At 32.8% G+C, this 144,179-nt stretch overlaps 3 protein-coding genes, 4 long non-coding RNA genes and 3 pseudogenes across 53 annotated transcripts in view; 9 read left to right on the top strand and 1 right to left on the bottom strand.

Annotated features, from left to right (window-relative positions):
• The window catches only part of LOC107429354 (beta-glucuronosyltransferase GlcAT14A-like), an 11,853-nt pseudogene extending 322 nt beyond the window's left edge, over positions 1–11,531 (top strand).
• A 9,135-nt stretch (positions 11,532–20,666) lies between these two features.
• Positions 20,667–23,296, top strand: LOC125418482 (protein RETICULATA-RELATED 1, chloroplastic-like; annotated as a pseudogene).
• Positions 23,297–25,224: 1,928 nt separating this feature from the next.
• LOC132800262 (uncharacterized) lies at positions 25,225–30,628 on the top strand. Its single transcript, XR_009635215.1, has 4 exons — positions 25,225–26,083; positions 26,217–26,357; positions 30,338–30,413; positions 30,508–30,628. It is a non-coding gene; the product is annotated as an uncharacterized LOC132800262 (long non-coding RNA).
• Positions 30,629–30,710: 82 nt separating this feature from the next.
• Positions 30,711–31,651, top strand: LOC132800159 (beta-glucuronosyltransferase GlcAT14A-like; annotated as a pseudogene).
• Positions 31,652–34,057: 2,406 nt separating this feature from the next.
• On the top strand, positions 34,058–37,834 carry LOC107429364 (uncharacterized). Of its 13 annotated transcripts, none has more exons than XR_009635268.1 (5): positions 34,058–34,942; positions 35,656–35,794; positions 35,888–35,965; positions 37,129–37,227; positions 37,324–37,834. It is a non-coding gene; the product is annotated as an uncharacterized LOC107429364 (long non-coding RNA). The 13 variants fall into 13 exon arrangements; XR_009635269.1 differs by having other exon boundaries at positions 34,059–34,942; positions 35,690–35,794; XR_009635272.1 differs by having other exon boundaries at positions 34,060–34,241; positions 35,690–35,794.
• Positions 37,835–40,219: 2,385 nt separating this feature from the next.
• LOC125418679 (uncharacterized) lies at positions 40,220–41,514 on the top strand. Its single transcript, XR_009635216.1, has 2 exons — positions 40,220–40,542; positions 41,248–41,514. It is a non-coding gene; the product is annotated as an uncharacterized LOC125418679 (long non-coding RNA).
• An 8,142-nt stretch (positions 41,515–49,656) lies between these two features.
• LOC107412730 (uncharacterized) lies at positions 49,657–134,156 on the top strand. 26 transcript variants are annotated; one of them, XR_009635170.1, is made up of 7 exons: positions 49,670–49,921; positions 50,133–50,273; positions 51,097–51,181; positions 51,267–51,572; positions 61,523–61,688; positions 64,118–64,187; positions 64,291–65,157. XR_009635170.1 is itself a non-coding variant. In XM_060813457.1 (5 exons), the coding sequence occupies exons 2-5, from the start codon at positions 59,783–59,785 to the stop codon at positions 60,846–60,848; spliced, it is 330 nt and encodes a 109-aa protein (XP_060669440.1). In that variant the 5' UTR covers positions 59,221–59,483; positions 59,674–59,782; the 3' UTR covers positions 60,849–61,168. The 26 variants fall into 26 exon arrangements, 2 of the variants coding, with proteins under 2 accessions (XP_060669440.1, XP_060669441.1); XR_009635165.1 differs by having other exon boundaries at positions 49,672–49,921; positions 50,122–50,273; XR_009635169.1 differs by lacking the exons at positions 49,670–49,921; positions 50,133–50,273; positions 51,097–51,181; ... (2 more) ...; positions 64,118–64,187; positions 64,291–65,157 and adding exons at positions 59,562–59,827; positions 130,162–130,275; positions 130,511–130,605; ... (2 more) ...; positions 133,508–133,630; positions 133,731–134,156.
• LOC107434518 (beta-glucuronosyltransferase GlcAT14A-like) lies at positions 92,617–97,831 on the top strand. Of its 2 annotated transcripts, none has more exons than XM_060813478.1 (5): positions 92,617–93,280; positions 93,657–93,763; positions 97,006–97,081; positions 97,176–97,291; positions 97,367–97,831. In XM_060813478.1, exons 2-5 carry the CDS (start codon positions 93,754–93,756, stop codon positions 97,639–97,641), a joined length of 477 nt encoding a protein of 158 aa, XP_060669461.1. In that variant the 5' UTR covers positions 92,617–93,280; positions 93,657–93,753; the 3' UTR covers positions 97,642–97,831. The 2 variants fall into 2 exon arrangements, with proteins under 2 accessions (XP_060669461.1, XP_048318809.2); XM_048462852.2 differs by lacking the exon at positions 92,617–93,280 and adding an exon at positions 93,372–93,471.
• Positions 101,908–105,425, bottom strand: LOC107429382 (uncharacterized). Of its 9 annotated transcripts, none has more exons than XR_009635200.1 (8): positions 105,053–105,413; positions 104,720–104,830; positions 104,285–104,614; positions 104,103–104,198; positions 103,073–103,496; positions 102,453–102,964; positions 102,302–102,363; positions 101,908–102,151 (listed from the first exon to the last, which is right to left on the bottom strand). XR_009635200.1 is itself a non-coding variant. In XM_060813479.1 (3 exons), exons 1-3 carry the CDS (start codon positions 104,898–104,900, stop codon positions 104,162–104,164), a joined length of 453 nt encoding a protein of 150 aa, XP_060669462.1. In that variant the 5' UTR covers positions 104,901–105,425; the 3' UTR covers positions 103,503–104,161. The 9 variants fall into 9 exon arrangements, 1 of the variants encoding a protein (XP_060669462.1); XR_001582431.4 differs by having other exon boundaries at positions 101,908–102,363; positions 103,073–103,221; positions 103,411–103,496; positions 105,053–105,404; XR_003057658.3 differs by having other exon boundaries at positions 101,908–102,363; positions 103,073–103,221; positions 103,443–103,496; positions 105,053–105,403.
• Positions 134,157–143,947: 9,791 nt separating the features above from the next.
• Positions 143,948–144,179, top strand: part of LOC125418678 (uncharacterized) — a 4,120-nt gene continuing 3,888 nt past the window's right edge. The window contains exon 1 of the long non-coding RNA XR_009635059.1: positions 143,948–144,047. This is a non-coding gene — a long non-coding RNA (uncharacterized LOC125418678). The remainder of the gene's footprint in view (positions 144,048–144,179) is intronic.

The following is a 144,179-nucleotide window of genomic DNA, read 5'->3' as shown; positions in this document are numbered from 1 at the left end:
AAAAAGAAAAAAAAAAAAAAAAAGGGAACAAATACCTATGCAGCAGAAATGGCTGCCCACCACTTGGTGGGTGGCATCTTCACCCGACTATATGCATGTAAGGTCATCAATGAGCCCACACTAGCACTCGTGACTAATCGATGCCTTCCTCGTTTTACTACAAGAAAAAGATCAATTTAGTAACATTTCTTTTAGTGTCAGTTTTAGGTAAACTGTCATAAAATATAAATTTAGTAACATTTGGTCGAAAATGTCACTCCTTTAAAATATAGCTTAACATATAAACACATATATTTAGTAACATCTTTTTAAATATGTTAGTAAAATATAACTCAGTTACACTTGCCTGTAATGTCAATAAATTACTTTTACATATGAAAAATAAGGGTAACATTTTATTTATATGTCACTAATGAATTGGAAATATTAAATGAAATTTTTAATATTTGTGAAATGATTCATGACATTTATGAATGACACTAAATATCTTTTTAAGATTTTAATTAAAGAAATATATAAATAATCTTTAGTACTATTTGTGTTCTCATTTTAATTGTGACATTTGTTTAGTGACACTAAATATTTTGAGAGATTATATATTAATTATCATTAGTTTTTAACTAAAAACTAGTAAGTTAAATAAATAAATAAAAATTAAGTTAGGATATATGTTTCAGAAAAAATAAATACATAAAGTTTAGGATTACACTTAGAATTTCCTTATTTGTTTTCATTTATTCTTTTAATAAGTCTTATTGAATTCTTTCATCAAAAAAAGTTTATTGAATTTTGATTTTTTTTTTCGTTTCTTTTGAATTTTTTTTTAATTGTTTTTAAGGGCATAAATTGTTAGTTATATTAACCCAAAAAAAAAAATTGTTATATTTTTTTTTTAATTTTTTTTTCCAAAATTTAAAAGTTAAATGATGTTGCAAAATTTTAACCGTTGGATATGTTTGCATGATATATATGCCATGATTTGACTGAGTCAAAAATTAACTGAAAACCCCCCATTGTCGAATCATGTTGATTAAAACGAGGGTTGATTGGAGGGATATTTCTTTTTGCCTTTTATTAGGTATGGAGGAAGAAAAAAAAAAACAAAAAAAAAACTCTACAAATTCCGCAAGGACAAGGAAGGTGGGAGTTCTCTCCCATGGCCTCATCTCCTTATACATAGAGTTCATAATGTTAACATAGAAAAAAGAAAAAAAAAATGTGAGATAGTCCATTCCCAATGGCGTTTGATATGAAATTAAGCTTACTTGGATTTAAGGTATGTGGTATTTCTATAAATTTTTTTTTTAATTATGCTGTTAAATTTCCGTAGATTTTTGTGATTTCTGTTGTTAGTTTTACAATTTAGGTTTTGTGTGGTTGTATATAATTTGGATCAAGTTTGAATGGAACTTTAATTAATTCTACCAATTTTTATTTTTATTTTTTCATTTTTATTGTTTTGATTTCTAATGTTAATTTATTAGCTGTTAAAGTTTGATGGGTTTAGATTATCTGAAATGTGGTTGTATTTCTAATGTCAATTTGGATAAGATAACACAAGTTTCTTACTAATTTGCTCTGGCTTTTTGGGGACTTGAATTATAATCAAGCTTTTAATGCAGATCTGGCTGAGTTCGTTTGGGAAACTTTTTAGCATATAGTGTTCTATATTAAATGGAAGTTTCTTTTGCCATCTGTGTCTAGTTAAATCGAGGCTGAATATGATTGTACATTTATTTTGAATATTCTAAAGAATGATATTTGCTTTTAAGAAAGTGAGAGGCATTTTAGTGTTATGAATGTTAAAAAGGGGAAAGCGATAGAATGGAAAATGGAAGGGAGGAAAGGGGAGTGACATTTAGTTACTATTATATGTAGTGTTGCCCTGGCTTTTGATTTCTGAACATTATAATGTTACTAGAGCTTTGGGGTTGAGGGATGGCTTCCAAAATTAATGCTGCATTTTCTTTTTTAGAGAATAGTACTACCTTACCTAAAAGAGAATTTCATACTTATTTGAATTTGAGTTTGATAGGGTTTATTTTGTCACCTTTATGATGTTTGAAAAATTTAATGTCAATAGTTTTAGTTGAAAAGTTCACTTGGGAGATCATGTTTTGATCCTCTGTTATATATTTAAAGGCACCTTTGCAATCTTTTGGCAAATTCGTTTATATATTTGTTTGATGATCTAGCATCAATTTTGAACTTGTTAATTTACTAGGATATGTGGCAGGCAACGATATTCAAAGGTTTGTCTTAAACTGTGTTCATATGAATTACTCTAGAGTATTTTATTGCTCATGTATATTTTGCTTATTAGTTAATGTCGGACCAACTTCGTTACTCTGAAAAAGGACAACAATTTCTCTATTAGTAATCATGAGTCTCTTCTTCCAACCTTAGAAAGTGATAAAAAAATCGTACTACAAAGAAATAGCTTGATTAGGTTGGATTGCATGTAAAGATATGGAGTCAGAAATAACTTTATAAGCAGGACAGAGCAAAGTAGCTATTAGTACTATGCGAAAATTGAGATCTAGCGATACTAATTTAGCTATGCTACGAAACAAATGCGTGTATAAAAACAAAACTGCGACATTAAGGCTAATGCATCCATTAAAATTCCATAATATACGACGCATTCAAAAACTGTCGAAGCCAAACAGTCGCTAAAAACAACAATACGCGATGCTACCTTTCAGCGTCGCTGAATATGCGGCTAAACAGAGTCGCCTTTAATATTGTGCATATATTTTTTCTGAATTATATTATTTAAATGCTAGACTCATACAAAATGATTAACCAACCACTTATCTATTTTACATAATAACAAAATTTAATTATATGAATACTAAAAAAAAGATGAAAATAGACGACCTTTATAATATAAAATGCATCATTTAATATTTGATATGAAAAAAATGGGAAATCGCTTAAACTTGCAAAAAAGCAATATAACTCATGTACAATTATTTTCTGTTAATTAAACTTACAAATCTCTTAAATTGTATTTTTATTTTTTTTTTTAAGATAAAAGGAACAGGCGACACAACTACTTCATTCCATGTTGCCTATTCCTTTTTTTTCTCTTTTTTTTTTTTTTTGAATAATAGGATTTTTTTTAATTTCAAATAACCAGTGAAAATATTTAAGCAATATAACTAAGATTGTTATTCAATTATTTAATTTTTCATGTACAGTTTATTTTCTGTTAATTAAACTTGCACATCTCATGTATTTTTTATTTTTTATCTTTTAAGATAAAGTGAACAGGCAACACAACAGATTCATTCCGCATTGCCTATTCCTTTTTTTTTTCTTTTTTTTTTTTTAATCAATGTGATTTTCTTTCAACTTTAAATAACCAATGAAAGTATTTAAGCAATATAAGGTGGTTTTTTTTTTTTTTAAGATTTTTTAAGATAAGGGGAATAGTCGACGCAACTGTTTCATTCCCCGTAGCCTATTCTCTCTCTTTTTTTTTTTTTTTTAATCAATATAATTTTTTTTCAACTTCAAATAATTAGTTAAAATATTTACGCAATATAATTGAGGTGGTTTTTTGCTTCTTTTTTTATTTATTATTTTTTTAAAGATATAGGGAACAGGTGACGCAACTGCTTTATTTCGGATTGCCTATTCTCTTTTTTTTTTTTAATTATTTTTTTTTCTCAATCTGATTTTATTTCAACTTCAAATAACTAGTGAAAATATTCAAGCAACATAATTGAAGTAGTTTTTTGTTTTGTTTTGTTTTTTTTTTTTTAAGATAAAGGGAACAAGCGACACAACTGCTTCATTCCGCGTTGCTTGTCCCTTTTTTTTTTTTTTTTTTTTTAATCAATCTAATTTTCTTTCAACTTCAAATAACCAGTGAAAATATTTAAGAAATATAACTAAGGTGGTTGTACAATTATTTTGTTTTTCATGTACAATTTATTTTCTGTTAATTAAACTTGCAAATCTCTTCAATTGTATTTTTTTCTTTTTTTGTTTTTTTTTAAAGAAGAAGGAACAGGCGACGCAACTGCTTCATTCTGCATTGCCTGTTTACCTTTTTTTTTTTTAAAAAAAAATTAATATAATTTTCTTTCAACTTCAAATAACCAATGAAAATATTTCAGCAATATAATTGAGGTGTTTTTTTATTTTTTATTTTTTTTATTTAAGGATAAAGGGAACAGGCTACGCAACAGCTTTATTCCGCGTTGCCTATTATCTTTTTTTTTTTTTAATCAATTTGATTTTCTTTCAACTTTAAATAATCAGTAAAAATATTTAAGCAATATAACTGAGGTGTTTTTTTTTTAGATAAAGGGAACAGGCGACGCAACTACTTTATTATGTGTCGCTTGTTCTCTTTTTTTAATCAATGTATTTTTTTTTTCAACTTCAAATAATCAGTGAAAATATTTAAGCAATATAATCGAGGTGATTGTACAATTATTTTATTTTTCATGTACAGTTTATTTTCTGTTAATTAAACTTACAAATCTCTTAATTTGTATTTTTGTTGTTTTTTTTTAAAGATAAAGGGAATAGGCGACACAACTGCTTCATCCCATGTAGCCTGTTTCTTTTTTTTTTTTTTTTAAATTAATCTGATTTTCTTTCAACTTCAAATAATCAGTGAAAATATTTAAGCAATATAACTGACGTGGTTTTTTTTAGATAAAGGGAATAGGCGACGTAACTACTTCATTACGCGTCACCTGTTCCCTTTTTTTTTTTTTTTTTAATCAATGTGATTTTTTTTTTCAAATTTAAAAAACCAATGAATATATTTAAGTAATATAACTGAAGCGGCTGTACAATTATTTTGCTTTTCATATAGAATTGATTTTTCTATTAATTAAACTTACAAATCTCTTAAATTGTATTTTTCTTTTTTAAAGATAAGGGGAACAGGTGACGCATTTTCTTAAAAAAAAGTCACCAAATAGAGGAAAATGTGACGCATCTTTTTGAAAGATGCATCGCCTTCTCTCTTTTTTTTTTTTCAATTTTTTTATTTACATGTATGTCTACAAACTCATAAGGGAACAGGCGATGCATTTTTTTAAAAAGAGTCGCCAAATAAAGGAAAATGTGACTCATCTTTTTGAAAGATGCATCGCCGTTTCTTTTCTTTTTTTTTTTTCAATTTTTTTATTTACATGTACGTGTACAAACCCATAAAAAAAAAATTAGATAAGGCCATGCCAAAAAATTACACTCTCAAAAAATCACCACACCACCAGACCAAATGACTTAGATATAATAATACAATAAGAACTAGCTGATATAGTTTTAGGCGACGCATTGTTTTAACAAAGAGTCGCCAAATAGAGGAAAAGGCAATGCATTTGTTGAAATCAGATAGGACCATGCCAAGAATTGAACCTAGAACCTCTTACACTCTCAAAGAATCACCACACTATCAGACCAAATGACTTGGATGTAATAATACAACAAGAACTAGCTAATATAGGTTTAGACGATGCATTGTTTTAACAAAAAGTTGCCAAATAGAGGAAAATGCGACATATTTTTCAACAATTGGGTCATCTTTTCTTTTCTTTTTTTCAACTTTTTTATTTACACATGTACAAACCCATAAAAAAAATAAAATCAAATAGGGTCATGCCAACAATTGAACCCAAAACCTCTTACTCTCTGAAGGAATAATACAATAAGAAATAACTAATATAGTTTTAGGCGATGCATTGTTTTAACAAAGAGTCGCCAAATAGAGGAAAAGACCATTTTTCAACAAATGCATAGCCTTTTCTTTTCTTTTCTTTTCTTTTTTTTCAATTTTTTTATTTACACATATACAAACCCATAGAAAAAATTAAATCAGATAAGGCCATGCCAAGAATTGAACCCAGAACCTCTTACACTCTCAAGAAATCACCACACCACCATATCAAATGACTTGGATGTAATAATACAACAAGAACTAGCTAATATATTTTTAGGCGATGCATTGTTTTAACAAAGAGTCGTAAAATAGAGGAAAAGGCGACGCATGTTTCAACAAATGTGTCACCTTTTCCATTTTCTTTTTTTTTTTTAATTTTTTTATTTTTTTATTTACACGTGTACATACCCATAAAAAAAAATAAAATTAGATATGGCCATGCCAAGAATTGAACCCAGCGGCTCTTACACTCTTAAAGAATCACTACACCATCAGACCAAATGATTTGGATGTAATAATACAATAAAAACTAACTAATATAATTTTAGGTGACGTATTGTTTTAACAAAGAGTCACCAAATAGATGAAAAGGCAACACAGTTTCCAATAAATGCGTCGCCTTTTCACCCAACCAATTTTTATATTTTTTTTTAATTTGAAAGTTGTTTTTACTAATTTTTTTAATTTTGCAAATATGCTTCTTTTTTTTTTTAATTGTAGATCAGCAATCAAAAAAACTAATTAAAGATAAAAAAATAAAAATAAAACATGGAATAGACGACCCTTTTTAATGGAATTGCGTTGCTTGTTCTTTCAATTTTTTTATTTTAAAAAAAAAGCAATCTAATAGACTTTTAATTTTTAAAAAAAAGTAAGCTATCATTGAACACAAACACATGAAAGTTAAGCTCATTTAACATACTTATGTAGATTAATTGGTCAATAAATACTTGTTGAATTAGAATTTTATATTCGGTACCCTATCTCAAATTAGGTCTTGAGATATTTTGTGTCTCGTCTATACACATATATGTGAATAATTGAGAATAATATTGACAAAACTATTTACTGTTTTTAGATCAATGGAATTTATGTTCATTGGATTGCTATATGAATATATTTGTAGATAAACAATTAAAAACTATTTAAATATTATAAAAAAATAAAAAAATAGAATAGGCGACGCTTTTCGACCATAATGCATCATTTGATCACACAATTCAAAAACAGACGACCCTTCTTGAAGAAAATACATCGCCTGTTCTCTCAATTAAAAAAAAAAACAAAAATTTTAAAAGACATACAAAATTTTATAAAGAATAAAGATGTACTTGAAAAACAGAAAAATAAACAGCAATCTTTGATATTTTACTTTGTATTTTTAAGAAATATTTTTAGTATTTATATGTAGATAAAAAAAAAATTAATCAAAGAAAAAAGATGAAAATGTGAAAAAAGACGACGCTTTTAATTGTAAATGTGTCGCCTGTTCTCTTAATTAAAAAAAAAAATATTTTAATACTTGCAACTTTTAAAAGCAAATAAATTGTACTTCAAAAGCAAATTAATAACTATTAGAAAAGGAAAAAATAAAAAATATCTGGCAAAACTCTTTTTGCTTTTTATGCGTCGCTTGTGCCATCAAACTTAAAATAGGCAACACTATCTGTTGTAAATGCATACCTTATTCCCTTTTTTTTATAAAAAAAAAAAAAATTGAAATTTACAAGATTTTAAAGTAAATAAATTGTACTTGGAAAACAAAATAATTAAACTTCTACTTTGGTAATTTTGTTTCACATATATAAGAAATATTTTTAATATTTATTTTTAGATGAAGAATAAAAAACTAATTAAAAAAATAATGATATTCATGGAACAGGCGATGCTTTAAGATGTAAATGCGTCGCCTGTTCTCTTAATTTAAAAAAAAAAAAAGAATCTTCAAAAGGATCTCCTTTTTGCCATTTATTGAAAATTTTTGGCGTGTTCTAAAATTTTTACGCGCACTTTTGAATTCCTTTTCTTTTTTAAAACTACATCAAGTACACTACCTAATAGATATTAGATTTGGAAGCAATCTAAGAGAGACTTGAAGAGTGTAAGATTTCGGATTTCATTTTTCATTTGCCTACGTTGCTGTCAGGAAGCTGGATTTCTTTGTGTTGTTCTTGTGATTAGCTGGGTTTGTTCTTTCTTTGTCTCCATTGTTTAGATGAGTTTCTTTTTTCTTTGTGGTCGGCAGAGACATGTGGTGGGTTGTGTTTTTTTTTTTTTTTTTTTTTTTAACCGCAGGTTAGGTTCGTTGGATTTTCTTAATCTTGCTTTTATAGATATTATGTTTATGATATTGGTTGACATTGTTTTGCTAAGTTCAACAAGTATTTTATGTTGAAGATCAACTTTATTTGAGTTGGTCTGTTGTTTTAACTGAACATCGTACTTTTGTTGAAGAAGATGTTCTTGGAGATACTACGATGGCTTACGATCCATTTATCATATAGTTGTCAAGTGTTGATGAAAATGATAATGAGGATAAATGTGAGAGTGGCTATGTTTGTAATTACTGTGAGGGATATGGATAAACAATATCTTCTAAATAAATTGGTACGTATATTTATTAACTTATATTTTAAATAATATTTATGACATTTATTATTATTCGTTTAATTATTTTTTGATCCGCTTCACTATGTGTTTTCCACTTTTAATTAGGATAAATATGCCTTGCCAAATCTTAAGAACAATGGTAATTTTCTTTAAATTTTCATTTACTAAATTACAAATTTAATACCGATTAATATTTATTTATTTTGCATAAGGGTTAATAATTTTTTTAATTTTTCCATATGCAGTATGAGGATATAATATCATCAACAAGAGGACGTCAACTTCCATCTCACTGAGTATGCATTCACGGAAGTTTAATTAATATTGAATTTGCTTTTGCACATATAATAGTTTACCAATGAGATAATATTTAATTTATTTGATAATTATTTTGTTATGAAAAAATATTTATTTTAAATTTTTTGTATTCTAATTATTTTGGATGAAGCCAGTTTTAGTTTTTTTGTATTTTAATTATTTTTATACTTTTACTATTTTAATCAATTTTCACAAAATTAAAAATAAATAAATAAATAAAGGGCGATGTATTAAAACAAACAACGTGATCTAATATACTTGGCAACATTGTTTTTCAACATTTAGCGACGTTTCATGAAGAGTCTCCTTTCATTGGTTATTTTTAGTAATGCATATATTTAGCAACGCTTTAAAAGACAGTCGCTAATAGATTTTTTAGCGACTATTTCGTATAGCGTAGTTATAAGTGGAACATCAAATCTAACGCATAGTTGAAAGCGTCGCTAAAAATGTGTTGCTAAAAATCTAATCGAAAATCTGACTTGTTTTCGCGACAAGACATTAGGAGACACAGCGTAATACGTTGTTCTTTATTTTGTGCGACGCATTAATTGCGTTATTTATCAATGCGATTCTAGTAGTGTAGTAATTGATAATAAAAATACTAAAAATTAAAATGAAAAAGCTTCAAGGATTTTCCAAATCTCAATCTTGAATCTTTCTTAAGCATTTGTAATGCCTTGTATTATGCTTCCCATCTGAAGTTGGCGCCTTTTATAAGGACTTTTTATGGTGATATTGGGTGCTAATTTTGATGATGGTCCAAATGGAATATTATTCTGGATCCTAATGTTGATGAGTGGTCTTACTGGCAATTTTGTCTAGTTTGTCCTAGGAAGACACACCTTATTTTCTGGATACATGATCTCTCTTTTAGTATGTGACCTTTTTTCCTTACTTTCTTCTACCAAAGTCTTGCTGGCATCTCATGGCACATGTTGTTCTAATGCTCATTGACTTCCCATAACTAGCATTAGACTTGCTGTAGGCTTATATTTTCTATATTGTGTTTGTTATCCTGTGCATTATAATTTCTCATATCTATTCTTATTTTCTAGTGTTTCCCCTATAGATTATTCTTGCTTGTTAATATTGCTACCTTCACCCATCCCCCTCCCCCGTAATTTCAGATCTCTCTCTCATGTATTCTCTTCCATTAGAAGAGATTTAAATTTCATTTATCACACCAGTGACCATGGATGGAAAGAATAGGCAAATCCTCTTTGCTAATTTTAGTTGTAGTTTTACTTGTAATGTAAGTTCATTTGGATCACTAGTTTTAATTTTGTAATTTTTATGCAGATTTCAGAAGGTGCAGCCTATTGCAGTTGACCCAAGTATATACCTAGCTAGGAGGAGCCAAATTTTTCATGCTACAAAAAAGCGGAAAACTCCTGATGCATTTAAAGTTTTGACAGGTACAGTCTCTTTAATATCTTCTCTCTCATTCTCTATTATACTTGCTGGGAAAATATGTATGAATATATATGTGTAAATACATGTGGAAAAATTAATACAAAAATAAATAAAGTTACATAAAATAATTAAAACATATTAGAACCTGTAGACCTTTATAATTGATTTGCTTTCTGTAAAATTAACCAAGGCCTGTATAGTACCACATTGTCCTTAAGACGTTTTTGCCCACCGGTGCAGGAGTTTTCTGACAAACATCTTCCAGGATACAACGGTTGCAAGATCTTGGACATAGCACCTCCAAAACTTTTCCTTCGAACTTTTGCATACCTTCACTTTACCATCGTCACTATTTTCTCCTGTTTTTCACGTGAAGAACTCAAGAACTTTTCTTTGTGTTTTTTCTCAAACTGCCAGAAAGTTAAACCAACATGATCCCACACAAATCTCAACTTAGAGATCCTTTTTCCTGTAAAACTCTCAACCCACTTATTTCAAAAAACTACTTTATTTATTTATTAAAATAAATATTATTTTATCAAAACTCAACCAACTGAAAAAGACCCAAAGTCCAAATCATTCACACATGTGGGCCTGGGCGCAAACTCTAACAATACTTTCTATCAAATTGAAGTTGTCTTCTGAGCCTAACTTTTCTTAGTTTGCAGGTTCGCCATGGGTTGTACTAAGCCGATCATTTTTGAAATTCTGCGTAATTGGTTGGGATAACCTACCCTGAAACCCGCTTATATGCATTTTACAAATGTACTTTTGTCTGAAAAAGGATATTTTCATTCTGTTATATACAATTCACCATAGTTCAAGAACATGATAGTAAGCAGCGATTTGCGATATATGCATGATATGGGACAATCCCAGAAGATTGGAGCCTCACTTCTTAAACACTTCTGATTTTGATTAAATGGCCCAAAGTGGAGCTGCATTTGCAAGACAATTCAAGAATGATGATCCTGTCCTGAACATGGTCGATGAAAAAATCCTCAAGCGTGGGCGTAATCGACCCATCCCAGGTGCATGGTGCTTTGGCAGGAAAATCTGGTTCATGGATCCTCGTTGACGATGGGGTGATGTCAATATCATGAAGGTTGATCCTTAGGCAAAGAAGTTTGAAGAGTCCATTACTAACCTCCTCGACGACTGGAATTCGCAATTGAATCAGTGCAAATGAAGATGCTGGACTTCACATTAGAATTTTTAATACTAGGTGTCGTCTTTGCATCTGACTCGTAGTTTGGTTTGCGAGACTGCCATCAATTCAGATTACATTTTTTGGTTTGTAAAGCGTAATTTTTGAGAGTTGCTCTAGCCACAGGTACTTCAAGGCAGGGTGGAAGAGGGAATGGAAGTGAACTTACTTGATTTTAGGCTACATGTAGCCAGGGGGACAAATATTCAATGTGGACAAATATTCAATGTGGAGCCACCAATAGCCATTGAATAAATAGAGAGTCTTCTTTGTCTTGCCCATTTGCATGCCCTTTGTATTTTCAGCGTTTTGGGATTATATAGTCCATTGGTGTTGAATATTTGATTAGCATAACCAATAATGCTATGAGAAATTATTCAATGCACAATGTGCACCAAGTTGGATTCTGATTTGGTGCACATAGTAAATGAAATGATGCCAAATGTCAAAAATAAAAATATAAATTAGTAGCCCTAATTAGCCAAGATTGACGCCGTTCCTAATCCATTGATTTAAAAAAAAAAAAAAAAAAAAAAAAAAGCCATCATTCTCCCTTTCAAACTACAAGACAAAGGCTGTTTGGCGTTAACAAGAGGTGAAAATCTGGCAACTGGTGAGCAAACAACGGTGAAGGACATGATCTTTTATCCTGTGCCTTATGTTTGGAGAATTAAATTCGAGGATGATGCAAACTAAAAAAAATGTTTCTTTTCTTTTTTTTTTAATCAGATTCAAGCTATTGATTATATTATTTATAGTTGACGAAAAAAAGTTTTATATATTTCATAGAATATAATATATAATAAATTTGAGGATAATGAGTTACACGATGTAAAAGCTTGCATCCAATTTCTATGGAAGTTAATATTTAGAACGGAAGTTGGGAAATGAAAATAGAGATGGTCCGGTTGGAGAACTATTTAAAAGCAAAAGCCACAAGTAAGGGAAAGCGAAAAAGAGGAATGCCTACTGGCCAATTTCAAAGTCCTCCACTTCTATCCTTGCGTAAGACTAGAGATCTTGGCAACCAATCAAGCTTTGTCATCTCCATCTTTGCCCAAAAAAATATATCCAAATGTAGCCAAGATTTCTTTCTCTAAAAAGCTTCTCCTCTTAGATCTAGAAACGAGATGACAAATTTTTATTTTTATTTTTATTTTAACGGAAGTGAAAACGGCATCAATAATGCCATTTGGCAGCAATTGATTTGCTATATGCACCAAATTAGAATCCTGAATAATTTCTCTAACGCTATGGATATAAAAAAATTTAATTAGAATTGTAACTCAAATTACATAGCATATTTGTGCCTACGAGAACACAAGTACGAGAACACAAGTTCAAGTCATGGAAAAAGAGATTTTTGAGTAGTATGTAATTAGATGAATTGTTCAAAAAAAAAAATTAGTTTTTATTTTTTAGAATTTAAATTATTCTTAAAACATGATCTACTCAAAAACCAAAAATAAAAATAAAAATACCATCTATTCTTTTTTTTTCTCCAAGCCATCTAACCAGCAGCACCATCTGCTTTCCCTTAACCTAAAAAATAAAAACCTAATCAATTAATTAAAAATTTTGTTAGTGATGTGGCATTATTAAATGGAGTGCCATGTCAGATGTCATGATAAATGAAAATACAAGACATGCAGGCAGATAAATTAAAGTGTGAAAAAAAAAATGATTAACCAATCATTTTAATCCAAGCCAATTTGTTTTGATTAGATATTTTCCAAGTTTTTGGATTGGATTAATCTTAATAATCCAAAATGCCGATTTGAATCAATTTTAATAGTTAGGTCGGTTTGAATAAATTTTAAAAGATAAAAGTCCAATGATAATTCAAATTAAACGTATTAAAATATAAATAATTAATAAATTATTGTTTTGTTTTATAATATTTATATTGTTTTGCATTTTTTGTTTAAAAAATTAATTATAGTTAATTTATTTTTAATAATAATAATAGTCAATAGAAGGCCGATCTTACATGGAGGATCGAAAAGATTTCACCAAGAAAATAAATGGAAGGCCGATGTTGAATGAAGAATGGAAAAGATTTCACTGAAAAAATAATAGAGGATGGAAAAAGGGTTTTGAAAGCTTATTATAAGAAATGTCTAAGGCGTTTTCCTTATCAATAAAATAATAAATAAAATAAAATAAAATAAAAATGATGAGAGTTTTCACCCTAATATTAAAAAACAAAAATGCCTTTACGGAATAAAATTGGCTGGGATATAATATTAATTTTTCAAAATAATATTTTATTTTTGAACGATTAATTAATTGATATTAATTTCATATTAATTAGAGATTTAAAAATCGTGCGATTTGTACATAACATAAAAAAAGTTCCACATAAAAAATACGTCCAGCAATTCAAAATTTTATGCATATATATAAACAGAAGAGGATATAGATCTCTACGAAACTATAGCATAAAATAGGTTCCTCTTTGGAAAAAATTACTTATTCCTCTCCTTGGGAGTTTTTCATGTGGGGTTTTATGTATAAAATGTTGTTATTAAAATGGCAAAATGTTGGTATTGGGGTTTTATGGTATAAAATGTTGGTATCAAATTGCCGGGGCTTTTCAGTTGTAAAGTGTGTCCCAAAATGCAAGTAATTAAGTGTGTCCCAAATTGCAAATGCATCCCCATTGGGTCCCAAATGGCACCAAACTGTCAAATAGTTAAATAATCATATAGGCGTTGGGAAACCGTATAATATAAATTTAAGGTCTGTCTTCAAATGGGCATCGGGAAGCCGAATAATATGGAACTAAAGGCTCATTTGCTATGCAGTATTGTATTAGATTAGATTGTATTGGATTGTACTGAAATATGTCATATTATACCTATATTGCGTTTGGTACTGAATCGTATAAAATAATGCATTGTTTGGTATAATAATATATTGTATTGTATTATTTTTTATTATTTACTATTTCATAAAATTATTATTATTAAACAATAAATATTATAATTTATGATAATAAAAATAAATATTAAAAAAATAAATAATTTATGACACACACAAACACACACACACACACACAAGTTTAATAATCAATATAATTTTTCTATTTTCTAATTTTCATAATTTGTTTACTCACTCTTTCACAGAATCTCTCTCTCTTTCTTTACCTTCACCCAAATTTCTCTTCACCACTCTTTCTTCTCTTTCTCTCATTACCAGATTACAAGGAAGGAAAAAATAAAATAAAATTTGCGGCCATTAATTTGCAGCCAAATGGGTTGCAATTTCTCTTCAATTTTTATTTTTTATTTTTTTGTTAGATTGTAAGAAGAGATAAGATGAAGGGATGTGTTTAATCAACATCATTTTCTACTGTCTTTTTTATATCATGCATCTTGAAGAAGAAAACAAGTAAACTTAAAAAAAAGAAAATAAAAATTCTTCCTTCCAAACACCCAGTTGGGAAAAAAAAAAAAAAAAACCTGATGAGCTGGTGAATTGGTAGAGGCATGAAAGGTAGAGGCAAAGGTGAAAGCGATGAGGCATGAGGGACAGAAACATATAAGCATAAAAACAACACACAGATCAGATGGTTTATTGAAGACAGGGAAAAAAAGGGATGAAATCGGTGAAGATCTATTGAAGAAGAAAAAGAAACAAAGAATCCAGAAACAAAAATCTGTAGAAGAGAAAAAAAAAATGGAGAAGACTTATAGAGACAGAGACCAGTGAGGGAGGAGAAGTGGCTCAGATTCGTTGTATTACGTTATACAAAGAAAAAGAGGAGTATTAGGTAATACACCATTAACTGTGTTAAAAACACGGAAGGGTATTACATAATATAATACCCTTCGCCTATTTTCACACGCCAAACATGGTATTACTTAATACATTCTAACCTAATACCTCCTAATATATCGTACTGAACATGTCCTAAAAGTTCGTCTACGAAAGATCTTTTGAGAAAGGTCATTTTCATTAGAGATCTTATGGATCTAACAATGTGTTATGGATCTAAAGGTCTGTCTTCAAATTAAAAAGTAATATGAACAAAAACATGAGAAATGTCTTCAAATTAAAAAGTATAAACAAAACAAAAGATAATACTATCTTGTAAAATTTGAATTTACAAAAGATAATATCTTGTAAAATTTCCCAACTGCGTAAAATTTTCCAACTGCTTAAAGTTGAGGATGGATTTGAATAAGATTATAGTGTCTCTAGTGGCCATTTTGTTGAAGTATCAAGGAAAGAATGTTTTTGCTTTTGATACACATCCTACAACTATGATAATCTTTTGTGTTGTTTTCGTCTGTATGGAGTTCTTATATTTTTTTTTCTTTCAAAAAATATAAAATAAAAAGAACTGAATAGTAACTTCATACAAGTCATATATAATATATAATAATATTATTATAATGATAATGAGGAAGTAGTATAAACCCAAAGGGGAAAAGCACAAAAACATGGATTGATGAAAAGTGTGATGAGGAGAGAGAGAGAAGATTGGATGGTGGTAAGAATGGCAATTTACCCCGCACATCCCGAAAGTCGTAGTACATCGCCCCTAACGGGGCGATTTTTCCCTAAAAAATCGGAATGATGGGGCGGGCTCGGGGCTTTAGATGAAAAACCGATTCGGAGCCAGGCCGAGCCTAAGGAATAAATACCCCGGCCTGGTAGATATATATATATATATATATATATATAATTTAATTTTTTTTATTTTTTATTATTTTTTATTTTTTATTTTTTTATTATTCCCAATTTAACAAAACATCCCTACCCTTGTAACCCCTTATTTCATTTTCTTCTTGCCCTGACACACACTGCTGCCATCTGCAGCTGCTGCTTAAGCCTTCACCGCCACCTGCTGCTCACCGTCGGCGCCACCTGCTGCAACAACACAGTTGAGCTCCTTGTGCTACTGGATCTCTCTTTCCTTCTTGTTTTTCTGTTCTTGTAAAAGTTTTCTCTGCTATTGCTCTAAATCAGACATTTTGTTCTTTACTTTTCCGTTTGTGGGGAGGCGTTTGGGGTTTGGGGTTTGCGGATTGGGATTGGGGGTCTGGGCAGCTGACATTTAGGAATGGGCGACCAGCTTGAGTTAGCAAGATGGAAAGCTGTTGATTTTCTGAAATTCTATTTTATTACTTTCCATTTTCTATTTTTCCTTTCTTCTAATTATTTCATTTTCTTACTTTTTATTTTTCATTTTTTATTTTGCCCCTATAACAAATAATTCTAATCCAATTTTTCCTTCTTTTTTTTCCAAAATAATAATTTTAAAACATTTCTTCTTTAGTGATTGGATCATAGCATTTCTTCTTTATTGCATTTCTTCTATTTATTTTTATCCTTACAAAATATTTTAATTTTATATTTTACATCCGATTCATTTATTGAATTATACTTGTTTAATCCCCTTTAATTCTATGAAATCTTTGTCTCCATGACAAAACTATTTATATATAGATATATATGCATTTGGTCACTGCGGCAAAACTGCCTAGAATATATAATTGTTTATTTTAATTTCCTCACACATTTGTCATCATTCAACGAAAAAAAAAAAAGAGCTGGCCGAAGTATGTGCATTTGTTTTTCTTTTTTTTTTTAGTCAGCATCATGATATTCTGTTAATAATTAAACATGATCTTGCTAAAACTCATTGCATTGTGGAAAACAAGATTGACTCTTTAGATTTTCCAAAATCATTCCTGCAAGACCATAATAATTAATTTATTTAGAAATAATATATATATATATATTAATTAAAAATAGAAAAAACCATTTCGTTCCACCTTCGTCCTACAAAATCTCTATTTTCGCTCCATATATAAAAAAATTAAAAAAACCACAGATGATAAATTTCTCATAGAAATAAAGATGATATTTTAAAAATCAATCTTATTTGGTTCTGTTGACATTCCTTAGATGGTGGTGGGAAAAGGATGAGAAAACTTACAAATGATCCTCAGAGCCACGTGGAACATTAGTTCCAATGAGAAAAGCTGGCCCCACATGTTAGAAAGGGAAGAATGTTCGTTATGCTTCCGTCGCAGATCCCGAAAGGCTGCGTAGGGCCGCAGTGACATTGTGGTAATGGCAAAGTTGAAAATAGTCGCGGAGACAAAGCGGCAATGGCAAAATCGAAAATACTGCTTTGGCAGTGGCAATTTGGGTTTTTCGTTGCAGTGGCAAAGCACCTCGTCGTCAAACTTGTGGCTTTGGAGGGAAATATTTACGGAACCAACCCGTACTTGCAATCACTTTTCCACTTCCAGGCCCACGAAATATATATATTTTAATAGATATTATATATATATATATATATTAATAGATATTTATCTACAAATTAATAAATATTTTAAAAAATTAAAATTAAAATAGAAAAGTTAAAATTTTTAACTGCTCTAAAAAAATTTACTTTGAATTTTAAAAAATAAATATATTATCATAAATGTTTATAAATTATAATAAAAAATTTATTAGCGGTTTGATAAATTTTTTTTCCACATAAATTATAAAAATAAAATTTATGATTAAATTTTTTTTACATAAACTATATAAACTAGATCCTCAAATATACACCTTTCTAATATAATAATACATTCTAGATTTAATAATAATACGTTTTCAATATTTTAATACCTCGTCTAATTTTTCCATTGACCATTTTCATATCAATTTGTTATTTTCACCAACAACATTTTTGTCATTTTGATGATTACTTTGATTGGCTTGCTACAGTTATGTACGAAGGATGGAATGTCTCACCATTTGATACGCATTATACCACTATGGTGTTCTTTTTTGTTTCTTTATTTGTCTCTGTCGTTGCAGCAACCGCACAGATAAAGAATTACCTCATCCTCAAAATCCAGATCACACTAGAATTATGTCTAAAACTAAGCTCTTTTCTTGGTGTTTCGCCTTGAACCGCTAAACATTAACATGTACAACCTGGGATTGAACAACTTTCGTCATTTATTTTTTGATTGGAAAAAGAAATGTAGTAAAAATTGTTACAAAATGCAATTTTTCACGATTTATAATTCTTAAAAATTTGTAAACAATCTTATGCATAAGCAGATGTTATCGAGTTTTGCAACAGTAAAAAGAATTTAAACATCTGGTCCCACATTGAATATCCAACAGCTTATTCAACGTTAATTAATAACCGTATGAGTCCTCGATAGAAAGAGGCACGGAAGAATTAGAAATTTTTTCTATGTGGTTTCTCCCGTATAGTATTTTCTCCCCGTAAAGTGTCAATGAAAACATACGCGGAGAATTAGAAATTTTATATTTGTTATGTATTGGCTCAGCTCACCGGAGAATTAAAAATTTTATATTTGTTGATTCACGCCCACCAAGATGTTGTGGAACCAAAATTTTATATTTGTTGATTCACGCCCACCAAGATGTTGGTGGGTTCCACAAGAATTGCGGGGCGTGAATCAACAAATATAAAATTTTTAATTCTCCGGTGAGCTGAGCCAATACAATACATAACAAATATAAAATTTCTATTTCTCCGCGTATGTTTTCATGTTTTCATTGACACTTTACGGGGAGAAAATACTATACGGGGAGAAACCACGTCTGAATCAACAAATACAAAGAATCAAATTTCTAATTCTTGTGGAACCCACCAACATCTTGCGGGGCGTGAATCAACAAATATAAAATTTCTAATTCTCCGGTGAGCTGAGCCAATATATATACATATTACCCAATCAACAGTTTATAAAGTAGCGAAAGAGTTCAGCGAATCTGATTAATCCATTTCCATACGAGTTTCTTATTTCTTGTGATGTCCAACAAGATTTTTGGGATTTTGATGGCCACTTTGCTAGCTTTGCTACAGTTGATGTACGGAGGAAAGAATGTCTCACCATTTGATACGCATTATACCACCATGGTATTATTTTTTGTTTCTCTGTTTGTCTATATCATTGCAGCAACCGCAGATATAGAATTACGTCAATCTCAAGATCCAAGTAACACTGGAATCATGTCTAAAACTAAGCTCTTTTCTGGGTTTTTTGCGTTGAATATGCTCGTACTTATCCTCTTTCCCCTTTTTGGCTGGTTCATCTTGGTCTTGTGTACTGCTTACTTTGCGAAGGTAATTTACAAATCATTATATGATTTACTAAAACAATTGTCATTTCGTGAAGTTATTCAAGTCTTCCTGACATGGGCAAGGGGAATGTATGGCCATAATCATCCCGGTCCGAATGGAGAAGACAATAATCGGCCTCCTGTCTAGTCTGACCTCGTTGAAGTTAGATATGAAATGTAATAAAACTATAGTTCTTTTAGGTTTTTTTGCTTTATCTTTGCTGTTGAGTATAATGGGCCTTCTATCTATGTGCGTGTGTGAACTAGTTCTTATATTAGATGGGCAGTTGGATGAAATACTATGAAGAAAAATTCAAATTGTGTTATTTTTGTTTAATTAATTATCTATTAAAAATGTGGTTGGTAAAATTTTTGAGTTACATCCAAAGTATCAGCAAATAAATGAATTCGCTAATATCTATATATATAATATTTTTTTGTTAAATGAATTCGTTCATATTTGCTAAAAGTAGGATTTCATATATATATATATATATATATACATGGAAATTTTATGGTGATAACGGTTCGTATGAAAACTGCAGTATTAATGACGATTTTTTATAGTATTAACGACGGTTTTTTAGAAAATCATCATCAATATTATAAAAAACCATCACCAATACTATGATCCGTATAAGCACCGTCCGCACGGACTATATATATATATATATATATAATATTCTTTTAAACGAATCCGTTAATATTTTGTAAAATTGGATTCCACTTAAACAAAAAAAAAAAAAAAAAAAAAAGGCAGAAAACACCAGAGTCAGGTGGCTACCTCCGAGTCGCCGTCCTGAATCAGTCAACAAAGGAAATAGGAATACAATTAAGTAGACGTGGCCAGTGAAACACTGGTTAGCAGCTCCCTGACCCACTAAATGGGCAAGTCTATTAGCCTTTTGGGAGACCAAGTAAAAGAAACATTTGCAAAGGCAGAGAGACAAGGTCGATGGTATCGTTGAACAGGTAATCCGCAGACCGGTGCAGAGAGCTCCTGTCTTTATGCTTCAGACTTTGAGTAACGGCTAAAGCATCATTCTCAAAACACACACGTTCGCAAGCAAATGCAGAAGCAATCTACAGCGCCTTCAAGAATTCGTTAATATTTGTCAACAATGCAAAGCTGACTGGGAATATTTTAACGTCAGCGTCAAATTATAGAGTAATTTCAAAATAATTCCATTATTTCAATCTCATACTGGCAGAGAGCTGGGTGAAGAAACAGGGATCGTCGGCCATGTTTGAAAGCTCAAAGAGTAATCCCAATAAACCCGAAATTAGGGATTTGCATAGAGGAAGATGAAGCACACAATGTCTTCTAAGGCCGGGGAGGTGATCGTAGAGCCGACGTTACACGACGGTAAATCTTTTGCCAAAACATATAAACAGAGCCTTAGGCTATCCTGTTTGGTTTTTGGGAAAGTGCGAGGTAAGTAAAAAAAAACAAAATAATAATAATATTATTATTATTATTAGTTTGATCTTTTATTGTTATCTATTTTTGATTCCATGGCTTTGTTGCAAAGGTGCTTTGTAGCTCCATCGGCTTCTGGTGGTGCGCCTGCGTCTTTGAGTTTGGGTCATGTTATGAATGGCCAGTACGGTGCGTTTGGTGCTGTGACGTTTGACTACAGGAAGCTCAATATGTCGCAGAAACAAATCCAAGTCCAGCCCTGAGGTTAGTGTTTTGTGTATATATATATATATATATATAAATTTTATTTTTTTTTAGATTTCTAAATTTATGAAATTTTAGTTCTGGGTTTGTTGCTGAGACTTTTTATAAGGGAAAGAAAAATGAAGAACTCAAGGCCTGAATTAAAAACTGTGAGAATTTTTATTTATAGTCTTAGGAGAAATGAGATTAAAAACTGTGAGAATTTTCATTTATAGTCCACTTGAGTAAAAATTAAATCTAAATTTCATGGTGCAGAGAGTAGAAAATCAATGAACTTTGAGCTGAATTGGTAATAAGAAAACTCTGTGTGAAAGGAATCCAATTATTTGATAGTAATATATATCTGTGAGTTTGTTTGAGTTCATATGGAAAACTGTTTTAATTCCAAAATCATTTCCACAGCCGGTGTAATTTATTTTATGGTATTGGTTGCATAAATGTGATAATTTTGGTAATTTTTGAGAGATCATGATCGGTATATCGTCGTTTAACTTTCAGTTGAATACTTTTAGCTACATTTTAACTGGAATATTTCCTCCAGGGATTGTTGAGTTCCGCTGAAATTGTAAAATTTGTAGCAATCAATGCCAGGCCAACCATACCAGTTTATTCCCCGTTCACTTCCTCAAGCAGTGTCGAGGGCATTAATTGGCAGGTGATTTAACAGGGCCCTAACCTTACTATTGTAGAATATTACATGTGAAGTCCATTTTTTTATCTGCTAAAGCTATAAAATTGCCATTTTTCAGTGTACCCTTAACTTTTTAACAGTTGCATGTTGAATATTTTGAGTTTCCTTTGAATTAATCCCACGGCATCGTTCTTAGTTCACAATATGATATGAAATACTTTTCTGTTGTGGAGGATGCTTGCAGATCCTTCCTTTTTATACAGGCTTCTTTTAGAGCAGGCTACTACAATTGGTTGCTCTGTTTGTTTGGAGTTTAAGAATAGGAAGGATAGGTATGTCTTCCTTTTATGACAAGGGATTGAAATTGTCTGGTTTTTGCATTGAAATGCTGAAGTAATTGATGTTTGCTTTACTATAGGGTAAAGCGAGAATGGGATCTTGTACTTGTTCATATGCTCACTGTTGCAGCATGCGATGCTATTGTTGTTTGGTTGCTTGCTACTTGTCGTTCATATGGGAATATATTCCAGTTTTGATTTGCAAAATACATTGCAGAAGCTCCCAAACAACATATTTGAAAGAAGTTATCCACTGAGGGAATTTGATCTACAAAAGAGAATACACTCTTTCTTCTATAAGGCTGCCGAGTTGTGTATGGCTGGGCTAACTGCTGGAGCAGTGCAAGGTTCTTTATCAAATTATCTAGCCAGTAAGGAGGATGGAAGGTATGAAGCAAAAGAAAACACTGTTTCTTTTGTAAAACTAAATAGTACTGATTAGAGTTTATCAATAAGAATGAAGCAACCATTGTAACTTCTCTGAAAGTTTAAATATCAAAGAATTTACCCTGCAAGCTTGAGAAGCATTGGTTTATGAACTTAACAAAAAAATTATTGAAGAACTATTCTATGATGGATGAAAATATAATAACTTTTTTGTTGTGCTGTGAGTATGATGTTTAGATGCTATGTTTACATATTTCAAATATAACACTCTCTGGGGAATGTCATGAATTTGGAATAGAGTTATGGGTTTAAGAAAAGTTGTTATATGAAAAAAAACGTGTTGCCCTTGATAGTTGTTTTCAGTGAAATATTCGACTTACTTACCATAATATATTAAATTGGTCAAACTAATTTTGTTCTTTGCAATTGTTAACTTGTTTGGCAGGTTATCTGTGTCAATACCAAGTACAAGCACTAATGCACTTGGTTATGGTGGCTTTCCTAGGACTTTATGCTAACATGAGATATCAGCTTTTATGTGGATATGACAGAGCAATGTTCAACCACTTTGATGTCATTAGAGTGGTGCTGTTTTTCAGCGTAGCATTGAGGATTTTCTCTATGAAACACTTATTGGCTGCTTATATTTGCTACATATGTAAGACATTTAAATTGGTTTCCCACATTTTTGGTCTGACTCTGCTAGGGGCTTTTCTCGTTTTTATTTTTTTTCCACCTTCGTGATCTTTACTGTTTGGTCTTCTAATGATATGTTATTCTTATGGTTTCATCTGAATGATTATGCGTTGGTTGTCCTGATTTTTCCTCATTTCATATTGACCATCTTCACTATCAATATGCTTGCCAGGTTTTTTTTTTTTTAAATTATATTTTTATTTTTTTTATAAATTTGAAAAGTGGGTGGGATGGTTATGATTTTACCTGAGCACCGCACTACTGGATCGATCTAGGTTCCATAGCTAGCACTATTGGAATATCAGCAGGGGTATGCCAACTTGGTAATTTCTTTTTTGTTTATTTATTTGTTTGTTTCTGTTTATTTGTTTTACTTTTCTTGTTACAACTAATTGAGCAATTTACTTTTGGTTAGAGGGAGATGGTATTTATTTATTTATTTATTTTGGGTTTTGTTTCATATATGGCTGTGTCTGAATTTGACTTGGGGGGTATTTGGCTCTTGATTTAGTGGAGTATATATCTTAAAAGGGTTGTATTCCTTTTAATTATTTTAAATTGTATGATATGTTAGAATTACCAGTACTGGATAGTACTTTGTTTTAGACTTTCAGTGTGTAATTATAATATATTGCTTCAGTGTAAGATGTATTTAAAAATTGTTACTTTAAAAGAAATAAAAATGTATGCAGCGAATTGTAAACAATGTTTAAATTTGTTGACGATGATAATGATATGTTTACCTGGTTTCATCTGATTTTACATTTCTGAACATGGGTGAAACTCCATGTACCTAGTGTCCTGTTGTTGTTACCGTGAAAATTCAGTGGAAATGATGTATGGGAATTCACTGAATTTACTTATGATTATAAGTTTTATCTTGGGATTGATGACTGATTTGGCATATTTGGTACCAACTATCTCGAGTTTGAAAAATAAAGCTCACAAAATTTTGAATGTAATTTGAGGGACACTAATGGTTGATTTTCTTTCTTCTTCTAGTTAGTCACCAATACCAATCGCTTGATGTAAGAAGATATTGCAATGACTTAGTGTAGGTCAGAATTTGGTCAAGCAAAGCCGAGTTGATTGTTATTTCATTTTATAGAACTTAGTGATCATTATTGCTGGACCAACTTAGGTACTGTGACAAAGCAGGATAATTTGAATTTCTCTATTAATAGGCATGAATCCCTTCTTCCAACCTTAGAAAGTGCGTTAAAAAGTCATACTACAAATAAATAGCATATTGAGTTTGATTGTAGGTAAAGATATGGAGCTGGAAATAACTTCATAAGTAGGATAGAGCAAAGTAGCTGCAAGTAATTGATAATAAAAATACTAAAAACTTAAACTGAAAAAAGCCTCAATGTGTTTCCAAATATCAATCTTGAATCTTTCTTAAGCATCTGCAGTGCCCTGTAATATGCTGCGTCTCTGAAGTTGTCGCCTTCAATAAGGACCTTTTATGGTGATATCAGATGCTAATTTTGATGATGGTCCGAATGGAATATTTCTCTAGATCCTAATGTCGGTGAATGGTCTTACTGGCGATTTTGTCTAGTTTGTCCCAGAAAGACATGCTTTATTTTCTGGATGCATGACTTTTCCCTTAATATGTGACCTTTTTTTCTTACTTTCTTCTGCAAAGGCTTACTGACGTCTCGTGGCACAGGTTGTTATAATGCTTATTGACTTCCCATTAACTGGTATTAGACTTGCCGTAGGCGTATATTTTCTATATTATGTCTGTTATCCCATGCATTATAATTTCTCATATCTATTCCTATTTTGTAGTGTTTCCTTTATAGATTATGCTTGCTCATTTATATATATATATATATCTTCTTTTTTTTTCTTTTTTTCTTTTTTCCAAGATCTCTCTCATGTTTCCTCTATAGATTATGCTTGCTCATTTATATATATATATATATATCTTTTTTTTTTTTTTTTTTTTCAGGTCTCCCTCATGTATTTTCTTTCCTCCATTAGAAGAGATCTAAATTTCACTGATCACACCAGTGACCTTGGATGGAAAGAGTAGGCAAGTCCTTTTTGCTGATTGTAGCTGTAATTTTACTTGTAGTGTAAGTTAGTTTGGATCATTATGGTTTTGATTTTGTAATTTTTTTATGCAGATTTCAGAGGGTGCAGCCTATTGTAGTTGACCCAGCTACATACCTATCCAGGAGAAGCCAAATTTTTCATGCTACAGAAAAGCGGAGAACTGCTGACGCTTTTAAAGTTTTCACAGGCACAGTCTCTATCCTCTCTCTCTCATTCTTTGTTATACTTTCTATCTGAGCTTTTTCAAATAATTTGAAAACAATAATATATTGGATGAAATAATTTGAAGACGATTCAAATTGTTTGTAGTGTTTTAATCTGAAGAAAATTCGAATCTGTGTTATTCTTCCTTCCTGTTAATACGTAAAAATATGGTCTAATTACAAGTTCTAAATTATTCGTGCCTTTCTTATTTTATTTTATTTTTTAAAATTTTAAACAGCTATGGCTTCTATTTAATATGTGGCTGGTAAAATATTTTTCTTTCCTGGCCAATAACGCAATAAATTTTTGAGTTAGATTCTCAACAACCCTATGATGGCAAATATCTTAATCAATACATGATAGACAAGTTAAAAGAACTCGTTAATATTCGTTGACACAGCAAAGCTGCCTGGGAATATTTAGAGTACTTCGAAACAATTCCATTCTCTTAGTACAAATTAATATCATACTGGCAGAGACCTTGGTGAAGAAACAGAGATGGTCGGCCATGTTTGGAAGCTCAAAAAGTAGTACAATAAAAACTGCGAGATCCTTTTAGCCATAAAATTAGGATTTTGCATAGATGAAGAGGAGCACTTGACGTATTGAACGGCGGAGATCTGATTGTAGAGCTGATGTTACGCGATGATTAATCTTTTGCCAAAACATAAACAGAGCCTAAAACAGAGCCTTAGGCTATTGTGTTTGGTTTTGGGGAGAGTGGAAGGTAAATATATATATATATATATATATAAAGGGAAAAGTTTTATCTTTTATTATTATATTGTTTTTCTTCATGGTTGTTAGCTAGAAAAAGTACACTCGTTGACTACTTTTGATTCCATGGCTTTGTTGGGAAGGTGCTCTGTGGCTCCACTGGTTTTTGGTAGTGCGCCTGCGTCTTCGAGTTTGGGTCGTGTTATGAAGGTGCGTTTGGTGCGGTGATGCTTGACAAAGGGAAGCTCGATATGTCTCAGAAGCAATTCAAGTCCAGCCCTGAGGTTAGTGTTTTTTATTTTTTTTATTCTTCTGTGTAATTTCTAAATTTATGAAATTTTGAAATTTTAATTCTGGGTTCGTTGCTAAGTAAAGAGAAAGGAAAATGAAGAATTCATAATCTGACTAGAGTCTCAGTAGAAGTAAGATATTTTAGAACTGTGAGAATTTTCATCTAGAGTCCACTCAAGTAAAAATTAAAATCTAATTTTCGTAGTGAAAAGAGTAGAAAAATCAAGAACTTTGAGCTGATTTGGTAATAAGAAAACTCTGTGTGAAAGCCATAATGAAATTTGTTATAGGCCTTGCAGCCACACAACATGTTGTAGGAGAAGACTTTCCCATAGCATGTTGTGTGATGTAGGAGTTTTCAAACTTCTTCGGAGAACTGGAGTACATACATTTACACCAATGGACCCAGGTAGGGCTTTTTTTGTTTTTTTTGGGGGGGGGGGGGGGGAGTGCCAACCCGCCTCAATTTTTTTTTTTTTTTTTTTTGGTTTTGTTTCATGGGTTTGTGGCTGCGTCTGCAATTGGCTTGGGGAGTATTTAGTTCTTGGTTTAGTGGAGAGTATGTATAACTTAAAAGGTTGTATTCTTTTTATTTATTTTAAATTGTATGATATGTTAGAATTACCTGTACTGGTCAGTACTCGTTTAGATTTTAAGGTAAAATTATAATATACTGCTTCAAATGTAAGATGTATTTAAAAATTGTTACTTTAAAGGAAATAGAAATTTATGCAGGGACTTGCAAACAATCTTTAGATTTGTCAACAATGATAATGATATTCTTTTGACCTGGTTTCATCTGATTTTTACTTTTCTCAACATGGTCGAAACTCCATATACCAAGTGTCCTGTTATTGTTACCATGGACATTATGTGAAATGATTTATTCAAATCTGCTGAATCTACTTATAAGTTTTGGTTTGAATTTGACAGTTCATAGACTAGGGATGATTGATGACTGATCTGGCATATTTGATGCCAACTATCTCGGCCTTGAAAAATAATCCTCACAAAATTTTGGATTTAATTTAAAGTATGCTACTGGTTGATTTTCTTTCTTTTTCTAGTTAGTCCAATATGAATGGCTAGATGTAAGATGATATTGCAAATGGTTAGTAGAGATCAAAATTTGGTCAAGCAAAGCCGAGTTAATTGTTGTTTCAATTTGATGAACTTAGTAAACCAATATGATTGTGATTAAGATTGTAAACTCTCCCATCATTAGTGTGATTACATCAGAACTCCTCCAGATGATTATAGGATGAATTCTAAATTATAGGATTGTAAAAGGTAAAGTTATTTTATTTAATTCTTTGCACTGGTTTCTTAGAAAGCTGGATGTTTGGTTGATGAAAAATCCAGTGGCTTGTCGTTTTGATCTCTAACTGCAATTCAATTGAGATATTAGCAACTGTTATTAATGATCATACTAAATTTCTATATAGTTCCACTTCTTCTAACAATTTCTCTTAGCACTTTTAACTGGATAAGGGTACTGATGAATATAGTAAATTTTCCTAGGCTCATATTATAGTGTTCTAGGATTGTTAGAGATCAATGTCTTTGCTCTTCATATTTGTGTCCAGCATGTTACATAGATTTACATGCATCTGCAGGGTTCTCTGTGTTTGATAGTAATTTATTTAATATCAGGTAACTTGTGAAGCCAATACATGCTTGTACATAATTTCCTCTCAATGTTAATTTGACTTAAATCTTGGGATTTGAAAATTTCTCCTTTGTTAGTATATGAATCTTGGTGGTTCAGTTGGGTCAGTGTTTTGCTGTGTGCGTTCTTTTGAGCACAGTTTTTTATTCTTATGTACACAAGTATGTTGGTATATTTAAATATAACTGTAGTTGCCATTCAATATGTTGGTCTTTGGGGGCATATGTTGTTTGGATTCAGGTGTAGTGTTGGGTGCAGCTACATGTCCAAGTGTCAGATCTGTCTATTTTTTTTTTTTGTTTTTTATTTTTCCTTGTATTTTGAGTGTCCGATTGCCATACCCTTGTAGGTGCCCAAGTGTCCGACATGGCCATGGTGGGATAGAGTGAAAAGTCCGAGTAACATAGGCGGAGATTAGTGTCTTGAATTTTCATATGTGTTGTACATTAATTTGTTGACTCTTGAGAGTGAGATGCTATTTAAAGTTAGTTGTGCGTGAATGCGTTTGCTTTACTCACACACAGATAACACAAGTTTCTTACTAATTTGCTCTGGCTTTTTGGGGACTTGAATTATCACCAAGCCTTTAATGCACATTAATTTGTTGACTCTTGAGAGTGAGGTGCTATTTAAAGTTAGTTGTGCACGAATGCGTTCGCTTTACTCACACACAGATAACACAAGTTTCTTACTAATTTTCTCTGGCTTTTTGGGGACTTGAATTATCAGCAAGCTTTTAATGTGGATCTAGCTGAGTTCATTTGGGAAGTTTTTTAGCATATGGCGTTCTATGTTAGATGGATGTTTTCCTTTTCTATCTGTGTCTGGTTGAATCTAGGCTTAATATGGTTGCACATTTATTTTGAAAGTTCTAAAGAATGACATCTGCTTTTGAGATAGTGAAAGACATTCTAGTGTTATGAATGTTAAAAAAGGGAAAGTGATAGAATGAAAAATGGAAAGGAGGAAAGGGGGGTGACATTTAATGTTGCTATTATGTGTAGTGTTGCCCTGGCTTTTGATTTATGAACATTATAATGTTACTAGAGCTTTGGGGTTGAGGAATGGCTTCCAAAATTAATGCTACGTTTTCTTTTTTAGAGAAAGTACTACCTTACCTGAGGGAGAATTTCATACTTATTTGAATTTGAGTTTGATAGGGTATATTTTGTTACCGATATGATGTTTGAAGAATTTGATGTCAATAATTTTAGTTGAAAAGTTCACTTGGGAGATCAGAGATCATGTTTTGATCCTCTGTTATATATTTAAAGGCACCTTTGCAATGCTAACCGATCTTTTAACGAATGCGTTTATATATTTATTTGCCGATCAATCATCGATTTTGAACTTGTTAATTTACTAGGATATTTGGCAGACAATGATATTCAAAGATTTGTCTTAAACTGAGTTCATATGATTTACTCTAGGGTATTTTATTGCTCATGCATATTTTGCTTATCAGTTAATGCTGGACCAACTTAGTTACTCTGACCAAGGACAACTTGAATTTCTCTATTTGCAGGCATGAGTCTCTTCTTCCAACCTTTGAAAGTGCATTAAAAAATCGTACTACAAAGAAATAGCTTGACTAGGTTGGATTGTAAATAAAGATATGGAGCTAGAACTAACTTTATAAGTAGGACACAGCAAAGTAGCTTCTAGTAATTGATAATAAAAATACTAAAAACTAATTGTAAATAAAGATATGGAGCTAGAACTAACTTTATAAGTAGGACACAGCAAAGTAGCTTCTAGTAATTGATAATAAAAATACTAAAAACTAAACTGAAAAAGCTTCAAGGATTTTCCAAATCTCAATCTTAAATCTTTCTTAAGCATTTGTAATGCCTTGTATTATGCTTCCCATCTGAAGTTCACACCTTTTATAAGAACTTTTTATGGTGATATTGGATGCTAATTTTGATGATGGTCTGAATGGAATATTATTCTGGATCCTAATGTTGATGAGTGGTCTTACTGGCGATTTTGTCTAGTTTGTCCCAGGAAGACACCCTTATTTTCTGGATACATGATCTTTCCTTTAGTATGTGACCTTTTTTTCTTACTTTCTTCTACCAAAGTCTTACTGGCATCTCATGGCACATGTTGTTATAATGCTCATTGACTTCCCTAACTACCATTAGACTAGCCCCGTAGGCTTATATTTTCTATATTGTATCTGTTATCCTGTGCATTATATTTTCTTATATCTACTCTTATTTTCTAGTGTTTCCCCTATAGATTATTCTTGCTTGTTAATATTGCTACTTTTTATTTTTTATTTTTTTTCCTCAATTTCAGATCTCTCTCATGTATTCTCCTCCATTAGAAGAGATCTAAATTTCATTGATCATACCAGTGACCTTGGATGGAAAGAGTAGGCAAATCCTCTTTGCTAATTTTAGCTGGAGTTTTACTTGTAATGTAAGTTCGTTTGGATCACTGGTTTTAATTTTGTACTTTTTATGCAGATTTCAGAGGGTGCAGCCTATTGTAGTTGACCCAGCTATGTACCTGGCCAGGAGGAGCCAAGTTTTTCATGCGTCAGAAAAGTGGAAAACTCCTGATGCTTTTATAAGTTTTCACAGGCACAGTCTCTATAATATCTTCTCTCTCATTCTTTATTATACTTTCATTCAAATTGAAGTTGTCTTCTGAGCCTATGTTTTCTTAGTTTACAGGTTCGCCATGGGTTGTACTAAGCCGACCATTTTTGGAATTCTGCATATTTGGTTGGGATAACCTACCCCGAACCCTGCTTATGAATTTTACAAACGTACTTTTGTCTCAAGAAGGATATTTTCATTCTGTTATTTGCAATTCACCAGAGTTTAAGAACACAACAGTAAACAGCGATTTGAGATATATGATATGGGACTGTCCCCCAGGAATGAAGCCTCACTTCTTAAACACTTCTGATTTTGATCAAATGGCCCAAAGTGGAGCTGCATTTGCAAGACAATTCAAGAATGATGATCCCATTTTGAACGTGGTTGATGAAAAGATCCTCAAGTGTGGGCGTAATCGACCCATCCCAGGTGCATATGCTCTGGTGGGAACTGCTGGTTCATGGATCCTTGTTCACAATGGAGTGATGTCAATATCAAGAAAGCTGGACCTCAAGCAAAGAAGTTTGAAGAGTCCATTACCAACTTCCTTGACGACTGGAATTCACAGTCGAATCAGTGCAAATGAAGATGGTTGACTTCACGTTAGAATTTTTAATACTAGGTGCCTTCTTTGCATCTGGCTCATAGATTGGTTTGTGAGACTGCCATCAATTCAGATTACATTTTTTGGCTTGTAAGGTTAATTTTTGAGAGTTGCCTAGCCACAGGTACTTCAAGGCAGAGTGGAAAATGGAGTGGAAGTGAATTTAATTTGATTTTGGGCTATATCTAGAAAGAGGGGCAAATATTCAATGAAGAGCCACCAATAGCCATTGAATCAATAGAGGGTGTTCTTCGTCTTGCCTATTTGCATGCTCTTGTATTTTCTGTGTTTTGGGTTATATAGTCCATCGGCGTTGAATATTTGATTAGTATAACTTCCATTCTTTTGATTCTAATCCCTGGTACCCATCTCAAAGATAATGAATCAATCTCTCTCTCTCTCTCTCTCTCTCTTATACACTGGGAAAAGTATACAGTATGATATTTTGGTAGAAGTACTCACTGTATTGGTTGTGTATGTTTTAACATTCACTTGACATTCTTTTAGTGAATTGCCAAAAGAAGATAATAACAAAAAACAAATGAACATGATGATCTACTCACTACCCAAAAAAAAAAAAAAAAAAAGGGGGATTTAGTGACCAAATTCTTAGCAACCAGAATATTAGCCACTAAAGGAGACCATTAAGGACCAACAGTTGGTCACTGAAATTTTTGATAGTTCATATAGGAAAATGATAGTGTTCCACTTTCAGTGACCATGATTTGGTCTGTAATTCCAATTTTTAATGACCAAATATAGTTGCTGAAGATGGGAGTGGGAAACTATTCCTGCCTTTTTTTTTGGCGGAAAAATGATCTATCAGCAACCAAAACAATTGGTCACTGATTATCTAAGTAATTAAAAAATGATTAAGAAAAAATGAAATACGTAAGGTAAAAGAGTTTTAGTGACCAAAGATCTTCGGTCACCAAAAATTGATACTAGTAACCAACATATTGGCCTCTAATATTGATATAGGACCAAATGTAACTTGGTTGCTAAACTGGTCGCTAAACGATAGAGAAATAAACAAACCCAGCCACATTGGTGACTGAAACAAAGTATTAACAACCATTAATGGTCACTGGTAAATAATAATTAAGCTAAATAAAATATAAGATAAATTACCACTTTATAATGCTATTATATACAGCTAGGTATGTAAGTACTGTTATAAATATTTTTGATAAAAGGGAAACTATTTTACACTTTATAAATGTAAGCGGTAATATTGTATTAAAAACTAAGTTACCATTCCACCATGCAGATTTAGTTCATAATTATTTTGTTAAGATCGTAATGTTATAACTTAACTACTTTAAGGTAGTTTATATTATAAAACATGATATTTTTCATGAGAAATTACATATATTTAGTCCATTTGAGAACAATTTGATGGTAGAGTCATTATTCCTTCTACAATTATTCTAATTCAATTTTGCCAACCACATACATATGGAAGAAAAACTATATAATATATATAACAATGTCTCATTTATAGAAAATTTATCTTACCTTATAATATAAATCATGTTAGAGTGGTTTCATCTAAATACATAATTAATAAAATACTATGCAATACAATACAATCGTTGAATTTAATATATTCAATAAATATATATATATATATATATATATATATATATATATATATAAATATCTTTGAACTTACATGTTATTATAGTTAATAATATGTTATCAATATATAAATTTACTATAAGGGGGGAAGTCGCCCACTATTTGGTAGACAATAATCATCTATAGTCATCCAATTTGGATGATCATATGAATTTAACGGCTTTGGATGGTTGCTACCCATCAAGTAGTGGGCGATTTCCCCCCTTGTAGAATTCGTATATGCATAATTATATATTAATATATCAATTTTGACATGGTAAGAATTTAAGTTGGAGTAGCTCTTGTTGGAAGAGGAAAAACCTATTAACATTCTAATCTTGAATCTGTATTAAGCGCATGCCTAATTTGGTATGGGGACACCTTGTGATAAAAAAAATAAAATAAAATAAAGTAAATTGACATTGTAAAGAACTTTTGGAATAGTACATGCCATATCAATTGCCATATAAGAAAAAAATTTGAATCAATTTTAATTAAGTTGAATCAACCACAAAAATGTAATTAATAATTTAAAATTGGTTCCACACACATAGAATGGATTATCTTTTTGCCCATCCAGATTTTATTTTTTTAAAAATCAAATATTTAATTGATTTATTATCAGTTGTGAATTGACTATACGTAGAATTCTCTCTTTATAAGTTTCTCATAACGTCGTTATTATATTATAATATATATACTTATACACATAAATACATGTACACAAATTTTTTCATAAACATATATGTATTTATCCCAAAAAAAAAAAAAAGGCACATGTATGCATATCTATTTGATATTTTACAAATAAATTTTTATATTTAATCACATTATTAATATGTAATTTTTTTTTTGTGAATTCATTATTAATTTATTAATATGTACAAATAATTATAAACATATGTTTGTTAATTTTGACTTTGACTAACTACTAATAACATTTCAGTCGGTTAAAATAAACAGATTTCAATTTCATTTTTCAAAAAAGTCTATTAACACTTTTTTTTTTTTTTTTTTTGGGGAAAGAACACATTTTTTAAATGATATTATTATGTAAAAATATTATGTTAATTCATTTTTTAGTATAAAGTCCATAATTTTTTGCTTTTAAAAAATGAGAATAAAAAACTTGGATTTTTGGCAAAAACAAAATAAAGAAAAATATTCATTTTGACTTGGGTGGGAAATTTGCTGCCACATCATTTTGCCCTTTTCCCCTTTTTATTAAAATATTTTGGCGGAGCCTCATTCGAAACGCTACAATCCCATGCCCATTCAACCAGCCTTGCGACTCCATCAGCGCCATCCCACTTACCGGCATGTCCTCTCCGGCCAGCTTCTTGACCGACGACCCTCTCTCACACTCCCTCGGGTATGCTTTCCCTGTCTATTTTTTTTTTTCTTTTCCATTCACTCTCTCTATTTGTCCTTCTGCCATCCGTTGTTTGTTTGCGAGTCTCGAAGCAATTTTGGCCGAGGGTTTTTGTTTGGAGCTTCCCTCTTTCACGGCTCTAACGGACTTTCTCTCTCTTTAATGCCTGCCTCTTTCTCTCCGTTTTGGTTGAGCTAAAGCCAAATTGCGCAACCGTTCTCTCTCTCTCTCTCTCTCTGTGTCTCTTTTTCTTTCTCTTTTCTCTCTTTCTGTCTGTGTTGAAGATCCGTGAGATTCTTCTACGCGGGAGGTTTTTTCCATTTTTTCTTTTTTAATTAAGTAATAGGAGATGTGAGCTTCTTGGATCCTTCGTCTCTCACTGGCTGTTGTTGCTTCTGTCGTGTGGTTTTTTTTTTTTTTTTTTTTTTGGGTCCGAAGTTTTCGATCCAGGCTTCTTACTTGTTTTTCTTCTTCGTTACGATTTTTTTTTTAAATTTTTTTTTGGGGGTTTGAGTGGAGGTTTTTGATGAAAGAAAATGGAACATTTTCCGACTAAGAGGTCCAAGATTGCCAACATTTTTGGAGCTCGGTTTCTAAGGAATAAGGTCTATTTTTCTTTTTTCTCTTTGTGTTTTTATTGGGGAAATTTTTTTGTTTGTTTGGCGAGAAAACCGAGGAAGCTAAGAAATGGAACTGAGAAGGTTGAGTTTCTGATTCTTTTGCTTTATTATTATTATCTGTTTTTTATATAGCTTAGTCCTTCCTCTGTTTTTATGTTATATATCCATACAAATATATTTGTTGAGGTGATTTTTCTTCTTGCCGTGAGCGGAGTCTAGTTGCTACAAAATGTATTTGTGTCTTTATTTTCACTGCAGGTCACACCTTACTGTTGAATCAGCCCAGAATTATAAACTGTTTCGTCCAATTACCATTCTGAAAATTGCATGTTTATCTTTTTTGAGGGAAGAAATTGAAGAGGGGCACTAGATTATCTTAGTAGGTTGGCAAAATTGAGTCCACATCTCCATAATAATATACAACTAATGTTGTTTAAATAAGTTTTTGTATATTGATCATAAAATGTCTTATTATCCTTGTAAAACGTGAAGTTTTGGTTAAGCATATATAGATTGTAAATATATATACATAACTTATCTTTTCTGTTGAATAGGCACTTAAAAGGTCAAAAAAAAAATCCTGCAGTAGATAATAAACCCTGGCCTGTTCTTACTTGAGAGTTAACCTTAGGGTCAAAAAGATCAGCACATTCCTTTTGCTAATTACATATAAACTCTCTCATGTCATTTTAACAGTAGGGCATGCCTTAGGAAACTCGAGCAAGTCTGTACATTATGGGCTCTTAGGTTGATTCATAGATAATTCTCTCAAATGCTAAGATTTGCTTCCATAGGTTAGCTTTGAACCAGTGCCCAATTCATTTGCAGTAGTTAAGAGTTCTTTTGCTTCAGTAATCACCAGCACCAGAACCATATACACCAGGAGCCATTGCAGAAGAAGCAACTTATGTCTCATCTGTTCTATATTTGTGAGTTAAGTGTATCTATATGTTTTATATATGTAAAATATGGGTTAATAAATGAGAGCTAAATTTACTGAAAAACTTTCCTACATATTATTTGCAGATTTAGTGGATGAAGCTTGAGAGATATGTTTTATATCAGTGTTTTTCTTTATCAAGTTTATTTGGAAAAGAATTTTGGGTAAGTAAAGTTAATAATGGAAACTTATAAACTTTTCTATTCCTTGGTTGCATTTGAATTCATTTACTGTATTTGGGTTTTTTATTATTCAATATTATACCATAGAGAAACATTAATCTAAAAGCACAAGTTCTTCATTGATAGAATTGGATAAGATATATATAGAGGTTCTGCTTTTTGATAACAAACGATGGATATAAAAGTTAGTAGGAACTTTATTTTTGAGGTCGTTTTTTAAATATCAGATTTATGACCATTTGAAAAATATTATTCGCATTAATCCCCTGTCTGAGGCCATAGACCCGATTTTTGCCTACTTTCCCAATTGCATTTTGTTGGAAATCTATAAAAATCCTTACCAGCTTTATACATATCGTACACTCCATGTCTCCAACTTAATTCATAGAAGAACAACATTGTTAATATGAAACTTGCTTGGAATTTCTAGTAAAAGTAGTTGTTATTAGCCATGGTAATGTGTCCCAAGATCATCATCCTTTGAACTTGCAGTGAATAGTCAAATTAAAAAAAGATTATGGTGGTAAGTTTTCAATACAAGGTCTTCTTGGCCAAGAATTAGTTCAAGTGCTTTTATTTGCTGGATCATTGGTCGTATATCATTTGGCACCTCAGATTTTTATCTTGATGGTGTATTTTATCTTTTTATCTTTATACCATGACGTTCAACTTTATACATAGTTTTTAATTTTTTTTTCTATTTTAAAAGTTCATAGTTTTTATTGTTTCAGGATTATCATCGTTTCCATGTTTTTGTTACCGCAAATGTTGAAAAATTTGTCAGCAATTTTGTCTGAGCTTCAAAATTTTCAGTTTAAAGTTGTAAGCAATGTACTGTATTCATTGGCAATTCTTAATTTATTTTTTTTGCCTTTTTTTTTTTTTTCAAGTTTTGATGCAGTACTGTGATAACTACTTATTCCTAGTTTTTTCCCTTCATATTTATGTTCATATTTTGTCAAGCATATTGATGTGTTAGAATTGAAGCCGGTTTAGGATTTCATTTAGTGGTTATATAGCTCTTTTTGTAATAGAATTGTTTGGCTGTGTGTTAAGAGTTTAAAAGGTATTTCAGTCAGACTTAAGTCCTTGTTCTATGGTTTTATGATCACTTTCGGATCTCTCTATATTTACAAATGTTGTAGGGAAAAATTCTCATGGGGATGAATAATATTTTGGCCTTTGGGTCTGCCGAGGTTTATTATGGATGGGCTCCTTGAAATACTTCTCATCCAGGTATGCAGGTATGCAATTTTTTTTTTTTTTTTTTTGTGTCAACATTCATAATGTGTTTTTCATTCATGGCTCTCTTCTGAAATTCTGTATTTATTATTTCCTAGTTGGTGCACAAGAACTTGTATTATTCTCTTTTGAACTTGAAAGACTACCTCAAAGTGCCTAGTTGAGAAGAAAGGTGCAAAGTTTCAGAAAAAACATCATTAAGAGGGGATCATTTATTGTATAGATGCTGTAATTTGCTTTTAATTATCTGATTTAGGAATTATAGTTGCTATTATTATTTGTAGCCTGTAAACATACTAGGTTGGTTTTCTTTTGATTTTGCTTGTTATATAAACTTCTTTAAATTTCAGGAATTTAAGGATCAAAGTCAAGTTTAATCAATTGAGTACGTGTTTAAAATTAATGCAATGATGAGTTCAGTGCGAGATTTGTCTCCACTGCAGCCCACATCACTACTGTTACTTGTAATTGCTTATAGATTTTGTTGCCTATACGACACCAAATAATTGTTTTAATTATGTAATGACAATTGTCCGCATGTAAAGACAATTATTGCTTTTCATAAATATTTAGTCTCGGTGTTATAAGAATTTGCTTATTTGCTTTCTATATTGTATATTTTTGCACCTTTACTGTTAATTAATTTAGAAAATTTTAAAAGAACTATGAATAACTAAAATAATTTCCTTATAGTGACCAATTTGGTTACTGAAAATCCATACATATTGGTTTCTAAGCATAAAGTATTCAGTGACTAAACTTTAGCTGTTGAATGTAAAGCATTGGTGATCAATTTTTGGTGGTTAAAAATATTTTTGAATATGTAGAAGATCATAATTGACCAGTGTCTTGGTTGCTGTAAGTATTTTCACCGACCAAATAATTTGGTCTCAAAAAGTTGTTATCCAAGGACCATGTTGTTGGTCGATAATAACTATAATCATGGTTACTAATACAACTTTAGGCTACCAACAGTTGAATAAATTAGTGAATTTTTTAGAATTTTACAGACTAAACCATGGTCATTAAAAAATGAAAATTGGGTTGCTGAAAGTTTTAAGTTTTAGTGACCAAAGTTGTTCAGTAATTAAAAACAATAATTACAACCTCTCAGGGACCATTTAGTGACGTTTCTTGTGTCGTTAATAGGGATTCTTTGGGAGTGAATGATGATGTGACAATATATAAATGATTCAACTGTTGATATAAATTGGAATCCAAAGAGGGGGGAAAAAAAAAAAAAAAAACAACAAAACGATATAAATAAGCAAATTGGAAATGGATAAATGAAAATACAGTACATGCTGCCAGATAAATTAAGGGTGTGAAAAAAAACCAATCAACCAATCAACCAATCATTTTAATCCAAGCCAATTTATTTGAATATTCCTTCTATTTTGTTTGGATAAGATATTTTATAAGTAATTGAATTGGAGTAGTTTTAAAAATTCAAAAGTAATAGCTGGTTCGGTTTGCATCAATTTCAAAATATAAAAGTCTGATGAAAATCAAATTAAACTGATTAAAATATAAATAATTAGTAAATTATTGTTTTGTTTTTTAATATTTATATTGGTTTGCATTTTTTAGATAAAAACTTAATTATAAGTAATATATTTTTAATAATAATAATAGTCAATGTAAGGCCGATCTTACATGGAGGATGGAAAAGATTTCAACAAGAAAACAAATGGAAGGCTGATATTACATGCGAGGATGGAAAAGATTTCATCAAAAAAATAATGATGGAAAAGGGGTTTCGAAAGCTTACTACAAGAAAACTCTAAAGGCCTTTTCCTTGGCAATGATATAATAAATAAAATAAAATAAATAAAATCGATGAGTTTTCTCCGCAATACTTAAAAAAAAAAAAAAAATTAACAAATAAAACTATTTGGACTATAATATTAATTTTCCAAACTAATATTTTTGATTTATTAAAATATTATTTTTGAAAGATTAATTAGTTGGCATTAATCCCATATTGATTAGAGATTCAAAAATTTGCGATTTGTACATGTATAACTTAAAATTTTGAAAATAAATTTTGTAAAAATACCACATGGAAAACGTATGAAGCAAGTTAAAATTTTTTGCATATATAAATAGGAGAGATTAATTGTTCTCCTTTGGGTTTCCTCTTTGTAAAACCTCTTTTTTGGGTCTCAAAAAGTCCCGAAGGAAACCCAACAATTGTTTTAAAAAGTCCCGAATGGAACCCAACAATCGTTTTGACCCGAATGGATCCGGAATAAGTCCGGAATAAGTCCGGAATGTAACCCAACAATAACCATGGAACAATAAATAAGTCCTGAACCGAGTAAACACATAACCATTGTTTGACCACTTGCGGACTCATCCGCAAATGCTTCCCCGAAGCTTAACCACGGACTCATCCGCAAATGCTTCCCCAAATCCAAATTATTCTAAATATGTATTCGGTTCTGCAAAATTTCGGTGGCAACCATTTTATTGATTTTTCGTCGAAGATGGATTTGAATAAGATTGTAGTGTCTCTCGTGACTATTTTGTTGGGTTTGCTGCAGTTGAAGCATCAAACAAACAATCTTTCAGCCTTCGATACACATCCTACAACTATGATTATCTTTTGTGCTGTTTTTGTTATGTATGGAGTTCTTCTTATAGGTGATGAATTATTACCACCGACCCAATATGATAATTATGCTGGATTTAGGCGTAACATTAGACTCTGTTCTGGGAGTTTTGCCTTGATTTTGCTTCTACTAGTCCTTCTTCCTGCTTTTGGATGGTTCATTTTCGGGTTGTGGATTGTTTGCTTGCTTAGGGCTCTTTCTGAATATTTGATGCTACACTATCTGCTCCTGCGCCTCCACATATTCAGAAGGCTGCTCCACGCATTGAGAAGAAGGGGTGTCAACAGAGAACCAATTCAGCTTCCTCTGTAAGTTATTTTTTATTTATTTTTACATGTTATTGATATTAAAATTTCTATTTGTTTGATCGTTGATGATATTGTCGACCTTGATTTTTTATAAACTAGTTGATCCATTAGCTTTTTGAAGAAATATTGGATAAAATGATTAATACTTTCTTTTTATATCGTTATATATAGTTCTGTGGTGCCCTGCTAGTTAATTTACTATTGATCATCGTTGCTGGGGTCTTGGATGATTCGACCTAGCTTATGGACACTGTATTGCTTGTCTTGTTAAGGTTGTTTTTGGAGGGCTATATATGCCACTTCGTCTATTGCTGGCCATTCGCACATTTAGCAGGGGAATTTTCACCCTTGTCGAACTTTGGCTAAAAAACAAAACCCAAAGCCGTTTTCATGTGTAAGAATGTTAATAAATAATGATTTTGTTTATTCATTTCAATATTTTGGTTATGAAAGCTGATTTCTTTATGAAGTTGTGGGTTTTGCTTGGATTTAATTTCTGTATGAACTTGAACCACTTGACTTTGAACAAAACACAAATGTCTCTGTTCCTCAATTTCTGCTTCCTTTTTTTTTGGGATTTCCATTGTTTTTGCGCAACTGTTGTCCTAACTTCTAGTCTAAAAGTTCATGCATAAAATCTAAAGATTGGGACGTTTTAAAGCAAGGAGACCTTTCAGGATCATATATGTACTGTTCTGTCCAATGTTAATCAATACTTTGTGCGTTTAGAATAAAGTAAGTGAACCATAACTGTATATGATTCCTAAGACCTATACGATCCGTTAGTAAATATTTAGTAGTGATTTGTACATTAGAATAATTAATTATGGTTTTTGCTTGCTTTCAAGTTATATTTTGCATCTCCTCCCTCCCACCTCTCTGTTTAACTCTATCTAACTCTCTGTTGCTTTTGTCTCCTGCATCAATGAGAATTATTATGCGTGGTTGTTTTGGCTCATAATGCAATTACGCAGAAGGACATGCCATGACTAGCAAGATTTGCAAAAAACACAACTATGTCTAAGTTTTGATAGCTTAATATATAGAGCTGTATGAAATAAGCATGTACTCACTAGTGTGTTTATGGTTCTTGTTGAAGGTAATGAAGATGGCTAAGATGGTTAATCAAATGCGTGCTGGGATGGCGATCGTGGGCGTCTTGAAGATATCCTTAGCAATAAATTTTGTGCTTTGTAACCTTCTCATAGTTTTAAGATAGGACAAACTATTTTAAGTTGTATTTGGGATTGTTTCTAAATTCAAATTAATAGAACTCAAATATATGAAGTTGTATGAACTTTCTTGATACCAGTTTGAAGTTCTGGTAATCCAACTATTACATAAAGCTACATTTTATTACTTTTTACCCAATCTTTAGACCATGGGAACAAAAATTTGCTACTAAAATCTCTGAAGAAACACACACACATTATATAATGCCAATATTCAAAATTTTCTAAACAAAGCTCTGTTTACTAAAATCAAACGGAATGACAGCAAAAAAAAAAAATATATATATATATATATATAGATATACAATGTAGAAAACAAGCATCTCAGACAGCATAATCCTCTGAACGAAACGGTAGAGAATTGCTCTGATAGTTTTTAATTCGACCTTAGGCAAGCTAAATCTTTCATCGTCATGCTGCCACACCTGTGCTTATGGGCTATCCATTCAATGTGACGTTGTTGATATGTATTTGGAAGTCGGATCGAGCCTCTGGCGTCGGAGGGAAGGGACTGGAGGCTTCTTTTAGAGCAGGCTGCCGAGGCTTGCAGGGTCAATTAGAAGGTGTACTGTTCAGTGGCATAAATAAATTCGAACGGATATTATTGGCGGGAAGGTGAAATAGCGAGGCTGCATGGGATTGGGCCTCTTCATTACTACGGACTCTGTAAACCTAACTTCCATTTGGATCAGCCCAGCTATGCGTGTACGTGGTCTAATTCGGCCCATTTATCATTTCTGAGGCAAGAAAATCCGCATTATAATGTTTCTATTGTTTTTGTGATTATAAAATTAAAAAAAAAAAAAAAAATGTTTCTATTGTTTTTAGACAAATACGAAGTTCCAAAGATTCTCAAATCTCATGTTGCAGTTGTAGTACTCTTGTCAAAATTTCAACCAAAACAAAAAAAAAGAAAAAAAAAAGAATAATAATAATAATAATAAAAATTCTCCTGTTGTAAAAGGTATTTTTATCTCACACGGTTTGCATTAGTGTACTTTTGTAAATGTAAATAATAATAATAATAATAATAAATGAGAATATCCTTCTGTAAGAAGCTGAACTAAAAATAACTCACCAACCGATCCCACACTGCCCTAATCTTCCTTCAACATCCATCCTTGGTGCGACTTGATTTTATTTATTTAAAAAATACTACTTTTTAAGTTAATTGACTTATGCTACAAACATCACCTTCCACCTTCCATTATCAAATTGTAGGTAACAAGTGATATTGTGATGCCATATTAGTTATTCATGATAAGTAACATTTCATATAAAAATAAAAGTTAATTGCACTTTAATATCTTTAATTTTCAGTTTTTACAATTTAAATTTTTAAATTTTTGACTTAGCAATTTATACCTTAATTTATATCCTTAATGTTTCAATTATAATTTGAACTTTATTTGATTTTTGACTAATTGGTTTAATTGCCATCTTATTAAACTATATTAAAATTTAAATTAGAAGATATTAGATTGCAAAATATTAAATCTATTTATAAAATTTTGCATTTTGAAATCCTTTAGTTTTTAAAAATAATTGGTATAAGTCACAAACTAATATTAAACTGTGTTAGATTTTATTTAAAAAAAATACTAAAAATGTATTTTTATAATTAATTTTAAAATTTTACACTTTAATATATTTTAATTCAAAATTTGATATAGTTTAAAATCAATATATTGCTATTAAGTTGTGTCGGTCAAAAGTAATTGCAATAAATTAAAAAATTAAGGACTTAAATTGCTGAATCAAAAAATTAAGAGTCTAAATTGCATAACTTTTAAAGTTAAGAATATTAAAATATAACTAATTCTAAAATAACTAAAGTCAAACTTTAATTAAGGAAATGAATTAAAATAGGACCACATTTCTTGAGATTTGATTTAAATAATTGCAATTTTTTTTGAGAAACATTTAAATAAATACAATTAGTAATTCTAGTATTATTAAGATGTTCTTTTCTTATTTTAAAATTATTGGATGATAGATCAAACATGTTTTCCATATTTTCATATTGTATCTTTATCTAAATCCTTATTTTTGGATTCCATGGCAATTTCATTTTGTAAGTAAACAGGAACAGTATGTGTGCATTGTTACATGGATAAAAAACTTTCAAAGAATGATAAATTTTATAGTATTTTTTTTTTGGGTATATTTACCTTTATGGTTTGGAAAACTATAATTTATCCACCTATATTTTCATAACTTCTTAAGGATGTTCAATTTGGGTGAAGATAAATTATGTGAAAAAAGAGAAGAACCTCTATCTGTAATAGTTTTGTTGAAGATAAATTATGTGAAGACCTCCCAAAACAGAATAGTTTTGAAAATCGCCCGCCCTGTATGTCAAATTCTACAGAGAACCTCTACATCGGATGGTTTTCAAAACCCGCTCAATATGTCGAAAATGAAACTCTATTTGATACCGTCAATTATATAAAACGCAAGGTTTGTTGCCACCATTTGCAAGCTAACAATTGAACTATTTATCTATCTCGATGACGACAAACGAGCTTTTTGCCATTTTATCCGTTTTGATTGGTTTACTTCAATTGACGTATCAAGGAAAATTTCCCTCACCATTTGAAACACATTATGAAAACTATGGTATTGTTTCTTTGTCAATATTGCATCAAAAACATACTTACAGCTACCTCATCCTCATAACTCAAATCAAGCTAGGATTACTTCTAAAATTAAGCTCTTTTCTGGATCTTTTGCCTGCTTGAATTTGCTCATCCTCATCTTCCTTCTTCCTCTTGGGTGGTTCATTTTTGCCTCGTGTATTGCTTACTTTGTGAAGGTCATTTCCCAGTTCATTTATAAAAACTGCTATCGCACGGAGTTATTCAGGTCCTCCAAACACGAAGTAGCCGAATGGACAACCATCAACCCAGTTTGAATGGAGAACACAATAGGCCTCCTGTCTAGTGTGAACTTGCTGTTATATTAGCCGAGCTACAATCAAGAATACTTGAAAGAAGTTTGATGAAATAATAGAATTCTATAACTAGAGTTTTTAAGGTATTGAAATTTAAAGGTATTTTGTTCCCTTCCCACACCCCCCCCCCCCTCCTTTTTGTTTTGTTTCTGATAGAAGATGTTTTAGTTTTTCTTGTTGTTGATTAGAAAATGTCATTGTTGACTTGAGTAAACGCCTAGAAAATTAGTGGAAACTTTACTGGGAGTACGGGCTACTGCAATTTGATTCAGTGTGTAAGGATATTAATAAAACAAGTTTTTGTGATATATATTTTGATGGCCAAAATTATATTATTGTACTTGATTTCTGTTTAAAGTTGGTCCACTGGCTTTTGAAAAAAAGTGACTCCTTTTCCTGAATATATGCTTGCTTCCTTGCTTAGCTTGCTCTGTATTGTGATTTGCTAGTAATTAGAAAAATTATTAATTCCATACATTGGAGTGTCATCAGTGTTGAAAAAGGGATGCTATCATAATGAAGTGTGTTTCCCCTGCTTTTGATTTATAAACATTGTAATGTTACTAGAGCTTTGGCTTAGGGGAATGTTTGTTTCAAATGGTTTCCAAAAGTAACGCTGCGTTATTGATTAATAGAAAATACTGCCTCACCTGAGAGAGAATTTCACACTTGTTTGAATTTGTCTTGGACATATAGCATTTATATTTTCACCTTTATGATGTTTATAGAATATAATTTCAATAGTTTTAGTTTGGGAAAAAAAAAATGTTTGGGAGATCATTTGTGATCCTCCATTATATATTCAAAGACAGCATAGCAAATTATTTTTACAAATTTATTAGTATATTTATTTGCTGATCAAGTATCATTTTTGAACTTGCTTATTTAGTAGGATATTTGGCAGTTAATGATATTCAAAATTTTGTAATGATCTGTCTTCATAATGGATTATTCTAAAATGTCTTCTCAGTTGTATAAATTTTTCTTGCGAGTTAATCATTGCTGGACCTAGATAGGATAGTGACAGAGAAGGATAAATTTAATTTCATGATTAGGCATAAGATTTTTCTTCCAAACTAAGAAAATGCATTAAAAATCTTACTATAATAAGTAGCATGGTTAAGCAGGATTGCAGGAATATATATGGAGCTTGAAATAGCTTTGGTAGGACAAAGCAAAGTAGCTAGGAGCAATAGATAATAAAATTACTACAACTGAAAACTGAAAATGCCTAAATGAATTTCTTAAATCTCAACCTTACATCTTTAGAAGGCACTTGCAATGCATTATATTATGAAATGCCCATAAGAAGTTGTCATTTTTTATAAGGACCTTTTATAGTGATGTTAGATACTAATTTTGGTGATTGTATCAATAAAAAATTTCCCTAGTGCTCATTCGCTTTCATAACTGGTACTCGCACTTGGTGTAATCTTATATCTTTTCTATACCATGTCTATTGCCATGCGTTTATAATTTCTCATGTGTCTTCCTATTTTAGATCTCTTTCTCTTGTAGATTATGCTTACTCATGAATATGGGCAGTGTCTTTATAATATCTTCTCTCTCATTATATAAGTATTTATAACCTTCCTACGACGAAGACTGCTTATATATTTCATAAACATAGTATTGTCTCAAGAAGGATATTTCCATTCTGTTATTTTGCAGTTCACTAGAGAATTGACCTATAAAAGGTGCATGGTGCTCTGAAGGGAAGGGCCGGTTCATGGATCCTTGCTCACAGTGGAGGTGATGTAATATCAAGAAGGCTGGACCTCAAGCAAACAAGTTTGAAGAGTCTATTACTAACCTCTTTGATGAAGATGCAAATGAAGATGCTTGACTTTCAAGTTAGAACTTCTAAGACTAGGTGCAGTTTTCGCATCTGACTCGTCGAGACTGCCATAAATTCATACACATTTTTAAAGTGTAATTTTTGTGAGTTGCTCTCACCACGTGTGCTTCAACGAATGTGTATAACAGGGCAGATTGGAAGAGGGAATGGAAGTAAATTCACTTGAAATTTTGGGCTATATATAGATACAGCGACGAGGGCAAGTATTCATTTCAGAGCCACCAACAGCCCTTGAATCCAACAGACTGTCTTCCTCTTCGTCTTGTCCATTTAAATGCATGCTGCTGTAGTTCCTACGTGTTTTGGGATTATTTATACAATCCATAGTTGTTGAATATTTGATAAGTTCGTTCTTTCAATTCTGATACCTCCCTGGTACCCATCCAATAGACAACGATTCTCACTCTCATGAAGCTCGCACATACACAAGGGAAAAGTTCACAATGAATTGTTTATATATTTTCATGTTTACTTGACATTTTTACAGTAAATTTCCAAAATAAAAATAATTAACAAAAAAGAAATGAAGATGATTATGATATGACAAATAACAGTATATTAACAATTGAAAATGATATAAATAAGTAAATTTTAAATGGATAAATGAAATACAATAAATGAAACTGCAGTTGATAATTTTTCTTAGTATATTGAGAAGCCCTAAATAATAAACGCAAGAAATAGAAACATTGTAACATTCATGTTTTTCATTAAAATATATTACCATAGATAATAAAACACTAAAAAAGCAGTAAATATCGGTAGTAACATGGAAAAATAAAAGAAGCAAATATTATTCTAGTAACCTGAACAATTTTTTTTTTTTTGGGTTGCACTCAACCAAGGAAAAAAAAAAAAAAAACAATGAAGAAATTTAGCACTTTTCAATAGTAAAGTTGCAAAATAAAATAAAAGAAAAAAATTGCCGAATAGGTGTTGCAGAGATAACCTTGATGGGCTTTGTTATGTTGGGTAATGTTTAATGATTTGGGCTTTAAAATGTTGGGTATAGTGCTACACACGCTTAACGGGGCTGCTCATAATACGTACCTTTTCTCTTTTTATTTATTTTTTTATTTTTTACGATTTATAATAGATACTTGTTATTAAAAAAAAAAATGTAATTTCATAATCCATTTTAAGGTTTAAAAGAAAAGAAAACAAATGGATATTAAATCAAACATATTTACTATAATGTATATCTAAATACTAATTTTTGGACTTAATAGTAGTTTCATTTTGAAAATAAAAGAAACAGTATCATATATTTTTATATGAATACAAATTTTTAAAAGTATGGTGCATTTTTTTTCACCTTTATTTTTAAAAATTATAATTTATCATATCACATTTCAGTTTATAACTTTTAAAATTTTGTACAAAAATCTTCTAAAAATAATTATAACATAGAAGCGATTTTACTTTTTCAGAGTTGTCAAATAGTCCAACACAATATCAAGTTAAATATTCACCAAAAAAAAAAAAAAAAAAACAATATGAAGTTAAATAGAAAGAAAGAAAATTATGTAAATCGTGCCATATTGTGATTGTTAAGTGTGTTGGTCTTTCCTTGCCGCATCCTAAACATTACAACCCGGGGATTGAACACTTTTTGTCATTTACTTTTTGACTGGAAAAAAGAAATCTAGTATAAATTGTTAGAAAATGTAATTTTTCATGATTTGTAGTTCTTAAAAATTTGTGAACAAACTTATGCATGGGCAGATGTTACTGAGTTTTGCAGCCGAATTTAAACAACTGGTCCCACATCGAGTATGGAATAGCTTCAACAGTTAATTAACAATTGTACGCGTTTTAGGAAATCAAAGAAAGACGCAAATAAATTAGATAAAACGGGTAGAAAAATTAAAAGATAATGTCAAGTATCATAAAAGAATCCAATGACTTTCCATGGAAAGTGCAATCTTATATATATTCTTAATAAGAAAAAAAGAAAATAATAAGAATGATAAAACATCTGATTAAGCCATGATAATGTAATCCATGTAAGCATCAGCTTTAGCCATCTTAATAAGAAAAAGAAAAAAAGAATGTTTGAAAAGAAAAAAAGAATGATAAAACATCAGAGCTTAAGCCATGATAGCAAACAGCTTTATATGGTCCTTTCCTATTCCTTCTATGTCGTAGGGTTAAAACCAAAAAATCTTTGTTGTTTCCTGATGTTTCCGCATGTCAGCATTTCGTATAGAGGTTATTATGTCAGCAATAGTGTCTTTATTCAGATAAACTCAGATTATTGTTGTACTCGAATTTTGATATAATCAGCTTAAGCCATCTTAATAAGAAAAAGAAAAAAAGAAAAGCATTGGTTTAAGGAAAGCATTGCGAAAAAGTCAATAGCTTATTTTCACTTATATATACGCCACTGCATCCCCTAATTGTTCTGCATGCGCAACAACTTCCACTGCATTAACAAAAGAGTTCTGCATCTGCTTATTCTTATTTCTGATTTTTCCATTTCCATACCAGTTTCTATATCTTGTGATGTCCAACGAGATTTTTGTGTTTTTGATGGCCACTTTGATTGGTTTACTACAGTTGATGTACGAAGGAAGGAACGCCTCACCATTTCATACGCATTATACCAGTATGGTATTATTTTTTGTTTCTTTGTTTGTCCATGTCGTTGCAGCAATCGCAGATAAAGAATTACCTCAAAATCCAAATTATACTGGAATTATATCTAAAACTAAGCTCTTTTCTGGGTGTTTTGCTTTGAATATGCTCGTACTTATCCTCATTCCACCTTTTGGATGGTTTACCTTGGCCTCGTGTATTGCTTGCTTTGTGAAGGCAATTTACAAATCATTATTTGATTTACTAAAACAATTGCCACTTCAGGAAGTTATTCAAGTCATCCTGACATGGGGAAGTGGAATGTATGGCCATAATCATCCCGGTTCCAATGGAGAAGACAATAATAGGCCTCCTGTCTAGCCTGAACTCGTTGAAGTTGGATACCAAATGTAACAGTACTAGAGTTTTTCTAGGTTTTTTGTTTTTTTTTTTTTCTTGTTGTTGAATAGGGGATGTCATTGTCCAACATAATAGGCCTTCTATCCATGTAGACGTATAAACGTATGAACTAGTTGTTATGCTGGATGAGCAGTTGAATGAAAAAATAAGAAGAAAAATTCAAATTATGTTATTTTTGTGTAATTGGTTATCTATTTAAAATGTGGTTGGTAAAATTTTTGACTTTGTTAATTGGCCAAATAACTCAATAAATTGTTGAGTTCCATCCAAATTCCAAAGTATCAGCAAATAAATGAATTCATTAATATTTATATATATAATATTTTTTTGTTAATTGGTCAAATAACTCAATAAATTATTGAGTTCCATCCAAAGTATCAGCAAACAAATGAATTCGTTAATATCTATATATATATATGATATTTTTTTGTTAAATGAATTCGTTAATATATTTTTTTGGTAAAAGAATTCGTTAATATTTGTCAACATTTCAAAGCTGCCCGGGAATATTTTACCGTCAGCGTAAAATTATAGAGTAATTTCAAAATAATTCCCTTATTTTAATCTCACACTGGCGGAGACCCTTGTGAAGAAACAGTGATCGTCGGCCATGTTTGAAAGCTCAAAGAGTAATCCCAATAAACTCGAAATTAGGGATTTGCATAGAGGAAGATGAAGCACACGATTTCTTCGATGGCCAGATAGGTGGTCGTAGAGCCGCCGTTACACGACGGTAAATCCTTTGACAAAACATATAAACAGAGCCTTAGGCTATCCTGTTTGGTTTTTGGGAAAGTGTGAGGAAAGTTAAAAAAATAAATAAATAAATAAATAATAATAATAATAATAATAAATGGAAATAAAAAGAAAAAGAGGGAAAAAGGTTGATCTTTCATTGTTATCTATGTTTGTTTCCATGGCCTTGTTAAAAAGGTGCTTTGTAGCTCCATCGGCTTCTGGTGGTGCGCCTGCGTTTTTGAGTTCGGGTCCTGTTATGAGGGGCCAGTACGGTGATTTTGGTGCGGTGACGCTTGACTAATGTAAGCACGATATGTCGCAGAAACAAATCCAACTCCAGCCCTGAGGTTAGTGTTTTTTATTTTTATTATTTTTCAATTTCTAAATTTATGAAATTTTAGTTCTGGGTTTGTTGCTAAGAATTTTGTATGAGGGAAAGAAAAATGAAGAATTCATGACCTGACTAGAGTCTCAGTCGAAGTAAGATTCTTTAGAACTATGAGAATATTCATATATAGTCCACCCGAGTAAAAATTAAAATCTAATTTTCATAGTCCAGAGAGTAGAAAATCAATGAACTTTGAGCTGAATTGGTAATAAGAAAACTGTGTGTGAAAGGAATCCAATTATTTGATAGTAGGATATATCTATGAGTTTGTTCATATGGATAACTGTTTTAATTCCAAAATCATTTTCCACAACCGGTCTAATTCGATTTATGGTATTGTTTGCACAAATGTGATAGTTTTGGTAATTTTTGAGAGATCATGATTGGTATATTGTCTTATAACTTTCAGTTGAATACTTATAGCTACATTTTAAGTGGAATATTTCCTCCAGGGATTGGGGAGTTCCGCTGAAATGGTAAAATTTGTAGCAATCAATGCCAGGCCAACCATACTAGTTTATTTCCCATTCACTTCCTCAAGCAGTGTCGAGGGCATTAATTGGCAGATGTTTTGACAGGGCCCTAATCTAGAATATTACATGTGAAGATGTCCTTTCTTTTCTTTTCTGAAGCTATAAGATTACCATTTTTCAGTTATTCCCTTTAACTTTTTAACTACTGAATGTTGAATATTTTGAGTTTCCGTTGAATTAATCCCACGGCATGTTTCTTGATTCACAATATGATATCAAATAATTTTCTGTTGTGCATGATGCTTGCAGATCTTTTTTTATATAAGCTTCTCTTAGAGCAGGCTACTACAACTGGTTGCTCAGTTTGGTTGGAGTTTAAGAATAGGAAGGATAGGTATGTCTTCCTTTTATGACAAGGATTGAAATTGTCTGGTTTTTGCATTGAAATGCTGAAGTGATTGATTTTTGCTTTACTATAGGATAAAGCAGGAATGGGATCTGGCACTTGTTCATGTGCTCACTGTTGCAGCATGCAATGCTATTATTGTTTTGTTGCTTGCTCCTTGTCGTTCATCTGGGAACATGTTCCGGTTTGATTTGCAAAATACATTGCAGAAGCTCCCAAACAACATATTTCAAAGAAGCTATCCGCTGAGGGAATTGGATCTACAAAAGAGAATACACTCTTTCTTCTATAAGGCTGCCGAGTTGTGTATGGCTGGGTTAAATGCTGGAGCAGTGCAAGGTTCTTTATCAAATTATCTAGCCAGTAAGAAGGAGGGAAGGTATGAAGCAAAAGAAAACCTACTTAAACTGTTTCTTTTGTAAAACTAAATAGTACTGATTAGAGTTCAACAATAAGAATGAAGAAACCGTTGTGACTTCTCTGAAAGTTTAAATATCAAAGAATTTACCCTGCAAGCTTGAGAAGCATTGGTTTATGAACTAAAGAAAAAAATTATTGAAGAACTATTCTATGATGGATGAAAAAGGAATTAGTTTTTGGTTGTGCTGTAAGTATAATTTTTATATGTTATGTTTACATATTTCAAATATAACATTCTTTGGGGAATGTCATGAATTTGGAATAGATTTATGGGTTTAAGAAGAGTTGTTATTTGAAAAAAAACATGTTGCCCTTGATTGTTGTTTTCGGTGAAATATTCGGCTTAGTTACCATAATAAATTAAATTGGCCAAACAAATTTGTTCTCTGCAGTTGTTAACTTGTTTGACGGGTTAGCTGTGTCAATACCAAGTACAAGCACTAATGCACTTGGTTATGGTGGCTTTCCTAGGACTTTATGCTAACATGAGATATCAGCTCTTGGGTGGGGATATGACAGGGCAATGTTCAACCACGTTGATGTCATTAGAGGGGGGCTGTTTTTCAGCATAGCATTGAAGTTTTTCTCTATGAAACACGTATTGGCTGCTTATATTTGCTACTTATGTGAGACATTTAAATTGGTTTCCCCTTATTTTTTGGTGTGACTTTGCTAGGGGCTTTTATTTATTTATTTATTTTTTCCACCTTCGTGATCTTTACTGTTTGGTCTTCTAAAGATATGTTATTCTTATGGTTTCATCTGAATGATTATCCGTTAGTTGTCTTAATTTTTCCTTGTCTCATATTGAGTATCTTCACTATCAATATGCTTACCAGTGGGATTTTTCTTTTTCTTTCTCTTTTTTCTTTTTTTAATAAATTTGAAAAGTGGGTGGGATAGTTATGATTTTACCTGAGGGAACCCATTCAATTTCTAAAAAGGATTACTAATCCTTAACTTTTCGAGGAATCCTTCATCAGTGGTCAGTGCGCTACTGGATTGATCTAGTTTCCAGAGCTAGCACTATTGGAATATCAGCAGGGGTATGCAAATTTGGTAATTTCATTTTTGTTTATTTAATTATTTGTTTATCTGTTTAGTTTTTTTTTTTTTTTTTTTTTTACTTTTCTTGTTAAAACTAATTAAGCAATTTACGTTTGGTTAGAGGGGGATGGTATTCTTTTTTTTTTTGGGGGGTTTTGTTTCATATATGGCTGCATCTGAATTTGACTTGGGGAGTATTTGGCTTTTGGTTTAGTGGAGTATATATCTTAAAAGGGTTGTATTCTTTTTAATTATTTTAAATTGTATGATATGTTAGAATCACCAGTACTGGATGGTACTTCATTTTAGATTTTAAGTGTGTAATTCTAATATATTGCTTCAGATGTAAGATGTATATAAAAATTGTTGCTTTAAAAGGAATAAAAATATATGCAGGGAATCATAAACAATGTTTAGATTTGTTGATGATGAACGAACTTTTCGCCATTTTATCCATTTTGATTGGTTGATGTATCAAGGAAAATGTCCCTCCCCATTTGAAACACATTAAGAAAACTATGGTTTTGTTTCTTTAATTTTCTGTGTCAATATTGCATCAAAAACATATTTACAACTACCTCATTCTCATAACCGAATCAAGCTGGGATTACTTCTAAAATTAAGCTATTTTCTGGATCTTTAGCCTGCTTGAATATGCTCATACTCATCCTCCTTCCTCCTTTGGTTCATTTTTGCTTTGTGTATTGCTTACTTTGTGAAGGTCATTTCCAATTCATTTTTGCCTTGTGTATTGCTTACTTTGTGAAGGTCATTTCCGAGTTCATTTATCATACACTTAAAGAATTGCTAACACACGGTGTTATTCAGGTCCTCCAAACACAAAGCGCAGAATAGACAACCATCAACCCAGTTTGAATGGGGAACACAATAGGCCTCCTGTCTAGTGTGAACTTGCTGTTATATTAGCCGAGCTGCAATCAAGAATACTTGCCAAGAAGTTTGATGAAATAATAGAACTTCTATAACTAGAGCTTTTAAGGTATTGATATTTAAAGGTACTTTGTTCCTTTTTTTCTTTTTTTTTTTCTTTTTTTTTTTTTTTTTTTTTTTTTTTTCTCTTTTCTGAAAGAAGGTTCTTTAGTTTTTCTTGTTGTTGACTAGAAAATCTCATTGTTGACTTGAGTAAAGGCCTAGAAAATGTAGAAAAAAACTTTAGTGGGAGTACGGGCTACTGCAATTTGATTCAGCGTGTAAGGATATTATTAGAAAAAGTTTTTATGATATATGTTTTGATGCTGAAAGTTATATTGTTGTACTTGATTTCTGTTGAAAGTTTGGTCCTCTGGCTTTTGAACAAAAGTGACTCTGTTTCTTGAATTTATGCTTGCTGCCTTGCTCAGCTTGCTCTGTGTTGGTGATTTGCTAGTAATTAGAAAAATTATTAATTCCAGACATTGTAGTGTTATCAGTGTTTAAAAAAGGATGCTATCATAGTGAAGTGTGTTTGCTCTGCTTTTGATTTATAAACCTTGGAATGTTACTAGAGCTTTGGCTTAGGGGAATGGTTGTTTCAAATGGTTTCCAAAAATAATGCTGCATTATAGATTAATAGAAAGCACTGCCTCACCTGAGAGAGAATTTCACACTTGTTTGAATTTGCGTTGAAGATATAGCGTTTATGTTGTCACCATTATGATGTTTATAGAATATAATTTCAATAGTTTTAGTTGGGAAAAAAAAAAAGTTTGGGAAATCATTTGTGATCCTCTGTTATATATTCAAAGGCAGCTTAGCAAATTATTTTGACAAATTCATTTATATATTTATTTGCTGATCAAGTATCAATTTTGAACTGGCTTATTTAGTAGGATATTTGACAGTAAATGATTTTCAAAATTTTGTGTTGATCTGTGTTCATAATGGATTACTCTAAAGTATCTTCTTGTTCGTGTAAATTTTGCTTGTGAGTTGATCATTGCTGGACCAACTTAGATAGAATTGTGACAAAGAAGGATAAATTTAATTTCATGATTAGGCATAAGGCTTTCTTCCAAACTAAGAAAGTGCATTGAAAATCTTATTACAAGAAGTAGCATGATTAGGCAGGATTGAAGAATATATATGGAGCTGGAAATAACTTTGGTAGAACAGAGCAAAGTAGCTAGAAGCAATAGATAATAAAAATGACTGTAACTTAAAACTGAAAAAGCCTAAATGAATTTCTTAAATCTCAAGCTTACATCTTTATGAGGCATTTGTAATGCCTTAATATTATGAAGTTCCCATGAGAAGTTGTCAGCTCTTACAAGGACCTTTTACTGTGATGTTAGATGCTAATTTTGGTGATGGTCTCAATGAAAAGTTTCCCTAGTGCTTATTGGCTTTCATAACTGGTACTCACATTTGGTGTAATCCTATATCTTTTCTATACCATGTCTATTGCCATGCGTTTATAATTTCTCATGTGTATTCCTATTTTATAGCGTTTTCTCCCGTAGACTATGCTTACTCATGAATATGGGCAGTGTTTATATAATATCTTCTCTCTCATTATATTAGTATTTATAACCTACCACGAACACTGCTTATGTATTTTATAAACATATTATTGTCTCAAGAAGGATATTTTCATTCGGTTATTTGCATTTCACTAGAGAATTGACCTGTACAAGGTGCATGGTACTCTGAAGGGAAAGACTGATTCATGGATCCTTGCTCACAATGGGGGTGATGTCAATATCATGAAGGCTGGACCTCAAGCAAACAAGAGTCTATTACTAACCTCTTTAATGAAGATGCAAATGAAGATGCTTGACTTTCAAGTTAGAACTTCTAAGATTAGGTGCAGTCTTTGCATTGACATTTTTGCGAGTTGCTGTCACCGCAGGTGCTTCAAGAATGTGTATAACAGGGCAGAGTGGAAGAGGGAACGGAAGTAAATTCACTTGAAATTTTGGGATATATATATATATATATATAGCGAGGAGGGCAAATATTCATTTTAGAGCCACCAATAGCCTTTGAATCGAATAGAGTATCTTCCTTTTCGTCTTGCCCACTTGCATCCTGTTGTATTTCCTACATGTTTTGGGATTATATATACGGTCCATTGTTGTTGAATATTTGATAAGTTCATTCTTTCAATTCTGATACTTCCTTGTGTCACGTCCCGCGAAAAAGGACTTCCCGATAGCGAAGCAAGTTGGGAACCTGCTATCGCGCTTTGGCAATTTGAAGATCATATCAAGAGGTTCCATGAAGCAAGCTCGACGAGGACGTCGACGGCATAGGTGGGGGAGAATGTCACGGTTGAAGCATTTCATCAAACACTTGGTGAGCATTCTCTCCATTTTGGGCCTTACAATCCATTTTGGGCCTTATAATCCACTTTGGGCCTATTTTGGGCCTTACAATGGGCCAAGCACCTAGAATGGTGTAGAATTCTCTAGAACCTTGTGGAGAACTCTAGGTCAAGCCATGTACATATCCATTCTAGATGCTTCTTTAGATATTTTATGTAAAGTAGGTGGGAAAGTAGGTGGGAACCATTCTCCACCGTAGGATTAAAGCAATTATAGCCGTAGGATTAAGCTTTGTATGCCTATAAATAGGTGGAGGCCTCATTTGGCCAAACCATCCAAGGATCCAAGAATCCAAGCTTTTCTTGTAAAGCTCTCTCTTAAGCAATATACTTTCATTCTTCCAAACTCTCTTTGTGCTCTAGCTTTCTTTGCTTAGCTTTCTCTTTTAGTGGGCAAAAGGCTTACTTAGTTGCAACAAAGGGTCGGAATAGCAACTAAGGCCGCACGGCTTGAAGGGTAAACAAACAAGTCCGTGACACTTGGTACCCACCCAATAGACAACGAATCTCTCTCGCATGAAACTCGCACATACACAGGAGGAAAGTTCACATAGAATTGGTTATATGTTTTCATGTTCACTTGACATTTTTACAGTAAATTTCGAAAATAAAAAACAATTAACAAAAAGGAAATGAAGATGATCTAATTATGATGTGACAAATAATAATACATTAAAAAAATGATATAAATAAGCAAATCTTAAATGGATAAATGAAATATAAGAAAGGAAACTGTAGTTGATATTTTTCTAAGTATATGGAGAAGCCCTAAAAAATAGACACAAGAGGAAGTAACATTCAAGTTTTTCATTAAAATATATTACCATAAATAATAAAACATTAAAAAAGCACTAAGTATCGGTAGTAATATGGGTAGTAATATTGAACAATAAAAGAAGCAAATATTATTCTAGCAAGCTGAAGAAATTTATTTGTTTATTTATTTTTGCAGTCTATCAGAAAAAAATGAAGAAATTAGCACTTTTCAGTAGTAAAGTTGCAATATATATATATACATATACAAAGCACGTTAGGTGTGAAAGAGATAACCTTGATGGGCTTTATTATGTTGGGCAATGTTTAATTTGGGATTTGGGCTTTAATATGTTGGGCATAGTGTTACATTCACGGGGCTGTTCATAATATGTGCCTTTTTTTTTTTTTTGTTTTTGAAGTTTATAATAGATTTTTATTTAACGAGTTACAATAGATACTTAATAAGTTTGTTATTCAAAAAAAAAAAAAATTAATTTCATAATCCATTTTAAGGTTTAAAAGAAAACAAATTGGATACTAAATCAAGCATATTCACCAAACTGTATATCTAAATACTAATTATTGGATTTGATAGCAGTTTCATTTTGGAAATAAAAGAAAGAGTATGATACATTTTCATATGAATACAAAATTCCAAAAGTATGGTACATTTTTGTCATCTTTTTTTTTTGAAAATTATAATTTATTATATCACATTTCAATTTATAACTTTTAAATTTATCAAAAACCTTTTAAAAATAATTATAACATAGAAGCGATTTTACATTTTAGAATTGTTGAATAGTCCAACACAATATCAAACTAAATAGAAAGAAAAAAGATTATGTTAAATCGTGCCATATTGTGATTGTTAGCTTGTTGGTCTTTCCTTCCCGCATGAACCCCTAATTATTACAACCTGGGGATTGAACACTTTTTGTCATTTACTTTTTTGATTGAAAAAAAGAAAAAAAGAAAAAGAAATCTAGTATGAATTGTTAGAAAATATAATTCTTCAAGTTTTATTATTCTTAAAAATTTGTAAACAATCTTATGCATAAGCAGATTGAGTATGCAATAGCTTATTCAACAATTAATCAACAAGTGCATGCGTTTAAGAAGAAGAAAGAGACAAATAAATTCATATTTGGTCCAATCAGAACTGATTTTATTAGTTCCGTATTCGAAATTTAAATTCAACACGAATATATACCACATAAACGGGGAGAATTATAATGTCATGTTTTATACTTTTTTTTCCCAAAATTGGCGGGAAATTACATGTGAGAGGCGGGAGTTCCAATGCGTGCGTTCCAATCAACAAGTTCTGCATCCACTTACTTGCTAGTGCGGTAAAAATGTCCTGCATCCGCTTACAGCTTATATATACGAATTCCACTGCATCCAAATCAACAAGTTCTGCATCCGCTTATAGCTTATATATACGAATTCCACTGCTTCCCAATCAACAAGTTCTGCATCCGCTTACAGTTTCTTATTTCTTGTTTCTTATTTATAGTGATGTCCAACAAGATTTTTGTATTTTTGATGGCCACTTTGATTGGTTTGCTACAGTTGATGTACGAAGCAAAGAATGTCTCACCATTTGATACGCATTATACCACTATGGTATTATTTTTTGTTTCTTTGTTTGTCTATGTCATTGCAGAAACCGCAGATAAAGAATTACCTCAACCTCAAAATCCAAATTACACTGGAATTATGTCTAAAACTAAGCTCTTTTCTGGGTGTTTTGCCTTGAATATGCTCCTACTTATCCTCATTCCACCTTTTGGATGGTTCATCTTGGCCTTGTGTATTGCTTACTTTGTGAAGGTAATTTACAAATCATTATTTGATTTACTAAAACAAATGCCATTTCCTGAATTGATTCAAGTCATCCTGACATGGCTAAGCGGAGTGCATGGCCATAATCATCCCGGTTCGAACGGAGAAGACAATAATAAGCCTCCTGTCTAGCGTGAACGAGTTGAAGTTGGATATGAGATGTAATACTAAAACAATTGCAATTTCGTGAAGTTATTCAAGTCTTCCTGACATGGGGAAGTGGAATATATGTACAGAATCATCCCGGTTCGAATGGAGAAGACAATACTAGACCTCCTGTCTGGCCTGAACTCGTTGAAGTTGAATATGAAATGTAATAGAACTAGAGTTTTTTTAGGTTTTTTGTTTTTTTTTTCTTGTTGAATAGGAGATGTCATTGTTGAACATAATAGGCCTTCTATGTATGTAGACGTGTGAACTAGCTGTTAGATGAGCAGTTCGATGAAATAATATGAAGAAAAATTCAAATTGTGTTATTTTTGTGTAATTGGTTATCCATTTAAAATGTGTTTGGTAAAATTTTTGAATCTGTTAATTGGCCAAAAACTCAATAATTTTTCAGTTCCATCCAAAGTATTAGCAAATAAATGAATTCATTAATCTATATATATATTATTTTTTTGTTAAATGAAATCGTTAATATTTGTCAACAATGCAAAGCTAACTGGGAATATTTTACCGTCAGCGCTAAATTATAGAGTAATTTCAAAATAATTCCATTATTTCAATCTCATACTGGCAGAGACCCCGGCGAAGAAACAGAGATCGTCGGCCATGTTTGAAAGCTCAAAGAGTAATCCCAATAAACCCGAAATTAGGGATATGCATAGAGGAAGATCAAGCCCACGATGTCTTCTATGGCCGGAGAGGTGATCATAAAGCCGACGTTACACGACGGTAAATCTTTTGCCAAAACATATAAATAGAGCCTTAGGCTATCCTGTTTGGTTTTTGGGAAAGTGTGAGGAAAGTAAAAAATAATAATAATAAAAAAAAATAAAAAGAAAAAAAGGGAAAAAGTTAAAACAGGGAAAAAGTTTGGTCTTTTATTGTTTTCTATTTTTGATTCCATGGCTTTGTTGAAAAGGTGCTTTGTGCCTCCATCGGCTTCTGGTGGTGCGCCTGCGTCTTCGAGTTTTGGTCCTGTTATGAAGGGCCAGTACGGTGCGTTTGGTGCAGTGACGCTTGACTAAGGGATGCTCACGATATGTCTCAGAAGCCAATCCAACTCCAGCCCTGAGGTTAGTGTTTTTTTTTTCCCTAAATTTATGAAATTTTTAGTCTGGGTTTGTTGCTAAGAATTTTGTATGAGGGAAAGAAAAATGAAGAATTCATGACCTGACTAGAGTCTCAGTAGAAGTAAGATTCTTTAAAACTGTGAGACTTTTCATTTATAGTCCACCCGAGTAAAAATTAAAATCTAATTTTCATAGTGCAGAGAGTAGAAAATCAATGAACTTTGAGCTGAATTGGTAATAAGAAAACTGTGTGAAAGGAATCTAATTATCTGATAGTAATATATATATCTGTGAGTTTGTTCGAGTTCATATAGAGAACTGTTTTAATTCCAAAATCATTTTCCACAACCGGTCTAATTTAATTTATCGTATTGGCTGCAAAACTGTGATAGTTTTGGTAATTTTTGAGAGATCATGATTGGTATAGTCTTATAACTTTCAGTTGAATACTTTTAGCTACATTTTAACTAGAATATTTCCTCCAGGGATTTGTGAGTTACGCTGAAATTGTAAAATTTGTAGCAATCAATGCCAGGCCAACCATATTAGTTTATTTCCCGTTCACTTCCTCAAGCAGTGTCGAGGGATATTGGCAGGTGATTTGGCAGGGCCCCAATGCTAAAGCTATAAAATTACCAATTTTCAGTTATTCCCTTAACTTTTTTAACTGTTGAATGTTGAATATTTTGAGTTTCCATTGAATTAATCCCATGGCATGGTTCTTAATTCACAATATGATATGGAATGCTTTTCTGTTGTGCAGGATGCTTGCAGATCCTTCTTTTTATATAAGCTTCTTTTAGAGCAGCCTACTACAATTGGTTGCTCACTTTGGTTGGAGTTTAAGAATAGGAAGGATAGGTCTGTCTTCCTTTTATGAAAAGGGATTGAAATTGTCTGGTTTTTTGCATTGAAATGCTGAAGTAATCGATGTTTGCTTTACTATAGGATAAAGCAAGAATGGGATCTGGCACTTGTTCACGTGCTCGCTGTTGCAGCATGCGATGCTATTGTTGTTTGGTAGCTTGCTCCTTGTCGTTCATATGGGAACTTGTTCCGGTTTGATTTGCAAAGTACATTGCAGAAGCTCCCAAACAACATATTTGAAAGAAGTTATCCGCTGAGGGAATTTGATCTACAAAAGAGAATACACTCTTCTATAAGGCTGCCGAGTTGTGTATGGCTGGGCTAACTGCTGGGGTGGTGCAACGTTCTTTATCAAATTATCTTAGCCAGTAAGGAGGGAAGGCATGAAGCAAAAGAAAGCCCACTTAAACTGTTTCTTTTGTAACTAAGTAGTACTGATTAGAGTTTATCAATAAGAATGAAGAAACCATTGTGACTTCTCTGAAAGCTTAAATATCAAAGAATTTACCCTGCACCCTTGAGAAGCGTTGGTTTATGAACTTAAGAAAAAAATTATTGAAGAACTATTCTATGATGGATGAAAATAGAATAATTTTTTGTTGTGCTGTGACTATAATATTTATATGTTATATTTACATATTTCAAATATAAACATTCTCTGGGGACTGTCATGAATTTCGAATAGATTTATGGGTTTAAGAAGAGTCGTTATTTGAAAAAAACATGTTGCCCTTGATAGTTGTTTTTGGTGAAATATTCAGCTTAATTTCCATAACAAATTAAATTGGTCAAACTAATTTTGTTCTCTGCAGTTGTTAACTTGTTTGGCAGGTTATCTGCATCAATACCGAGTACAAGCACTAATGCACTTGGTTATGGTGGCTTTCCTAGGAAGTTATGCTAACGTGAAATGTCAGCTCTTATGTGGATATGACAGAGCAATGTTCAACCACTTTGATGTCATTAAAGTGGCACTGTTTTTCAGCATAGCATTGAGGTTTTTCTCTATGAAACACTTACTGGCTGCTTGTATTTGCTACATATGGGAGCCATTTAAATTGGTTTCCCACATTTTTGGTCTGACTCTGCTAGTGGCTTTTGTTATTTTTATTTTTTATTTTTTCCACCTTTGTGAACTTTACTTTTTGGTCATCTAATGATATGTTATTCTTATGGTTTCATCTGAATGATTGTGCTTTGGTTGTCTTAATTTTTCCTCGTCTCGTATTGAGTATCTTCATTATCAATATGCTTGCCAGTAGGAATATTTTTGTTTCTTTTTTTTATTTATAATTTGAAAAGTGGGTGGTAGTTATGATTTGACCTGAGCACTGCACTGGATTGATCTAGTTTCTGTAGCTAGCACTATTGGAATATCAGCAGGGGTATGCCTATTTGGTAATTTCTTTTTTTGTTTATGGCTGCATCTGAATTTGACTTGGGGAGTATTTGCTCTTGGTTTAGTGGAGTATATATCTTAAAAGGGTCGTATTTTTTTAACTATTTTAAATTGTATGATATGTTAGAATAACCAGTACTGGATGGTACTTCGTTTTAGATTTTAAGTGTCTAATTATAATATATTGCTTCAGATTTAAGATGTATTTAACAATTGTTACCTTAAAAGAAATAAAAATATATGCAGGGAATCGTAAACAATTTGTTGACGATGATAATGATATGTTTACCTGGTTTCATCTGATTTTACATTTCTGAACATGGGTGAAGCTCCATGTGCCCAGTGTCCTGTTATTTTACCATGAAAATTCAATGGAAATGATGTATGCGAATTCACTAAATTCACTTATAATTATATATGTGTCAAGTTAAATTTAGGCTTAATATGAATGTGCATTTGTTCTGAAAGTTCTACAGCATGACATTTGCTTTCGGGTAAGTGAGACATTGTAGTGTTATGACTGTTGAAAAAGGTAAAGCTACAGAATGGAAAAGGGAAGGGAGGTTGCAGGGTAGCATGTAATGTTATTATCATATCATATGTAGTGTTGCCCTGGCTTTTGACTTATAAACATTATAATGTTGCTAGAAATGCCCTGGCTTTGGGGTTGAGGAATGTTTGTTTCAAATGGCTTCCAAAAGTAATGCTGCATTTTCTTTTTAGAGATTACTAGAAATTACTAGCTTACCTGAGGGAGAATCTCATAATTATTTGACTTTGAGTTGCATGGGGTTTAAATTGTCATCTTTATGATGTTTGTAGAATTTAATGTCAATGGTTTTATTTGAAAATATTTTCTAGTTCAATTGGGAGATCATTTTTCAATCCTCTGTTATATATTCAAAGGTTTTCTATGCTTACTGATCTTTTCACAGATTCATTTATATTTATTTGCTAATCAAGCATTGATTTTGAACTTGTAAATTTGCTAGGATATTTAGCAGACATTGATATTCAAAGATTTGTCTTGATCTGAGTTCATAGGAGTTACTCAGGGTATTTTCTTGCGCATGTATATTTTGCTTATCAGTTATTGCTGGACCAACTTAGGTACCGTGACAAAGAAGGGTAATATGAATTTCTCTATTAAGAGGCATGAATCCCTTCTTCGAACCTTAGAAAGTGCATTAAAAAGTCTTACTACAAAGAAGTAGCATGATTAGGTTTGATTGTAGGTAAAGATATGAAGCTGGAAATAACTTCATAAGCAGGATAGAGCAAAGTAGCTGCAAGTAATTGATAATAAAAATACTAAAAACTTAAACTCAAAAAGGCCTCTATGTGTTTTCAAATCTCAATCTTGAATCTTTCTTAAGCATTTGTATTGCCTTGTATTATGCTGCGCATCTGAAGTTGTCACTTTCAATAAGGAATTTTTCGGGTGATATCAGATGCTAATTTTGATGATTGTCTGAATGGAATATTTCTCTAAATCCTAATGTCCGTGGATGGTCTTACTGGCGATTTTGCCTAGTTCCAAATCTCAATCTTGAATCTTTCTTAAGCATTTGCATTGCCTTGTATTATGCTGCGCATCTGAAGTTGTCACCTTCAATAAGGACTTTTTTGGGTGATATCGGATGCCAATTTTGTTGATTGTCTGAATGGAATATTTCTCTAAATCCTAATGTCTGTGGATGGTCTTACTGGGGATTATGTCTAGTTTGTCCCAGAAAGACATGCTTTATTTTCTGGCTACATGACTTTTCCCTTAATATATGACATTTTTTTCTTACTTTCTTCTACCAAAGGCTTACTGACGTCTCACGTCCCAAGTTGTTATAATGCTTATTGACTTCCCAGAACTGGCATTAGACTTGCCGTAGGCCTATATTTTCTATATTATGTCTGTTATCCCATGCATTATAATTTCTCATATATATTCCTATTTTCTAGTGTTTCCCCTACAGATTATGCTTGCTCATTAATATTGCTATTTTTTTTTTCTTTTTTTCCCCCAATTTCAGACCTCTCTCATGTATTCTCCTTCATAAAAAGGGATCTAAACTTCATTGATCACACCAGTGATCTTGGGTGGTAAGAGCAGGCAGATCCTTTTTGCTAATTTTAGCTGTAATTTTACTTGTAATGTAAGTTAGTTTGGATCATTATGGTTTTTGATTTTGTAATTTTTATGCAGATTTCGAAGGGTGCAGCCTATTGTAGTTGACCCAGCTGTATACCTATCCAGGAGGAGCCAAATTTTTCATTGTACAGAAAACAGGAAAACTCTCGACGCTTTCAAGTTTTCACAGGCATAGTCCCTATCCTCTCTCTCTCATTCTTTATCATACTTTCTATCAAATTGAAGTTGTCTTCTGAGCTTTTTCATTAGTAGGAAATGCTGTACTCTTTTCTTAGTTTGCAGGTTTGCCATGGATTGCACTGAGCTGACCATTTCTGGAATTTTGCATACTTGGTTGGGCTAACCTACCCGCCCTGCTTATGTATTTTATAAACGTAGTTTTGTCTCAAGAAGGATATTTTCATTCTGTTATATGCAATTCACCGGAGTTTAAGAACAAGACTGTATTTGAAACGTATGATATGGGACAGTCCCCAGGGATGGAGCCTCACTTCTTCAATACTTCTTACTATGATCAAATGGCCCAAAGTAGAGCTGCATTTGCAAGACAATTCAAGAATGATGATCCTGTATGCTGAACATGGTTGATGAAAAGATCTCAAGCATGGGCGTAATCAACCCATCCCAGGTGCATGGCGCTCCGGTGGGAAAAGCTCGTTCATGGATCCTTGCTCACTAGGACATCGGGTGGAGTTGAAGGGGGATTGGAAGTGCATTCACTTGAGATTTTGGGGTATATGTAGCTAGTGGGGCAAGTATTCAATGTTTGGGCCACCAACTGCCTTTGAATTAAATAGAGGGTCTTCCTCTTGGTCTTTGCCCATTTGCATGCTTGCTCTTGTATTTTGTACATGTTTTGGGATTATATATGTAGTCCGCCGTTTTGAATATTTGATTAGTATAACATCATTTGTTTTTTAATTCTGATGCCTCCCTGGTACCATTGATTATATATTTTCATGTTCACTTGATTTTTTTTTTTTAAAGTAAATTGCAAAAATAAAAAAAATAATTATTTTTTTGTGAAAAATTAAAAAAAATTAGAAAAAGGAAATGAAGATAATCTATTTAAGATGTGACAAACAACAATATATTAAGGATTGAAAATCTGATTTAAATTAATATAAATATAAGCAAATTTGAAATGGAAAAATGAAACTATAGTCGATAATTCTTCTAAATATAGTGAAAAGCCATGATTACCCAAAAAAAAAAAAAAGAAAAAGAAAAAGAAAAAGAAAAAGAAAAAAATATTATGTAAAGCCCTATGCAATATACACAAGAGGAAGCAACATTCAAGTTTTTCATTAAAATATAATACCATAAATAATAAAACATAAAAAATGCCGTCAAAATGGGTAGTAATATTGAAAAACAAAAGAAGCAAATAATATTTTAGTGACTTGAAGAAATCTTATTTTGCACTCTGCCAGGAAAAAAATGGATATATGTTATAAATCAGATAATTTCTAGTAACATGCTAGAGACATAACATGGATTTTTATTTTGTACGTACAAATTAGATAGAGGACATAGCTTACTATCACATTGGCTTTGACACCAGCCTTTAGGGCTAGAAGAAAAAAAAAAAAAAAAAAAAAAAAAAAAAAAAAAAAAAAAAAAAAAAAAAAAAAAAAAGGAACAAAAAAGAACAAAAAGGAAAAAGAAGACTTATCCGATAGCGGCACAAAATTGAAAACAACGTATAGGTAAAGCGTATTTTTTTGTCTTCTTTTTTATAAAACTAAAAATAAAGTAAATACATCTTTTTTCTATTTTTTTAAATTTTCTAATAAAATTGAAATATACTTATAACTAAAACCTATTAGAATAAAAACTTTTTTTTTTCTTTTAGAAAAAAATAGTTATAAAACTTTTTTTTAAAAATATATATATATACACTGTATACTACATCAAAAATTCAAAATTAATAGTTGGTTTGATTTGAATCAATTTCAAAAGATAAAAGTCTGATAAAAATCCAAATTAAATTGATTAAAGTATAAATAATTAATAATTATTTTTTGTTTTCTAATTTTCATATTGGTTTGAATTTTTTAGTTAAAAAAATTAGGTATAATTGATATATTTTCAATAATAATAATTGTCAATTGGAAGGCCGATCTTACATGGAGGATGGAAAAGATTTCACCAAAAAAATAAATGGAAGGCAGATGTTACCAGGAGGATGGAAAAGGGGTTTCGAAAGCTTACTATAAGATAAGTTTAAGGAGTTTTCCTTGGCAATAAAATAATAAATAAAATAAAATAAAAACAATGAGAGTTTTCACCGCAATATTAAAAAAAAAAAAATTGCCTTCAAGGAAAAAGACTTTTGGCCATAATATTAATTTTGTAAACTAATATTTTTAATTTATTAAAATATTAGTTATGAAAATTAATTAATTAGTATCAGTTCTACTGGAGTTGCCACACGTATAAATTATACATGTATAAATTAAAATTTTGAAGATGAATTTTGTAAAAATCTCACATCTAAAATGTATTAAACAACTTAAAATTTTATGCATATATAAATGAGAGCTTCATTAGCATTGGCATTGAGGACATGGATCTCTACACATAAGATGCGTTCCTCTTTGGAAAAATTACTTTGTCCTCTTGGAGGGGTTTTTAATGGGGGTTTTCATGGGGGTTTTATGTATAAAATGTTGGTATTAAATTGCCAGAATATTGGTATGCAAACGCCTAGTGAACAATGGGTGGGATACAAAGGCTAAAACACCATGCAAAGTACACAAAAGTAGCAGCAATGGGGTCTCAAAATGCAACCCATCATTGCGAAATTAGTAATTCGCAAAGCCCATTATTGCAAAAGTACTAAGAAGTGTGGGGTCTCAGCCAATGAAAAAAGGCCTACGACTTTTTTTTTTTTTTTTTAAAGACTCATTAATCTTACAAGTAACTTGTATTTCTTCTAAAATTCCTTTAACTTATAAAACTTCTTCTTACATTTTCTAAACTTCTTGTAAAATTTCCCAACTGCGTGAGTAAGTTGAGGATGGATGGATGCGAATACGATTATAGTGTCTGTTGTGTCCATTTTGTTGGGTTTGCTGGGATTGACGTATGAAGGGAAGAATCTTTCAGTGTTTGATACATATCCTACAACGATGATAATTTTTTGTTCACATTTCGTTCTGTGTGGATTTCTTCCTATAGTTGATGAATTATTACCATTGACCCAACATGCAAACTATGCTGGATTTAGGCGTAACATTAGACTCTTTGTTCTGGGAGTCTTGCCTTGATTTTGCTCGTACTCATCCTCGTTCCTGCTCTTGGATGGTTCATCGTGGCTTTGTGGCTTGTTTGCGTACTCATAGTTCTTTCTGAATATTTGACCCTTCACTACCTGCTCCTCCGCATATTCAGAAGGCTTCACTATCTATTTCTGGTGCTCCACGCATTCAGTAGAAGAGATGTCTATCGTAGTTTAAACAGAGAACAAATCCGGCTTCCTCTGTAGGTTATTTTTTATTTATTTTTATTATATTGATTTTAAAATTTCTATTCGTTTGATCGTTGATGGTAAAATGATATTATCGACCTTGATTTTTATAAACTTTTCATATTTAACGACTATATATGTATTCTTTAAAATAACATCTTATACGTTTGATATTGTTAAATTTTAAATCTATAATATCACGTTATATCATTATATATAGTTCTGGGTTGGGTGTGCCCTCATACTGGTTTCACCCCTGCTAGTTAATTTACTATTGATCACTGTTCCTGGGGTCTTTGATGATTCAACTTAGCTTAAGGCCTCTGGAATGCTTGTCTTGTTAAGGTTGATTTTGGAGGGCTATATATGCCACTTCGTCTTTTGCTTTTTCTGGCCATTCGCACATTTAGCAGGGGAATTTCTCGCCCTTATCGAACTTTGGCCAGAAAACAAAACCCAAAGCCGTTTTCACGTGTAAGAATGTTAATAAATAATTATTTTGTTTATTCATTTTAATATTTTGATTCTGAAAGCTAATTTCTTTATGAAGTTGTGGATTTTGCTTGGGTTTAATTTCTGTTTAAAGTTGAATCACTTCACTTTTGAACAAAACTCAAATGTCTCTGTTCCTCAATTTCTGCTCCTGTTTTTTTGGGATTTCCATTGTTTTTGCGCAACTGTTGTTATAACTTATAGTCTAAAAGTTCATGCATAAAATCTAAAGGCCAACGTTAGGAATTAGGACGTTTTAAAGCAAAGGAGACCTTTCAGGATCATATATGTACTGTTCTGTACAATATTAATCAATAGTTTGTGCGCTTAGAATAAATTAAGTGAACCATAACTGTATATGACCCCTAAGACCTATACGATCCGTTAGAAAATATTTAGTAGTGATTTGTACATTAGAATAATTAATTATGGTTTTTGTTTGTTTTTCAAGTTATATTTTGCATCTCCTCCCTCCCACCTTTCTGTTTAATTCTATCTAACTCTCTGTTGCTTTTCTCTTTTCTGTTATTCTTCTGCATCAATGAGAATTTTTATGCTTGGCTGTTTTGGATCATAATGCAATTACGTAGAAGGACAAACAATGACTAGCATGATTTGCAAAAAACACAACTATGTCTAAGTATTGATAGCTTAGTATATAGAACTATGTGAAATAAGCTATGAAATTTTAATGAGTTAGCTTGCACTCACTAGTGTGTTTATGGTTCTTCTTGAAGGTAATGAAGATGGCTAAGATGGTTAATCAAATGCTTGATGAGATGGCAATCGTGAGCGTCTTGAAGATATCCTTAGCAATAAATTTTGTGCTTTGTAACCTTTTCACAGTTTTAAGATATGACAAACTATTTTAAGATGTATTTGGGATTGTTTCTAAATTCAAATTAATAGAACTAAAATTTATGAAGTTGTATGAACTTTCTTTATATTAGTTTGAAGTTCTGGTAATCCAACTATTACATACAGCTACTTTTTGTTGCAAACATAATATGTGAATATATGTAAATACATGTGGACAATTTAGTACAAAATAAATAAAATTAAATACAAAATAATTAAAACATTATAGAACCTGTAGGTCCTTGAAACTGATCTGCTTTATAGAAAGGTTGACCGAGGACTGTGTGATACCACAGTGTCCTTAAGACATTTTACGCCCACCGGTGCAGGAGTTTTGTAGCGAACGTCTCCCAGGATATAACGGCTGCAAAAGCTTTCAGATTCAGCATCTCTGAAGCTTTTCTCTTCGAACTATCTGAGTACCTTCCCTTTACCACTGTTTTTTGTTCTCTCTCTTTCAACTCCAAAAAAGAAAACCTTTTTTTTTTTCTTTTTTTTTTTGGGTAAAAAACTGTAGAAACGTTATCAAAGAACTTGTAAATAACCAACTCTAAACAACAAAGAGTTGTAAAGCCTTTAAACTCTCAACTTCCCACGTTCAAAAATCTTTTTATTTTATTCAAAAATAACGTTTTTCCAAAACAGAAACAAACAAAAGCCCAAAACCTTTTGAGGCCCAAATCGTTCACATATACACGGGCCCAAACTCTAACAATCCCCCACATGAATGATTTGACTTCTAAAACAACCATGACTCTGGTGGTAAAACTCTACAGTCGGAACCTGCATAGGATAGGTAGATGTTACTCTTTGAACCTTCCCTTGTGAGACTACATTTTCTTTACTGACTTATGGTAGAAGTGATATCTTTGAACCATTTCGTCTTTTGTGTAAATGACAACATAGCCCACACATGATTCCTTTCTGGTACACTTCAGTTCTCACTGTTGTGTTCATTTTGGCCCTGAACACCTCCTTGGTTCTGCAAGAGTTTCTAAAGAATTGTGCCCTAAACAATTCTCCTTTGAAGCGGCCACTCTTCTCTTTCACATAGGTGATTCCTATTTCTTATGTAATCAGCATACCTATGCATAGATTACTAAACACACACTTATAGGAATCATTAAAAGCATACTTTTATGCTTAACCTCTTTCTATCACTATTTTATCATAGGAATGGGCAGAGGATTAACCCCCTACAGTGATCCATACTAGTCTTTACAATTGAGTTGCCCATTGAACCTAGATCTTGGGTTCTCCAGTCAACTAGGTTGGGTTTCCATCGTATTGACTTTATTCACGGGCTTCAATCCCATTCCCCTTGATGACTTCTCAACTAGTTCTCTATTTAACCCTTTGGTTAGCTGATCCGCATGTTATCTTTTGACTTCACATAGTCTATTGAAATAACTCCAGTTGAGATTAATTGTCTAATTGAATTATGTTTACGACGAATGTGTCTAGACTTTCCATTATACATAATATTCTGTGCCCTGCCAATCATAGATTGGCTATCACAATGTAAACTTATTGCTGGCACAGGTATAGGCCACCTCGGAATGTCCTCTAAAAATTGGCGTAGCCATTCTGCCTCTTCACCACATTTATCCAAAGCAATAAACTCGGATTCCATAGTGGATCGAGCTATCACAGTTTGTTTTGAGGACTTCCATGTCACAGCTACACCTGCTAATGTGAACACATAGCCACTAGTGGATTTTGAATCCTTTATATCTGATATCCAATTTGTATCACTGTATCCTTCTAATACAACAGGATATCTTGTATAGTGCATTCCGTATTCACGAGTGTATCGTAGATATCTTAGTACTCTAACGATCCCTCTCCAATGATCTGCATTTGGATTACTCGTGTATCTACTTAGTCTATTTATTGCGTAGGCTAAGTCTGGTCTGGTCTAGTACAATTCATCAAGTACATCAGACTTCCAATCACCCTAGCATATTCCACTTGAGATACACCTTCTCATTTATTTATGGATAAGTGTAAACTCATATCTATGGGCGTTCTGGCTATACTAGTATCATCATTACTAAACTTAGCCAGTATTTTATCTACATAATGAGTTTGACTAAGAATGATTCCATTTGAAGTTCTCGTGATTTTCATACCTAAAATCACATCTGCAAGCCCTATATCTTTCATGTCAAATTTAGAATTTAACATGACTTTTGTAGTTCGGACCATATTGTCATCACTACCTACTATGAGTATGTCATCTACATACAAACATAGAATGACATATCCATTCTCTGTATCTTTTACATAGATACACTTGTCACATTCATTTATTTTGAACCCATCTTTTAGCATGGCATTATCAAATTTTTGATGCCATTGCTTTGGAGCTTGTTTAAGTCCATATAAGGATTTTACCAATCTACAGACTTTCTTTTCTTGTCCTGGAGCACTGAAACCCTCAGGTTGCTCCATGTAGATCTTTTCCTCTAGATCTCCATTAAGAAAAGCTATTTTCACATTCATTTGATGTACTGCAAGATCCCGTAATGCTGTGATTGCCAGTACCATCCTTATGGAATTTATCCTCATTCCTGGAGAATAAGTGTCAAAATAATCAAGGCCTTCTTTTTGATTGTATCCCTTAATTACAAGCCTTGCCTTGTATTTATCTATTGTTTCATCTGCTTTCATCTTCCTTTTAAAAATTCATTTGTAACCCAAAGGTTTACAAACTGAAGGAAGATCTACCAACTCCTAAGTGTGATTCTACAGGATGGAATCAATTTCACTTTTAACCGCTTCTTTCCATAAATTCACTTCAGGAGAATTTATGCCCTCTTGGAAGCTTTGAGGTTCACTTTCTAGCATATAAGTAAGAAAATTCGGACCGTAGGAATTTTCAGTTCTTACTCTCTTGCTACGTCTAAGCTCAACTTCAGTTTCTTGTTCTTGATCACTATCATGATTATCATCATAAATAGTATCATAAGTTCGTTTAGACGTACTAGGTCCTTCTTCCACTTTATATGGAAAATGTGTTCAAAAAATGTTGCATTTCTCAATTCCATTATTGTGTTCTTGTGTATATCAAAAATTTTTGACCTATACACAAGAAATCGATATGCACTACTATTTTGTGCATATCCTATGAAGATACAATCAACAGTTTTGGGACCTATACTACTACTTTAGCTAGAGACTCCCACACTTGTAAATATTTGTAGGAGGGTTGTCTTCTCTTCCATACCTCATAAGGTGTCTTTACCTTATCTTTCCGGGGCACCTTATTTAAAAGGTCATTTGCCAACAAAATGGCTTTTTCCCACAAGTTCTGAGGTACTCCAAAACTTATCAACATTGCATTCATCATTTCTTTCAAGATTCTATTTTTCCGTTCAGGCACACCATTTGATTGTGGTGAATATGGTGGAGTAGCTTCATGTATTATGCCATGTTAAGCACAATACTCTCCAAAAGCAGTTACATACTCTCCACCACGATGACTTCTGATCACTTTAACTTTCATGTTGAATTGATTCTCAACTTCCATTTTATAGAGAATAAATTTCTCTATAGCCTCATCCTTGCTTTTAAGCAAGTATACATAGCAGTATTTCGTGCTATCATCGATAAAGGTGATAAAATACTTATTACCACCTCTAGTCGGTGCGAATTTTAAATCACATATATCACTATGTATTAAATCCAAAGGTTCGTTATTTCTATCAATTGTTTGATATGATGACCTCGTTAATTTTGCTTCCACACAAGTTTCACACTTATGATTGGAATCAATTTCAAATGTGGGAATATGATTTAAGTTAATTAATCTCCGCAGAGAATTAAAATTAACATGTCCTAGTCTACCATACCATAAAATGGAAGACTCAAGCAAGTAAACAGAAGAACTACTAGCTTTATTCATTTCTTTAGGCTTTACAGTCATTACATTCAGTTTAAATAAACCATTGACTACATAGCCATTTCCCACAAACATCCCAAATTTGGACAAAATAACCTTATCTGACTCAAACACTAAGCGAAAATCATATTTGCTCAGCAGCGATCCAGATACCAGATTCTTGCGAATGTCTGGAACATATAATACATTATTTAGAGTCAGCTCTTTCCCTGAGGTCATCTTCAGGATTACTTTGCCTTCACTTTGGATTTCTGAGGTAGCAGAGTTACCCATAAACAGCTTCTCCCCATTCTTCTTCGGTTCGAAGGAAGTGAACATACTCCTATCCGAACACACGTGGCGGGTCGCACCAGTATCTATCCACCACTCTCTAGGATTAGATCCCACCAAGTTCACCTCATATATCACAGCACTTAGGTCAATATCATCAACCTTTTTAGTGATGTCCTCTATCAACTGTGCCTGGTTCCTCTTTCTCTTTGGCAGCCTACATTCAGTAGCTCTGTGAGCCATTTTGTCACAGTTGAAGCACCTACCTTAAAATTTGGCTTTCTTGGAGATTCCTTCTTTTGGTCCCAGCTTAGAAACTTTTCCAATTTGCTTCTTATTCTTGGAGCCCTGACCATGCTCCACAACATTAGCCTTCAACACGGCCTTTGAAGTTCTCTTATCAGATTTTCTATTGTCATCTTCTATACGAAGCTTGCTAATAAGAGCCTCCATATCCATCTCCTTTCTCTTGTGCTTCAGATAATTCTTGAAGTCACTCCAACTCGGAGGTATCTTCTCAATCATACAAGCCACTTGTAATGCTTCATTCATTATCATCCCTTCAGCAAGTATTTCCTGAATCAGCACTTGCAACTCATGTACTTGATTCATTATTGGCTTCACATTCACCATCATGTAGTCCAAGAATCGACCTGTAATAAATTTTCCTGAACCCGCATTCTCGGTCTTATACTTACGGTCTAGTGTTTCCCACAACTCCTTAGCCGATTTCGTGCCACAGTATACACCATACAGGGCATCAGATAAGCCATCAGACAGGCCATTCAGGACATAATTCCGACATAAGTAATCGGAATTATTCCATGCATCCACCGTCATGAAAGTCTCCTTATCACTCTCTTCATTATTGGGTGGCACATCATCAGTCAAGTACCGCGTAAGTCTGAGGGTGGTCAAGTAAAATAGCATCTTCTGCTGCCACCTTTTGAAGTTTGCTCCATTAAACTCCTCAGGTTTTTCTGCATGACTAGCAGAAGGAGGCATCTGAATTCCAGAAGTATGAGTGACACAGTCCTGTTGTCTCCATTTGCCATTTCTGTAACATCACACAACAGAAATCAATTAGTTATTATTTTCTATATTAAGAAAATAATTATAAGAAATTTCCATAAGGAAAACACACAAAAAAGTGATTTTTAGGGTTTTTGAATACATCACAAAAATTACTGTATACACCCAAAAATACTATTCATAGTCACTATTCATCAGTACTATTCATATGTGTCACTCTGCTGGCGTGCCATGTGGCAGCTAGGGCTGATGTGGCAACTGCCACATCATCAATCTGCTGACATGGCAACATGCCACATAATCATGTGCTGATGTGGCACTATACCACGTCATCACTCTACTGACGTGGATATGTCACGTGGTGATCTTGTTGGCACTATTTTGACACGTGTCACTAGTAGAAACAGACACGTGTTACCTGTAACAGGTCGACACGTGGACTGTCCAAGCATGAAACGTGGCCTTCCAAGAAGGAGACCCGTGTCACTCATCGACATGTGGCGCTCTCTGCTTGCGACACGTGGCTAGCGCATTTGCCATTGGGTCGTTTCTCTTGGGCCTTGATCTCAATCGGGCCTGGGTCTTGGGTTGAATAGTAGCCTGTTCTATCCTGAACTGGACTTTATAACTGGGCCTGACCCGATAAAATTAAAAGAACCGGCCCAGTCTTTCAGATACAGCCCAAACCCTAATTTCCTATCTTCTTCAACCTTCAACCGGGTCGTTTTGACCCCGTTTCTCTGGTAAACGGGTCATACGGTCCAGAATCAATTTTTCTTCTCTTTTTCACTCTTCCAGTGGCCAAAAAATGGCCAAAAATAGACCAAAAGGTTTAGGAATTTATGGGCAATTCGATTTTGGAAAGAATTTTTGATTAAAAACATAAAATTAATAATTACCCATAAATTTTTTTTTTCTTTCTCTTGTTTCAACAGTGAAACACATATGGAAATATATAATCAATATATATATACACATAAAAATGCAATATATACATAGCAATCAATAACATAATAAACAACTTAAATTTCCACATTATATTTACATATATAAAATTTGTAAAACGTCTTAAGATTGTTGCAAACATATAATATGTGAATATATGTAAATACATGTGGACAATTTAATACAAAATAAATAAAATCAAATACAAAATAATTAAAACATTATAGAACCTGTAGTTCCTTGAATTTGATCTGCTTTCTAGAAAGGTTGACCGAGGCCTGTGTGATACCACAGTGTCCTTAAGACGTTTTACGTCCACCGGGGTAGGAGTTTTGTAACGAACGTCTCCCAGGATACAACGGCTGCAAAAGCTTTCAGATTCAGCACCTCTGAAGCTTTTCTCTTCAAACTATCTGAGTCCCTTCCCTTTACTACTGTTTTTTGTTCTCTCTTGTTCAACTCCAAAAAAAAAAAAAATCCTTTTTTTTTTCTTTTTTTTTTCTTTTTTGGGTAAAAAACTGTAGAAACATTATCAAAGAACGTGTAAGTAACCAACTCCAAACAACAAAGAGTTGTAAAGCCTTCAAATTCTCAACTTCCTACGTTTAAAAATCTTTTTATTTTATTTAAAAATAATGTTTTTCCAAAACAGAAACAAACAAAAGTCCAAAACCTTTTGAGGCCTAAATCATTCACATATACATGGGCTCAAACTCTCACACTTTTTACCTAATCTTCAGAGTTCAGACCATGGGAACAAAAATTTGCCACTAAAATCCCTCACGAAACACACACATTATATAAGGCCTATATTCAAAATTTTCTAAACAAAGCTTCTGTTTTCTAAAATCAAAAGGAATGACAGCAAAAAAAAAAAAATATATATATATATATATATATGTATATATATAGATATACAATGTAGAAAACAAACATCTTAAACAGCATAATCCTATGAACGAAACATGGTAGAGAATTGCATCTGATAGTTTTTAATTCGACCTTAGGCAAGCTAAACCTTTCATCATCATCCTGCCGCACCTGTGCTTATGGGCAATCCATTCACTGTGACGTTGTTGACAGGTATTTGGAAGTCGGATCGAGCCTCTGGCGTCGGAGGGAAGGGACTGGAGGCTTCTTTTAGAGCAAGCTGCAGAGGCTTGCAGAATCAATTAGAAGGTGTACTGTTCAGTGGCATAAATAAATTGGAAAGGATATTATTGGCGGGAAGGTTAAATAGCGAGGCTGCATGGGATTGGGCCTCTTCATTATTACGGACTCGGTAAACCTAACTTCCGTTTGGATCAGCCAAGCTATGCGTGTACATGGTCTAGTTCGGCCCATTTATCATTTCCGAGGCAACAAAATCCGCATTCTAATGTTTCTATTGTTTTTGTGATTAAAAAAAAAAAAAGTTTCTATTGTTTTTAGACAAATACGAAGTTCCAAAGATTCTCAAATCTCATGTTGTAGTACTCTTTTCAAAATTTCAACCAATAATAATAATAATTCTCCCGTTGTAAAAGGTATTTCTATCTCACACGGTTTGCATTAGTGTACTTTTGTAAATGTAAATAATAATAATAATAATAATAATAAATAAGAATATCCTTCTGTAAGAAGCTGAACTAAAAATAACTCGCCAACCGATCCTACACTGCCCTAATCTTCCTTCTACATCAATCCTTGGTGAGACTTGATTTTATTTTTTTTAAAAAATAGTACTTTTTAAGTCTTTTTAAGTTAATTGACTTATGCTACAAACATCACCTTCCACCTTCCATTATCAAATTGTAGGTAACAAGTGATATTGTGATGCCATATTACTTATTCATGATAAGTAACATTCTCATATAAAAATAAAAATTAATTGCACTTTAATATTTTTAATTTTCAGTTTTTACAATTTCAATTTTTAACTTTTTGACTTATCAATTTATATCCTTAATGTTTCAATTATAATTCGAACTTTATTTGATTTTTGACTAATTGTTTTAATTACCATCTTATTAAACTATATTTAAATTTAAATTAGAAGATATTAAATTGCAAAATATTAAATCTATTTATAAAATTTTACATTTTGATATCCTTTAGTTTTTAAAAATAGTTGGTATAAGTCACAAACTAATATTAAATTGTATTAGATTTTAATTTTAAAAAAATGCTAAAAATGCATTTTTATAATTAGTTTTAAAATTTTACACTTTAGTATATTTTAATTCAAAACTTGACATAGTTTAAAATAAGTATATTGCTATTAAGTTGTGTCAATCAAAAGTAAAAAAAGCTCCAATTGCAGTAAATTGAAAAATTAAAGGTTTAAATTGCTGAGTCAAAAAATTAAGGATCTAAATTGCATAATTTTTAAAGTTAAGAATATTAAAATACAATTAACTCTAAAACAACTAAAGCAAAACTTTAATTAAGGAAATGAATTGAAATAGAATCACATTTCTTGAGATTTGATTAAATAATTACAATTTTGTTTTGAGAAACATTTAAATAAACACAATTAGTAATTCTAGTATTACTAGGATGTTCTTTTCTTATTTTAAAATTATTGGATACTAGATCAAGCATGTTTTCCATATTTTCATATTGCATCTTTATCTTAATTCTTATTTTTGGATTCCATGGCAATTTCATTTTGGAAGTAAAAAGGAACATATGTGTGCATTGTTACAGGGATAAAAAATTTCAAAATTTCAAAGAATGATAAATTTTTTAATATTTTATTTTTGCTATATTTTACCTTTATGGTTTTGAAAATTATAATTTATCCACCTATATTTTGATAACTTCTTAAGGATGTTCAATTTGGGTGAAGATAAATTATGTGAAAAAAGAGAAGAACCTCTATCTGTAATAGTTTTGTTGAAGATAAATTATGTGAAGACCTCCCAAAACCGAATAGTTTTGAAAATCGCCCGCCCCGTATGTCAAATTCTACAGAGAACCTCTATGTCGGATGGTTTTCAAAACCCGCCCAATGTATCGAAAATGACACTATCTGATACCATCGATTATATAAAACGCAAGGTTTGTTGTCACCATTTGCAAGCACATTATGAAAACTATGGTATTGTTTATGTGTCAATATTGCATCAGAAACATACTTACAGCTACCTCATCCTCATAACTCAAATCAAGCTAGGATTAGTTCTAAAATTAAGCTCTTTTCTGGATCTTTTGCCTGCTTGAATTTGCTCATCCTCATCTTCCTTCTTCCTCCTGGGTGGTTCATTTTTGCCTTGTGTATTGCTTACTTTGTGAAGGTCATGTCCGAGTTCATTTATAAGAACTGCTATCACACGGAGTTATTCAGGTCCTCCAAACACGAAGCAGCCGAATGGAGAACCATCAACCCAGTTTGAATGGAGAACACAATAAGCCTCCTGTCTGGTATGAACTTGCTGTTATATTAGCCCAGCTGCAATCAAGAATACTTGCAAAAATGTTTGATGAAATAATAGAATTCTATAACTAGAGTTTTTAAGGTATTGAAATTTAAAAGTATTTTATTCCTTTTTTTTTTTTTTTTGTGGTTTCTGATAGAAGATTTTTTAGTTTTTCCTGTTGTTGATTAGAAAATGTCATTGTTGACTTGAGTAAATGCCTAGAAAATTACTGAAAACTTTACTGGAGGTAGGGGCTACTGCAATTTGATTCAGTGTGTAAGGATATTAATAAAAAAAGTTTACTTGATTTCTGTTGAAAGTTGGTCCACTGGCTTTTGAAAAAAAGTAACACTTTTTCCTGAATTGATGCTCGCTTCCTTGCTTAGCTTGCTCTGTGTTGTGATTTGCTAGTAATTAGAAAAATTATTAATTCCAGACATTGTAGTGTTATCAGTGTTTAAAAAGAAATGCTATCATAGTGAAGTGTGTTTCCCCTGCTTTTGGTTTATAACCATTGTAATGTTACTAGAGCTTTGGCTTAGGGGAATGTTTATTTCAAATGGTTTCCAAAAATAACGCTGCATTATAGATTAATAGAACTGAGAGAGAATTTCAAACTTGTTTGAATTTGTGTTGGACATATAGCGTTTACATTGACACCTTTTATGATGTTTATACAATATAATTTCAATAGTTTTAGTTGGAAAAAAAAAAAAATTTGGGAGATCATTTGTGATCCTCCATTATACATTCAAAGACAGCGTAGCAAATTATTTTAACAAATTCATTAATATATTTATTTGCTGATGAAGTATCATTTTGGAACTCGTTTATTTTGTAGGATATTTTGCAGTTAATAATATTCAAAATTTTATAATGATCTGTTTTCATAATTGATTATTTTAAAGTGTTTTCTCGTTCGTATAAATTTTTTTTGCGAGTTAATCATTGCTGGATCTAGATAGGATAGTGGCAGAGAAGGATAAATTTAATTTCATGATTAGGCATAAAGCTTTTCTTCCAAACTAAGAAAGTACATTAAAAATCTTACTATAATAAGTAGCATGGTTAGGCAGGATTGCAGGAATATATATGGAGCTTGAAATAACTTTGGTAGGACAAAGCAAAGTAACTAGAAGCAATAGATAATAAAATTACTACAACTGAAAATTGAAAATGCCTAAATGAATTTCTTAAATCACAACCTTACATCTTTAGAAGGCATTTGCAATGCATTATATTATGAAATGCCCATCAGAAGTTGTCATCTTTTACAAAGATCTTTTGCAGTGATGTTAGATGCTAATTTTGGTGATTGTGTCAATAAGAAGTTTCCCTAGTGCTCATTCGCTTTCATAACTGGTACTCGCACTTGGTGTAATCCTACATCTTTTCTATACCATGTCTATTCCCATGCGTTTATAATTTCTTATGTGTATTCCTATTTTATAGCGATTTCTTCTGTATACTATGCTTACTCACCAATATGGGCAGTGTCTCTATAATATCTTCTCTCTCATAAGTATTTATAACCTACCTACCACGAAGACTGCTTATGTATTTTATAAACAGAGTATTGTCTCAAGAAGGATATTTCCATTCCGTTTTTTGCATTTCACTAGAGAATTGACCTGTACAAGGTGCATGTTACTCTGAAGGGAAAGACTGCTTCATGGATCCTTGCTCACAATGGGGGTGATGTCAATATCATGAAGGCTGGACCTCAAGCAAACAAGAGTCTATTACTAACCTCTTTGATGAAGATGAAAACGAAGATGCTTGACTTTCATGTTAGAACTTCTAAGACTAGGTGCAGTCTTTGCATCTGACTCATCGAGACTGCCATAAATTCATATTCATTTTTAAAGCGCGATTTTTGGGAGTCGCTCTCGCCACAGGTGCTTCAACAAATGCGTATAAGAGGGCAGAGTGGAAGAGGGAATGGAAGTCAATTCACTTGAAATTTTGGGCTATATATATAAATATATAGCGAGGAGGGCAAGTATTCATTTTAGAGCCACCAACAGCCTTTGAATCCAATAGAGTGTCTTCCTCTTCGTCTTGCCCATTTACATGCATGCTGTTGTAGTTCCTACGTGGTTTGGGATTATATATACAATCCATAGTTGTTGAATATTTGATAAGTTCGTTCTTTCAATTCTCATACCTCCCTGGTACCCGTCCAATAGACAACGAATCTCTCTCTCATGAAACTCGCACATACACAAGGGAAAAGCTCACATAGAATTGTTTATATATTTTCATGTACACTTGACATTTTTACGGTAAATTTCCAAAATAAAAAGTATTAACAAAAAAGAAATGAAGATGATCTAGTTATGATATGACAAATAACAGTATATTAACAATTGAAAATGATATAAATAAGTAAATTTTAAATGGATAAATGAAATATAATAAATGAAACTGCAGTTGATAATTTTTCTTAATATAGTGAGAAGCCCTAAATAATAAACACAAGAGAAAGTAACATTCATGTTTTTCATTAAAATATATTACCATAAATAATAAAACATTAAAAAAGCAGCAAATATCTGTAGTAATATTGAAAAATAAAAGAAGCAAATATTATTCTAGTAACCTGAAGAATTTTTTTTTTTTTTTTTCACTCAACCAGGAAAAAAAAAAACAATGAAGAAATTTAGCACTTTTCATTGTAAAGTTGCAAAATAAAATAAAATAAAAAAATAAATTGCCGAATGGGTGTTGCAGAGATGACCTTGATGGGCTTTATTGTGTTGGGCAATGTTTAATTTGGGATTTGGGCTTTAATATGTTGGGTATAACGCTACACACCTTTAACGGGGCTGCTCATAATACATACTTTTTTCAAAAAAAAATTATAATAGATACTTGTTATTCCAAAAAAAAAAAAAAAAAACAATTTAATTTCATAAACCATTTTAAGGTTTAAAAGAAAGCGAAGCAAATTGGATACTAAATTCAACATATTTACTCTATTGTATATCTAAATGCTAATTTTTGAATTTAATAGCAGTTTCATTTTGAAAATAAAAGAAACAGTATGAACAGTTTCATTTTTAAAATAAAAAAAACAGTATGACATATTTTTATATGAATACAAAATTTTAAAAATATGGTGCATTTTTTTTCACCTTTATTTTTTAAAATTATAATTTATTATATCACATTTTAGTTTATAAATTTTAAAATTTTGTACAAAAATCTTTTAAAAATAATTATAACATGAAGGCGATTTAACTTTTTCAGAGTTGTTAAATAGTCCAACACAATATCAAGTTAAATAGAAAGAAATTATGTAAATCGTGCCATATTGTGATTGTTAGTGTGTTGGTCTTTTCTTGCCTCATTAACCCCTAAACATTACAACCTGGGGATTGGACACTTTTTGTCATTTACTTTTTGACTGGAGAAAAGAAATCTAGTATAAATTGTTAGAAAATGTAATTTTTCATGATTTATAATTCTTAAAAATTTGTAAACAAACTTATGCATGTGCAGATGTTACTGAGTTTTGCAACCGTAAAAAGAATTTAAACATCTGGTCCCACATTGAGTATGCAATAGCTTATTCAACAGTTAATTAATAACTGTACGCCTTTTAGTAAATCGAAGAAAGACACCAATAAATTAGATAAAACGGGAATAAAAATAAAAAGAACATAACGTGGCACGTCAGTTCCTCAACATGAAAAAAATCCAATGACTTCAGCATACTAAAGTGGAATCGCAGTGCAAAATATTTTTCATAACTTAACATACACAAGTGGAATCTAAGTGCAAAATAATCCTCATAACTTCATCTCAAAGTGTTCACTTAAAAAAAAAAAAAAAAACTGCATCAAAGTGCAAAATATTCTTAAGAACTTCAACAATATTCTTCGTAACTTTTCTATTTCAATGATCGCTTCGTAACTTCAACAATATTCTTCGTACTTTTCTATTTCGATGATCGCTTCGTAACTTCAATAATATTCTTCGTAACTTTTCTATTTCGATGATCGCTTCGATGACCGGTTCTTATCAAAGTTATATATGGGCAATGAAAAAATTGGTTCTTATCAAAGTTATTTCTGATTTTCCATTTCCATAATATTTTTGTCATAATATTTTTCATAACTTTTCTAACTTTTCTATTTCGTCGTAATATTATTTTTCATAACTTTCCCATAATATTCTTGTCATAATATTTTTCATAACTTTTCTAACTTTTCTATTTCTGTCGTAATATTATTCTTGATAACTTTTCTAACTTTTCTATTTCGATGACCGGCTCTTATCAAAATTATATATGGGCATATGGACAATGGGAAAGCCAGTTCTTATCAAAGTTATTTCTGATTTTTCATTTCCATACAAGTTTCTATTTCTTGTGATGTCGAACGAGATTTTTATGTTTTTGACGGCCACTTTGATTGGTTTGCTACAGTTGATGTATGAAGGAAAGAACGCCTCACCATTTGATACGCATTATACCACTATGGTATTATTTTTTGTTTTTTTGTTTGTCTATGTCATTGCATCAATCGCAGAAAAAGAATCACCTCAACCTCAAAATCCAAATTATACTGGAATTATGTCTAAAACTAAGCTCTTTTCTGGGTGTTTTGCCTTGAATATGCTCCTACTTATCCTCATTCCACCTTTTGGATGGTTCACCTTGGCCTCGTGTATTGCTTACTTTGTGAACGCAATTCACAAATCATTGTTTGATTTACTAAAACAATTGTCATTTCATGAAGTTATTCAAGTCATCCTGACATGGGGAGGTGGAATGTATGGCCATAATCATCCAGGTTCAAATGGAGAAGACAATAATAGGCCTCCTGTCTAGTCCGAACTCGTTGAAGTTGTATATGAAATGTAACATAATAGAGTTTTTTTGGACTTTTGTTTTTTTTTTTTTTTCTTGTTGTTGAATAGGAGTTGTCATTGTCGAAACATAATAGGTCTTCTATCTATGTAGACGTATGAACTAGTTGTTATGTTAGATGAGCAGTTGGATGAAATAATATGAAGAAAAATTCAAATTATGTTATTTTTTGTGTAATTAGTTATCTATTTAAAATGTGGTTGGTAAAATTTTTGACTTTGTTAATTGGCCAAAATAACTCAATAAATTGTTGAGTTCTAGGGGTGGGCATGGATTGGATTGGTTCGGTTTTGGACTGAAATACAACCCAATCCATACATATCGATTTTTTTAATTTACAATCCAAACCAAACCATTGAAGCATTAAATCCAAACCAAACCAAACCATTTATGATCGGTTTGGTTTGGATTGGTTGATCGGTTTGAAACTTACTAATTTATAAATATATAATACAAATAAAAAAATTTTCAAATATAAAATATAAATAATAAATTATAATTATCTAAACATAAAATACAATTAGAATAATATAACATAGTCTACAATGGAAAATAAAGAAGAAAATATAGCAAATGATATACATCATGCACTTATTAAATAGCAAACATTAATGCCATCATCTCACTCCTATAAAATCAAATTAAAATTGTTAGAACAAATAATGTAAAATAATACATTCGTCAAAATTCATTCACTCAAGAATCAATGCATAATTCTTTTTTTTTTTTTTAACCTTAAAACTTTGGTAAATCATAAGTTAATCAATGTTGATAGGTTCACTAATTTTAGTTGATTCTGTAAGCTCTACAAAGATCAAAACAATAAAATTAACAATAAATTATATTTAAACATTTATATATATATATATATATATATATATAAGTAACAATTGGATACAATATATGTAGATATATATATATATATATGATGGGGATGTAAAAAATATATATATATTATGGTGATGGTGATGGACTGGTGGTGAGCGACAACAAAGGTAAATATTTAGTTTAGGGTTACAACTTACAATTTGATTTGGGATTTGGGATATGGGGATGTAAAAGAAAAAAAAATTTATCTATATATATTAAAAATCAATATATAAAATTGGAAAAAAAATTTAAAAATTAATATATAAAAATGAAAAAAATATTCTAAAATTAATGTATAAAAATAAAAAAAAATAAAAAATATATAATTTTTTAGTTATATAATATTTTATTTGGATTGGATTGGATTGGATTTATATTTCCAATCCATAACCAATCCAATCCATACAATTTATAATATTTTGAACTCAATCCAATCCAATTAATATAAAAATCCAATCCAAACCGTTAAAAATAGATTGGATTGGACAGGTTGAACGGGTTGGATTGGATTTTGCCCACCCCTATTGAGTTCCATCCAAATTCCAAAGTATCAGCAAATAAATGAATTCGTTAATATCTATATATATAATATTTTTTTTGTTAATTGGGCAAATAACTCAATAAATTTTTGAGTTCCATCCAAAGTATCAGCAAATAAATGAATCCGTTAATATCTATATATATAATACTTTTAAAAAAAAAAAAAAGAATTCGTGTATGTATATATATATAAAATATTTTTTTGTTAAATGAATTCGTTAATATTTGTCAACAATTCAGAGCTGCCTGGGAATATTTTGCCGTCAGCGTTAAATTATAGAGTAATTTCAAAATAATTACATTATTTTAATCTCACATAGGCGGAGACCCTGGTGAAGAAACAGAGACCGTCGGCCACGTTTGAAAGCTCAAATAGTAATCCCAATAAACTCGAAATTAGGGATTCGCATAGAGGAAGATGAAGCACACGATGTCTTCGATGGCCAGATAGGTGGTCGCAGAGCCGCCGTTACACGATGGTAAATCTTTTGCCAAAACATATAAATAGAGCCTTAGGCTATCCTGTTTGGTGTTTGGGGAAAGTGCGAGGCAAGTAAAAAAGAAAAATTAAAAAAAAGATAATAATAAATGGAAATAAAAAGAAAAAGAGGGAAAAAGTTTGATCTTTTATAGTTATCGATTTTTGTTTCCATGGCTTTGTCGAAAAGGTGCTTTATAGCTCTATCGGCTTCTGGAAGGGCCAGCACGGTGCGTTTGGTGCAGTGACGCTTGACTAAAGGAAGCACGATATGTCGCAGAAACAAATCCAAGTCCAGCCCTGAGGTTAGTGTTTTTTATTATTATTTTTTTAATTTCTAAATTTATGAAATTTTAGTTCTGGGTTTGTTGCTAAGAATTTTGTATGAGGGAAAGAAAAATGAAGAATTCATGACCTGACTAGAGTCTCAGTAGAAGTAAGATTCTTTAAAACTATGAGAATTTTCATATATAGTCCACCCGAGTAAAAATTAAAATCTAATTTTCATAGTGCAGAGAGTAGAAAATCAATGAACTTTGAGCTCAATTGTTAATAAGAAAACTCTGTGTGAAAGGAATCCAATTATTTGATAGTAGTATATATCTGTGAGTTTGTTTGAGTTCATATGGAGAACTGTTTGAATTCCAAAATCATTTTCCACAACTGGTCTAATTTGATTTATGGTATTGGTTGCATAAATGTGATAGTTTTGGTAATTTTTGAGAGATAATGATTGGTATATTGTCTTATAACTTTCAGTTGAATACTTTTAGCTGCATTTTAACCGGAATATTTCCTCCAGGGATTGGGGAGTTCTGCTGGAATGGTAAAACTTTAGCAATCAATGCCTGGCCAACCATACTAGTTTATTTGCCGTTCACTTCCTCAAGCAGTGTTGAGGGCATCAATTGGCAGGTGATTTGACAGGGCCCTAAACTTACTATTGTAGAATATTGCATGTGAAGATGTCCCTTTTTTTTTTCTTCCTTTGCTAAAGCTATAAAATTACCTTTTTTCACATATCCCCTTAACTTTTTAACTATTGCATGTTGAATATTTTGGGTTTCCGTTGAATTAATCCCACGGCATGGTTCTTAATTCACAATATGATATGAAATACTTTCCTGTTGTGCAGGATGCTTGCAGATCCTTCCTTTTTATATAAGCTTCTCTTAGAGCAGGCTACAACAATTGGTTGCTCAGTTTGGTCGGAGTTTAAGAATAGGAAGGGTAGATATGTCTTCCTTTTATGACAAGGGATTGAAATTGTCTGGTTTTTGCATTGAAATACTGAAGTAATTGATGTTTGCTTTACTTTCAGATAAACCAAGAATGGGATCTGGCACTTGTTCATGTGCTCACTGATGCAGCACGCGATGCTATTGTTGTTTAGTCGCTTGCTCCTTGTCGTTCATATGGGAACATGTTCCGGTTTGATTTGCAAAATACGTTGCAGAAGCTCCCAAACAACATATTTGAAAGAAGTTATCCACTGAGGAAATTTGATCTACAAAAGAGAATACACTCTTTCTTCTATAAGGCTGCTGAGTTGTGTATGGCTGGGCTAACTGCTGGAGCGGTGCAAGGTTCTTTATCAAATTATCTAGCCAGTAAGAAGGAGGGAAGGTATGAAGCAAAAGAAAACCCACTTAAACTGTTTCTTTTGTAAAGCTAAATGGTACTGATTAGAGTTTATCAATAAGAATGAAGAAACCACTGTGACTTCTCTGAAAGTTTAAATATCAAAGAATTTACCCTGCAAGCTTGAGAGGCATTGGTTTATGAACTAAAGAAAAAAATTATTGAAGAACTATTCTATGATGGATGATAATAGAATAACATTTTTGTTGTGCTGTGTGTATAATGTTTATATGTAATGTTTACATATTTCAAATATAACATTCTCTGGGGAATGTCATGAATTTTGAATAGATTTATGGGTTTAAGAAGATTTGTTATTTGAAAAAACCATGTTGCCCTTGATAGTTGTTTTCAGTGAAATATTCGGCTTACTTACCATAATAAATTAAATTGGTGAAACTAATTTTGTTCTCTGCAATTGTTAACTTATTTGGCAGGTTATCTGTGTCAATACCAAGTACAAGCACTAATGCACTTGGTTATGGTGGCTTTCCTAGGACTTTGTGCAAACATGAAATATCAGCTTTTATGTGGATATGACAGAGCAATGTTCAACCACTTTGATGTCATTAAAGTGGCACTGCTTTTCAGCATAGCATTGAGGTTTTTCTCTATGAAACACTTATTGGCTGCTTGTATTTGCTACATATGGGAGACATTTAAATTGGTTTCCCACATTTTTGGTCTGACTCTGCTAGGGGCTTTTGTTATTTTTTTTATTTTTTATTTTTTCCACCTTTGTGGTCTTTACTCTTTGGTCTTCTAATGATATGATATTCTTATGGTTTCATCTGAATGATTATGCGTTGGTTGTCTTAATTTTCTCTCGTCTCATATTGAGTATCTTCATTATCAATATGCTTGCCAGTAGGATTTTTTTTTTTTTTTTTTTTTTTCCTTTTTTGGGGGGGTTTTGTTTCATAGATGGCTGCGTCTGAATTTGACTTGGGGAGTATTTGCTCTTGGTTTAGTGGAGTATTAAAAGGGTTGTATTCTTTTTAATTATTTTAAATTGTATGATATGTTAGAATAACCAGTACTGGATAGTACTTCGTTTTAGATTTTAAGTGTGTAATTATAATATATTGCTTCAGATATAAGATGTATTTAACAATTGTTACTTTAAAAGAAATAAAAATATATGCAGGAAATCGTAAACAATGTTTAGATTTGTTGATGATGATAATGATATGTTTACCTGGTTTCATCTGATTTTACATTTCTGAACATGGGTGAAGCTCCATATACCTAGTGTCCTGTTATTGTTACCATGAAAATTCAATGGAAATGATGTATGCGAATTCACTAAATTTACTTATAATTATATCTGTGTCAAGTTAAATTTAGGCTTAATATGAATGTGCATTTGTTCTGAAAGTTCTACAGCATGACATTTGCTTTTGGGAAAGTGAGACATTCTAGTGATATGACTGTTGAAAAAGGTAAAGTTACAGAATGGAAAAGGCGAGGGAGGATGCAGGGTAGCATGTAATGTTATTATCATATCATACGTAGTGTTGCCCGGGCTTTTGACTTATAAACATTATAATGTTTCGAGAAATGCCCTGGCTTTGGGGTTGAGGAATGTTTGTTTCAAGTGGCTTCCAAAAGTGATGCTGCATTTTCTTTTTAGAGATTACTAGAAATTACTAGCTTACCTGAGGGAGAATTTCATACTTATTTGAATTTGAGTTGCATGGAGTTATATTGTCATCTTTATGATGTTTGTAGAATTTAATGTCAATGGTTTTATTTGAAAATATTTTCGAGTTCAATTGGGTGATCATTTTTCAATCCTCTGTTATATATTCAAAGGTTTTCTATGTTTACTGATCTTTTCAGGGATTCATTTATATTTATTTGCTAATCAAGCATTGATTTTGAACTTGTTAATTTACTAGGATATTTAGCAGACATTGATATTCAAAGATTTGTCTTGATCTGAGTTCATAGGAGTTACTCTAGGGTATTTTCTTGCGCATGTATATTTTGCTTATCAGTTATTGCTGGACCAACTTATGTACTGTGACGAAGAAGGATAATATGAATTTCTCTCTTAAGAGGCATGAATCCCTTCTTCCAACCTTAGAAAGTGCATTAAAAAGTCATACTGCAAAGAAATAGCATGATTAGGTTTGATTGTAGGTAAAGATATGAAGTTGGAAATAACTTCATAAGCAGGATAGAGCAAAGTAGCTGCAAGTAATTGATCATAAAAATACTAAAACTTAAACTCAAAAAAGCCTTAATGTGTTTACAAATCTCAATCTTGAATCTTTCGTAAGCATTTGCATTGCCTTGTATTATGCTGTGCATCTGAAGTTGTCACCTTCAATAAGGACTTTTTCGGGTGATATCGGATGCTAATTTTGATGATGGTCTAAATGGAATGTTTCTCCAGATCCTAATGTCTGTGGATGGTCTCACTGGCGATTTTGTCTAGTTTGTCCCAGAAAGACATGCTTTATTTTCTGGCTACATGGCTTTTCCCTTAATATATGGCATTTTTTCTTACTTTCTTCTACCAAAGGCTTACTGACGTCTCATGGCACAAGTTGTTATAATGCTTATTGACTTCCCATAACTGACATTAGACTTACCGTAGGCCTATATTTTCTATATTGTGTCTGTTATCCCATGCATTATAATTTCTCATATCTATTCCTATTTTCTACTATTTCCCCTACAGATTATGCTTGCTCATTAATATTGCTATTTTATTTATTTATTTATTTATTTTTTTCCAATTTCAGACCTCTCTCATGTATTCTCCTCCTTAAGAAGAGATCTAAACTTCATTGATCATACCAGTGATCTTGGGTGTAAAAAGCAGGCAGATCCTTTTTGCTAATTTTAGCTGTAGTTTTACTTGTAATGTAAGTTAGTTTGGATCATTATGGTTTTGATTTTGTAATTTTTTTGCAGATTTCAAGGGTGCAGCCTATTATAGTTGACCCAGCTATATACCTATCCGGGAGGAGCCAAATTTTTCATTGTACAGAAAAGAGGAAAACTCTTGACGCTTTTCAAGTTTTCATAGGCACAGTTCTTATCCTCTCTCTCTCATTCTTTATCATACTTTCTATCAAATTGAAGTTGTCTTCTGAGCATTTTCATTAGTAGGAAATGCTGTACTCTTTTCTTAGTTTGCAGGTTTGCCATGGATTGCACTGAGCTGACCATTTTGGAATTTTGCATACTTGGTTGGGATAACCTACCCACCCTGCTTATGTATTTTATAAACGTAGTTTTGTCTCAAGAAGGATATTTTCATTCTGTTATATGCAATTCATCAGAGTTTAAAAACAAGACAGGAAACTGCGATTTGAGATGTATGATATGGGACAGTCCCCCAGGGATGGAGCCTCCCTTCTTCAATACTTCTGATTATGATCAAATGGACCAAAGTAGGGCTGCATTTGCAAGACAATTCAAGAATGATGATCCTATATGCTGAACATGGTTGATGAAAATATCTCAAGCATGGGCGTAATCGACCCGTCCCAGGTGCATGGTGCTCTGGTGGGAAAAGCTGGTTCATGGATCCGTGCTCAATATGACATCGCGCGGAGTTGAAGGGGGAATGGAAGTGCATTCACTTGAGATTTTGGGAATGCACTTGAGATTTTGGGCTATATGTAGCTAGTGGGGCAAGCATTCAATGTTTGAGCCACCAACAGCCTTTGAATCGAATAGATCTTCCTCTTCGTCTTTGCCCATTTGCAAGCATGCTCTTGTATTTTGTACCTGTTTTGGGGTTATATATGTAGGCCGCCGTTGTTGAATATTTGATTAGTATAACAACATTTTTTTAATTCTGATGCCTCCCTGGTACCATTGGTTATATATTTTCATGTTCACTTGATTTTTTTGTTTTTTTTGTTTTAGTAAATTGCAAAAATAAAAAAAAATAATTATTTTTTGTGAAAAATTAAAAAAAAATTATAAAAAGGAAATGAAGATAATCTAATTAAGATGTGACAAATAACAATATATTAAGGATTGAAAATCTGATTTAAATTAATATAAATAAGCAAATTTTAAATGGAAAAATGAAACTATAGTCGATAATTCTTCTAAATATAGTGAAAAGCCATGATTACCAAAAAAAAAAAAAAAAAAAAAAAAAGAAGAAAAAAGTATTAGGTAAAGCCCTATATAATATACACAAGAGGAAGCAACATTCAAGTTTTTCATTAAAATATAATACCATAAATAATAAAACATCAAAAATGCAGTAAAAATGGGTAGTAACATTGAAAAATAAAAGAAGCAAATAATATTTTAGTGACTTGAAGAAATCTTATTTTGCACTCTGCCAGGAAAAAAATAATAATAAAAAAACAAAATAAAATAAAAACAATGAAGAAAATAAGTTCCAAAAAATAAATAAATAAATAAAGTTGCACATGGAGGATGAAAAAGGCTATCTAAGGCTGAATAGGTGTTACGGAGATAACCTTGATGGGCTTTATTATGTTGGGTACTGTTTAATGTGGGCTTTAATATGTTGGGTATACTGTTACACACCCTTCACGGGGCTGTTTACAATAGATACTTGTTATTATTATTGTTCTTTTTTTGAAACGTTTATAACAGATGCTTAATAAGTGTCTTGTTCAAAAATAAATAAATAAATAAATTTTTTTCATAATCCATTTTAGGGTTTTAAAAGAAAATAAATTGGATACTAAATCAAACAAATTTATCATATTGTTTCTTTTTGTAAATATATATTAATTTTTGGATTTGATACCAATTTCATTTTGGAAATAAAAAAACAGTATGATAAATTTTTATATATTTTTTTTCTTTCTCTTTTATTTTTGAAAATTATAATTTATCATATCACATTTCAATTTATAAATTTTATACCAAAAGCCTTTTAAAATGAATTATAACGTGCAAGGTGATTATACGTTTTTCATGGTTGTTAAGTCGTCCAAACTAATATCGGGTTAAATAGAAAAACCAGAGATATCCAACGCAAAGTATTAGATAAAACTGAAAGAATCAGAAAAAAGTACGAACCATCACAGGAGACCATGCTCAGCGCAGGCGTACACTTGGAGTGGAATGGAAATGTTAGAGTTTTCTTCCTTACCAAATAACATGTCAGAAAATAACATGGATTTGTATGCTTTGACCTTTGAAGCAGAAAGAGACAGATAGATATAAATTATAAACCAGATAATTTCTAGTAACATGCTAGAGACATAACATGGATTTTTATTTTGTACGTACAAATTAGATAGAAGACATAGCTTACCATCACATCGGCTTTGACACCTTTTGGAATATTTTAACAATAATATATTAGAAAATAACATACAAACACACGTAGCAACTGCGGACCCCCTATACATACATATAAATTAGTCGTATACAATATAAATTAGTCGTATACACTGCAGACCCATGATGAAAAAAAAAAAAAAAAACCGCTATGGCTTCTATTTAATATGTGGCTGGTAAAATATTTGACTTTGCTGGTCAATAACTCGATAAATTTTTGAGTTAGATTCTCAATAACCCTATGATGGCAAATATATTAATCAATACATGAAGGACAAGTTAAAACAATTCGTTAATATTCGTCGACACACCAAAACAGCTTGGGAATATTTAGAGTACTTCGAAACAATTCCATTCTCTTAGTACAAATTAATATCATAATGGCAGAGACCTTGGTGAAGAAACTGAGATGGTCGGCCATGTTTGGAAGCTCAATAAGTAATTCAATAAAAACTGCAAGATCCTTTTACCCATGAAATTAGGATTTTGCATAGAAGAAGAGGAGGCACACGACGTATTGAACGGTGGAGATCCGATTGTAGGGCTGATGTTACACGATGATTAATCTTTTGCCAAAAAATATAAACAGAGCATAGAGCGTAGAACTACTTTTATAGAAAATTTTATAGTGTCTGCGGAATATATTAAAAGTTAATTTTTTTAAAAAAAATTTTCGACTTCTTGTGTATGTGGTCCGGTTCGTACAACTATTTTATATATATATATATATATATAAAGTTTACCATTTATTAATATATTATTTCTTTATGGTTGTTAGCTGGAAAAAGTACTCCTTGACTACTATTGATTCCATGGCTTTGTGGGGAAGGTGCTTTGTGGCTCCATCCGTTTTTGGTAGTGCCCCTGCGTCTTCGAGTTTGGGTCGAGTTATGAAGGTGCATTTGGTGCGGTGAAGCTCGACAAAGGGAAGCTCGATATGTCTCAGAAGCAATTCAAGTCCAGCCAAGAGGCTAGTGTTTTTTATTTTTTATTTTTTTATTTTCCTGTTTAATTTCTAAATTTATGAAATTTAAAAATTTTAATTCTGGGTTTGTTGCCAAGTAAAGGGAAAGGAAAATGAAGAATTCATGACCTGACTAGAGTCTCAGTAGAAGGAAGATATTTTAGAACTGTGAGAATTTTCATTTATAGTCCACTCAGGTAAAAATTAAAATCTAATTTTCATAGTGCAAAGGGTAGAAAAATCAAGAACTTTGGGTCGATTTGGTAATAAGAAAACTCTGTATGAAAGCATTCCTATTATTTGATATTAATATGTATATATATATATATATAGTTAGTCTTTCGTCAGATCGCTTTAATGAAATTTGTTATGGACTTTGCAGCCACACAACATGTTGTAGGAGAAAACTTACCCATGATACGTGATGTTGGAGTTTTCACTAATTTCTTCGGAGAACCGGACTATATACATATACACCGATGGACCCAGGTAGGGCTTGGCCCCCCCTCAATTATTTATTTATTTATTTTTTTTGGGTTTGTTTCATTGGTATATGGCTGCGTCTGTAATTGACTTGGGGACTATTTAGTTCTTGGTTTAGTGGAGAGTATATATATTTAAAAGCGTTGTATTCTTTTTATTTATTTTAAATTGTATGATATGTTAGAATTACCTGTACTGGTTAGTACTCGTTTTATATTTTAAGTGTAAAATTATAATATACTGCTTCAAATGTAAGATGTATTTTAAAAGTTTTACTTTAAAGGAAATAGAAATTTATGCAGGACTTGCAAACATCTTTAGACTTGTCGACAATGATAATGATATTGCTTTGACCTGGTTTCATCTGATTTTTACTTTTCTCAACATGGTTGAAACTCCATATACCAAGTGACCTATTATTGTTACCATGGAAATTATGTGGAAATGATATATTCAAATCTGCTGAATTTACTTATGAGTTTTAGTTTGAATATGATAGTTCATAGACTAGGGATGACTGATTAAACTATCTCGGCCTTGAAAAATAATCCTCACAAAATTTTGGATGTAATTTAAAGCATGCTACTGTTTGATTTTCTTTCTTTTTTCTAGTTAGTCCAATAAGAACAGCTAGATGAAGATGATATTGCAAATAGTTAGTTGAGATCAAAATTTGGTCAAGCGAAGCAGAGTTAATTGTTGTTTCAATTTACTGAACTTGGTAAACCAATATGATTGTGATTAAGATTGTAAACTCTCCCATCATTCGTGTGATTACATCAGAACTCCTCCAGATGGTTATAGGATGAATTCTAAATTATAGAATTGTAGAAGGCAAAGTTATTATATTTAATTCTTTGCACTGGCTTCTTAGAAAGCTAGATGTTTGATTGATGAACAATCCAGTGGCTTGTCATTTTGATCTCTAACTGCAATTCAATTGAGATATTAGCGATCGTTATTAATGATCATACTAAATTTCTTTATAGTTCCACTTCTTCTAACAATTTCTCTTAGCACTTTGAACTGGATAAGCGTACTGGTGAATATAGTATATTTTCCTAGGTTCATATTATAGTGTTCTAGGATTGTCAGAGATCAATGTCTTGGCTTTTCATATTTGTGTTCAGCATGTTACATAGATTTATGTGCATCTGCAGGGTTCTTTGTGTTTGATAGTAATTTACTTAATATCAGGTAACTTCTGAATCCAATACATGCTTGTACATAACTTCCACTCAATGTTAATTTGACTTAAATCTTGGGATTTGAAAATTTCTGCTTTGTTAGTATATGACCTTGGTGGTTCAGTTGGGTCAGTGTTTTGCTGTGTGCGTTCTTTTGAGGACAGCTTTTTATTCTTATGTACACGAGTTTTTTGGTCTATGTAAATATAACTGTAGTTGCCATTCAATGTATAGGTCTGTGGGGGCATAGCCTCCTTGGACTCAGGTGTAGTGTTGGGTGCAGCTATATGTCCAAATGTCAGATCTATCTATTTTTATTTATTTATTTATTTTTGTTTGTATTTTGAGTGTCCGATAGCCATACCCTTGTAGGTGCCCAAGTATCCGACATGGCTATGGTGGGATAGAGTGAAGAGTCTGAATAACATAGGTGGAGATTAGTGTCTTGAATTTTCATATGTGTTCTACATTAATTTGTTGACTGAGGTGCTATTTAAAGGTAGCTGTGTGTGAATGCGTTTGCTTTAGTCACACATGGATAACACAAGTTTCTTACTAATTTGCTCTGGCTTTATGGGGACTTGAATTATCACCAAGCTTTTAATGCAGATCTAGCTGAGTTCGTTTGGAAAGTTTTTTAGCATATAGTGTTCTACATTAAAGGGAAGTTTTCTTTTGCCATATGTGTCTAGTTAAATCTAGGCTTAATATGATTGTGCATTTATTTTGAAAGTTCAAAAGAATGACATTTACTTTTGAGAAAGTGAGAGACATTCTTGTGTTATGAATGTTAAAAAGGGGAAAGCGATAGAATGGAAAATGGAAAATGGAAGGGAGGAAAGGGGGGTGACATTTAATGTTACTATTATATGTAGTGTTGCCCCGGCTTTTGATTTATGAACATTATAATATTACTAGAGCTTTGGGGTTGAGGAATGGCTTCCAAAATTAATGCTGCATTATGCTGCATTTTCTTTTTTAGAGAAAGTACTACCTTACCTGAGGTAGAATTTCATACTTATTTGAATTTGAGTTTGATAGTGCTTATTTTGTCTCCTTTATGATGTTTGAAGAATTTAATGTCAATAGTTTTAGTTGAAAAGTTCACTTGGGAGATCATTTTTTGATCCTCTGTTATATATTTAAAGGCACCTTTGCAATGCTAACTGATCTTTTAACAAATTCATTTATATATTTATTTGCCGATCAAGCATTGATTTTGAACTTGTTAATTTACTAGGATATTTGGCAGACAATGGTATTCAAAGATTTGTCTTAAACTGAGTTCATATGAGTTACTCTAGGTATTTTATTGCTCATGTATATTTTGCTTATAGTGCTGGACCATCTTAGTTACTCTGAAAAAGGACAACTTGAGTTTCTCTAGTAGTAGTCATGATTCCCTTCTTCCAACCTTTGAAAGTGCATTAAAAAATCGTACTACAAAGAAATAGCTTGACTAGGTTGGATTGTAGGTAAAGATATGGAGATAGAAATAACTTTATAAGTAGGACAGACCTAAATGATAATAAAAATACTAAAAATGAAACTGATCAAAAGCTTCGGGGATTTTCCAAATCTCAATCTTGAATCTTTCTTAAGCATTTGTAATGCCTTGTATTATGCTTCCCATCTGAAGTTGACACCTTTTATAAGGACTTTTTATGGTGATATTGGGTGCTAATTTTGATGATGGTCCAAATGGAATATTATTCTGGATCCTAATGTTGATGAATGGTCTTACTGGCGATTTTGTCTAGTTTGTCCCAGGAAGACATGCCTTATTTTCTGGATACATGATCTTTCCTTTAGTATGTGACCTTTTTTTCTTACCTTCTTCAACCAAAGTCTTACTGGCATCTCATGGCACCTGTTATTATAATGCTCATTGACTTCCCATAACTGGCAATAGACTTGCCGTAGGCTTATATTTTCTATACTGTATCTGTTATCCTGTGCATTATAATTTCTCATATCTATTCTTATTTTATAGTGTTTCCCTAAAGATTATTCTTGCTTGTTAACATCGCTACCTTTTTTTTTTTCCCTCCCTAATTTCAGATCTCTTTCATGTATTCTCCTCCATCAGAAGCGATCTAATATTCATTGATCACACCAGTGACCTTGGATGGAAAGAGTAGGCAAATCCTTTTTGCTAATTTTAGCTGTAGTTTTACTTGTAATGTAAGTTAGTTTGGATCGCTGGTTTTAATTTTGTAATTTTTATGCAGATTTCAGAGGGTGCAGCCTATTGTAGTTGACCCAGCTATATACTTAGCCAGGAGGAGCCAAAATTTTCATGCTACAGAAAAGCAGAAAACTCCTGATGCTTTTATAGTTTTCACAGGCAGGAAAACTATAAAAGCAAATTTTTCTGCCAAATTGAAGTTGTCTACTGAGCCTAACTTTTCTTAGTTTGCAGGTTCGCCATGGGTTGTACTAAGCCGACGATTTCTGCAATTCTGCATACTTGGTTGGGATAACCTACCCCAAACCCTGCTTATGTATTTTACAAATGTACTTTTGTCTCAAGAAGGATATTTTCATTCTGTTATATGCAATTCGCCGGAGTTTAAGAACGCGACAGTAAACTGCGAATTAAGATATATGATATGGCACAGTCCCCCAGGAATGGAGCCTCACTTCTTAAACAATTCTGATTTTGATCAAATGGAAGAGGGAGTGGAAGTGAATTAACTATTATTTTGGGCTCTATGTAGCAAGGGGACAAATATTCAATATAGAGCCACCAATAGCCATTGAATCAATAGAGGGTCTTCTTCGTCTTGCCCATTTGCATGCTCTTGTATTTTCTGCGTGTTTTGGGATTATATAGTCCATCTGTGTTGAATATTTGATTAGCATAACTTCATTCTTTCTATTCTGATCCCTGGTGCCCATCTCATAGATAATGAATCTCTTTCTCTCTCTCTCTCTCTCTCTCTCATACACGGTGAAAAGTACACAGTATGTTATTTTGGTAGAAGTACTCACTGTATTGGTTGTGTATATTTTAACGTTCACTTGATATTCTTTTAGTGAATCGCCAAAAGAAGATAATAATAAAAAAGAAATGAACATGATGATCTAATTATGATGTGAGTATATATAAATAATTGGACAATTAATATAAATTGGAATAAACAAAATGATATAAATAAGCAAATTGGAAATGGAAAAATGAAAATATAATAAATGCAGCCAGATAAATTAAGGGTGTGAAAAAAACCAATTAACCAATCATTTTAATCTAAGCCAATTTGTTTAAATATTCTATTCAATTTGTTTGGATAAATTATTTTATGAATAATTAGATTGGATCAGTTTCAAAAATTTTAAAAATTAATAGTTGATTCGGTTTGAATCAATTTCAAATGATAAAAGTTTAATGAAAATTCAAATTAGACTTGATTAAAATATAAATAATCAATAAATTATTGATTTGTTTTTTTATATTTATATTGGTTTGCATTTTTTAGTTAAAAAAATTTGTTATAATTAATATATTTTTAATAATAATAATAGTCAAAGAAGGCCGATCTTACGTGGAAGAATGGAAAAGATTTCACCAAGAAAATAAGTAGAAGGCCGATGTTACATGGAGGATGGAAAAGATAGGATCTTCGAACACGTAGTAAAATAGGAGCATAGGATCTCCGAACACGTAGCAAAATAGGATCATAGGATCTCCGAACACCAGAAATCTCAAATCGATGGGTCCTTCCTTTCTTTATCTCTAATGAATATGTCTAATGAATAGTTCTTAATTAAAACCTCTTCCTTTCTTTCTCTCTAATGAATATTAACGAGAAGATCTCCAATTGGTCAAATGGGTGGGACCTTCCTTTCTTTATCTCTAATGAATAGTTCTTCATTAAAACATCTAATGAATAGTTAGTTCTTTATTAAAACAAGACTCCCTCTAATGATTGTAAGCAAAAAAAAAAAAAAGACTCCCTCTAATGAATAGTTCTTTATTAAAACGTTTATTAAAATGAGACTCCAATGGGTCAACCAGAGGTGTTGAGGGATCAAATGGGTGGGTCCATCTCTAATGAAAGAAAGTGAATACTTCTTAACCACTAATGAATAGTAAAACGAGAAAATACTTCTTAACCTCTAATGAGTAGTAAAACGAGATCAAATGGGTGGGTCCATCTCTAATGAAAGTGAATACATCTTAACCTATAATGAATAGTAGAACGAGAAAATGCGTCTTAACCTAACCTTTAATGAATAGTAAAACGAGTTCAAATGAGTGGGTCATCTCTAATGAAAGTGAATACATCCTGGGGGAATTTGGCCCAATGCCATCATGGGATGAACTTAATTATTGGTACTCCTTTATTTGTTATCTTTTTTTCTTTTTTACTATTTAATATCCATTTTAACCTTAAAACAATGAGAAATAACTTACTTTTCCAGCATCCATTCTACTAAACGTTATTTTCACCACACCACACCAGTATTCCACGTTAGTTTGAAAAAAAAAAAACTTCATCTCAGGTCCCTTTTAACTTTTAAACAAAGAAAAAACAAAAATACACTTTTTACAACCCTTGAACGGCTATCTATCATCAGGTAATTATTTTTATTTTTTTGTTTATTTGTTGCCGTGGACTGGTGTGGGTTTTTTTTTTTTTTTTTTGTTTAACTGTTGCTTTGTCATGGACCGATGTGGGTTTGTTTTTTTGTATGGATTTGTTTTTTTGTTTATTTGTTGCCTTGCTGTGGACCAGTGTGGTGTAAACACAATAATACTCATTGTATTAACGATAATCAGGTTAAACACAAGCAGTATGTCGTTGTCAATACTCATTATATTTTGCATGTTGTTGCATGAAACACACATTAGGGGACTTGTGGGAGTCAAAAAATTTGTCAACTGTAATTACCAAAGGGCCTTCGGTAATTACCAATGAAATCTTCTGTAATTTTCCAGCAAGGACAATTTGATTACAGATGGTTTCATCGGTAATTACCGAAGGCCTGACGGTAATCAAATTTTTTTGGAATTTTAGAACTTTTTCTGAATGTTATGGGAATTTTGCTGTTTAGTATCATTGATAAATGTATATTTTGCATGTTGTTGCATGAAACACATATTAAGGGACTTGTGGGAGTCAAAAAATTTGTCAACTGTAATTACCGAAGGCACTATTTAGTATCATTGATGAATATATATTTTGCATGTTGTTGTACAAAACACATATTAGGGAACTTGTGGGAGTCAAAAAATTTGTCAACTGTAATTACCGAAGGCCCTTCGGTAATTACCGATGAAACCTTCTGTAATTTTTCCAGCAAATGCAATTTGATTACCGATGGTTTCATTGGTAATTACCGAAACCCCTACGGTAATAAATTTTTTTTGGCAATTTTAGAACTTTTTCTGAACTTTATGGAAATTTTGTTGTTTAGGATCATTGATGAATGTATATTTTGCATGTTGTTGCACGAAACACACATTAGGGGACTTGTGAGAGTCAAAAAATTTGTCAACTGTTATTACCGAACGCCCTTTAGTAATTACTGATGAAACCTTCGATAATTTTTTCAGCAAGGAAAATTTGATTACCGATGGTTTCATTGGTGATTACTGAAGGCTCTACAGTAATCAAATTTTTTTCCCAACTTTATGGGGATTTTACTGTTTAGGATTATTGATGAATGTATATTTTGCATGTTGTTGTATGAAACACACATTAGAGGACTTGTGGGAGTCAAAAAATTTGTCAATTGTAATTATCGATGAAACCTTCGGTAATTTTTTCAGTAAGGACAATTTGATTACCGATGATTTCATTTGTAATTACCAAAGGCTCTACGGTAATTAAATTTTTTTGGCAATTTTAAAACTTATTCCAAACTATATACAGATTTTGCTGTTTAGGATCATTGATGAATGTATATTTTGCATGTTGTTGCACGAAACACACGTTAGGGGACTTGTCGGAGTCAAAAAATTTGTCAATTGTAATTACCGAAAGCTCTTCGATAATTACCGATGAAATCTTCGATAATTTTTCTAGTAAAGGCAATTTGATTACCGATGGTTTCATCGGTAATTACCAAAAGCCTTACGGTAACCAAATTTTTTTTTGCAATTTTAGAACTTTTCCTTAACTTTATGGGGATTTTACTGTTTAGGATCATTGATGAATCTATATTTTGCATGTTATTGCACGAAACACACATTAGGTGACTTGTAGGGGTCAAAAAATTTGTCAACTGTAATTACCGATGGCCCTTCGGTAATTACCGATGAAACCATCGGCATCGGTAATTACCGATGCACCATCCGTATTCTTTGTTTTTTTTTTTAAATATGTTCATTTCTTAAGGTCTGTTTCTCTCTTATTTGGTTTTGGATCAACACTATTTAAATGTTTTTACTTTTTAATGTGTTTTTTTCTTTTATTTTGTCAACGATTATAATTAATAAAGCTAGATTTGATGATAAAGCTAGATTTAGCACGTTCTTGGTGGAAACACACACTATGTTCTTGGTGGAAACACACACTATCCAAGCTGTCGAATGAAATTGTGGTAATTCGTTTATGACAGTAGACAAATGTCAATTACCGACGATGCATCAGTAATGACCATTGGGCATTAATAGCATCCTTGTAACAGTAAGAAACTTACAAAATACTGAACACAGAATGATATTTTACCAACACAATACTATAGATGACTTATAAAAAGGAGAAATGCAAATCTAAAAGAGATTGGAAGAAGCTTTCAAGCTGGGAATAGTCTCCAATCTAAAACTAACTAAATTTCAATGCATACCATTCAAACAACTTCAAATGGTCCCAAACTAGAGAGCCAATATTTGAGAACTCAATTACCATTTAAATTGTCATCCTTCTTATTTCTTGCTTTTCCACTTCTCAAAAAATATGGAGAATTTAATAATGAAATTGGGTCCTTAAACTTCCTCTTGGAATGAGAATCATGTAGAAAAACTAAAAACTAAATCTGAATTAGTAAGAGAAAAATGTACAAGTGTTTTATGAATAAAAACTAGAGAATATTACAAGATGATTTTTTCCACTTACTGTATATAAAGCGCTGACAAGAAGCAAAAATTCTCTGCCGTCAACAGAACATTCCTCTGCCAATAACTATAAAATTGCTAAAAACTATTTTCATTTTCTTGGTGAATCCACCATCAATATATAAACAACAGATGTTGCCCCGCCTGCCAGGGAATAAGACAATTTTCTGAGCAACCAATTCTGCGAACTGACCTTTATGATTTGAAGAATTAATTGATGAAGTAAAATGATTAAAAATTAGTTCCTTCTAAGCTGCACATTGCAATATCAAGGATTGAAAAGACTTGAACCACCTATATTTATCGCAATTAGCACCGATATGCTTGTAATCACAGCAAGCCAAAATAGGCTGATCCTGTAAATCACAAGTTTTTTCTCATCATGCATTAGGAAATTAAAAGTTTACAAACCAGCATTAAATTGAAGGTAATGTCATAGAATTACCTTGGGAACGTTCTGAACTATAGGGTGCGGATTCATCATTAAGACCAAGCGATCTTGATATTCTTGATTCTACCTTTGAAACATTATTCAATATTTTGGTAGTTCCGGTTTCTGAGGCTAATATTCCTCAAAATTCTTCACTCACAATTAAAGCAGCTAAGACATCCATGAATGACTCTTTATCTGCTTCTTTAGAATACTCTGTTTCTTCTTTCACATAAGAATCAGGTAACTCATCATCACAATCCAAAGCATCAATGTCAGTGGATTCTGCCTCAGCTTTGTCATCCTCTTCATCCTCAACATATGCTTTATATGTTAGCCGAAGTAGTATTTCTCCATAAGAACTCTTTCTAAAAAGTCCCCAACCTCTATAACTGCAACCATCTTCATTGGCCTCAAAATTTGGCCAATACCTTCCAAGGCTCTGACATTTATCCAAGCTTCTCCTTTTCCCAATCCCATCAAATCAACTACAACTGGATCAGTACCAAGAGGAGCTGAGAAGTTGACTGAAACAAATGCAAAAGAGAATGTTCTAAAATAATATTGAAATTTTGAAGTCACGTTCTAGTTGGGAAAGAAAATTGATCTTGTTAATGAATATAAATGTAATATACCTTGTACCAAACAAGCATCCTACTTGTTGGAAGACCAATGCCGTGCCATACATAACTAGCTCATTCAGAGGTTTGTGCATAGAGCTGCTTTACATAACTAGCCAACTCAATCTTATATATCCATTGATTCTTGGACAAGTACACTAGTTCTAAAGAAAATTTCCATTCAAACAAAAACCAAATATCATTGGTTAAAAAATATATATGGCAAAGAAAGGTCTCAATTTTTTATATATGAAGAATTTTAATGTGCTCACATGAATAGCATATAATATATATATATATATATATACATACATATATACATATATCTGATATAGAATCATGCTTATACAAACCAACAACACTAGCAAATAAATTTTCAGCGGACCAGTGGAAAGCACTCCTGCTTGATCTGATTAGATAAGCTCAGACTTGGCTACACCTATATACAAATACATATATACAAATCATTCACTTTTTATTTATAATATGTAAATTTTTTTCTTTTGCAGTTCTTGAAGTCAATTTCGGGCACAACCAAATCAATATACCCAAATCAATTTATAGAAATATAATGAAGCAATAAAAATAAATGAAATACCAAACAAACATCACCAGATTATCTATCATGTGATAATAAATTATGATTTTAAGAATGTTTTCGTCCAAAATGAAATTGAGTATACATACACGGTTTTGTTTAGTGGTACAAAGTAGTGTCTTTCACTTCTAAGCTAGATTTGTTATTTGGCCTGGAGACAAAAAGGTGCAGAAAGTTGCTGAATTTGGGAGTTAAAACTCAGTATTCTCTCGTATTCAAGAATAGGATTCTTATCGTGGGACTTTTAACTTCTATCATAATAGCTACTAATTGGTTTTCTCGAATGATCACAACTGTTGGAATATCCGTTGGGTGTAGATGGTTTATCAATTTCTTTAAAAAAAAAATTCTTAAAAAAATAATAATTACTTCCAAACAAGAAATGCTTCAACCAGCTCAAATACTATTTCAATCATGTTCAACTGAGATCAAAGAATTAAGACCAACCTTCCAGAACTTGATGATGAATTCCCACTTTGTCTTAGCTAGAACAACAAAAGCTGCAATCAAAACCTCATAACATCGAAATATCCCATCAAAAACCTACATTAAACAATTACAAAGATTAATTCCATAGCTACACATTTATTTCTATAAAAATATAACAGAGTGAGGAGAGAGAGAGTAACATCATATTCGTCCTTCAAAGATTGAATGGCGGAGAGAACATTAACAGCAATATAGAGAACGGCTGTAGGGGAGGTCAAGATGCTGAAGCACTTACACACCACCAAGAAAGGGTCCGGCCTCGTTCTCAATCTGGTGGAGCTGCCCGAATTCGAAGACACTCTCGTCACGCTCTCTCCTCCTCCTCCTCCTTCTCCTCCTTCCCCTTCTCTCGGCACACTGAAAAAATTTTCCTGCACTTTCTGGACCTCCCAAGAAAATCCTCTCAGCTTTAAGAAAATTTCCTTCTTTCGCAGCTATTAATGAAACCCCTAAGTCCTTTGATAATCCAGCTGAGGGAACAATGTGAAGGAGAAGAAGAATAAGGCAGATCGAAGGAGAAGAAGAAAAATAAGCGAATCGAAGAAGAAGAACAGTAGACTTTGAATATAACTCACTGGGATTTTCAAATTGGAGAGCTGCGAAGCGATGATGTTCCGATGAAAGACCACGTTCCAACAAGAGGAAGAGAGCTGCTTCGAAGGGAAAGAGACAGAGTTGTCCTCGGACTGAAAGGGATAAATTGGGGAAAAAGCAAAAGAAACATAGAGAAATTGCGAGAAAATTTCGCGAATCCATGAGAAAATAGAGGTCAAATGCAGAATTTGACAGAAAATGAGAGAAAAAATTCTATCAAGATTTGAGCCTAGATGTGGAAGATTGAAGAAAAACAAATGTGGGTTTTTATGGAAATGATTTAAAAAAAAAATAGAAAGGGCATGAATACCCACCGAAGCAGAGTCTCCATGAGAACAAAAGAGGAAGCTTCAACTGTTGTTACTACAATAGAGCTACGGTGGATCGCGGCCTTCGATTTTAGAAGTCGATCGACAATCATCAACATCCTCCTCAAACTCACCATTTTTCTTTTTTCGGAATGTGTGAGAGAGAGAGAGAGAGAGGGAGGGAGAGAGAAAATGTGACAACCCCTTTGGTCTTTAAACCGTTGTCCATGTTCTTCTTCAAGTTTAGAATCAGAACCAACTAAAAATGACAACGGAGTGTATATGGCCTCTGTTAGGTTTTGTGTTTCGGAGGAATTTAGGAGATAAGGGTATAGTTGGAATTATGAAAAAATAATGGATAGATATAAAAATTTTAAAAGGGAAAGGGTAGATTTCCTTAGGCTCCTCAAAAAAAGGTATCGGACCAAATTCCCCTACATCTTAACCTCTAACGAATAGTAAAACGAGAAAATACTTCTTAACCTCTAATGAATAGTAAAACGAGAAATCTCTAATGGGTCAAATGGGTGGGTCCTTTCTTTTCCAATGGCTTAAATGGGTGGGTCCTTTATTTTCAAATTCTGTTGTGAATAGTTTATGGTTGTGAATATGTGAATAGTTAGTTTATGTGAATAGTTATGGAGTCTATCGTCAATCAAAAGAAATGTACCAAATCAACAAAAAAGTATGAACAAGAACAAAAATAATATCTTGTAAAATTTCTTTAAAATTTTATGAGTTAATGAGTAGTAAGTTTAAGATGGGTCCTTCTCTAATGGGTCAAAGGGGTGGGTCTCCAATGGGTCAAATGGGTGGGTCCTTGAATACTTCTTTGTTTAAACCTCTAATGAATAGTTCTTTAAAAATGAGACTCCCCCTAATGAATAAGGTCAACCAGAGGGTTAAAATAGGTGGGTCCATCTCTAATGAAAATGAAATCTCCAATGGGTGGGTCCATCTCTAATGAAAATGAAATCTGCAATGGGTGGGTCCTTTCTTTTCCATAAAAGAAAGTTTATGGAGTCTGAGTGATTGTGAATGTGTGGATGGTTAGTTTGTGTTTTAGCAAAAAAGAATAGTTAGTTTATGGAGTCTTATGTACCAAATCAACAAAAAGTATGAACAATAACAAAAGATAATGAACAAAAGATAAATTTCGTGAGTTAACAAGTAGTAAGTTAAGAATGGATTTGAATAAGATTATAGTGTCTCTAGTTGCCATTTTGTTGGGTTTGCTGGAGTTGAAGTATCAAGCAAAGAATGTTTCTGTAAGATCCCACATCGGTTGAAAAGAGAAGCGAAACATGCCTTATAAGAGGGGATAGATACCTTTACAGTTGGTATCAAAGCTACTACCCGGATCGGTGTGCCAACGAAGACATTGAACCCTAAGGGGGGTGGATTGTGAGATCCTATATCGGTTAGAAAAGAGAACAAAGCATGCCTTATAAGAGGATATGGATACCTTTCCCTTGCGAGACCTTTTAAATCCGTGCGGACTGGGCCCAAAGCTGACAATATTACAAGCGGGTCATCTGGATTGTTACAGTTTCAGCCTTTGATACACATCCTACAACTATGATGATCTATGCTATTACCACTGACTCAACATGCAAATTTTGCTAGATTTAGGCGTAACATTAGATTTTGTTCTGGGAGTTTTGCCTTGATTTTGCTTCTACTCATCCTCATTCCTGCAATTGGATGGTTCATCTTGGTCTTGTGGCTTGTTTGCTTACTCATGGCTCTTTATGAGTATTTGACGCTTCATTATCTATTTCTGCTCTACACAATCATAAGGGACATTTGTCGTGGTTTCAATAGAGAACCAATCCAGCTTCCTCTATAGGTTATTTTTTATTTTTTATTTGTATGTTATTAATATTAAAATTTCTATTTGTTTAATCGTTGATGGTAAAATGATATTTTGACCTTATTTTTTATAAACTAGTTGATCCATTAGCTTTTGAAGAAATATTGGATAAATAATTAGTACTTTTGATTCAACTTAGCTTAAGGCCTTTGGTTGTTTTTGGAGGGCTATATATGCCACTTCGTCTATTGCTTTTTCTGGCCATTCGCACATTTAGTAGGGGAATTTCTCGCCCTCGTCAACTTTGGCCAGAAACTAAACCCAAAGCCGTTTTCATGTGTAAGAATGTTAATAAATAATGTTTTGTTTATTCATTTTAATATTTTGATTCCGAAAGTTGATTTCTTTAGGAAGTTGTGGGTTTTGCTTGGATTAATTTCTGTATGAAGTTGACCACTTGACTTTTGAACAAAATTCAAATGTCTCTATTCCTCAATTTTTGCTTCTTGTTTTTTTGGGATTTCCATTGTTTTTGCGCAGCTGTTGTCATAACTTCTTGTCTAAAAGTTAAAGCTTAAAATCTAAAGGCCAAGGTTAGGAATTGAACGTTTTAAAGCAAAGGGGACCTTTCCGGATTATATATGTACTGTTCTGTACAATATTGATCAATAGTTTTTGCGTTTAGAATAAATTAAGTGAACCATAACTGTACATGATCCCTAATACCTATACGATTAGTCAGTAAATATATAGTAGTGATTTGTAAATTAGAATAATTTATTATGGTTTTTGCTTGCTTTTAAAGGTATATTTTACATCACTTCCCTCCCATCTCTATGTTTAATTCTATCTCTCTGTTGCTTTTCTCCTCTGTTATTATCCTGCATCAATGAGAATTATCGTGCGTGGCTATTTAGGATCATAATGCAATTACGCAAAAGGACATGCCATGCCTAGTTTGTCTATGGTTCTTGTTGAAGGTAATGAAGATGGCAAAGATGGTTAATCAAGTGCTTAATGGGATGGTGATTCGTGGGCATCTTGAAGTTATCCTTAGCAATAAATATTGTGCTTTGTATCCTTTTCACAGTTTTAAGATATGACAAACTATTTTAAGATGTATTTGGGATTGTTTCTAAATTCAAATTAATAGAACTCAAATATATGAAGGTGTATGAACTTTCTTTACATCAATTTGAAGTTCTGGTAATCCAACTATTACATACAGCTACCTTTTGTTACTTTTTACCCTATCTTCAAACCATGGGAACAAAAATTTGCTACTAAAATTCCTTAAGAAAGAGACACACACACACACATTTACATAAGGCCAATATTCAAAATTTTCTAAACAAAGCTTCTGTTTACTAAAATCAAATGGAATGACCAAAAAAAGAAAAAAGAAAACAAGATATACAATGTAGAAAACAAACATCTCAGACAGCATAATCCTATGAACGAAACAGTAAAGAATTGCATCTGATAGTTTTTAATTCGACTTAGGTAAGCTAAATCTTTCATCATCTTGCTCCCACACCCAAACTTATGGGCGATCCATTCACTGTGACGTTGTTCATAGGTATTTGGAAGTCAGAATTAGCCTCTGGCGTCGGAGGGCAGGGACTGGAGGCTTCTTTTAGCGCAAGCTGCGAAGGTTTGCAGGGTCATTTAGAAGATGTACTGTTCAGTGGCATAAATGGTAAATTCGAAGGGATATTTTTGGCGGGAAGGTTAAATAGTAAGGCTGCATGGAGTTGGGCCTATTCATTATTAGGGACTCGTTAAACCCAACTTCTATTTGGATTAGCCAAGCTATGTGTCACGGTCCCACCGTTCTAGGTGCGCAATGGGGCCGTGCGATGCTTACTCGCCCCTCGCGGGTAGTAAGCCAATCGTTAATGTCCCTTGCAAGCAAATAACCCACACGATATTATTATTGTGCAAGCACCAAGCAAGCAACAAAATAAAGCATGTAATCACAATCGTTAACAAAGGGTCAGTAAATAAGGCAACAACACAATTAAATAGAAATGCATTTGTTTTATTCGATCGCGATGGAGAGAACAACAGAGAGGTTTACAAGCATGCTATTAAGAGTTCTCACCTATGCCAGTGGTCTAGCCCAACTACTCGCCGACTAGCCACCTCCCTCTAAAGAGCTTATTTAGTCATTTTAATCCTGGTAGGAATATACATGAAAATGTGCGAGGAATCATAATGGCACTATTTCCTATGAAACAAACTATGATCCAAGCAAGTGACCTTGGGCTTGACTAATGGCCCTGGATAAACTTGGCTTGGTGTTTACAACCAAAATAACAAGGGACGAGTGACTTTAACATCCTCCCTCACCTATTCAGTCGATGTCCTCGACAGCTCAACTGCTTTGATCTCTTTCTCCCAGCTAGTCTCGTCGTCTTCTAGTCCCTTCCACTTGATGAGATACTCCCATACTGGTTGTCGGTGGACATGTCTGATTCTCTCGACTAGGATCTCCTCCGCTTCCTTCCCGATCTTCGGCTGCTTGATGTTGACGTCGGCTCTGGCTGGCTTGTTGCGTGTTGGATCTTCTTCATCTGAATGATATGGCTTGAGGTTGCTCACGTGAAACACAAGGTGCACCTTCATTCACTCTGGGGTTACTACTTTATATGAGGCTCTCCCAACCTTGGCAATGATTGGCATTGGCCCTTCATACTTCCTCATCAATCTTGGGTCTCTGTCTCGAAGCCAACGGAATTGTTCTCGTGTAAGTTTCATCATCACCATGTCTCCCACGTTGAATTCTAAAGGTTTTCGCTCTTTGTCTGCCCATTTCTTCATTCGGTCGGCCGCCTTCTCCAAGTAGGCTTTAGCTATCTCCATGTTGCTCTCTTCTACTCCTTGGTGAAGTTGAAGGCCTTTGGGTTTTTGCCGTCATATTCATCGACAGTATGTGGTAGTAAGGGTTTCTGGCCATTGATTATCTCGAATGGACATTTGTTCATAGGAGAACCTTTTTGAGCATTGAACCAGAATTAGGCTACGTCGAGGAGTTGTGCCCAATTTTTCTGGTTGGCACTGACGAAGTATCGTAGGTATTCTTCCAGCATGGCATTGAATCTCTCGATCTGTCCATCTGTTTGCGGGTGATAGCTAGAGGAGATGTTAAGTTGCGACCTGAGAAGCTTAAATAATTATGTCTAGAAGGACCCTATGAACTTCGCATCTTAATCACTGACAATATGTTGGGGCACTCCCTAGTATTTTACCACAAATTTGAAGAATAGGCGGGCAGTCTCCTTGACCGTGCAGTATTTAAAGGTCGAAATGAAAGTCGCATATTTTGAGAATCTATCCACCACCACCAAAATACTTGTTAGATCCCTGATCTTAGGAAGGTTGGTGATGAAGTTAAGTGATACGCTCTCCCAGGGGCGAGTAGGTATGAGAAGTGGTTCCAATAACCTCGGTGGTTTCTGTCTCTCCACCTTGTCTTGTTGACATACGAGGCAAGTTCGGTGGTTTGTTGTGCACAGTGACTTTGTTCAATGCTCGATAGTCCACACATAGGCATAGACTTCCATCTTGCTTCTTCTGAAACAGCACCAGGGCACCATATGGTGCTTTTGATGGTCTAATGCACCCTGCTTCCAAGAGCTCTATCAATTGCTTCCTCAGTTCAGTCAGCTCCGGGGGAGCCATTCGGTATGGCGCCGTTGCAGTGGGTTTTACTTCAGGGGTCAGCTCAATTTTGTGGTCGACGTCACGTCAAGGAGGTAAGTTCCTTGGTAAGCTATCCGGCATCACATCCTCAAAGGATTTCAAAGCTTCTATCATGATGGGATGGGTTGGTTCATCATCCTCTCATTCTTTGGTTACTATCAAAGCCACATAAGATGGTTCTCTACGCCTTAGCCCCTTCTTGAACTGGAGGGCTGATAAGAGCTTCGAATCACTTAGTTGCTTCCTTCGTGCTGAGATTACTCCACTTTGCTCTCCCATCATCAATAAGCTGTTAGCAGTAGGAATGGGGATTGCCTTCTTCTCCACCAGGAAGTCCATACCTAGAATAACGTCAAAATCATCCATTTGGACCACAATCAGGTCCACATAATCCTCCCAAGTTCGCAATTTGAGAGGTACCTGCTTTGCCAGACCCACTGTGGGCAAGGCTTTGGAATTCACAGCCTTCATCTGTCCTGCATCCCTGTGCAGGTATAAGCCTAATCTTCAGGCTTCGCCTTCTGAGCAAAAGTTATGGGTGGCCCCCATATCCACCATTACACTCGTCGCAGTTTTCCCATTGATTATTACATCTACAAACATGAGACCTTTCTCATTGGTTTTCTTTGCCAAAGCCGCTTATCTATTGAGGGCGTTTAGGAATCTTAGTGCCCCCACCTGAGCACTATCTTCCCTTTCTCTGGTCTCTTCTTCTTGCATTTCCCCTAGTTCTTGTGAATGAATAGAAGCTTGTAGGGCATTGAGGGTTGTTCTATGAAGACATTCCGCCACTTTGTGTGGGCCATTACATAGGAAACATGCCATCGGTCTGGGTTTGGTCCTGAATGCATTGAATGTTCGAGGAGGAGGGTCTCTTGTGCTCGGAACTTTTCTATTGTTGCCTCCTCCAGTCTTTGGGACATAGGTAGGTTTAGGGAACCTATTATTGTTAGCACCCGGAGGTGACAGTTGCGGTCTTTGATTACTGGGGCTTTCTGTAGAGTAATCCATTAGGCGCTCTGCAGCCCCTATCGCTGAAGCTAGATCTTGCACTCTTTGTCTTTGTAGTTCTGTCCTGGCCCAAGGTTTCAACCTTTCCAGGAAGTAGAAGAGCTTATCCTTCTTGGACGTATCGCGAATATCAAGCATAAGTGCCGAGAATGCTTTCATGTAATCTCTCACATTGCTGGTTTGCCTCAATTCTCTCAAGTGCCTCCAGGCAATGTAGTCCACATTCTTGGGAAGGAATTGGTTCTTAAGTTCCTTCTTAAGTTGATCCCACGTGTCGATAACACATTTATTGTTTTTGATGTCCTCATATTTTGATCGTCACCACAGTTTTGCATCATTCATTAGGTACATGGTGGCCATGGTCACCTTTATCTCCTCTGAGTCCGGTTTTACCGCTCGAAAGTATTGTTCCATATCGAATAGAAAGTTTTCGAGCTCCTTGGCATCGTGCGCACCTCCGTACGCTCGGGGTTCCGGCACTTTGATCTGCCCATAGTCCACTCCCATCGGGGTAGCTCGTTGATTTTCAACTGCTCGCATGGTGAGGGCTAGCTTAGTATTTATTTGCCCCATTTCTATCTTTAATGCTTCCACGGTGGCTCGAAAGTCCTTTGTCAATTCGTTCACCGTAGACATTAGGCTGTCTATGGCCTCTTCCACTACTCCATCTCGCTCGTCTACAGTTGGGCTCAAAAGGCCAGTATTCCCGCATGGGGTTTGTTTATTCTCGAGTGCACTCACTCGACTGGCTATGTCATCGATTGTCTCCATCTTTTCAAAGACCTCCTGCCAGTTGTGGCCTTTGATGTGTGCATCTACAATGCCAGCAAGCTCCCCGAGCTGCTGGTCGATGATATCGAACCGCATTTCATTTGTCAGCTTCGGCATCTTGTGCGAATGACTCCCAACCTTGCTTTGATACCAACTGTCATGGTCCCACCGTTCTAGGTGCGCAATGGGGCCATGCGGTGCTTACTTGCCCCTCACGGGTGGTAAACCAACCGTTAATGTCCCTCGCAAGCAAATAACCCACATGATATTAGTATTGTGCAAGCACCAAGCAAGCAACAAAATAAAGCATGTAATCACAATCGTTAACAAAGGGTCAGTAAACAAGGCAACAACACAATTGAATGGAAATGCGTTCATTTTATTCGATCTCGATGGAGAGAACAGCAGAGAGGTTTACAAGCATGCTATTAAGAGTTTTCACCTATGCCAGTGGTCTAGCCCAACAACTCGCCAACTAGCCATCCCTCTCTAAAGAGCTTATTATATACATGAAAATGTCCGAGAATCATAATGATACTATTCCCTACGAAACAAATTATGATCCAAGCAAGTGACCATGGGCTTGACTAATGGCCCTGAATAAACTTAGCTTGGTGATTACAACCAAAATAGCAAGGGACGGGTGACTCTCACACTATGCTTGTGCATGATCTACTTCGGCCCATTTATGATTTCTGGGGCCAGAAAATCCGCATTCTAATGTTTCTATTATTTTTGTGATTAAAAAAAATATATATTTCGATTGTTTTGGACAAATACGAAGTTTCAAAGATTCTTAATTCTCATGTTGCAGTATTCTCTTCAAAATTTCAACCAAATAAAATAAAATAATAATAATAAAAATTCTTCTGTTGTAAAAGGTATTTTTATCTTACACGGTGTACTTTTGTAAATGTAAAATAATAATAATAATAATAATAATAATAATAATACTAAAAAAATGAGAATATCATTTTGTAAGAAAATGAATTAAAAATAACTCACCAACCCATCCTACACTACCTTAATCTTACCCTAATCTTCCTTCAACATCGATCCTTAGTGAGATTTTAATTTATTTAAGCAATCCTTGGTGAGATTTGATTTTATTTATTTTAAAGAAATACTACATTTTAACTTAATTGACTTATGCTACAAACATTACCTTCCACCTTCCATTATTAAATTGTATGTAACAAGTGATATTTTGATGGCATATTACTTATTCATGATAAGTAACATTTTCATATAAAAATACGAGTTAATTGTACTTTAGTATCTTCAATTTTCAAGTTTTTACAATTTAGGTTTTTAACTTTTGATTTAGCAATTTATATTTTGATGTTTCAATTTTTTATAATTTGAACCTTATTTGACTTTTGACTAATGGATTTAATTTTCATTTTATTAAACTATATTAAAATTCAATTAAACTATATTAAAATTCAAACTATAAGATATTAAATTGCAAAATATTAAACCTATTTATAAAATTTTGCACTTTGAACTTTTTCCTGGATACTCATCCTCCCTCCACCTCTTGGGTGGTTCATTTTTGCCTTGTGTATTGCTTACTTTGTGAAGGTCATTTCCGAGTTCATTTATCCTACACTTACAGAATTGCTATCACACGGAGTTATTCAGGTCCTCCAAACGCGAAGCAGCGGAATGGACAGCAATCAATCCAGTTTGAATGGATAACACAATAGCCCTCCTCTCTAGTGTGAACTTGCTGTTTTATTAGTCCAGCTGCAATCAAGAATACTTGCCAAGAAGTTTGATGAAATAATAGAACTTCCATAACTAGTCTTTAAGGTATTAATATTTAAAGGTATTTTGTTCCTTTTTTTCCCCTCCCATTATAGAGGGTTTTTTAGTTTTTCTTGTTGTTGATTAGAAAATGTCAGCGTTGACTTCAGTCAAGGCCTAGAAAATCTGGTAAAAACTTTACTGGGAGTACGGGCTACTGCAGTTTTATTCAGTGTGCAAGGATATCAATAAAAAAAGTTTTATGATATATGTTATGATGCTGAAAATTGTATTGCTGTACTTGATTTTTGTTGAAAGTTGGTCCACTGGGCTTTGAACAAAATGACTCTGTTTCCTGAATTTAGGCTTGCTTCCTCGCTCAGCTTGCTCTGTGTTGCGATTTGCTAGTAATTAGAAAAATTATTAATTCCAGAGATTGTAGTGTTATCAGTGTTTAAAAAAGGATGCTATCATAGTGAAGTGTGTTCACCCTGCTTTTGATTTATAAACATTGTAATGTTACTAGAGCTTTGGCTTAGGGCAATGTTTGTTCCAAATGGTTTCCAAAAATAATGCTGCATTATAGAACAATAGAAAGTACTGCCTCACCTGAGAAAGAATTTCACACTTGTTTGAATTTGAGTTGGACATATAGCGTTGATATTGTCACCTTTATGATGTTTATAGAATATAATTTCAATAGTTTTAGTTGGGGAAAAAAAAAAAAAAGTTTGGGAAATCATTTGTGATCCTCTGTTATATATTCAAAGGTAGCGTAGCAAATTATTTTAACAAATTCATTTATATATTTATTTGCTGATCAAGTATCAATTTTGAACTCGCTTATTTAGTAGGATATTTGGCAGTAAATGAATTCAAAATTTTGTGTTGATCTGTGTTCATAATGGATTATTCTAAAGTATCTTCTTGTTCGTTTAAATTTTACTTACGAGATAATTATTGCTAGACCAACTTAGATAGAATAGTGACAAAGAAGGATAAATTTAATTTCGTGACTAGGCATAACACTTTTCTTCCTAACTAAGAAAGTGCATTAAAAATCTTACTACAAGAAGTAGCATGGTTGGGCAGGATTGTGGGAATATATATGGAGCTGGAAATAATTTTGGCAGGACAGAGCAAAGTAGCTAGAAGCAATAGATAGTAAAAACTACAGCAACTTAAAACTGAAAAAGCCTAAATGAATTTCTTAAATCTCAACCTTACATCTTTATAAGGCATTTGCAATGCCTTATATTATGAAATTCCAATAAAAAAATGTCATCTTTTACAAGGACCTTTTACAGTGATGTTAGATGCTAATTTTGCTGATTGTCTCAACGAAAATTTTTTCCTAGTGCTTATTGACTTTCATAACTGGTACTCGCACTTGGTGTAATCCTATATCTTTTCTATACCATGTCTTATTACCATGTGTTCATAATTTCTCATGTGTAATCCTATTTTATAGCGCTTTCTCCCGTAGACTATGCTTACTCATGAATATGGGTAGCGTCTCTATAATATTTTTTCTCTCATTATACTAGTATTTATTACCTACCCCCGAAGACTGCTTATGTATTTTATAAACATAGTGTTGTCTCAAGAAGGATATTTGCATTCGGTTACTTGCATTTCACTAGAGAATTGACCTGTACAAGGTGCATGGTGCTCTGAAAGGAAAGGCTGGTTCATGGATCCTTGCTCTCAATGGGGGTGATGTCAATATCATGAAGGCTGGACCTCAGGCAAACAAGTTTGAAGAGTCTATTACTAACCTCTTTGATGAAGATGCAAATGAAGATGCTTGACTTTCAAGTTAGAACTTCTAAGACTAGGTGCAGTTTTCGCATCTGACTCGTCGAGACTGCCATAAATTCGTACACATTTTTAAAGCGTAATTTTTGTGAGTTGCTCTCACCACGGCTGCTTTCAAAGGATGTGTATAACAGGGCAGATTGGAAGAGGGAATGGAAGTAAATTCACTTGAAATTTTGGGCTATATATATAAATATATAGCGAGGAGGGCAAGTATTCATATCTTCCTCTTCGTCTTGCCCATTTATATGCATGCCGTTGTAGTTCCTACGTGTTTTGGGATTATATGTACAATCCATAGTTGTTGAATATTTGATTAGTATAAGTTCATTCTTTCAATTCTGAGACCTCCCTGGTACCCATCCAATAGACAACGGATCTCTCTCTCATGAAACTCGCACATACACAAGGGAAAAGTTCACATAGAATTGGTTATATATTTTCATGTTTACTTGACATTTTTACAGTAAATTTCCAAAATAAAAATAATTAACATAAAAGAAATGAAGATGATCTAATTATGATATGACAAATAACAGTATATTAACAATTGAAAATGATATAAATAAGTAAATTTTAAATGGATAAATGAAATATAATAAATGAAACTGCAGTTGATAATTTTTCTTAATATATTGAGAAGCCCTAAATAATAAACACAAGAGAAAGTAACATTCATGTTTTTCATTAAAATATATTACCATACATAATAAAACATTAAAAAAGCAGTAAATATCAGTAGTAATATTGAAAAATAAAAGAAGCAAATATTATTCTAGTAACCTGAAGAAATTTTTTTATTTTTTATTTTTTGGCACTCAACCAGGAAAAAAAAATACAATGAAGAAATTGCAAAATAAAAAAAAATAAAAAAAAGAAAAAATTGCCGAATAGATGTTGCAGAGATAACCTTGATGGGCTTTATTATGTTGGGTAATGCTTAATTTGGGGTTTGGGCTTTAATGTGTTGGGTATAGTGCTACACACCCTTAATGGGGCTGCTCATAATACATACTTTTTTTTTTTTTTTTCCGATTTATAATAGATACTTGTTGTTCCCCCAAATAAAAAAATAAAAAAAAAATTTAATTTCATAATCCATTTTAAGGTTTAAAATAGTAAAAAAAAAAAACAAATTGGATACTAAATCAAACATATTTACTGGAAAAAATAAATCTAGTATAAATTGTTAGAAAAATGTAATTTTTCATGATTTATAATTCTTAAAAAATTGTAAACAAACTTATGCATAAGCAAATGTTACTGAGTTTTGCAGCCGTAAAAAGAATTTAAACATCTGGTCCCACATTGAGTATGCAATAGCTTATTCAACAGTTAATTAACAAGTGTACGCGTTTTAGGAAATCGAAGAAAGGCACAAATAAATTAGATAAAACGGGGAAAAAAAAAAAAAAATATAAGGTCAAGTGTCATAGCGTGGCGCGTCAATTCCTCAACATGCAAAGATGGAATGTTATATATTCCCAAAAAAGAGACCGAGATGTACATAATCCATGAACATAATCCATGAAATGTACATATACAATTATATATAAGAGACCCGAAAAGTCCAAGCTACAATTATATATTACATATACAATTATATATAAGAGACCTGGCCCACCCTCTATGGAAACATTTCAATTATATACAGGAAGGTTTCAATTATATACAGGAAGGTGCGCCAGGAAGGTGCGCCATCATAAACACTATAAGAGAGCTCATTATTTTCTTATAATCAGTTTGTATACGAGAGCTCATTATTTTTTTAATCAGTTTCTATTGATGATCAGTTTTTATGTTTTTGAATCAGTTTCTATTTATTGTGATGTCCAACGAGATTTTTATGTATTTGATGGCCACTTTGATTGGTTTGCTACAGTTGATGTATGACGGAAAGAACGCCTCACCATTTGATACGCATTATACCACTATGGTATTATTTTTTGTTTTTTTGTTTGTCTATGTCATTGCAGCAATCGCAGAAAAAGAATTACCTCAACCTCAAAATCCAAATTATACTGGAATTATGTCTAAAACTAAGCTCTTTTCTGGGTGTTTTGCCTTGAATATGCTCCTACTTATCCTCATTCCACCTTTTGGATGGTTCACCTTGTCCTCGTGTTTGCTTACTTTGTGAACGCAATTCACAAATCATTATTTGATTTACTAAAACAATTGTCATTTCATGAAGTTATTCAAGTCATCCTGACATGGGGAGGTGGAATGTATGGCCATAATCATCCAGGTTCAAATGGAGAAGACAATAATAGGCCTCCTGTCTAGTCCGAAGTCGAAGTTGTATATGAAATGTAACATAATAGAGTTTTTTTGGACTTTTTTTTTTTTTTTTTTTTCTTGTTGTTGAATGGGAGTTGTCATTGTCGAAACATAATAGGTCTTCTATCTATGTAGACGTATGAACTAGTTGTTATGTTAGATGAGCAGTTGGATGAAATAATATGAAGAAAAATTCAAATTATGTTATTTTTTGTGTAATTAGTTATCTATTTAAAATGTGGTTGGTAAAAGTTTTGACTTTGTTAATTGGCCAAAATAATTCAATAATTTTTTGAGTTCCATCCGAATTCCAAAAGTATCAGCAAATAAATGAATTCTTTAATATATATATATATATATATTTTTTTTGTGAATAAATATTCATTGCTAAAAGCACAAAAAACCTCCCAAAACGGCAGGAAGTTACAAAAAGAGGTCACTTCCAAGAATGTCAGGAGCTAACATGTCCAAAACATCACCTGGAAGTGAACCAGAATTACAGTTAACTGAGTCAAACAACAGACCAGAGTGGAGAGCTTTCTCGGCTAGCAAGTCAGCCACCCTATTGGAACTTCTAGAGTTCCAAGACAAAATCCAGTCTTCCTTCCCAAAAACCGATCTAAGATAGATATAATCATATCCTGTTTCCCACTCTGAGGGGTCTTCTGGGGTGTTATTAATGCCATTGACCACCATTCTACAGTCCGAGGACCAAAACAGGAAGTTCCACTTCCTCTCTTCTACCACTTCAGCCGCCCAAGTAAGAGCTTTCTCCTCAGCTTCAAGGGGGAAGCACAGAAAATGAGATTGGAAGCCATGAAAATGACCTCCCCTTTCCAGTCTCTAACGATAAAAGCAATTCCAGCTTGTCCATTGCAGAAGGCTGCATCAGTATTGATTTTCGACCAACCATTTGGCCAAATAACTCAACAGATTTTTGACTTCCATCCAAAGTATCATCAAATAAATGAATTCGTTAATATCTATATATATAATATTTTTTTGTTGAAAAGGTGCTTTATTAGCTCCATCGGCTAATTTTTGTTGAAAAGGTGCTTTGCTGAAATATAATTTCTAAGTTTTGAGTTGGCTTTGTTGAAAAGGTACTTTGTAGCTCCATCGGCTTCTGGTGGTGCGCCTGCTTCTTCGAGTTTGGGTCCTGTTATCTAGGGCCAGTACGGTGCGTTTGGTGCGGTGACGCTTGACTAAGGGAAGCGCGATATGTCGCAGAAACAAATCCAAGTCCGGCCCGTGAGGTTAGTGTTTTTTATTTTTATTTTTTTGTAATTTCTAAATTTATGAAATTTTAGTTCTGGGTTTGTTGCTAAGAATTTTGTATGAGGGAAAGAAAAATGAAGAATTCATTACCTGACTAGAGTCTCAGTAGAAGTAAGATCCTTTAAAATTATGAGAATTTTCATTTATAGTCCACCCGAGTAAAAATTAACATCTGATTTTCATAGTGCAGAGAGTAGAAAATCAATGAACTTTGAGCTGAATTGGTAATAAGAAAACTCTGTGTGAAAGGATCTAATTATTTGATAGTAATATATCTGTGAGTTTGTTCGAGTTCATATAGAGACCTGTTTTAATTCCAAAATCATTTTCCACAACCGGTCTAATTTAATTTATCGTATTGGTTGCATAACTGTGATAGTTTTGGTAATTTTTGAGAGATCATTATTGGTATATTGTCTTATAACTTTCAGTTGAATACTTTTAGCTACATTTTAACTGGAATATTTCCTCCAGGGACTGGGGAGTTCTGCTGATATGGTAAAACTTGTAGCAATCAATGCCCGGCCAACCATACTAGTTTATTCGCCGTTCACTTCCTCAAGCAATGTCGAGGGCATCAATTGGTAGGTGATTTGACAGGGCCCTAAACTTACTATTGTAGAATATTACATGTGATGACCTTTTTTTTTTTTTTTTCTTTGCTGAAGCTATAAAATTACCATTTTTCAGTTATTCCCTTAACTTTTTAACTATTGAATGTTAAATATTTTTAGTTTCCATTGAATTAATCGCATGGCATGGTTCTTAATTCACAATATGATATGAAATACTTTTCTGTTGTGAAGGACGCTTGCAGATCCTTCCTTTTTATATAAGCTTCTTTTAGAGCAGGCTACTGCAATTGGTTGCTCAGTTTGGTCGGAGTTTAAGAAAAGAAGAATAGGTATATCTTCCTTTGATGACAATGGATTGAAATTGTCTGGTATTTGCATTGAAATGCTGAAGTAACCGATGTTTGCTTTACTATAGGATAAAGCAAGAATGGGATCTGGCACTTGTTCATGTACTCACTGTTGCAGCATGCAATGCTATTGTTTGGTTGCTTGCTCCTTGTCATTCATATGGGAACATGTTCAGGTTTGATTTGCAAACTACATTGCAGAAGCTCCCAAACAACATATTTGAAAGAAGTTATCCGCTGAGGGAATTGGATCTAAAAAGGAGAATACACTCTTTCTTCTATAAGGCTGCCGAGTTGTGTATGGCTGGGCTAAATGGTGGAGCAGTGCAAGGTTCTTTATCAAATTATCTAGCCAGTAAGAAGGAGGGAACGTATGAAGCAAAAGAAAACCTACGTAAACTGTTTCTTTTGTAAAACTAAATAGTACTGATTAGAGTTTGTCAATAAGAATGAAGAAACCGTTGTGACTTCTGTAAAAGTTTAAATATCAAAGAATTTACCCTGCAAGCTTGAGAAGCATTGGTTTATGAACTTTTGAGAAAAAAAATTATTGAAGAACTATTCTATGATGGATGAAAATAGAATTAGTTTTTGGTTGTGCTGTGACTAATTTTTATATGTTATGTTTACATATTTCAAATATAACATTCTCTGGGGAATGTCATGAATTTGGAATAGATTTATGGGTTTAAGAAGAGTTGTTATTTGAAAAAAACGTGTTGCCCTTGATTGTTGTTTTGAGTGAAATGGGCGGCTTACTTACTATAATAAATTAAATTGGTCAAACTAATTTTGTTCTCTGCACTTGTTAACTTGTTTGGCAGGTTATCTGTGTCAATACCTAGTGCAAGCAATAATGCACTTGGTTACGGTGGCTTTCCTAGGACTCTATGCTAACATGAGATGTCAGCTCTTATGTGGATATGACAGAGCAATGTTCAACCACGTTGATGTCACTAGAGGAGCACTGTTTTTCAGCATAGCATTGAAGTTTTTCTCTATGAAACACTTATTGGCTGCTTATATTTGCTACATATGTGAGACATTTAAATTGGTTTCCCTCATTTTTTGGCCCGACTCTGCTAGGGGCTTTTTTTATTTATTTATTTTTTTTCCACCTTTGTGATCTTTACTGTTTGGTCTTCTAAAGATATGTTATTCTTATGGTTTCATCTGAATGATTATGCATTAGTTGTCTTAATTTTTCCTTGTCTCATATTGAGTATCTTCACAATCAATATGCTTGCCAGTGGGATTTTTCTTTTTCTTTCTCTTTTTTCTTTTTTTAATAAATTTGAAAAGTCGGTGGATAGTTATGATTTTACCTGAGGGAACCCATTCGATTTCTAGAAAGGATTACTAATCCTTAGCCTTTCGGGGAATCCTTCATCAGTGATCAGTTCACTACTGGATTGATCTAGTTTCCATTGCTAGCACTATTGGAATATCAGCAGGGGTATGCCAATTGGGTAATTTCTTTTTTGTTTATTTGTTTATTTGTTTATTTGTTTATGTGTTTAGTTGTTTTACTTTTCTTGTTAAAACTAATAGGGCAATTTACGTTTGGTTAGAGGGAGATGGTAATTTTTTTTATTTTTTTATTTTTTATTTTTTTTGGTTTTGTTTCATATATATGGTTGCGTCTGAATTTGACTTGGGGAGTATTTGGCTCTTGGTTTAGTGGAGTATCTATCTTAAAATGGTCGTATTCTTTTTAATTATTTTAAATTGTATGATATGTTAGAATCACCAGTACTGGATAGTACTTCGTGTTAGATTTTAAGTGTGTAATTATAATATATTGCTTCAGATGTAAGATGTATTTAAAAATTGTTACTTTCGAAGAAATAAAAATGTATGCGGGGAATCATAAACAATGTTTAGATTTGTTGATGACGAATGAGCTTTTCGCCATTTTATCAGTTTTGATTGGTTTACTTCAATTGATGTATCAAGAAAATGTCCCTCACCATTTGAAATACATTATGAAAACTATGGTTTTGTTTCTTTATTTTTGTGTCAATATTGCATCGAAAACATATTTACAACTACCTTATCCTCATAACCCAAATCAAGCTAGGATTACTTCTAAAATTTAGCTATTTTCTGGATCTTTTGCCTGCTTGTATATACTCATACTCATCCTCCTTCCTCCTCTTGGGTGGTTTATTTTTGCCTTGTGTATTGCTTACTTTGTGAAGGTCATTTCCGAGTTCATCTATCCTACACTTATAGAATTGCTATCACATGGTGTTATTCAGGTCCTCCAAACACGAAGCGCAGAATAGACAACCATCAACCCAGTTTGAATGGAGAACACAATATGTCTCCTGTCTAGTGTGAAGTTGCTGTTATATTAGCTGAGCTGCAATCAAGAATACCTACCAAGAAGTTTGATGAAATAATGGAACTTCTATAACTAGAGTTTTTAAGGTATTGATATTTAAAGGTACTTTTGTCCTCTCTTTTTTTTCCCTGATAGAAGGTTCTTTAGTTTTTCTTCTTGTTGATTAGAAAATGTCATTGTTGACTTGAGTAAAGGCCTAGAAAATCTAGTAAAAACTTTACTGGGAGTACAGACTACTGCAATTTGATTCGGTGTGTAAGGATATTAATAGAAAAAGTTTTTATGATATATGTTTCGATGCTGAAAATTATATTGCTGTACTTGATTTCTGTTGAAAGTTGGTCCTCTGGCTTTTGAACAAAAGTAACTCTGTTTCCTGGATTTATGCTTGGTGCCTTGCTCAGCTTGCACTGTGTTGGTGATTTGCTAGTAATTAGAAAAATTATTAATTCCAGACATTGTAGTGTTATCAGTGTTTAAAAAAGGGTGCTATCATAGTGAAGTGTGTTTCCCCTGCTTTTGATCTATAAACCTTGTAATGTTACTAGAGCTTTGGCTTAGGGGAATGGTTGTTTCAAATGATTTCCAAAAATAATGCTGCATTATAGATTAATACAAAGTACTGCCTCACCTGAGAGAGAATTTCACACTTGTTTGAATTTGCGTTGGACATACAGCATTTATATTTTCACCATTATGATGTTTTAGAATATAATTTCAATAGTTTTAGTTGGGGAAAAAAAAAAAAGTTTGGGATATCATTTGTGATCTACTGTTATATATTCAAAGGCAGCTCAGCAAATTATTTTAACAAATTCATTTATATATTTATTTGATGATCAAGTATCAATTTTGAACTCGCTTATTTAGTAGGATATTTAGCAGTAAATGACATTCAAAATCTTTTGTTGATCCGCGTTCATAATGGATTACTCTAAAGCATCTTCTTGTTTTTGTGAATTTTGCTTGTGAGTTAATCATTGCTGGACCAACTTAGATAGAATAGTGACAAAGAAGGATAAATTTAATTTCATGATTAGGCATAAGGCTTTTCTTCCAAACTAAGAAAGTGCATTAAAGATCTTACTGCAAGAAGCAGTATGGTTAGGCAGGATTGTAGGAATAAATATGGAGCTGGAATTAAGTTTGGTAGGACAGAGCAAAGTAGCTAGAAGCAATGGATTATAAAAATTACTACAACCTAAAACTGAAAATGCCTAAATGAATTTCTTAAATCTCAACCTTACATCTTTATTAGGCATTTGCAGTGCCTTATATCATGCAATTCCCATCAGAAGTTGTCATCTTTTACAAGCAGCTTTTACAGTGATGTTAGATGCTAATTTTGGTGATGGTCTCAACGAAAAGTTTCACTAGTGCTTATTGGCTTTCATAACTGGTACTCGCACTTGGTGTAATCCTATATATTTTCTATACCATGTCTAGTACCATGCATTTATAATTTCTCACGTGTATTCCTATTTTATAGCGCTTTCTCCCATAGACTATGCTTACTTATGAATATGGGCAGTGTCTCTATAATAATACCTTTTTTCTCATTATATTTAGTATTTATAAACTATCACAAACACTGCTTATGTATTTTATAAACATGGAATTGTATCAAGAAGGATATTTCTGTTCGGTTATTTGCATTTCACTATAGAATTGACCTGTACAAGGTGCATGGTGCTCTGAAGGGAAAGGCTGGTTCATGGATCCTTGCTCACAATGGGGGTGATGTCAATATCATGAAGGCTAGACCTCAAGCAAACAAGTTTGGAGAGTCTATTACTAACCTCTTTAATGAAGATGCAAATGAAGATGCTTGACTTTCAAGTTAGAACTTCTTTAGGTGCAGTCTTTGCATCTGACTCGTATATATTTTTAAAGTGTAATTTTTGCGAGTTGCTCTAACCACAGGCGCTTCAACGAATGTGTATAATTAGGCAGAGTGGAAGAGGGAAAGGAAGTAAATTCACTTAAAATTTTGATAAATTTTGAGATATATATATATATATATATAGCGAGGAGGGCAACTATTCATTTGAATCGAATAGAGTGTCTTCCTCTTCGTCTTGCCCACTTGCATGCTGTTGTATTTCCTACGTGTTTTGGGATTATATATACGGTCCATAGTTGTTGAATATTTGATTAGTATAAGTTCATTCTTTCAATTCTGATAGCTCCCTGGTACCCATCCAATAGACAACGAATCTCTATCTCATGAAACTCGCACATACACAGGAGAAAAGTTCACATAGAATTGGTTATATATTTTCATGTTCACTTGACATTTTTACGGTAAATTTTGAAAATAAAAAGTAATTAACAAAAAGGAAATGAAGATCTAATTATGATGTGATAAATAACAATATACTAAGAAAATGGTATAAATAAGCAAATTTTAAATGGATAAATGAAATATAATAAATGAAACTGCAGTTGATAATTTTTCAAAGTATACTGAGAAGCCCTAATTAATAGACACAAGAGCAAGTTACATTCAAGTTTTTCATTAAAATACATTACCAAAAATAATAAAACATTAAAAAAGCAGTAAACATCGGTAGTAATATTGAAAAATAAAAGAAGCAAATATTATTCTAGTAACCTGAAGAACTTTTTTTTTTGGCACTCAACCAGAAAAAAGAAAAAACAATGAAGAAATTTAGCACTTTTCAATACTAAAGTTGCAAAATCGAAAAAAAAAATAATAATAATAATGCGGAATAGGTGTTGCAGAAATAACCTTGATGGGCTTTATTATGTTGGGTAATGTTTAATCTGGGGTTCGGCTTTAATATGTTGGGTATAGTGTTACACCCTTAACTGGGCTGGTCATAATGCATTTTTTTTTTTTGGTTTTTTTTTACGATTTAAAATAGATACTTAATAAGTATGTTATTCAAAAAAAAAATAAAAAATTCATAATCCATTTGAAGGTTTAAAAGAAAAAGTTTGATAACTAAATCAAACATATTTACCATATTGTATATCTAAATACTAATTTTTGGATTTGATAGCAATTTCATTTTGGAAATAAGAGAAACGGTAACAAATTCGATACTAAATCTAACATATTTACCATATTGTATATCTAAATACTAATTTTTGGATTTGATAGCAGTTTCATTTGGAAATAAAACAAACAGTATGATACATTTTTATATGAATACAAAATTTCAAAAGTATGGTACATTTTTTTTCACCTTTATTTTTGAAAATTATAATTTATCATATCACATTTCAGTTTATAACTTTTAAAATTTTATACAAAAACCTTCTAAAAATAATTACAACATAGAGGCCATTTTACTTTTTTCAGAGTTGTTAAATAATCTAACACAATATCAAGTTAAATAGAAAGAAAGAAGATTATGTAAATCGTGCCATAGTGTGATTGTTAGTGTTTTGGTCTTTCCTTGCCGCATGAACCCCTAAACATTACAACCTGGGATTTGAACACTTTTTGTCATTTACTTTTTGATTGGAAAAAAGAAATCTAGTATGAATTGTTAGAAAATGTAATTTTCATGATTTATAATTCTTAAAAATTTGTAAACAATCTTATAAATAAGCAGATGTTACTGAGTTTTGCAGCCGTAAAAAGAATTTCCAATGACCGATAAATGTAATATTTGCTTCTTTTGTTGTTCGATATTACTACCGATATTTAGTGCTTTTTTAATGTTTTATTATTTATGGTAATATAGTTTAATGAAAAACTTGAATGCTACTTTCTCTTGTGTCTATTATTATATATTAGTTATACAAAACTAATCAATCAATGATGACTTTCCAATGACCTTCCATGGAAAGTAATATCTTAAATATTCCACGGCAAAGTAGAGTTTTCAATATGAAAACAAGTCTTAGTGCTTATTCTTCACTATTGGGGGCAAAAAAAGGCAAAAAAAGTGCTTGTTTTTCGACATTGGGAGAAAAAATAAATAAATAAATAAAAAGTGCGTGCTTCAATATTGGGGGGGAAAAAAAAAAAAGGTGCAAAAAAGGTGCTTGTTCGTCAGCATTGGCCAAAAAAAAATCGCTTGTTAATTAACAAGTTTTCAACATGCAGAACACTTACATACCTTATATATACGTCACTGCATCCCCTAATTGCTCTGCATCCGCAACAACTTCCACTGCATTCCAATCAACAGCCACAGCATCCCTGCACATAAGAACAAATTGTTCTTGTGCATCACAAGCATCCTAATCAACAGCCACTGCATCCCAATCAACAGCATCTTGTGCATCCCAACAAGAGCATCCACAACAAGAACAAAATTTCTTGTGCGAAGTGCGCGCACAAATTGTTCTGCATCCGCAACAAGAACAAAAGAGTTCTGCATCCGCAAAAAAAGTAGTGCGCTTATTTTCTTATTTCTGGATTTACGAGTGAGTTTTCTTATTTCTGATTTTTCCATTTCCATAGCAGTTTCTTATTTCTAGATCTGATTTTTCCATTACCATACCAGTTTCTTATTTCTTGTAAAAAGTGCTAGTGCAAAGAAGGCAGAACAAAAGTAGTGCGCAGAACAAAGAGTTCTGCATCCGCTTACAATTCATATATACGAGTTCCACTGCATCCCAATCAACAGCTTATTTTCTTATTTCTGGATATGCCTTTTCCATTTCCATACCAGTTTCTTATTTCTTGTTTCTGATTTTTCCATTTCCATACCAGTCTCTTATTTCTTGTAACGTCCAACGCGATTTATGGGTTTTTTACGGCCACCTTGATTGGTTTGCTACAGTTGATGTAGGAAAGAACCCCTCACCATTTGATACGAATTATACCAATATGGTATTATTTTTTGTTTCTTTGTTTGTCTATGTCGTTACAGCAATCGCAGAAAAAGAATTACCTCAACCCCAAAATCCAAATTATACAGGAATTATGTCTAAAACTATCTCTTTTTTATTATTTATTATTTTATCAAAATATTAATTATTAACAAATAATACAGTTATTTAAAAGTATAAATTTTTTTTGTCTTTCTTGGTTGTATTTAAAAATATATATTTACTATCATAATATTAGATAATTAATTGAAAAAATATAATTTTTTTTAATCTTTTATGTTTATACCCAAATATATATAAAATCAATTTTTGTTTTGAAATAAATTTTAAATATATATTTATAATATTATATATATATATATATATATATATATATATAATTTTACTATAATGCATATTAAATATAGGTCTTAATCAAATTATATGTAATATTAAAATAAAAATATATATAACATACCATAAGTTATATATAATTTGATACTAATTTGTATCATAATGTACAAATCGATATATATATATATATATGGTATGTGTATATATATACATATGTCTTTTTAAATCCAAATTATTGTTAATTAAGTTATAATAATAATAAATATAATTATATTATATTATAAGGATTTAACATAGAAAAGTTAGTTATTTGCAAAAATTTAAAAAATACATTTGAATTTAAATTTTACATATGAAAAGAATTAAATAAGTAAATATTTTTTAATTTGAATTCTATAAATAATTTACCGTATAAGGTAAAAATGTATTTATAAAATAAATAATAATAATAATAAAAAATAATTAAATTACATTATATAGAAATTAATTATTTACAATGAATCAAAAAATACATTTAAATTTTAATTCAAATTCCATAAATGAAAAAAATTAGATAGGAAAATTTTATAAATAAAAAAAATTATATAGGTAAATATTTTTAAATTTAAATTTTATAATTAAATAGTATTATATATAGATGTTAAATTTATAGTTCTTAACAAATTTTTATAGTATAGATTAAAAAAAAATTCAAATACACTTATTAATATTAAAATTTTTAAATAAATTTTGGAATATAAATAATTATTATAAATTATTTTTAAAATTATTTATTATAATTATACATATCGTAATAGATGCTAGTTATTCTCATAATAATATTTCTACATTTTCTTCTTGTTGAATAGGGATGCCATTATTGAACATAATACGTCTTCTATCCATGTGGGCGTGTGAACTAGTCGTTGTGTTAGATGAGCAGTTGGATGAAATAATATGAAGAAAATTCAAACTGTGTTATTTTTGTGTAATTCGTTATCAATTTAAAATGTGGTTGGTAAAATTTTTGACCTTGTTAATTGGCCAAATAACTCAATAAATTTTTGAGTTCCATCCAAATTCCAAAGTATCAGCAAATAAATGAATTCGTTAATATCTACATGTATGATATTTTTTTGTTAATTGGCCAAATAACAATAAATTTTTGAGTTCCATCCAAAATATCAGCAAATAAATGAATTCGTTAATATCTCTATATATATACTATTTTGTTGTTAAATGAATTCGTGTATATATAATATTTTTTTGTTAAATGAATTCGTTAATATTTGTCAACAATTCAAAGCTGCCTGGGAATGTTTTACCGTCAGCGTTAAATTATAGAGTAATTTCAAAATAATTCCATTTTTTTTTTTTGGTAAATAAAATAATTCCATTATTTTAATATCACACTGGCGGAGACCCTGGTGAAGGAAGATGAAGCACACGATGTCTTCGATGGCCATATAGGTGGTCGTAGAGCCGCCGTTACACGACGGCAAATCTTTTGCCAAGACATATAAACAGAGCCTTAGGCTATCCTGTTTGGTTTTTGGGAGAGTGTGCGGAAAGTAAGAAAAATAATAATAATAATAATAAATGGAAATAAAAAGAAAAAGAGGGAAAAAGTTTGATCTTTTATTGTTATCTATTTTTGTTTCCATGGCTTTGTTGTACAGGTGCTCACGTCTTTGAGTTCAGGTCCTGTTATGAAGGGCCAGTACGGTGCGTTTGGTGCGGTGACGCTTGACTAAGGGAAGCACGATATGTCGCAGAAACAAATCCAAGTCCAGTCCTGAGGTTAGTGTTTTTTATTTTTATTTTTTTTAATTTCTAAATTTATGAAATTTTAGGTCTGAGTTTGTTGCTAAGAATTTTGTATGAGGGAAAGAAAAATGAAGAATTCAAGACCTGACTAGAGTCTCAGTAGAAGTAAGATTCTTTAAAACTATGAGAATTTTCATTTATAGTCCACCCGAGTAAAAATTATAATCTGATTTTCATAGTGCAGAGAGTAGAAAATCAATGAACTTTGAGCTGAATTGGTAATAAGAAAACTCTGTGTGAAAGGAATCCAATTATTTGATAGTAGTATATATCTGTGAGTTTGTTCGAGTTCATATGGAGAACTGTTTTAATTCCAAAATCATTTTCCACAACCGGTCTAATTTGATTTATGGTATTGGTTGTATAAATGTGATAGTTTTGTAATTTTTGAGAGATAATGATTGGTATATTGTCTTATTAGTTTCAGTTGAATACTTTTAGCTACATGTTAACTGGAATATTTCCTCCAGGGATTGGGGAGTTCTGCTGAAATGGTAAAACTTGTAGCAATCAATGCCAGGCCAACCATGCTAGTTTATTCGCCGTTCACTTCCTCAAACAGTGTCGAGGGCATCAATTGGCAGGTGATTTGACAGGGCCCGGCCCTAAACCTACTATTATAGAATATTACATGTGAAGATGTCCTTTTTATTATTATTTTTTTTTCCCCCTTTGCTAAAGCTATAAAATTACCATTTTTCAGATATCCCCTTAACTTTTTAACTATTGCATGTTGAATATTTTGAGTCTCCATTGAATTAATCCCACGGCATGGTTCTTAATTCACAATATGATATGAAATACTTTCCTGTTGTGCAGGATATTTGCAGATCCTTGCTTTTTATATAAGCTTCTCTTAGATCAGGCTACTACAATTGGTTGCTCAGTTTGGTCGGAGTTTAAGAATGAGAAGGGTACATATGTCTTCCTTTGATGACAATGGATTGAAATTGTCTGGTATTTGCATTGAAATGCTGAAGTAACTGATGTTTGCTTTACTATAGGATAAAGCAAGAATGGGATCTGGCACTTGTTCATGTACTCACTGTTGCAGCATGCAATGCTATTGTTTGGTTGCTTGCTCCTTGTCATTCATATGGGAACATGTTCAGGTTTGATTTGCAAAATACAATGCAGAAGCTCCCGAACAACATATTTGAAAGAAGTTATCTGCTGAGGGAATTGGATCTAAAAAAGATAATACACTATTTCTTCTATAAGGCTGCCGAGTTGTGTATGGCTGGGCTAACTGCTGGAGCAATGCAAGGTTCTTTATCAAATTAGCTAGCCAATAAGGAGGGAAGGTATGAAACAAAAGAAACCCACTTAAACTGTTTCTTTTGTAAAACTAAATAGTACTGATTAGAGTTTATCAATAAGAATGAAGAAACCATTGTGACTTCTCTGAAAGTTTAAATATCAAAGAATTTACCCTGCAAGCTTGAGAAGCATTGGTTTATGAACTTTGAGAAAAAAAATTATTGAAGAACTATTCTATGATGGATGATAATAGAATAACTCTTTTGTTGTGCTGTGAGTATAATGTTTATATGTAATGTTTTCATATTTCAAATATAACATTCTCTGGGGAATGTCATGAATTTTGAATAGATTTATGGGTTTAAGAAGAGTTGTTATTTGAAAAAAAAAAAAAAAATGTCGCCCTTAATAGTTTTTTTTCATGAAATATTCGGCTTACTTACTATAATAAATTAAATTGGTGAAACTAATTTTGTTCTCTGAAATTGTTAACCTGTTTGGCAGGTTATCTGTGTCAATACCGAGTACAAGCACTAATGCACTTGGTTATGGTGGCTTTCCTAGGACTTTATGCTGACATGAAATATCAGCTTTTATGTGGATAAGACAGAGCAATGTTCAACCACTTTGATGTCATTAAACTGGCGCTGTCTTTCAGCATAGTGTTGAGGTTTTTCTCTATGAATCACTTATTGGCTGCTTGTATTTGCTACATATGGGAGACATTTAAATTGGTTTCCCACATTTTTGGTCTGACTCTGCTTGGGGCTTTGTTATTTATTTATTTATTTTTTTCCACCTTTGTGATATTTACTCTTTGGTCTTGTAATGATATGATATTCTTATGGTTTCATCTGAATGATTATGCATTGGTTGTCTTAATTTTTCGTCGTCTCATATTGAGTATCTTCATTATCAATATGCTTGCCAGTAGGACTTTTTTTTTTAATTATTATTATTTTTTTAATTTGAAAAGTGGGTGGGATGGTTATGATTTGACCTGAGCACCGCACTGGATTGATCTAATTTCTGTAGCTAGCACTATTGGAATATCAGCAGGGGTATGCCAATTTAGTAATTTCCTTTTTGTTTATTTATTTAGTTTATTTGTTTTTCTTTTATTGTTAAAACTAATTGAGCAATTTACATTTGGTTAGAGGGAGATTTTTTTTATTTTTTATTTTTGATGGTTTTGTTTCATATATGGCTGTGTCTGAATTTGACTTGGGGAGTATTTGCTCTTGGTTTAGTGGAGTATATATCTTAAAAGGGTCGTATTCTGTTTAATTATTTTAAATTGTATGATATGTTAGAATAACCAGTACTGGATAGTACTTCGTTTTAGATTTTAAGTGCGTAATTATAATATATTGCTTCAGATGTAAGATGTACTTAACAATTGTTACTTTGAAAGAAATAAAAATATATGCCGGGAATCGTAAACAATGTTTAGATTTGTTGACTATGATAATGATATGTTTACCTGGTTTCATCTGATTTTACATTTCTGAACATGGGTGAGGCTCCATATACCTAGTGTCCTGTTATTGTTACCATGAAAATTCAATGGAAATGATGAATGCGAATTAACTAAATTTACTTATAATTATATCTGTGTCAAGTTAAATTTAGGCTTAATATGAATGTGCATTTGTTCTGAAAGTTCTACAGCATGACATTTGCTTTCTGGAAAGTGAGACATTCTAGTGTTATGACTGTTGAAAAAGGTAAAGCTACAAAATGGAAAAGGGGAGGGAGGATGCAGGGTAGCATGTGATGTTATTATCATATCATATGTAGTGTTGCCCTGGCTTTTGACTTATAAACATTATAATGTTGCTAGAAATGCCCTGGCTTTTGGGTTGAGGAATGTTTGTGTCAAATGGCTTCCAAAAGTAATGCTGCATTTTCTTTTTAGAGATTACTATGAAATTACTAGCTTACCTGAGGGAGAATTTCATAATTTTTTGAATTTGAGTTGCATGGGGTTTATATTGTCATCTTTATGATGTTTGTAGAATTTAATGTCAATGGTTTTATTTGAAAATATTTTCGAGTTCAATGTTTCCAAATCTCAATCTTGAATCTTTCTTAAGCATTTGCATTGCCTTGTATTATGCTGCGCATCTGAAGTGTCACCTTCAATAAGGACTTTTTTGGATGATATTGGATGCTGATTTTGATGATGGTCTGAATGGAATGTTTCTCTAGATCCTAATGTCTGTGGATGGTCTTAATGGCGATTTTGTCTAGTTTGTCCCAGAAAGGCATGCTTTATTTTCTGGCTACATGACTTTTCCCTTAATATATGACATTTTTTTCTTACTTTCTTCTACCAAAGGCTTACTGACCTCTGATGGCAAAAGTTCTTATAATGCTTATTGACTTCCCATAACTGGCATTAGACTTACCGTAGGCCTGTATTTTCTATATTATGTCTGTTATCCCATGCATTATAATTTCTTATATCTATTCCTATTTTCTAGTGTTTCCCCTACAGGTTATGCTTGCTCATTAATATTGCTATTTTATTTATTTATTTTTTTCCAATTTCAGACCTCTCTCATGTATGCTCCTCCATAAGAAGAGATCTAAACTTTATTGATCACACCAGTGATCTTGGGTGGAAAGAGCAGGCAGATCCTTTTTGCTAATTTCAGCTGTAGTTTTACTTGTAATGTAAGTTAATTTGGATCATTATGGTTTTGATTTTGTAAATTTTATGCAGATTTCGAAGATTGCAGCCTATTGTAGTTGACCCAGCTATGTACCTATCCAGGAGGAGCCAAATTTTTCATTGTACAGAAAAGAGGAAAACTCTTGACACTTTCAAGTTTTCACAGGCACAGTCCCTATCCTCTCTCTCTCTCTCTCTCTCATTCTCTATCATACTTTCTATCAAATTGAAGTTGTCTTCTGAGCTTTTTCATTAGTAGGAAATGCTGTACTCTTTTCTTAGTTTGCAGGTTTGCCATGGATTGCACTGAGCTGACCATTTTGGAATTTTGCATACTTGGTTGGGATAACCTACCCACCCTGCTTATGTATTTTATAAACGTAGTTTTGTCTCAAGAAGGATATTTTCATTCTGTTATATGCAATTCACCAGAGTTTAAGAACAAGACAGTAAACTGCGATTTGAGATGTATGATATGGGACAGTCCCCCAGGGATGAAGCCTCACTTCTTCAATACTTCTGATTATGGAGCCTCACTTCTTCAATACTTCTGATTATGATCAAATGCCTCAAAGTAGAGTTGCATTGGCAAGACAATTCAAGAATGATGATCCTATACGCTGAACATGGTTGATGAAAAGATCTCAAGCGTGGGCGTAATCGACCCATCCCAGGTGCATGGTGCTCCGGTGGGAAAATCTGGTTCGTGGATTTTTTCTCACCATGACATCGGGCAGAGTTGAAGGGGGAATGGAAGTGCATTCACTTGAGATTTTGGGCTATATGTAGCTAGTGGGGCGAGTATTCAATGTTTGAGCCACCAACAGCCTTTGAATCGAATAGAGGGTCTTCCTCTTCGTCTTTGCCCATTTGCATCCATGCCCTTGTATTTTGTGCATGTTTTGGGGTTATATATGTAGTCCGCTGTTGTTGAATATTTGATTAGTATAACATCACTTTTTTTTTTTAAATTCTGATGCCTCCCTGGTACCATTGGTTATATATTTTCATGTTCACTTGATTTTTATTTTTATTTTTTAGTAAATTGCAAAAATAGAAAAATAATTATTTTTTTGTGAAAAATTTTAAAAAATTAGAAAAAGGAAATGAAGATAAGCTAATTAAGATGTGACAAATAACAATATATTAAGGATTGAAAATCTGATTTAAATTAATATAAATAAGCAAATTTTAAGAGGAAAAATGAAACTATAGTCGATAATTCTTCTAAATATGGTGAAAAGCCATGATTACCAAAAAAAAAAAAAAAAATGGTATTATGTAAAGCCCTATATAATATACTACACAAGAGGAAGCAACATTCAAGCTTTTCATTAAAATATAATACCATAAATAATAAAACATAAAAAATGCAATAAAAATGGGTAGTAATATTGAAAAATAAAAGAAGCAAATAATATTTTAGTGACATGAAGAAATCTTATTTTGCACTCTGCCAGGAAAAAAATAATAATAATAAAATAAAAACAACGAAGAAACTAAGTGCCAAAGAATAAATAAATAAATAAAGTTGCGCATGGAGGATGAAAAAAGGTATCGAAGGCTGAATAGGTGTTACAGAGATAACCTTGATGGGCTTTATTATGTTGGTTACTGTTTACTTTGGGCTTTAATATGTTGGGTATACTGTTACACACTCTTCACGGGGCTGTTTATAATAGATGCTTATTATTATTGTTATTTTTTTGAAACGTTTATAATAGATGCTTAATAAGTGTCTTATTCAAAAATAAATAAATAAATAAATTTCTTTCATAATCCATTTTAGGGTTCTAAAAGAAAATAAATTGGATACTAAATCAAACAGATTTATCATATCATTTCTTTTTGTAAATATACACTAATTTTTGGATTTGATACCAGTTTCATTTTGGGAATAAAAGAAACAGTATGATACATTTTTATATATATTTTTTTCTCTCTTTTTTATTTTTGAAAATTATAAGTTATCATATTACATTTCAATTTATAAAATTTAAAATTTTATACCAAAAGCCTTTTAAAAAGAATTATAACGTGCAAGGTGATTGTGCTTTTTCATGGTTGTTAAGTAGTCCAAAACAATATCGGGTTAAATAGAAAGACCAAAGATATCCAATACAAAGTATTAGATAAAACTCAAAGAATCAGAAAAAAGTACGAACCATCACAGAGACCATGCTCAGCGCAGGCGTACACTTGGAGTGGAATGGAAATGTTAGAGTTTTCTTCCTTCCCAAATAACATGTCAGAAAATAACATGGATTTTTATGCTTTGACCTTTGAAGCAGAAAGAGACAAATAGATATAAATTATAAACCAGATAATTTCTAGTAACATGCTAGAGACATAACATGGATTTTTATTTTGTACGTACAAATTAGATAGAAGACATAGCTTATATCACATCGGTTTCGACACCTTTTGGAATATGTTAGCAATAATATATTAGAAAATAACATACATATAAAACACACGTGGCAACTGCGGACCCCCTATACATACATATAAATTAGTCGTATACACCGCAGACACACGATATATAAACATATAAATTAGACACATACACTTCCAAAATGATACCGTGATGCCTCGTCTGATTTTTACATTTCCATATCAATTTCTTGTTTCTTGTGATGTCCAACAAGATTTTTGTGATAGCCACTTTGATTGGTTTGCTTCAGTTGATGTATGAAGGAAAAAATGTCTCACCATTTGATACTTTTTTGTTTCTTTAATTGTTTATGTCATTGCTGCAACCGTACATAAAGAATTAGCTCATCCTCAAAATCCAAATTACACTGGAATTATGTCTAAAATTAATTTATTTCTGGGTGTTTTGCCCTGAATATGCTTGTGCTCATCCCTCATTCTATGAAGTCCAGCCGCACCACCACTGCACCGACAGTGTGAAGACTGCACAACCACCATCTTTGACAATGGCCATTGCTGCATTTAACACCGAAAATGGATTGCTCAACAATTATGGGCTACTGTCAGAAGCTGTTGAAGATTGTGGCCATGCAACCGACTTTGTAAGCCTATAAATAGGCTCCATCCCGTTGCATGCAAGCAAGCCAAGAGAGCAAGCTCAATATCATCCCAAGTGAGGAGTATTGAGAGAAAACTCCGAGAGAGAGAGTGTTTAAGTTTCAGAGAGAGCTTGAGAGAAGAGTGACCAATTCCAGAGAGAATTTGAGAGTGTAGAGAGAGGTTCCACGTGAGAATCCTCCATGAGAGAAGTTTTTATTTTTGTATTCTATTTCTAAGAGAGTAATAGAATTTTTTTTATTTTTCTTCTCATATTTCTTCTCTAAAATGGTCGGAGAACCACAACAAGTGGTATCAGAGCTCCAGGTCGAGAGCTTGGGTTCAAAATTTGAAGAAACAGAGCTACTGTTCTTCAAGTTGGTGTTTCGAAAAGTTGCTCAAATAATTAATTTGACAATACCAGGTGAAAGTACCCGACGAGAAGAGAACACACAAGTTCGTCGGAGAGAAAGACAGCGTCTCACGCGCCCGCATGCGCCGTCTGAAATTTTCTGCAGCAGTTCACGCGATTCACGCGCCGCACTCGCCGTCTGGAGGTTGAAGATGACCACGTCAGCAGACACGTCAGCGCACCAAGCCACGTCATCTGCCACGCCATCCGACACGTCGTCAACCACGCAATCGCCATGTCATCTGCCACGTGTTGACACGTCAACACAATCTGCCACGTCAACAGAAGTTTCTAAAATTACGGAACAGCCCCTGAATTGTTGGAAATTACATATTGACCCCTGTAGTTTCTGTATTTACAGGTTGACCCAAAAGTTTTGTGAAATTACATTTTTACCCCAAAATTTCTGGTAATTATATTTTGACCTCGGAAGAGTCAAGTCCACCATTTTCGACCGTTTCGGACGCAACGGTTAACTCCGTTTTGCCAAATTCAGCTCCATTTTTTGGTCAATCCATAATGTCAATGGAAGAATCATCTTCGGGAGCTATAGTTAAGCTCACTGCCACAAATTATACACTTGGGAGACCTCGGATGGAAGATCTCCTCAATTGTAAGGATCTGTTTGATCCTATAGAAGCTAAAGGAGAAAACTCCGATCCCAGCAAAGAAGCAGAATGGAAGAAATTAAACAAGAAAACGATCGGTCAGATCAGGCAATGGATCGACCACAGTGTCTTCCATTATGTAGCAAAGGAAACGGATGCATATGCCCTCTGGACAAAATTGGAGGACATGTACTAGGCCAAGACTGCTCGGAACAAAGCCCTGTTGCTTAAGCGATTGGTAAATCTAAAATTACAGAGTGGAACTTCTGTAGCCGAGCATACCAGTGCTTGGTAAATCAACTATCTGCTGTGGATTACCAACTAGGGGATGAGGATCAAGCCCTCCTACTTCTAAGCTCTCTTCCAGACATTTGGGAGACATTGGTAGTCTCTCTCAGTAATTCGGCCCCGAATGGCAAAATTACTATGTCTATGGTTAAGGATGCCCTATTTAATGAAGAGGCCAGGAGAAAGGACATTGGCATGGATCAGTCACATGCCCTCGTCACAGAGAGAGGAAGACAGCAAAGAGGTGGTCGAGATAGGGGGAGAGGCAGGAGCAAGAGCAGAGGCAGATCTACAGACGGCAGAAAATCATCATATAAGTGCTATCATTGTGGCCTGGAGGGTCACATGAAGAAGAACTGCAGAAAGTTGTTGAGAGAGCAGAGGCTCCAAGGTAATCAACCGAAGAAGGATGGAGAGATACTAGTCACTGTTACAGGAGAAGTGGCGCTCTGCTCCACCGAAGAAGAGACATGCCTTCATATATCAACCCAAGATGTTGAGTGGGTAGTCGATACTGCAGCATCCTACCATGTCACTCCACACAGAGATTTCTTCAAAACGTACAAAGCAGGAGACTTTGGTACGGTAAAGATGGGAAATTCCAGTTTCGTAAAGATTATGGGAACTGGTGATATTCAGGTAAAAACGAATGTTGGTTGTACAATCACTTTGAAGGATGTCCGTCATGTTCCAGATCTTCGGCTTAATCTACTTTCGGGAGCAGCCTTAGACAAGCAAGGCTATGACAACTACTTCAGTAAAGGCGCATGGAAAATGACGAAAGGTGCCATAGTTGTTGCCCGAGGACATATTTGTGAAACGCTGTACAAGACTCATGTGAAGATATGTGCAGATAGCCTCAATATTGCAGAAGGAGAGGCGTCTCAAAATCTGTGGCACCAGAGACTCGATCACATGAGTGAAAAAGGATTGTCCACTTTGGCAAGGAAGAAGCTTATCACTGTTTGCAAGGATACTGCACTAGATCCTTGTAGTCACTAGGGCTGGGCAAAACCCGACCCAAACCGACCAACCCGCCCGAACCGAACTATTTGGGTCGGTTTGGGTTGGTTTTTAACTGTTAAACGGGTCGGTTCGGTTACATATGTATTGAACCCGTGGTTTTCGGTTCGGGTTACGGGTGGGTAGAAAATTTACCCAACCCAAACCGAACCGACCCATAATAATCCAAAGGTGAAGGTTTAGTCATGAAATATGCATGAGGTCCAAATGGGCCCAAACCAAAAATACAAAAAATTGGGCTGAAAGTGAAGCTCATCATAAGGCCCAAACCAGCCTAAACCAAAAATAAAAAAATTTGGGCCGAAGCCCATCAGAAAGCCCAACCCAGCCCAACCCGTGAACCCAACCCAAACCGAAAAATATTCATTCGGTTCGGTTCGGTTTGGGTTGAATGTAACGGTCGGTTCGGTTCGGTTTTGTACCCAACCCAAACCGAACCGGTCGGTTCGGTTTAAAAAAGATCACAAAACCGAACCGAACCGAACCGAGCCCACCCCTAGTAGTCACTGCTTATTTGGTAAGCAACATAGAGTCTCCTTCAGTTCCTCTGCATTGAGAAGATCAGAGTTGCTTAGTCTGGTGCACTTTGATGTTTGTGGTCCCATGGAGGTGGAATCATTAGGTGACAACAAGTATTTCCTGACCTTCATTGATGATGCTTCTCGGAAGGTGTGGGTATATTTCTTGAAGACAAAGGACCAGGTATTGGATTACTTCAAACTGTTTCATACCATGGTAGAGCGTGAAACAGGAAAGAAGCTGAAATGTCTCCGCTCAGATAATGGAGGCGAGTATACTTCCAAGGAGTTCGATGCCTACTGCAGAAGACATGGCATTCGACATAAGAAGACGGTCCCTCGCACCCCACAACATAATGGAATAGCCGAAAGAATGAACCGAACCATTATGGAAAAGGTCAGAAGTATGATCAGTATGGCTAAGCTGCCAAAGCCATTCTAGGGAGAAGCTGTTCGTGCCGCCTGCTATTTAATCAACAGATCACCGTCAGTACCGTTGAATTTTGAAATTCCGGAGAAAGTGTGGTCAGATAAGATTCCCTCCTACTCTCATTTAAGAGTGTTTGGTTGTTTAGCTTATGTACATGTATCCAAGGAGCTCAGACAGAAGCTCGATGCAAGATCTACTCCATGCATCTTTATAGGATATGGAGATGAAGAATTCGGATACAGGTTATGGGACCCGAAAACAAAGAAGGTTATTAGAAGCAGGGATGTAGTATTCCATGAAAACTAGACAATGGAAGACATTGAAAAGCCCAGAATGTCTCCTAATTGTAGTTCTAGTGCCGAGAATTTTTGTCCTAATCTAGCACCAGCACAAATAGCCACAGAGGATAATGAGGTGCATGAAGATATACCAGAAGCAGACCAGGAGGAAGAAGGGGATATTGAGCAGGGGGAGACTCAATCCTCTCAAGCAGCTGCAGGGCCATCACAGCGGTCAGATGATGGTACATCTCCTGAAACCAGTGGTTTACAAGTTCGGAGATCTGAGCGAGGCCTAATTCCATCAAAGAGATTTCCAGAATCTGAGTATATTCTGCTTACTGAAGAGGGGGAGCCAGAGAGTTTCCAGGAAGCTGTTTCTCATCAAGAGAAGGAAAATCATACTTATGAGTTGGTTGAGCTTCCAACAGGAAAGAAGGCACTAAAGAATAAATGGGTGTTCAAGCTCAAGAAAGATGGCAGTAGAGAGGTGGTGAAACACAAAGCCCGATTGGTGGTCAAAGGATTTCTTCAGAAGAAAGGAATTGACTTTGATGAGATTTTTTCACCAGTGGTAAAAATGACTTCAATTCGAGTCATTTTTGGTTTAGTAGCAAATCTAAACCTAGAGCTTTTACAGATGGATGTGAAGACAGCATTTCTTCACGGTGATTTACATGAAGAAATCTACATGGAGCAGCCAGAAGGATTTGAGGTTTCAGGAAAAGAAAACCTCGTATGCAAGCTGAAGAAGAGCTTGTATGGCCTCAAGCAAGCACCAAGACAATGGTATAAGAAGTTTGACTCGTTTATGGTGAGTCAAGGTTATAAAAGGACTGCAGCAGACCAGTGTGTTTATATTCAAAAATTTTCAGGTGGAAACTTCATTGCACTTTTGCTATATGTGGACGACATGTTGATCGTTGGATAAGATGCAATGAAGATTAGTCAGCTGAAGAAAGAATTATCTAAGTCCTTTGGTATGAAAGACTTAGGACCAGCTCAACAAATTTTGGGAATGCAAATAATCTGAGACAGGAAGAATAGAAGGTTATGGCTATCTCAAGAGAAGTATGTTGAACGGGTGATAAAGAGATTCAACATGGATAAAGCCAAATCGGTCAGCATTCCACTTGCAAATCATTTCAAGTTGAGCAAGAGATTGTGCCCCTCATCCAAAGAAGAGATAGAGGAGATGACTTCAGTACCATATTCTTCAGCGGTAGGAAATCTGATGTATGTAATGGTGTGTACCAGACCAGACATTGCTCACGCAGTAGGTGTTGTGAGCAGATTCCTTTCAAATCCTGGAAAGAAACACTGGGAAGTAGTCAAATGGATTCTCAGGTATCTTAAAGGTACATCGAAGCTGTGCTTGTGTTACGGGGGAGGTGATCCAATCTTAGAAGGCTATACAGATGCAGATATGGCCGGAGACCCTGATAATAGAAAGTCTACATTAGGTTATCTCTACACTTTTGCGGGGGGAGCTGTGTCATGGCAGTCAAGATTGCAGAAGTGTGTTGCTTTATCCACTACTGAAGCAGAGTACATAGCCGCAGCGGAAGCGGGTAAGGAAATGTTGTGGTTAAAGCGTTTTCTCACAGAATTGGGCATCAAGCAAGAAGATTACAAGATACATTGTGATAACCAAAGTGCCATGGATTTGAGCAAAAACTCAATGTATCATTTCCATACAAAGCACATTGACATCCGCTATCATTGGATACGCGAAGTAATAGATTAACAGTTGCTGAAACTGATGAAGATCCATACAAAAGAGAATCCAGCAGATATGCTAACAAAAGTTGTTGCTCAAGAGAAGCTGAAGCTATGCAGAGACATAGCCGGAATGGATGGCAGATGACCATCAGTTTTAAATGCGGCTGGAGGGGGAGAATTGTGAAGTCCAGCCGCACCACCACTGCACCGACAGTGTGAAGACTGCACAACCACCATCTTTGACAATGGCCATTGCTGCATTTAACACCGAAAATGGATTGCTCAACAATTGTGGGCTACTGTCAGAAGCTGTTGAAGATTGTGGCCATGCAACCGACTTTGTAAGCCTATAAATAGGCTCCATCCCGTTGCATGCTAGCAAGCCAAGAGAGCAAGCTCAATATCATCCCAAGTGAGGAGTATTGAGAGAAAACTCCGAGAGAGAGAGTGTTTAAGTTCCAGAGAGAGCTTGAGAGAAGAGTGACCAATTCCAGAGAGAATTTGAGAGTGTAGAGAGAGGTTCCACGTGAGAATCCTCCATGAGAGAAGTTTTTATTTTTGCATTCTATTTCTAAGAGAGTAATAGAATTTTTTTATTTTTCTCCTCATATTTCTTTTCTAAAGTGGTCGAAGAACCATAACACATTCCACCTTTTGGATGGTTCATCTTGGTTTTGTGTATTGCTTCGTCTATGAAGGTCGTTACAAATCGTTATTTGTTTTACCTAAAGAATTGCTATTACTTGAGGTTTTACATGTCTTCCAAGCATGGAGAAGTGGAATCTATGGCCATCATCATCCCGGCTTGAACGGAGAACAGGGTAGGCCTTCTGTCTAATGTTAACTAGCCGTTATGTTACATGAACTGCAGTTGCGACACTTGCAAAAAGGTTGGATGAAAAAATTTGAAGAAGATTCAAGTCGTTTGTAGTTTTTGAAAAAATTTGAAGAAGATTCAAGTTGTTTGTAGTTTTTGGGTAATCTGAAGAAAATTCAAATCTTTGTTATTTCTCCTTCCTGTTAATAATCAGAAATCTGGTCTAATTACAAGTTCTAAATTATTCATGCCATTTCTTTTTTTGAAAAAAAAGCCCGCTATGGCTTCTATTTAATATGTGGCTGGTAAAATATTTGACTTTGCTGGCCAATAACTCGATAAATTTTTGAGTTAGATTCTCAATAACCCTATGATGGCAAATATATTAATCAATACATGAAAGACAGGTTAAAACAATTCGTTAATATTCGTCGACACACCAAAGCAGCTTGGGAATATTTAGAGTACTTCGAAACAATTCCATTCTCTTAGTACAAATTAATATCATAATGGCAGAGACCTTGGTGAAGAAACTGAGATGGTCGGCCATGTTTGGAAGCTCAATAAGTAATTCAATAAAAACTGCGAGATCCTTTTACCCATGAAATTAGGATTTTGCATAGAAGAAGAGGAGGCACACGACGTATCGAACGGTGGAGATCTAATTGTAGGGCTGCTTTTACACGATGATTAATCTTTTGCCAAAATATAAACAGAGCATAAAGCGTAGAACTACTTTTATAGGAAAATTTTATAGTATGATTGTCAGCATGTAGAATACATTAAAAGTTAATTATTTTTTTTAGAAAGAATATTAACTTTGTTGTGTGTGTGATTCGGATCGTACAACTATTTTATATATATATATAAAAAAAGTTTACCTTTTATTATTATATTATTTGGTTGTTAGCTGGAAAAAGTACTCCTTGACTACTATTGATTCCATGGCTTTGTGGGGAAGGTGCTTTGTGGCTCCATCCGTTTTTGGTAGTGCCCCTGCGTCTTCGAGTTTGGGTCGAGTTATGAAGGTGCATTTGGTGCGGTGAAGCTCGACAAAGGGAAGCTCGATATGTCTCAGAAGCAATTCAAGTCCAGCCAAGAGGCTAGTGTTTTTTTTTTTTTATTTTTTTATTTTCCTGTTTAATTTCTAAATTTATGAAATTTAAAAATTTTAATTCTGGGTTTGTTGCCAAGTAAAGGGAAAGGAAAATGAAGAATTCATGACCTGACTAGAGTCTCAGTAGAAGGAAGATATTTTAGAACTGTGAGAATTTTCATTTATAGTCCACTCAGGTAAAAATTAAAATCTAATTTTCATAGTGCAAAGGGTAGAAAAATCAAGAACTTTGGGTCGATTTGGTAATAAGAAAACTCTGTATGAAAGCATTCCTATTATTTGATATTAATATGTATATATATATATAT

Source organism: Ziziphus jujuba, chromosome 12 (genome assembly GCF_031755915.1).
Source record: "Ziziphus jujuba cultivar Dongzao chromosome 12, ASM3175591v1".
NCBI lineage: Eukaryota > Viridiplantae > Streptophyta > Magnoliopsida > Rosales > Rhamnaceae > Ziziphus > Ziziphus jujuba.
Note: the sequence above shows the minus strand (reverse complement) of the source record. Positions and strands in the feature narration are given on the sequence as shown.

Excerpts from the sequence above, each read along its gene's own strand:
- LOC107412730 (XM_060813457.1), top strand. The coding sequence starts at position 59,783 with ATGCTCACGATATGTCTCAGAAGCCAATCCAACTCCAGCCCTGAG. Across the intron at positions 59,828-60,309 it reads AATCCAACTCCAGCCCTGAG|GGATTTGTGAGTTACGCTGA; the intron begins GTTAGTGTTTTT and ends TATTTCCTCCAG. Across the intron at positions 60,421-60,587 it reads GTGTCGAGGGATATTGGCAG|GATGCTTGCAGATCCTTCTT; the intron begins GTGATTTGGCAG and ends TCTGTTGTGCAG.
- LOC107434518 (XM_060813478.1), top strand. Across the intron at positions 97,082-97,175 it reads AGTGACCTTGGATGGAAAGA|ATTTCAGAGGGTGCAGCCTA; the intron begins GTAGGCAAATCC and ends ATTTTTATGCAG. Across the intron at positions 97,292-97,366 it reads TGCTTTTATAGTTTTCACAG|GTTCGCCATGGGTTGTACTA; the intron begins GCAGGAAAACTA and ends CTTAGTTTGCAG.
- LOC107429382 (XM_060813479.1), bottom strand. The coding sequence starts at position 104,900 with ATGGATTCGCGAAATTTTCTCGCAATTTCTCTATGTTTCTTTTGCTTT. Across the intron at positions 104,615-104,719 it reads TCTCCAATTTGAAAATCCCA|CTGGATTATCAAAGGACTTA; the intron begins GTGAGTTATATT and ends TTGTTCCCTCAG. Across the intron at positions 104,199-104,379 it reads GGACCCTTTCTTGGTGGTGT|GTTTTTGATGGGATATTTCG; the intron begins GTAAGTGCTTCA and ends TGTTTAATGTAG.